At 41.2% G+C, this 104981-nt stretch overlaps 5 protein-coding genes, 1 long non-coding RNA gene and 3 other non-coding genes across 12 annotated transcripts; 8 read left to right on the plus strand and 1 right to left on the minus strand.

The window, feature by feature from the left end:
- Positions 1-1451: 1451 nt before the first annotated feature.
- LOC6493266 (semaphorin-5A) lies at positions 1452-43529 on the minus strand. 2 transcript variants are annotated; one of them, XM_014908809.3, is made up of 12 exons: positions 43307-43529; positions 24742-24840; positions 13566-13741; positions 12741-12840; positions 5539-5746; positions 5272-5445; positions 4809-4940; positions 4544-4743; positions 3667-4479; positions 2526-3598; positions 2264-2466; positions 1452-2204 (listed from the first exon to the last, which is right to left on the minus strand). In XM_014908809.3, exons 2-12 carry the CDS (start codon positions 24765-24767, stop codon positions 1992-1994), a joined length of 3318 nt encoding a protein of 1105 aa, XP_014764295.1. In that variant the 5' UTR covers positions 24768-24840; positions 43307-43529; the 3' UTR covers positions 1452-1991. The 2 variants fall into 2 exon arrangements, with proteins under 2 accessions (XP_014764295.1, XP_001957400.2); XM_001957364.4 differs by lacking the exons at positions 24742-24840; positions 43307-43529 and adding an exon at positions 14212-14763.
- Positions 21010-21549, plus strand: LOC6506696. The gene has a single exon (XM_001957363.4). It carries the CDS (start codon positions 21127-21129, stop codon positions 21490-21492), a length of 366 nt encoding a protein of 121 aa, XP_001957399.1. The 5' UTR covers positions 21010-21126; the 3' UTR covers positions 21493-21549.
- Positions 35400-36845, plus strand: LOC123257036. Its single transcript, XR_006506955.1, has 3 exons — positions 35400-35522; positions 35637-35674; positions 35962-36845. It is a non-coding gene; the product is annotated as an uncharacterized LOC123257036 (long non-coding RNA).
- Positions 43530-47681: 4152 nt separating the features above from the next.
- Positions 47682-51871, plus strand: LOC6506697 (serine/arginine repetitive matrix protein 1). Its single transcript, XM_001957362.3, has 4 exons — positions 47682-48095; positions 48240-49522; positions 49583-50205; positions 50266-51871. The coding sequence occupies exons 1-4, from the start codon at positions 48084-48086 to the stop codon at positions 51282-51284; spliced, it is 2937 nt and encodes a 978-aa protein (XP_001957398.1). The 5' UTR covers positions 47682-48083; the 3' UTR covers positions 51285-51871.
- A 1348-nt stretch (positions 51872-53219) lies between these two features.
- On the plus strand, positions 53220-59697 carry LOC6506698 (splicing factor 3B subunit 3). Of its 3 annotated transcripts, XM_001957361.4 has the most exons (11): positions 53221-53374; positions 53648-53913; positions 54184-54549; positions 54789-55263; positions 55322-55656; positions 56211-56518; positions 56706-58683; positions 58871-58925; positions 59180-59226; positions 59419-59475; positions 59537-59697. In XM_001957361.4, exons 2-7 carry the CDS (start codon positions 53688-53690, stop codon positions 58680-58682), a joined length of 3687 nt encoding a protein of 1228 aa, XP_001957397.1. In that variant the 5' UTR covers positions 53221-53374; positions 53648-53687; the 3' UTR covers position 58683; positions 58871-58925; positions 59180-59226; positions 59419-59475; positions 59537-59697. The 3 variants fall into 3 exon arrangements, with proteins under 3 accessions (XP_014764872.1, XP_001957397.1, XP_014764873.1); XM_014909386.3 differs by lacking the exons at positions 56706-58683; positions 58871-58925; positions 59180-59226; positions 59419-59475; positions 59537-59697 and adding an exon at positions 55836-55926 and having other exon boundaries at positions 53220-53374; positions 56211-56351; XM_014909387.3 differs by lacking the exons at positions 53221-53374; positions 53648-53913; positions 54184-54549; positions 54789-55263; positions 55322-55656 and adding an exon at positions 55834-55926.
- Positions 58716-58799, plus strand: LOC6508100. The gene has a single exon (XR_046018.2). It is a non-coding gene; the product is annotated as a small nucleolar RNA Me28S-Gm3113 (small nucleolar RNA).
- On the plus strand, positions 58996-59080 carry LOC6508099. Its single transcript, XR_046017.2, has one exon. It is a non-coding gene; the product is annotated as a small nucleolar RNA Me28S-Gm3113 (small nucleolar RNA).
- LOC6508098 lies at positions 59275-59346 on the plus strand. Its single transcript, XR_046016.2, has one exon. It is a non-coding gene; the product is annotated as a small nucleolar RNA Me28S-Cm788 (small nucleolar RNA).
- A 27253-nt stretch (positions 59698-86950) lies between the features above and the next one.
- On the plus strand, positions 86951-88241 carry LOC123257070 (DNA ligase 1-like). The gene is made up of 2 exons (XM_044714509.1): positions 86951-87523; positions 87603-88241. Exons 1-2 carry the CDS (start codon positions 86951-86953, stop codon positions 88239-88241), a joined length of 1212 nt encoding a protein of 403 aa, XP_044570444.1.
- Positions 88242-104981: the final 16740 nt, after the last annotated feature.

Raw genomic sequence — 104981 nt, forward strand, 5'->3', positions numbered from 1 at the left:
AGTCTTCAGAATAATATGTATACGACCTCCCGCTTACGCAATGCGTAGAGCGAGGGGTAAGACCAACACTCTTATTGTCTTACTTATCGCTGTTGACTTACTCGCTGTCGAAGTAGCCACTGCCCTGCAGCGACCAAAAGTAGCCACTGCCCTGCAGCGACCAAAAGTAGACTTCGTGCGCAAGGTGTACACACGAGCGGTAATAAGGCCTCAGCAGGATTACTTGAGATAATTGTTCGAAATAACAATAATATAAAATTTTTCTTCCACAAGAAAAATTTGCACAATTATTAGGTTAGTGTGACCAGGACCCAAGCGCTGTCACAACTGTTTAGAGCTATCGAGTTGAAACTTTGCACACATCCTTCTTTCCTTTGCAGGTAGTATATAAGTCGGAACGGCCGGGATCGGTCGACTATATCCTATAGCTGCCATAGAACTGATTGATCGGAAATGCCATAACTTTGGTGTTTTTTAAGTTAGAGGGTTGGGACTTTCCACACATGTTATGTTTGACCAAAATATCGTATGTACAAAATTTCATAAGGATCGGCCGACTATATCCTATAGCTGTCATAGAACGATCGAAATTGGCATAACTTTGGTGTTTTTTATGTTAGAAAGATGGTATTTGGTACAGATTCTATTTTGGGAAAAACAATCTGATCTGCCAAATTTCATAAGGATCGGCCGACTATATACGATCCACTATATATCTAATAATATAAGATGCGTGGCGCCACCTAGCGGACAGCGACTGAACTGCAAGGGTATATCAACTTCGGCTCCGCCCGAAGTTAGCTTTCATTTCTTGTTTTTCTTTTTTTAATCTACAAAAAATATTTTCACTCTCATTATCCGAATCCACGGATAAAAAATATCCATTTCATGAACCATTTAGTCAGAAATTTGGCAAGGTTGCTGACTCCTTCACAAACGGCAAAGATAATAATTTATTTTATTGTTTATTACTGAACGTTATTACTGAAATAACATTATATTAAGCTAGATTAATATTTAGATAACAAGATTAATATTTAACCTTTTAAACTTTCTGTTAAATTGCAAAGTTGGAATACCTTTCTAAAGGCATACAGATTTTTATGTCGAAACGATGCAATTCGTTTATACTTAAATGATCCCTAACTAGTTTAATTTTCCACAATTTTTCTTTTATGTATTGCTAAATTATTAAATGAGTGTCAAGTTTGTAACAATCTAACTGTTCTCATTACATGTGCCCATTTAAACAAATATCGCATGCGAGTTTGAATTTTCAGCATGCTGTCATCGCAAAAGTATGCTATACTTTTTAGATCCGATAAAAATTCATCATACGCCCCGACTTCCGCCAAGCCATATAATATGATGTAACAGACTTGAAATAAATTCAAAACTCTAGAAACTGAAAAAATAAAATCAGGAAATTTTGGAAAAAAATACAATATTCATTTTTGATTTTTTGGTTAGTGAAACATTCTTTATTTTCTCGATGTGGATGTCTTAGTGGCTAGAATTTACAGAATTACACGACTACGTCAGTTCGGACTCTGTACAATACATAAAATAATGAATTAAATGATAATTAAATATTGAAAACTTTGCTGCATGGCATACAATTTGGATGATTTAGCAATTTTCTAATTTAGCAAATATTAACGGTCAGTCTCGAATGAAAAATGTACACAACAATTATGCAACGAAAAGTGAAAACAATATGTGAAAATTTTGAAACGTTCGATAGAAATTCGAACTAAAATACTCTTTTTAGCTTAAATAACCTCTTAGTCTACTGTGGATTACTTGCTAGGGCTACTTAGGTCGAAAACTACCTCAACTTAACTAAAACGACTCAATGTGAGTCAAGAGAAGGAACATTTTGCAGCTGCATAATATTTTAAAATAAACTTCATTATCGTTGTAGCATTTCCATGGTCCATGGACCAGGTCCTGGCAAAAGATGGCACTAGGAGCTTCGGAAAGATGACGCTCTAGAACTTTTCGTCGTCGATGTTGCTCCGGCAATTGTTTAGGGCAGACTGTCGTTTCAGGGTTCCCGTTTCGCAGTCGTTGTAGGTCTTGGCCAGCACCTTGGGTGTGTTGTTGTGGTGCATGGTGTTCCTGTTGAGGGTACCATTGCCCACATTGCTGTTCTTGGCCGGCATCCGGAAGCTGGACTGTCGCTTGGGTCTCTGATCGTAATACTGTAAGGAAATCATTGTTTTAGTGACTTGTCTGGCTTTGATTGTTGGTTTTCACTTACATCCTTGGTTGGCAGACTGGAGTACTGATTGGGATAGGTATCGAAGCTAGCCGTCGTTGTTGTGGTTTTGTTTAAAGCCTCCTCGGCACTGATCAGGAATCGTTGTTTCGTGAACCGATAGGTGGCCAGGCAGCAGGCCACGGTCACCAGTATACAGACGCCAATCACAATGGGCAGGGTGGCTGTTGAGGCCGTCTGGGTTTCTGTAAGATTATAGTATTCGTTAATAAAATGTTAAACCTTGTCTCTAATTAAAACTTACCTTCACACTCATTCGGGACGCAGGCAGTCTTCTCGAATTCCGCTCCACGGCACTCCAGGGCAGCTGGTTGTTCCACCAAACAACGTCGATGCCTTAGACGGATACCATCGCTGGAGCAACGAGACCACTCGCTCCAAGCACTCCAGCCAAGGAAGTCTTCGCAGGGCACCATTTCGCACTTTTGCTCCTCCAGAGCCCGACCCTGGCAGAGCCGCTCATGACCTCCCAGACAGCGGCGCGTCCTCCTCCGCAGACCCAGGCCACAGGTCACCGAGCAGGCTGACCATTCCGACCAACAGCTCCACTCTCCGTGGTCCACCTCGTTGTCTATGGTATTTGATGACTGCTGTTCATCGGTGGGGCAGGCCTGTAGGTTGCAGGCTCGGCTCTGAGTGCCACGCCCTCGCTGCCTCTGCTGAGTTCCGCCACCACAACTGACGCTACACGGAGACCAATCAGCTGAATCGGAATTGTCCTCGTGATCACCGTGCCGCTGGCAACTGCCATCAGCCTGGCAGCTGCGCGACTCCTCCTTGGCGAGGGCTACTCGCACAGAGCTGGGATCGGGACTGGTAGCGCGGCAGACATATCGGAAGCGTCGCTCCAACTGCGGTTCCGTGGAGTTGCGATTGCCTCCCACGTTGGTCGTCGTCAGCCAGGGAGTCCAGCCGCTGAGCTTGCGCACTTCCTGGCAGCTCTGCATGTTGCATTCCTCGTAGTCCAGCCGACAGCCAGGGCACTCAAGGCCGCCGTTAAGCGGAGCCGGATCATTGCACTCCCGCCTTCGCATCCGGAAGCCACCACCGCACTGGGCACTGCACTCGCTCCACTCGCCCCACGGTCCCCAGCCGCCGTTCACGGATTGCGGTTCTGCCACCGGACATGGTGGCAAGTGGCGGCAGTACATCTCCGACTGCTCGGATCCAACGCAGGTACGACCGCCAAAGGCCGGTCGAGGATTGCCGCAGGTGCGTCGTCGGATTTTCACGGCAACCCCACAAGTCTGGGAGCATGGCGACCAGGCTGACCACTCCGTCCAGCCCCCATGTTGGGTGCAGTTCGTCACCTGGGTGCTGCAATACGCAAATGGTAGAGTATTATTTCACAAATTATTTAAACCTTAAAGTAAGCTATAACCCACCTTATTCCCTCGCAGGTGGCACCTCCGTGCTGAGGCTGCGGGTTGTTGCAACTTCTCTGCCGGCACTGGCAGTTGCTGTCTGGCTGATCGTGCTGCTGGCATACCGCCCAGGAGGACCACGCCGTCCAGCCACCGTCTATGGGGGCGTTGAGCACCGGACACGTTAGCTGAGGGGCCTGATGCCAATGCTGCCACACGGAGGAGTCCTGGGGTTGGGGCATACATCGCTCCACCAGCTCGTTCCAGCCACAATAGGGATCCATGGCGTTGAGACAACTCGATTGGGAGACGTGGCGACTGCAGCGCTGGGCGGGGATGCGGGTGAGGGCCAGATCCGTTCCCAAGTAGAGCGACTCACTGACCTTAACGTAGGCCATATTAAGCAAAGCACTGCTTCCCGTGTCGTCTGCTTGCCAGAGTTCCACCAAACAGGTCTGGACTCCGTCTGCGCCGTATTTTACGGATAGTTTCTTGATATGATTCCCAGAGCTGGCGACGAAGAGTACATGGACCTGCTCCGACTTAGTGGTAACTATGTCCAGAGCCACGCGTCCAAACTGTTCCAACTTGGAGTGATACAAGGGCTGACCGCCAATGGGCTGAACCGCCTGATCCACCAACTGATACTTGGAGCTGTCCAGCCACTGGCCGTAGCTGGGGGAACTGCTGGTGCATTGGAATTGGTTGCGTTGTTTGGTGTTCACGGTCTGCCAGGCGGCGTCAGCGTGCTCCTGGTGCTTGAAGGCCCCATCGAAAGCCTCGTTTATAGAGCTCAGGTTGAAAGCACACACAGCCGATCCAAAAATACTCGATCTATAAAAGAAGAAAATTATTATTTACATATATTTATATTTTTTTTTTAAATTTAACAACTTACCCGGATGTTCTGAACGTAGCATACAACACAGACTCGGATTCGGCGTAGGTCATGCCCTGAACTTCGTCAAAATAGTAGGGATACTCTCCAGGCAAGGAGCAGTGCAGACGAGCCTTCAAAAACGACATCCAGTTCTCCTTGGCCCATCGACCACCCCCGGCATCGTTTTTACAAACTCTAGCAATTCTCGAATAGATTACCTAAGGGTAACAATTGATTTTAGATTCTAATAATGGACATAATTTCCCGTAATGTTAACACCCACCTTGCCACAGCTCAGGTGTTCCACGGCCGATTCGCGCAAAAGAAAATAAACAAAGTTTCCGGCTTCGAAACTTCCCACAAACTGGGCTCCATTCAGCCAGTTATTGTTGTATTGCTTGGTGCGGAGAAAACGCTAAAAAAAAGGTAATCAAAAATATATTAGACTAGGTTTTTACAAATAATTGCAGATTAAACTATAAAGAGAAGGTTAAACATAATTTAAGCTTGATATGAAATGAGTTCTTTGTTTAAGAAGCAATTAAAAAGTATTTAGTTATATATATTACTCATACGCAGTGTGGTACTACCAAATAAACTCCCAAATAATGGCCATTGGCCACCATATTTATTAAATTACTAATACGCAGCGTGGGCCGAAACCGAAAAAAACATGTGTTTTCCAATTAACAAAAAACAAAACGATAAACTATTAAGTTTACAACAAAATATAATGAAATGCTCACCTCATTGGACTGCACACCCGTCCGCAGAATGGCCACATCGCTGCCAGAGAAATCCGTGGCTGTGCCGACAAACAGCTGGCCGTTGGGCAGCAGGAGGCTGGTGCTGTTGGCCTGGGGATGGAAGGGGCACTTGACCACGCCGCTGTCCACGCTGGTGACGTTGAGGTTCTCCATCTGCAAGAGTTTAGTGGCCAGAGTTTAGAGCTTGCTGGGGACTGTCGCGTCACATTGGCGACTATGGCGTCGTCGTCTTGGACGACCACTCACCTGGCGCCACGAACAGCTCGGCTGGAAGGCGTTCGTCCCACACGCGTACAGTTGGTTCTCACCATAGCTGTGGAGCACGCGTACATAGTTGCGACACAGTCGCTCCGACTGGCCTTTTGCCTGGCACATGGCAATCTCTGACGGAGTGGCTCCCCAGCTGGCACGCTGCAGCGGCTCCAGATCAAGAGACATACGGAACAGGGTGTCCCTAAAAGAGATAAAATATAGAGAGTTAATAATAGTACTTAATATAAATAATGTTCAAAATAATAATAATAACCCTTGCTTGGAATAAAGAATGTATTTTTTATTGCCCACTTTAAAGGGCAACCTACGAGTACCGGGTATTGAGATAAAAATTCCTTTTACTGTTATAAAGACAGCCCACAAAAAAGGCAAGCTCCGGCTCCAGCTTCATTTAAAGCCCCTCCGCACCGCCCCTCACCCATGAAGCTGTCATAATTTTGAACTGGTTGGCCGCCGGAGCATTGAACTGCAAGGCAAACTGGTAAGAAAACTTGGTCCAGGCACCGTGGTTGCCAATTGCCAAAGAAGTTAGAAAAGTATTTATTTGATTTGCAAGTGGGCGCCTTTGAAGGCTGATTTTTAAGCCAAGAAACCCCATAGTCAGACTCTAAAGCTGATTGAAATAAGTAGTTAATTTAGTGGATATTTTCTTATTAAAGCCTGAACCACTGTGCTACGCTTATTTGGCGAAACGAACACGAAGATCAATAGATCAAGTGCATTCGAATGCGCGCGAGAAGCAATCGCTAAATGGTTACATCTCAGCCTGGACAGCGGCATTTTTCCAGTGGTTTGAATTGGATTGGTAAGAGTGGTTGAAATGGCCAACAGTTGGATGTGGAGTTGGGGGATTGGAATGGAGAACGCCGCCGTGCTTGGGCTTGAGAAGGAATGCCGCCGACCAGACGACGCCAAGCTCAAAAGAGACCACTGCCCACAGTCCGGCAATCTAATGGTCAGTTGCCCGAGGATATATGTAAAGACTTCTACAAAGTCAGATTTAGTCTGATATATTTCTCTTAGTGTATAGTGATACTGGATAGTCAGCCTGATCGCCCAATATCAATCAGTCTGATTGCAGCTGGCACAAGGCGCGTGGCACTTCGGCCTCCGTCCAGTCGTGTTGCAGGTAAAAATACATACAAAAAAACACACATGTATATGGTTCAGGTGGTAACTCGAGATCCACGCGCTGCGTGTGCGTCTTAAGCGGTACGTGATGAGGTAATAAACACGCCAACATTTTGCGATTATGCGTATCAAACAACATCATCGCCCTTCCCATATGTATTTCATTGAAAAAATAGCAGCTGTCCAGCAAGCGTGAAAAGGTGTTTCCCCAACGCATTGACAGATGCAAATATTTATAGGGTTCGATATTAATTTAATGACTACATTTTAATGTAGTTTATTGAATTTTATGTCCTAGTACACTATATCAACTTCAAAGACTTTGCCCACTCAGACCTCGTTCTGGAAATTATCAGCTTATTGAGGTTTCTAGCCACTTTTGACCAACAACGTGCCATTTATTGACTTTGTTAAAGCCACTTGGGTAAGGTCGTGTCAATAAAATAACTAATGCCAATAAATCTATAGGAGATTGTAACTGCAAACGCCATATCTAAACGCCAGGAGATTACAATTGTGAAGTGGGGCGTCACCGGAAATCGAAAACCTCCCTTTTCTTTCCCATTCAGGCAACACCTCTCGACACTAATTCATTTTAAATATCCATGTGAAAATGACGTGACAAAAGCCCCGTAGTCTGACAACTGCAAAAATGCAATGTGCAAAAAAATAAAAAAAAAGAAGGTATAGGCACTGAAAGAAACTGAAAATAACAACTGCTGTAAATCTCACCTAGACTTAACGGCTGCGAAAATTAATTATTGCTGATTGTGTTAGTTCCACTGTAACCTGAGTACGTTGACAAGTGGGGCCTCAACGGTGTGATTACATTCGCAATGCCCACTTTGAGGCCCTACCCCAAAAGTAAGCGGTTCCCACTCATTTTGTTCATAGGGTATTGGGTTGTAAAAATAATCTATACGTTATTGGAGGTAAAATAAAAAAAAATATGGATCTCGGTTTCTAGGAAGTTTGTTAATAAAAAATTAAAATGTTAAAAAAAAAAGAGTTAAGAAAAGAGGTTTGGATCTTTAAGAGTTTAAGATACTTTGAGGAATCTGTTTATAGAACAAAGTTTTTAAGAAGTTCTATAAATAAAAAAACTACATTCCACTGAAAAACTTTCTCCTTAAAAATCTCTCTAATTGTTACACTAAATTTCTAAAATTCCTGGGTAATCCAAGCTTCGATTCAGCTTTACTTATTTAAAATTATGTTAAATAAAAAAAAGAAACAAAAAACAGTGAAATGAGAATTGCAAATAGGCATACCAAATTCCAAAAGTTTCTGTTAATTTCAGCACGAATCCGTCGATTCTGGCTGACAAGTTCAATGTGCTCTTTTATTTTTGTTTTTTGTTGCAAGCTCTCTAGCATGGCCACAACGAGCAGCTCCACCACCCAGTGCGATAAGCAACGGCCTTGCCAATTAGCATTGGCTTTCAAAAGCCTCCCCTCTAGCCCCTTTTGCCCCTCATATCATTACCGCTTCACCTGATTTTATCTTTCGTCTCACCTGACGACGGCAGCGAATATTCTCTTCTGCTGAGGTGTGAAAAAAAGGCCGATACACATGTTTCGCTTATATATATAGTATTTTTTGTAACCTATTCAACTTGGTATCTAGTGTTTGTTTTGTTCTGTTAGCTTTTTAATTTGTATTTGTCAGTACTCTTTGAAATTCGCAATCTGGACAGGGGCGCGTGCGTGCAAATATGCCCGGTAATGTACATGATCGGATGTTTGCCCGAAACTACCCATGACTGTATCTATTCTAGGCTTTGCGAGGTATCTTAGAAATTATCGCAAAAATTGTATATCTGACACGTTGTTATTAGTTAAAGGTAATCAATAATATTAGACAAGATTATAAAAATATCTATTGAAAATTAGCAAAAGAAAAACTTGAAAAAATATATTTTAAAGCTTGTATTTTATTCCAATTATGGCCTTAATGATTAAGGTTTAATCTTAATGAAAGTTTTTTTCTAAAATTTTATTGGTTTTAGGTCCAAAATGGAATAAACATAGAAACCTTACAGCCTACTAAAAACAAACGCAACATGCTTTGTATTAATTTTACTAAATAATGAAGATATAAAAATAAGAAAATCTATAAAATCAAGTAGACAATAAATCCCCAAAATTGGAATAAAAACAAAACTATAAAATCAAGTAAACTGTAACGCCAAAAAATTCGCCATGACCCATTTGCATAACCGACAATTCCGTAAACCGCCATAATGGTCTGCTCTACATAAGAGTATATCAGAGATCAGAGTAGTATGAGTATAAGCACCCCTGAGCATTCGCATTTCGCATATTTTTTCGCACACCTTGCACCACCACCGCCACCGCCAATTTTTATTTGAACGACAACCGCGACAAGATAACAAAAAGAGCTCTTTGTAAGCGCACTGGAGGCAAGTGTGGAGCAAGTGGAGCAAGTGAAGCAAGTGGAGCCGGACAGGCTGTTAGTCTGAGATGCAGATACAGACAGGGGCTATTAAAAATGCGGTGTCGCCGCCTGTCGCCCAAGAGTTGCTCAAGTGGCCGCCGCCGTCGCTGTCGCCGCTGCTCAGGTGGTGCGTGGGCGTTATGTCTGCCGCTCCGGTGGCACCGGTGGCTTTGGTGGCTTCGGGTCTGGCTCTGGCTTTGGTTGCTCGCATTGAAATGGGTTACTTGTAATTAAAATCGCCGCTGCACTGCCCGCCACTGCTAATCTCTACTAATACCCAGTTACAGTTGCTCCTGGCCAAGCGGAACATTTTATTGCTATGATATATTGAAGCATATTAAGCTCAAATATTGAGTTGCTGAGGTATCACTGTACGTCTATATTCTATAGCTTTTCCCAACTGCCTACGCTGCCGCATTCCTGGCTCTCAAACGCAAACTCAAGCCGAGTTCGAATTTCTGTCTGTCTGTCAGTCTGGAGCCGTTCAAGAGCTTTTTAATAGAAATATGCAAAATGTTTGCCAACAGCTCACAAAACGCCCCTCCTCGGCCCACCTCCCCACGGAGGTTGGTGCAACATGGTTTGATTAATTTTGATTTCAATTTCGGTATCCGTGTGCTCCAGTAGCCGGCGAGCTGACGTTAACTGTCACAGGTGCATTTTTGTATCTTGTACTTTTAAGATTGAGTTACATGAAATTTTGGGCGTTCAAAAATTAAATATGATTTATTAACAGAACTGCGAGTTACGTAGGAGATCAAAACTTCAAAATATAAACTATAGCTATAAAAATATACCTCTGCTTCAAAACCACTACCTGTGGAGATCCCTATCTGCGAGTGACCACCCCATGTGATATTCGAGTTGAAAAACAATATCATGGTTAATGCACAGCACACGAAAATAATTTCCTTGTTTATATAACATTTTGTTTGGGCATAAACATTTGAAATGCTTCCCAGCAGGTCATTTGCATGCTCCATTTGCGACAGGCCACAACACATACTACTATGTACGGCAGCGTTTAAGCCGACCCCTACGAAAAATAATATTATATATGGATATATGCTCGTAAATGTGTCCGCGTGCACTGGATAATGTTTAAAGAAACTCACAAAAAGGTTGCAGCACGAACGAAAGCGAAAACAAAACGGAATATTATTTTAATGCAGTCTATATCAAATTTCGTCCAGTTGCATGAGGCCCCCAACTTTGGATGCACCAAGAGAAATTATTGTGGCTTTTGGTGGTGTATTAGCATCTCAACAAACTTCACCATAAATATGCTTTTGAGCCTAAGAAAAAATCTCATAGGCTTGTATGGAAAGTTTAAAAACATTTGGGTGCATTTGGTAGGCATCTTAGGCTCGAGGTCGATCCCACTTCGTTCAAGAGATAATTTTTATTTATTAACAACTAAGTTAGAATATCAATTCTTCTTTCTTTAGGTTACATAACTATTTAGTGGCTAAAAAATACATTAAATACCACATATTTTCTACCAGTGCACTCTTCACTCGATTTGCTCTGTTCATGACAGAAAATTACGTTATGGTTACCAACTTGCCTCGTCACTCGTCATGGGACATGGGTAGACGACCCAAGGAGTCCCAGGTCCCAGTCCCAATTCCATTCCCATTCCCGATTCCCGGTCCCGTTCTCATTCCCCTCTTATTGAATCCGATTCAATTCCCATTTCCAGAGTTCGTCAACAGGCGGCTGCCTGTAATCGGAGACTGCAGTCGTGTCAAGTGTGCTGCAGTCCAGAGACAAGGAGCATGCACCACCACTCCACCGAGACATCCGCCAATACAAAGACTTAGGTCCGCATACAACCTCCGAGCAATGCCACAACCACAGAAATCATAAAACAATTGTACAACTAGTTTAGATATGTCAGTATATTCGAGCGGATTGCCACAATTAAAATGCGGTCTGCGATTAGAGATGGTTTACGTTTGTGGCTTTGGTGGTTTATTTGAACCACTGCGAGGGTCATTCGGTGGATTACTACTTGCGGGTCTTCAAAGTGGTTTCTGTTTTTTCGAGAAGCCTTAAAGAAACCGCTCTAATAAGGATGATTGTTAACCTTGGGTGGCTTACAAGAAATTAAAATTGAAAAAGGAAGTTGTAATTATTTTTTGTTGGAAAGGATACTGAAGGGTCTCTGTTTAAAATCTATCCCAAATCATCTTATTACACATTAACCCACGCAAACTTTCTATAGCTGGGAACTAATTCTCAATAGTGAGTCTAAAAAGAGAAACACAACGGCTGCTGCAATCGAAAAACCCGTCTGGGCCCTTTGATTAGTTGGCTTTATCTACTAAGCCTACATGGATAAAAATAAATTACATTTTATGTGCCTTATAAAGCCCACTAGTCTATCTGCCCACCTACTTGCAAGACAAACATACTATTTAATATGGAGCAACTGGCCTTCGTTGGCAAGGGACTTTAATATCGGGACGGTCTTATCATTATCTTGGCCAGCACAAGCATATAGAGGAGACCATAATTCAGAGGTTCATAAATGCGAGTGTGAAAAATAGTAGGGCGGAGAAAAGTCGTCGACGAAGAACCGAAAGAAACTTAAAAACTCTGACAAATGATTGACGACAACGCCATGATAAACGACTTCCCCTGGGCAGCAATGGGTTAAGGCCCATTTGCACGTATTGGTGGGTTTATCAATATGACGACACGACAGACATCTGCGTTCAAATACGTTCGTATACATATATCTTATCGGTTATGTGGTTTGTTTTTTTTTTTTTATAGAGGAGAGGTGTCACATCTATGCGAAGCAGAAACAAATAAACTTCAAGTCCCAAGTCCCGGGTTCTCAGCCCGTAAATGAAAAGCAAACTACAAGAACAGAGTGCTGAGCTACAGATACAGATACGGATACGCGTACGCTCGTATATTAAATTGCTCAACAAATAAGCAAAGTACTTTACCCCAACTGGCAATCTTTTGCTCTCTCAGAGCCCTGCAATATTATTTGGTTACCTTTTTCTCTGGGTTTTCCCCATTCTACTCTTTTTCCTTAATTTTTTATATTTTTATTTTTACACTCAATTATCTTTATTTATTCCCTTGCCCACAGCAGGTACTCCAGTTAAAGTTATGGGTTTGAGGTGTTTTTTGTTTCGAGCTTGCTGATATGCTCAAGATTTCGGTAAGGCGATGCGTGCACTTTCGTTTTTATATATTTTTTTTTAACTTGCGTCACAAGCCAAAAAAAAACTAAATACGGAAAAAGAACAGTAGGAGCTCCCCGTTTTTCATACGCAATGCATATGTTTATTATCTGGGGATCGTTGTGTTTTACGTAATGCAGTTACTGATAACCCAAAACCAACAAACGCTCAAGGAAGATTTATTTTCGGGGGTGTTTTCCCTTCCATATCGCTATCAGCCACAGAACAAAAAATACGATGACCCACTTATCGGTACTGCTAATTAAAAAGTGACTCCTACACAGTAAACGTTGGGACTTTGACGCAAAAGTACGACTCACTGACTTCGTGACTCAAGAGAGCCGGAAGCAAAAACTATAATAACATAAGACTCCTGGCTCTTACCTGGCGCCGACTATGACTTGACTCCTGGAAACGTCGAACAGCATTTCCGAATACCAGGTCGTTTCGGGATCGTAAAATCGTTTAGCACTCGACATTAAATCTGAAAGAGAAATATCAAAATTAGTAAAATTACATAATAAAAGAAAGACTATCAAAAACTCATTAAAAACTAATTAATTGACCCCATTCCTGTGATGGGTAATTCATGGTTTTTGATTCATTCGGACAACATTTCGCAATATTTAACTTGACTCGAAGGGCTCTCAATTTTCACGGGTAAACAAAAAGTTTCCATTGAATTTTAATACTTTAGTTGGGGGGGGTAAAAACCCTATACAAAAATTAAAATCATTGTCAACAAAACTTTTGAGCTGAGTACGCGTTTCGAGTCTGTCTTGAAGATGAATTCCATTGCAAAACGAGGAAAAGAGCAAATATTTATACAAAATGCAAAGCACAGAGCTGTTTCTGATTAAAAGACACAGATACTCAGTTACTCAGATACTCGGATATAAAAAGGTGTCATAAATGCGACTGACTGAGGAATTCCTTAAAAATCAAGATCATTGTTGACAAGCCGGACAAACAAATACAGTCGGATTGGCGGAACAGGTGGGTGGGTGGATTCGGAATGCCACCTGTTGACTCCCCATTGCGCAACCGTTTGCAGACTCTCATGCCCAGAACCACTTAGAACTCTGACAGACATCAACCCAATTTACAATTAAGCACTTTACGATTTCCTTCAAGTGGCCCGTCTTGATTGATTGCCTTGCAATTGACACAGTTTTCGTTTAGTTTTTGATAATCCCCACCTCCACATACCTTGATATGAGATGTATCGCGAATCGTTTTCCAGCAACTCCCCATTCGATTGGGTCTTGTAACCCATATTGGCCAATAGAGCCTGAGAGGGCCGGGGGCCTTCTAGGATTAGGAGTGACAGCAGAAGTAGCATCCATAGGGAGCGGAACATTTTAGAACATTTTAATATTAACATGCTGAAATGGAAGAAAATAATATTTGTATTAATTACTACCAGTTACCATCATTTTAAATACAATATTACTTTGAAAGTAAAATATTAAAGAAAAAACTTGTTGATTTCAAGTTCCCGCCACTTTGATGATTTATTCTTTACTGAAACAACAATTTCTGGTCTTTAGAAACTAAATATTACAAAAACCTCATTTAAGAGGTAGTTAAATATATATCTGAAGATGTTTTACACAAAAATAAACACAAGTCACGTAACTTTGCACATTTTCCTCAAGAAATTGAAATGACTCTTTAGCACGTTTAACAAAACCAAAAAAAGTTATGTATACAAAATCATGAATTTTTCTTATCACAATCATGTAACTATCAGATTCAATGCTTTACATTTCCTTTTAAAAAATATTTCTATATAAATGTAAACAATAAAGAATTCCGAGTTCAGATCAGATGCAGATCAGGCGAAGAAACTCACTTTATTTAGTGTCACGTAGCATGCGAAAAGTAGATTAAAATTTATTCCATTCAGCTTTTGCGAAGAGAGCAGCAGATTGTTTAAGAGTTGGAAGTTGGGAATTGTATAATTTATAAGCGTATGCCTTGATAAGCAAACGAATCGATTTAAGCGCGTGTTTTTTCCTATTTTAGATGATCAATTCAGATCAACGATTATCACTTTCAACATAAATAAAAACACCCACACTAGTTTAGCACAATTTATGTGTGTTTCGATTCTTGGTTATATTTCTTGTATTTTTGTTTTGTACAATTCTTAAGGAAACTTTTCAGATGAAAAACAATGTTTTCTGGCCCGGGTTGGGCTCAAAACATTGACAAAAGACACTGAGATAGACACAGGCCAGGCACACAAAACGTCGACGATTTTAGCGAGACGGGTTTTTACTTCTGGCTTAATTTCCTCCACTACCACGCGTTCGAAGCCAGTCGCGCATGCCCGCGATGTCGAAGTTAACCGCACAGAGAGTCTCAGGGAAGTGAGCTGCCGAGTATTGCTGTAGTGCCAGTGAACCGATATTGCCCAGATAGAGATACTCTCGTACACTCACAGATACTCACACACACACATATAGCATACAGCGAATGGAAATGAAAACAAAAACGTAAAAACGAGGCACTCCACACACAAACAACAAATGGCCGAGCAAAGCGGAGAGGCAAACAGGCCGAAACGCCGACGCGCAGCACTCTCTGCCGCCGACAAACATAACCGGCTTCGGCAACGGCCTCGACTTCGGCTAAGACTCGGCTTGAGTTCGAGTGTGCACTGAGATAAATATTTTTCTTATATTTTTTATTTCAAATATAAAATAAATGCTCAATTTATCTAGATATTAGAATTTAGAATCAAGATACTATAAAAAATATGATTGTGCTTGGCATACAGGTCGTATGAGTAATTTTTAGATTAGCTTTATATTAAGCTTTTCCGGGTTAGCTGAATTTTAGGTTTCTGACTCAGGAAAAATCTAAATGACTGGATTAAAACTCATATAATAAGATTCTAATTAAACTATATATATATTTATATAATTCTAAAAAAAAGAATGGAAACAGAACTATAATTTCTCCAAGTGCTCGCTGTGGGCCTGGAACCTAATGGGCGCGGTTAAAGCAGCAACAGCAGAAGCAGCAACCAGCGTCTGTGGCACAACCAAAAGGGGCAGGGCGCTCATATATCATGCGACAACGACAACGACTCTTCAGAATCTCCGGGATCTTCAGAACCCGGCAGAGGCAGCATGACCGGGAGTGTGGGGCGGGACCTACTTGCTGTGTGCCTTGATTTGGTAGCCTGACAAATTGACATTAGTATTGCCGACGTTGTGGTTTGGTTTGAGAACAGGACACGTGATATTCCATCGGGTCAGTGACTGGACCATCTATAGAGGATTTCAGATCTTGTGCAGAAATTAAAAAGAAATCTGCAGGCGGGCGTCTGAGTAAATGAGCTAAACAGGACTAAAGATAATTAAATCATAATAGACCATGATACCACAGGGTCTTACTTTACTGATGCTCCACAAAACTCCTTGCTCCTTTATGAGGAGGTCCTACTATCTTCTCTTTTGAAAAAGATAACAAGAAACATAAAATGGTTTGCTTATTGTTTGACACGAGATTGTTTTTTATTACAACTCGGTCGTTCTTGGCCAAGGTTTCGCTTTTATTTAAAAAAGTTTTAACTACCTTCGGGATTGTTTAATGCCCTCGGCAGCATCCCTGGCTGGGTTATTGTCAACCTTGACTTCGAGAGTAAGTGTGAAAACACAGCTGGTACCGTACCGAGAACAAACAGAACCATCAAATGGACCGTCAATGCAACAGCGACTGCATCTGCAACTGCAACACGATCTGAGAGGAGTGCATTCAGAGACGATGTTGTTGTTTATGCCACAGCACGAAAAACCGAGGGATATACAAACACGGTAGACCGATTCGATCCGGGAGTTAAGAGTGGGCAGACAACGATCGACATTAGCATAGGCCCAAAACACAGCCAGCCCATGACGATTTACGGCTACCTACATGGGCCATTGTCGGGATTCAGTTTCTTAGCCCGAACCCAAAGGTGTACAGTGGCCAAATATGCTAATTTTGTTGGTATCACAGTCAGACAGTTTTTCCTGAGACCCCCGATAATTTACGGCTTAACTTTCCGTCCGACAATTGTGATGTTAATGTGTCTTCGGCTGGTAATCAGGTAGGTCTATGGGTACTACGTGTACTTCCTTTTCTTCTCAGGTAACAACTAACCGCTACCGTGAGTCAGTTGCCAAAATTTATAAAGGCAAGTATCCTTATCGTGGAAAAATCCTCAACTTCCTTTTCCGGGGCAGTTTATGGTTTTCACCTGTTAACATTGTCAACAGCCCACAAAGGGTTCCATTTAACATCGTTCGGGGCACAATGATAGCAAAGGTTCTTGGGTAGGGTGGATTGACAGTCAGTTGGTTCAGTTGTGTCGTTTGTCAATATTTGCATTTGTTATTTGGGCTCGAACCAAATATAAATTATTAGCCTTTGACAGGCGATAACGAAAGCGAAAGGGACCCAAATTTTGGGGTTATTTTCAGGTGCCCATTAACCCTTTCCGATATTTAAATGAATTGCTCAATTGTTATAGACACTTAGAATCAGAGAAGAAATGGCTTCATTGTATCATATTTATTTTATTGTCTGTGTAATCTAATATGAGCTAAAAGAAAATCGTTGTTTTCAGATTAGAAAGCAAAAATAAATAAACTTTTACAACATAAAATGCTCCACAGGAAGCCCCGACTTTCCAGCACTAAAAATTTAACGCTCGGCCAATAAATTAATAAAAATTAAATATCAAAGTGCAGAAATATAGTTCAGACCGACGCGCGTGGCTGTCCGTCTGGATGGATGGATGTCTGGACCAATCAAGCTCACTGATGATCATCGATTGATGATGCAAATTGAAAAGACCTTAAAATAAAATTGATGCCAATGAAGGGAAGGGAATCGAATCAAAGTGCGAGATGCAAACCGTTCCTGAGTGCATTTCGATTTCGATTTGGCCTCCGATTGGGGGCACAAGGCGAGCCATAAATTGCTGCCTCGTTGGCGAACAATTAAAATGCGTTGGTGTTGCATAGTTAATTTTGTGGTGATTAAAAAGTGGCACGGGGCGAGGCAAGAGGCAGCTGACAGGGTGGTGGGATGGAAAACCAAATTCCAGTATGCTAAACAACTTTCCACGACCGATAGCCATAAAATCAAGTAGAAATCTGTTTATTGGCCTTCAATAAAATGCCATAAAATATTACTGAACAAAACATAAATTCTGACACACTGAAAAGAATTCAATTGCACACTAGCCTCATGAATTTAAATTCAAACACGAATCCATAGACGAAAACTAATCAAAATATGAGCTGTGACCCCAAAATCAGGTTCAAGCTCAAGCCACGCAACATTTCCAAAAATTTATGACAACGCACGAGGCGATAAGAAACGGTCTCGAAACTGCTGCGGCAGCTTTGAAAAACGATTGGATTTAAATTCGAATTAGATTTTTCATTTGGAAATTGTGTAAATATTTCAAATCGTTACAAATAATGTGTCGAAAATAAATAAATAAAGCCAATATGGTAATGCCCAATGGCCAGGTGATCGAATTAACCATCTTAAAAGCTCAGCCATTAATTTGTGATTTTTTGTGTCGTTTAACTTGGAAATTAGGCGAATAAATAACAAATAATTTATGAAAATGGGGGTATTCGGATGGACTTTGTTGAAAAAATAGACCATATTAGTCTAGAGTCTAGACTCTAGAGAGATATATTTAGAGAACATTTTCAATAATTAAATAGGTGTATGGTATACCCTTGAATACTGTTAATAGTCGGAGATTTCCATTTGTAACCTTTTAAACCCATTTACCATTTAAATCTCCATTTATTGCAATAAAACAAATTTATTATAATCTGGTGTTTGTAACGCTTTTGTTTAACTCCGCGTCTGTCCAAGAAAATTAATATGTTTTAACACAATTCCTACTGGACTGGTAGTCGGGGGTCTTGGGGAAGCTATGCAAATGTTTCGCTTTAGCATTTGTTATTTATGAAAACATTCAATTCGACGAATTCCACCTGCTGTGGCTCCTAATGATCTCAGTTAGGAAATTAAATATTCCGATCATGCTGCGAGCCAAAAAGAAAAACATTTCGGACACTTTGGAGCTCGTAACTCCCCCCGAAATGGAAATATTTCGCCTAGATTTATTACCCAAATGATCCATGAATGATTTTTATGAGCATGTGTATGAGTGTTTGTTTTGTGTTACTTTGGCGAATTTATAAATAACATGAAATTTAGAGCGAGCTGTCCGCCATATTTGGCTTCAAATCAATTTACAACTTTTGCTCCGACTTTTGCACACAAAAGTGAACAAAAATGCTTTTGATTACGCTCGGAACGTTCTTTATTTAGACAGATTAATGAGTGGCCTGGTCGAGCTGTCTGGTGTCATTTCATGCCTCTCAGTTGTCAAATTAAGGCCTATGTGCAATATGTGTTTATTATACTTATGTTTATCTCTATAAAACTGCAAATGTCGCGTCATCTTAATGGTCTCACTTCCCCCTACTTCTCAGCCTGTCAGAGTTACAATGGAAATTAGCTTTGGTGTCTTTGGTTCTTTAAGTGCGAATCGTTTCTAAACGATCTCAAGTGCTGAATGAGGCAATCGTCTATGAAACAGCGCAGAACATCCAAGACATTTGTCTCTGATTCTGAAGTGATGCTCCATATAGAGTAAGACACTTTATATCAATTATATTCTTCCATTCTTGGCTTGTAGGTGTTTGAGCAAACTTGAACCGGACTTTGATTTAAATAAAATATTATAACTAGCTTTATTTTAAAACTTAAGCCTTCTAACAACAAATGAATTGCTCCTAACAATCTAATTGAATAATAGCTGCATTTATACTACGATTTCCGCTAATAGTTTTAAGTAAATTAGCCATTTCCTCCGGGTAACCAGTGACAGCTCTGACACTGCAACCAAATTTGTCAAGTTCATTAATTAAATAGACTCTTTAGACCCCAGTTTTTAGGTTCAAAGGAAAGTAAGTTTTATCCAGTTTATGCATTTTCTACGGAGAGCTGCTTATTTTATGGGACTAGCCCAACAGCTCCCACTTGCTGGGGACATTTCGTTCGGTTTCTGGTTAATAGATTTGTGCCAGTTTTTGGCATTTGCCAGACCAACCGGTTGAACAGTAGCTCGACTTTTACATGGGTCTCTTACATTTCTTCTTTATGGCTTGTTGTAAACCCCCAAGGAAATGAACAACAACTTTTACACAAAAAAAAAAAACAAGAGAAAGAGAAGGTAAGTTCTGTAACATTGTACAGTCTTTGCCCTTTTTTTTATAGAAAAAAGAAGAAAAGGCCACACGCGTTGAAGTTTTGGGGTCTTGGTTTTTCCACTTACAAGTTAACAATGAAATTAGAGAAATTTTTCTCAAGTGCCATACAAATGTGTTAAGGTAAATAGAAAACTTTCAAAAAGTAAAAGTTTAGATATTTTAAAATTTTTACTAATTTCTGCTTGCTCGAATTAGAATCATGTAGTACCCTATACAGTGCCTCATATAGTATCTTACCAGAAGCCAGCAAAGTTTATAAAAGGCCAAAAAAATTTACATAATTTTGTGTTCGTCCAATCCATTTGGCACACCCTACGAATCCGTTTGAATGTCTTCATTTCGGTATAATTTTCACTGCTCTTTTCTGGTGGCCTGCTGTGGGTGTCACACTCCAAAAAAAAATACAAGTATTTATGAGGGACAGTGAAAGCCATAGAAATATAAATCGCTGTGAGATCATATAAATCAACCTGAATGTCCCATACACACCCTTTTTCGTTGTTGTTTCCGCTTGATGTAGTTGTTTTTCATTTTTTGGTGGTGGTGTGGCTATTGTTGGGCTGCCCAAAAGGATTAAATGCTCATAAATGGTACCCAATACGCGTGTGGTCTCGGTCATATGAAATCGGAGAGCAGGAGAACTTGTTTCAAAAAGCAAGTTCAAACCCCACATACATAATTCCATTGAAACTGGGAGAGTTCAAGGAACACATGAGGTCTGCCTGACTTTTAACTTGAGGGTTTCCTCAAAGGTATATAGAATTTCAAATACTTGATATTAGCAAACATTTTAAATTTTAATAAATTGTTCAAGACTTCTCCCCTCTGATCTCAACCAATTCCAACTAACTCACAATACCGATAGAAAACCAGCACAAATTCGAAATAAACTCGAGGAATTTGTATTACCATTTAGCACAGCGACAGAGTCAACAACAAAAGGCCATTAAATATAATTTGAATAAATCAAAGGGGGTGCGAGAAAAAAATTAATGTTTAGCCACTGCAAATGCCCAGTCGTGAATAAGGCAAAAACAATTCAGCTAATAGAATATTTTATTTGCACGAACACACGATCGGAATCCAATAGATGCGACTATGGACTGTGGTGGTGTCTCCACCCGGAGATGTGGATAACTTATTGATGTGATTAGCATTGGCATTGTGAGCCGGACAGAGGGATCTCGTCTGTGGTCTTTGTCTTGGCCGGATGAAATCATAATAGTGTCTTCGGTCAATATCAGAGGTGTGAAGAGACGCATTACAAATGAGGGAGGGGTTCTAGCAAATTATGGATCGCATTTATGGATTTTCAAGATACCTTGCCCATAAAATATTATGATTTTTTTTATTATCATTTCAATGATATTCTGTACTATAGCTTGACACTTTGTGTCACATATAGTTTCAAAATAAATATAAAAACCTATCCCGGCATAAACCAAATTTGTTCAGATACTGCAAAAATAATGGCCCTGGAAGATGCTTTTCCCAACATACCCGAGGAGGTGATGGACTACTTGCTGGAACAGAAGGTGCGCGAGCGCGAACTATCATTGGAGAAGGAGCTTCTTAAGGAGCGCCTGTGCAAGATGGAGGAGCAACTAAAGCTTCTGGAGGGCCGTGACGATAATCTAACGTGCACGATAGCCACCGGGAATGTCTATCAGTTGACCACCGTGCGACAGGTGCGGGATGCACTCTCCGCCAATGTCTCGCTCACCATGGAAGTGTTCCTGAAGGCTCACCGCAAACTGTTGCGGTTGCAGCGTCAAATGCAGCAAGATCACGAGGTGGTGTGCGACAACCTCAACAGGATCGATGGGTCCAACTGAAATCTTCCTTCCATTCGTTTGGGTTTAATAAAATTGAGTACGTGATAAGGTTTTAAACTCTTTAGTGTATTTCAGCCTTATTTTTTATCTTCTAATTGAATACATAACTTTTTCGTGTAAATATGTATAATGCATGCAACTGAATCACGTAACTTTTCCCATGGGGGCCCGACAGTTTAGCCAGTCACTGATCGAGTTGATAGCGCTGACGACAGTAACCCGAGACAATGGGGAGTCAAATGGCAGTCCTCAACTTGAGCGACAACATGGATCATTAAAGGCATTAGTGTCAGGCAGAAGTCACCGGAGCCGGAGCCGCAGCCGAAGCCGAAGCCAAGCAACCGAATAAAATTTCAAATGAATTTCCCTACTAGTCGAATTTCCCATTTGGATGGAGTGGGGATGGAGAGGATGAGGTATCAGTGGGACGAGAGGGGCCACAAGGTGAAGCAGAGGCGTAGCCGAGTCACCTTGCCATAATTAAATGTGTAATATTTGTCTACGCTTTCGACACTTTCCTCTTCCACGAACTCTTCTGAGCCCTCTTTTCTTCTTCTTGGTTCTCCGCCTCCTTGGCCGCCTCCTCACAAGCTCGCGTGGTTGTTGTTGTCGCTTTTTATGTTTAACAAGCCGTTTATTTTAAGGTGGACCAGTTTACAATAAAATATATATTCTTGAAAAGTACATCATTTGAAAAGTATGGAAATATTACAAATTATTTTTCAGATTTACTTTAAAATTCTAAATTTTAAAATATATAAACATGTAGCAACCAATCTTGATAAATTTTCATTGAAACATTCTATCAATAACAATTCGCCAATGGAAACAAAAATGGCGTGATTTGTCAACATTGCGTATAAGTGATAAGTAATCTGAAATATACATACGCATTAAATGGCAAGCTTCGGCAACACTGCGTATAAGTAATGCAACATATTTAATATCTTGTAAAAAATGGAAAAACAGTTTAATTTTAGTGTTAAAAACTATCTTCCACTTCTACTATTTTATTTCCATAATTCTTAAAAATGTTTTGAAAAATTGCGAATAATTTTTTGCGAAACTCCCAACATGTCGTATGAGTAATGAGTAGAAATTGCAAACATAATCAATAGCTTGGTCTACCTTAATTATTTGCACATAAAAAAAATGGATAAGGTTGTCCCTTGAATTTTGGGGCGATACACACACACACATGAAAAAAAGGCGTAAATTGGAAAAATCATGGGCATTTCATCAGTTTTAAAAACTCTATTTCTTTTCTTGGGGCAGCTTTATATAGCCGTAAGCTGGAACTGGATCCGCTTGAGTCGTCTCAAAAGCGAAAAGTGCGTCGGCTTTGATTTGGCTCCATCGCACCTCTCCCCACCCACCTTGTATGCCCCCTATGCCACAAAACATCATAAAACCGTTGTTGGAGCCATTGTTGTTTGTGTTTTGTTCGACTTTCTTTTGTGTTTGTGTTGTTATTTCTTGTTCATTGTTTGGCTGTATGGTTGCATTTGGCTTTGCACCACGCTTCGTTGATGTAGTTGCTGGTGTTGTTGTTGCCACAGCTTATTGTCGCTGTGTTGGCACGTGCGTCGTCAGAGTGCCCATGTGGAAATTTACTAAGCTTCCAGGTTGTGTTGTTACCAAAGTGTTAAAAGGGCTATTAAATCTTAAAGGGAACTTAGAGTTAACTTATGGCGTTTTTGGAAGTAAGAAATTAATCAGGGGATATTTTTAATACTATTTCTAAAAACGTCACTTAAATAACTATATTTATAGCTTATTAACAATATAATTATTAAAATAATTCCCATAATAGTTTCTCCCCCAATCTATCATCTCATATTCACCATTGGGCATGGATCGGCTCAGAAACCCCAGCTCAGATTGTTTTGTTGGGGAGGCTTTTTAATCTTTTGAACATATTTCACTCTCTTATTTAATAATCCATCAATTTGAGTTACGAAAAATGAAGTAATTTCGGTGGGACTGTTGATTTGTTTGGCATTTACGGCTGCGAGGCGAGGCGACCCCTTCCTAGTTCCGAGACTCGTGCTCAATGTTGTTAACAAGTCTGATTAATGTCCCCGATTAGCATAAGTAAACATTAAGCAAATTATGTATGGAGTACGGTTTCGGCAGCCCGATTTCGTGATTCAATATTAGATCTCTTGATTTTCTATCAATTATTTTACTAGTGTTTTTTCTTGATTTTTTTTTTTTTGGTCTAATCAGTAAACAGCCCAGGAACCGTAAAAACCAGCCTCAAAGTCAAATTAGTGCTGGAAAAACTCCACCAACAACAAATGGCTGCAAACAACCTTTAACGTTAATTAAAAGTGTACACAAAATTTGCATTCACGACGAAATTGTTTATAGAAAAACATATGTGTATGGGGTACAGTAACGATTAAATCAATTGGGCTTAAAAATAGTTTTGAGAAATGAGGCTTAGAAAAGAGTGTTTTCTAAGAGTATACGTTTAAAGCTTTTCACAGAGAAATAGATTAACTTTTTAATGGTTTAAAGTCTCATTTTGTATCATAACCAAGTTCTACTGTACAGTCGAAATAAAAAATGAGCTAGGCTGGCCACAAGCTCGCCTTTTTGATTGAGTTTGTCGGCGAATTTATGCGCTGACCACTGCTGGCGGCGTTTTGGCGTGTTGAGGCTGTGGCTGAAAACGCCGTCCCGACTGTCAGCCATGATAAATGCCGCTGAAAATCGGAATTCTGTTTTGGCCGCATAAATAATTCGGATGTAATTGGAAAAAGCCGGTGTAATTATTTTGACATTCGTGGTAGCTTGCAGGTGAATATTTCGCAGCTCAAGTCCAGAACAGAAAACCAAAGATTTTTTTTCAATTAACATTTTTTCGCATTTCCCATGATGACTTTAACCTTTCAGCTTTTAATTGCCATGGCAATTATTGAAAAGCTTTTAAGCGTGCTGATAAGATGTAATTAATTCAGTAATTTTCATTCTAATTTGCATTCCTAGATGGATATAGTGTCGTAAACTGACATTGAAGTGCTTCAATTCATTATTGAATAAATTAATTCAGAAAATATCATATTATGAGTCTGTGATGATAAGTTTTTTGGTAATCTTCATGCTCTACACCTCGAATTATAAAGTGTTAATATTTCATATGAGATTTCACTTATAAGGAAGTTGAATTCCCACTCGCAGATCTCACAAGTCAAGTTCAATGGCAACTGGTAGTTCATAGACATTAGTTATGCTGTCACTCACCTTTCTCTACCGATCCATTCATTCATTAGTAAAATTTAAATTGCTCTGAAGTTTCGGTTTGTTGGTAACGTGGAATTCCCCTGCAAAAATTTTTGGTGGCTGTAACGAAATGGAACCAAAATAAAATGTAAAAACGTTTTGATTAATGGCATTTACCAACTGGTGAGCAACATTTACGATAATGATTGTTCGACCGATTGCGGCCCGAGAATATCTAAATAGGTGGACTGCTTTATTGGCTCTGGCATTAATCAAGTCTATTACGAAATCCAAAAACAAAAAGAAAAGGCCTTATATGCTGGAAATTTGGACGTTCCCTGAGCCATCCCTCAAAAAACAGCAGTAAACCACGATCGAAAGCCAAGGCGGCACGTTCTGTTCGTGCGACACTTGCCGAGCGCCCCCATATATTCGATGGAGCTTATATTTATGCCCATTATATTATAGGCACGATCCCACTCACATTATAATGTGATTGCCATGATACCGCAGAGGTGGCATTTTGATATGCGATGTGCTGCCAACGCCAAAGACGCCCCCATCTTCGGCCTGGCCTAATCTTTTTTGGCTTTTTGGCCAGCCTTTGTCTTAACTCTTAAAATCCACAAGCTTTCGTACTGCTCTCCGGTGGCGTTTTTCGTGCTAAGCGTGCGTCTTAGCTCATTAATAAAAGTACTGCGATGCTATCCTATCCCCACTGATATATATTTATATCCATGCACCGAGACACTCACATACAAGCTATATAGTTTATTATCGATTTGGCAACCGCTGCCGCACCGTGGGGCCAATGAACTGGAAAAGCTCTAGGAATTGTTTGCAGTTCGTAATCTGATCGCAAATGCCTAAACAAATTCCTTCAATGAAAACGAAAGTGAGTAAGCGGGCTAGGTTGGCTGATCAGGTTACAGAATATAAGTAATTACAACCAGACAATGACTTTTGAATTATTCCACAAAAATCCCACGCCCTACTCCTCAGTTTCTTATTCGGATTTTAGCCAAACATTTAAAACAAATTATAAATCATGGGCTCACATATGGTTAACCTTAATTTATAGTGCTGAAATATGACACCCATAAATCATAACCTTTCATTATTAATTATTCGTTGTTTCTTGGAGCTCGGAAAAGTACAAGTCAACAGCTCTATTGACTCTCAAATTTCTCCCCATTTCCATTAGCCATGGATCCCACTGTGCCGCCCGCACAACTCCGTCAAAAAAAAAAAAAAATCTCCAGCCTCTGGCTGCTGCGTTGGTGTTGCAGTTGCAGTTTCGATTCGGGCTCAGAGTTAGAGATGGAGCCAAAAGTTGGAGGTGCAGTTGCAGTTTCGGTGTTGGCCAGGTTGGCCATTTTAAACGGATTTATGCGGCGAGCGCCGCCGGTTTTCAGTTTTTGGTTTTCGTGGCTTTTTGCCGCCGTACAAATTTCCTAAAGGGTTTCGTTTTTGTTTCTGGTTGCACTTCAGCGTTGCGTGGGCCAGGCCATTGAGCCTCCTTTTTTTCCGATTTCGATGTGAGCCCGCTGCCGCTGTTGTGGCCATAAATTTGTTGTTTTGAGGTTTTTTTCCCGTTGCTGTGGCTGAGGCTTTGGCTTTGGCTGCTTGGTGGCTGCTGTGAAAGTTGCGTAAATCAGCGTGAAGTAGAAGAAAAGTTCAATAGTATCGAAAATAATTGTAGAAAGTTTTTATTTTTTATCTCCGCAACACCCCCGCTCTCCCACCCAGCCAAGCCGATGTTTATGCAACCAACATATACAAAGATACGCTCGGAGGCGTGTTCGAATCTCAGCGCTTGAACCTTAATTGACTTTCGTTTGTCTTGCCATATTTTCTTAGGGTCCACATCGCACCATGGGGGCTTAAACCTTTTGTTCTTCTAATAAATATATTTTGCAACAGAACTCTTAGCCTTATTTTGTTTTACTTCCACTGATATGCTAATAACTAAATTCTTTTCGAAAGCAATTAGTTTTGATGCATATCGGATCAAGAGTTTTTACATAGAACTAGTCTGGGTCTGAGGCCAGATCAGGAATCTAGACCTAGGCGCCATGTCAACCGGGAATCGTTTAACATGCATATATGGTTATGTAATTAGCATCAGGTTTATATATTCTAAAGTCGGTTCGAGTTAATGGCGCGCAGACAGATATGATAATTTTCGTTGTTGTCTCAATCAACTTTTCTAACCTTTGACAAGGTTCAACCGAATTGAAATGAATCTCAAATATCCAACATTAGATATCTGAAAAACTGTAATTTGATACCCTCAAGGAAACCTTAATTAATTTATAAATATTTCAATAAATACCTTTTCTTCACCCATGTTTACTTTTTTATTTTTCTTAGCCATAATTGCATTATTTAAGCAAAATTCCATTGGGATTTCTCCAATTTTTTTGGCACACCAGAATACTTGATTACGGGTTTTGGCAAGATAAACTCATTTATAAAACCCGACTCTGATTCGACCACATTAAGCTGTCCATTAGCGTAATACATCAGCCGTCATCAGACTGTAATTTCGATCAGAAATTAATGTAGGACAGAAAGTCCCACAGCAGTTGAGTTATTTTTTATATACATACTCGTACATATAGTCCCCTGAGATAGCCGACACCTTTTATCGGAGTTTCAGGAACTGAAAGCTGCCAGCCACCATCGGGCATACGTGTAAGATGTCCAGGTATTAAGCGTGTAAGCTTCAGTTACCGATCCAGTCCCCACATATCCCAGATCCCAGGCCCAATTCCGACCACATCCGTGGCCAGCCAAGTGTCGCAGTTGACCCACATTCCAGAGGAAAAACGAGCCAGCCACCAAAAACTACTACTACTACTACTGCCCAAATGAAATGTTAATAAAATGAAATCAAAATAAATTACACAAAAAATGGCAAAAAGAAAATCTCAGCCGCAGCCGCAGCCTCACCTCAGCTGACTGACTGACAGATACGATGCCAAAAAAAGGAAACCAGTCGACAACTTTATGATGGGAACCGACCAGGCCAAAACCAACCCAAGGCAAAAATCGTCAGCTAACCAACAACAACATGAGCAGCAGCAACAAAAACAAAGACAATTTTGAAAATCGAAAACTGCGTTGACGTCCGGTACAGGAGCAATTAGGCGGCAGTCTTATCACATCATTCAGTTTCGAAAATAAATCTCAGCTCCCAACTACCGTAAGTAAATTTCCAACCAAATTTTAACGCAATTACGAAGACGTGATGCTCTGCTTAGTGACTTATTGTTAATTATTGTTATAATATTTTTTAGCTCCTTAAAATCCTTCCATCCACCCTGACACATGTCCGCCCTCGGAAAGTATTCCTCCTGTTTAATCTTTACTCACAAAACATCTTAGGAATGGCATAACAATTAATACGAAAAAAGTTTAAAAAAAATGTATCTGAGAACGATAAAAGTAACGTAAAATAAAATGGCTTTAACCGAAATGGCACAGAAAAACAAAAGAAAACAAAGGCTTTGCAGTGCCTTTGAACGACCTTCGCCATAATTTTGTTTTCTGTTCGGTTACCTTTAAAAGTATTTCACTGTTTTTGCTGTTTATTTTTTTTTCCTTAACACACAAGTTGCTTATGTACATGCATATGTATATAATACTATATGGATATATAAATTTGTTGCGGATGCATAAAACATGTTACCGATCGCTGTGGAGTTGCCTTTGCCTCCAGGTAACCTTAACCCTATATGAAACTTATTGGAAGAAATGTATAAATTTGGCAGGAATTATTTTAAGCTTGATGTTCTTTTTACAAAGTAAATCTAATACTTAAAAAATGAATGTGCATAGTACATAAGTACTATGATTCAATACCATACCAACTAGTAGATATTTAGGATTATAATTAAGTTCAAAGAAATATGTATATCGCTTATAAAACACATAACTTTTCACACAAAACTTTCTAATGTCTATTTTTATAAAATATATATTAATCTACTATATAGAAATCATTGGAAATCAATGGGTTAAACCAACTCAAGTCCCATAAACTCAGTTTCTTCTCCGGTGCGTGTTCATCCGCTCGGCCAAGTTTTCATCGTACCGGCCAAGTTGGCAACATGTAGCCAAGAAGCTTGGCAACAACGCTTTGAATGTTGCCAACTCTATACGGTGGCGTGATCTCCCTCAACCCCCAAATATTTACCTGCTTGTATGTGTTTGTGAAGCATTTGAAGGTCGAACAATGTTTGCCAACAACACAGAAAAAAAATTTAGCCTCTGCAAAATTTATAAATATTTTTCTAAACTTTTTTTAATCAGTTTATTAAGACTTGCTTTCATCCATTATGTTATATACTATATTAAAACAATATATCTTGAGAAGTTAAACTATTTTCTCTGTGTAAAATCTGTGGGGAGTGGGGGTGCTTTGGGCCTTCACCAGAAAGCCCGCCAAAAAAATAGAGAGAACCTGAGAAACGTAGCTTTCAGTTCGATTTTCAGTTGCACCTAATGAATCTTGAGATTTATGGCTTTATGGTGAGATATATATATTTTCCGTTTTGGTGTTTGGTTGTTTTTATATCTAATCCAAGTTTGGGATCTTTCAATCTGATGATTTATGCTGGTGGAAGCGCTGCGAGCATATTGGAAATTGCTTTGATTGATGTTGCCAACATTTTGCGGCACAACCTCTCCAGGAGAAAAGCGTTTCGCGAAGAAATTGCCTGATTTCGGCAATTATCTTGATGGAAAAAGTGTGAAATTTCGTGCTTAAGGACAATTTGAATAAATGGATTTCAACAAATTTTATGCATAGATTTTAAAATAGATTTTCGATTAAGGATTCCGCTTAAGAATCGGATGGTTGTCTATAATTATTCGCTGCTCAACATTGCAGCTCCAAGAATTTTTTTAATAAATACAACAATCGACAAATATTCAAACGAAATTTTAGCAGCACATTGAATTAGGGAAGCTAGGTGCGCTGATAACAGAATGGTAATTTATATTCAGATCCGATATGATTTGCCTGAGATATGCACCACAGAAGGAGCAAAAGTGGAAAAATTGCGATTATCCCCAATTTCATAGGGGTACCCCTTGGAAAAATTGAAAAAATTTTAAAATGATATTTAAGCTATACCTTGAATGAGAAAAGCTGCTTCTAGGTTTTTAGATTACAGAATGGTACTATATTTTCTGATCGGATACAAATTGCCTGAGATATGCACCTCCGAAGAAGCAAAAGTGGAAAAATAGCGATTATCCCCAAATTCATAGGGGTACCCCTTGGAAAAATTGAAAAAATTTTAAAATGATATTTAAGCTATATATTGAATGAGGAAAGCTGCTTCTATGTATTCAGGTTACAGAATGGTAATTTATATTCAGATCCGATATGATTTGCCTGAGATATGCACCTCAGAAGGAGCAAAAGTGGAAAAATAGCGATTATCCCCAATTTCATAGGGGTACCCCTTGGAAAAATTGAAAAAAATTTTAAAATGACATTTAAGCTATACTTTGAATGAGGAAAGCTGCTTCTATGTATTCAGGTTACAGAATGGTAATTTATATTCAGATCCGATATGATTTGCCTGAGATATGCACCTCAGAAGGAGCAAAAGTGGAAAAATTGCGATTATCCCCAATTTCATAGGGGTACCCCTTGGAAAAATTGAAAAAATTTTAAAATGATATTTAAGCTATACTTTGAATGAGGAAAGCTGCTTCTAGGTTTTCAGATTACAAAATGGTACTTTATTTTCTGATCGGATACAATTTGCCTGAGATATGCACCTCAGAAGGAGCAAAAGTGGAAAAATTGCGATTATCCCCAATTTCATAGGGGTACCCCTTGGAAAAATTGAAAAAATTTTAAAATGATATTTAAGCTATACTTTGAATGAGGAAAGCTGCTTCTAGGTTTTCAGATTACAAAATGGTACTTTATTTTCTGATCGGATACAATTTGCCTGAGATATGCACCTCAGAAGGAGCAAAAGTGGAAAAATTGCGATTATCCCCAATTTCATAGGGGTACCCCTTGGAAAAATTGAAAAAATTTTAAAATGATATTTAAGCTATACTTTGAATGAGGAAAGCTGCTTCTAGGTTTTCAGATTTCAAAATGGTACTTTATTTTCTGATCGGATACAATTTGCCTGAGATATGCACCTCAGAAGGAGCAAAAGTGGAAAAATAGCGATTATCCCCAAATTCATAGGGGTACCCCTTGGAAAAATTGAAATAATTTTAAAATGATATTTAAGCTATACTTTGAATGAGGAAAGCTGCTTCTAGGTTTTCAGATTACAAAATGGTACTTTATTTTCTGATCGGATACAATTTGCCTGAGATATGCACCTCAGAAGGAGCAAAAGTGGAAAAATTGCGATTATCCCCAATTTCATAGGGGTACCCCTTGGAAAAATTGAAAAAATTTTAAAATGATATTTAAGCTATACTTTGAATGAGGAAATCTGCTACTAAGTTCTGAGAGTACAGAATGGTACTTTATTTTTAGATCCGATACGATTTGCCTGAGATATGCACCTTAGAAGGAGCATAAATGGGTAAATAGCTAAATCCCCCATTATCAGGAGGATAGATATAACCTTTGGGTGTCAAATGCTCTTTTCCATGAAAAAATTTTAAAGGGATTTATTCTGAAAATTGTTTTTATGATCTGTAGAACCAGTAATTTATTTTTTGAATTTTAAGAATCTTTAATTAAATTAATTATATTTTTCTCGAGTAATCATATGCCGAACCAGAATATTTCTGCAATAACTTGTTTGTGTCGAGTGGCAAGTGATATGCGTGTGATTGGAATCCGTCGAAATGCGAGCTGACACCGCCTTTGCACTTGGCTGCCACAAAAAGTTTCTCGAGTGCCTGGTCCCTCTCGCCGCTCTATCAATTGCCCCCCTCCGATCCACAATTGAGATAGCCGCTGCAACTCAGCTTGGAAGGCGTATCGGGTTTCCACTTCGCCTTCGCTTTCAGCTGCAATCATTTTCAGCTCAAATCCAGTGTATCTCGAGCTTGTCAAATTGTATCTCAACTCGGCCGGCTGATAAAACGTTAAACCAAGTGACAACCGCTGGCCAGAAAAAGATGAGAGGCAACGGCGCCCCAGGGTCGTTCACTTGTCTAGCGCTTTTTTTGGTAATCCAAAATAAGTTTCAAAATCCGGGCGGTTAGCCCTTCATTTGCCATTTAAGGTAAATGGTTCCCCCGCCTCAATTTTTTTTTAGTTTTTTGGCTGCTTGAGGGTCAGAGCTGCCGCTTCCCATGTAAATTATGTCAATTACTTGGCTTGGTGAGTCTTTTAGCTTTTGCATTACTTCAGTTAAGATGACCTTAGTTATCACCTCAACACGCTCGAAAAAGTGTTGAAGCTAAGTATTGCCTTGTGTTTTAAGTTTAGTTTTTTTTTTCGACCTCTTAAGTCTTTGGGTGCTCAGTTTGTAAATTCTAAAAAACCGACACAAAAAGTTACAAAAGACCAATTTTGCTGAGATTGTCATTTAGTCGGAAGAGGGTCACCAGAAAAACTTACGAAAGTATCTAAAATAAGAACTTTTCCTGTATTCTTGCCTGAGATTAAAATCAAATAATCATATATTATCCCACAGGAAACATAATATCCATTCTTTGGATTAATAGAGACTTCAAAACGGATGCTGGTTCTGGTGGCCAACATATGCGATGGATTTTGTGTCGAGACGTAGTGTCTCCGGTTAAAAAAAACTCTTTTGTGGTGTGAAAACAAAGCTGATGCATTCATTAAATAGCAAAAGTTGCACATAGATACGAAAAATACAAGATGATGTGTATTATTGGAGCAGGAAGTGCCTGCAGCATGTATGGAAACATTTTAGTTCATCTACTCAGTGGCCGAGTTCTTTTATTTTTGTTGCAGCAAATGTGAGGCATGCTGCCAGATGATTTAGTAGGCGTTGCAAACATACGCCATATGCGTACAGCATGCGGCAAGCAGCAGCCACTTAAACTTCTCTCATGCCACACAAAAAATACAAAAACAGAAATCAACAGCAGAAGAACAGTGCGATTTTCCTCACTTCCCTCTGAAAATAAAAAAACTTTTAGCATCTGCACACGAAAAAATAATAATAACCAGATCTGCAAACAAACACAAACTAAAATTTAAAGGCCTAGAAGGGATAACATATTTTTGTATTTGTATTAAATAGTTAACTTTAATTTAAAAATAGTAAAACCTTTTTTTGAGTGCACTTCCTTGGCAAATAAAATCCCTTGCCCACCGTTAAGGCTCATTGGAGGCAACGCATGCGCAAATTGCTCGCCGACCGCTCTGGCAATAAATTCATAAAAATCATTAAGCAGAATTTAAGCATACACAAGATGCAAACTCCTTCACACATATAAACGGGGATTGGGGATTGGGATTGAAATCGGCATCGGCATCGGCATTGGATTCGGAGCTGGGATGGGCCCAGAAGAACTTTCTGTAATATTAACGCCGCAGCATCCGAGATGTCGCATTAATTTCAAGCTTAAGCAATGCACTGGGGAGACATCTCCTATACCCTCGTATAAATGGTATCTTAAGCACTTGGCAAGCTCGTAAATTTTGATTCAAACCCAGTAAAGTGATCAACTGACCAGAAAAAACAAGCTGACTCAGTATAAAGATATTAGATTAACACGTAAAGTATTCTAGAGTAGGGATCTTCATTATCAACCGAGTTAATATTTCAATGAGATATCAGTATCAAGTCATGGAGGTTATTGGGATTAGTTGTGGGATTTTGGACGTAAATCCCCAAGTATTTCCAAAGGAACTGTATAAAAAATTGGCATTCTACTCATGAGTAGAATTGGAAGAGGAACCAGAGCTCCAGAAGACTCAAGGAAAGACAACAAATGGCACCACAAAACAGAAATGAAATGAAAACAAAAATTATTTTAATTTTATGCTACGTTTCTGTGCTTTTTTTAAATGTTTTATTTTTTGGCGTGTTGATAAATTTTTTTTTAAGCCCAGCTTGGCAAGGCGTCAAGCGAATTGTTTGTTTATTCGAGTTGACAGACCAAACAAACCGAGGAAAAAATTTGAGATGAGCTCCAAAGGGAGTGGCAAATACCCTGAACCCGATGCAGAAAGAGATACCGACGTCGCGTCTGGGCCTTCGCGAGATATAAGTTATAGAGATAAAAAATGTGCATATGAGATATTTATTCGCGTTTCGCATTGTGAATTAACATTCAGACATCTTCAAATTAATGTTGACACTTGTCTCCACCCCAAAAACCACTCTTCTTCCACTAAACCAAATGAGAAAAAATCGAAAACAAAATTGAAGGCAACATCAAGGTTAAGTTCTGTGTCCTTCCCAACGCTCTGCAAAATTTATTTATTTTTTTAATTTTTGCTCCTATCTTTTTCAATGATCTTTTTTTTATTTTACCCCTTTTTTTCTGACCCCTTTGTATACATACAGAAGCTTCAGAAGCTTCTCTGTCGAACAAAAAACAAAAGAATCGACATTCGACAACATTGAGTTTTGATAAATCTTTCCAGCTGCAACTCCATTCAAAATTATTTATGTAGACTTGTCGGCGATTCAATTTGTATTTTGTTTGTAAAAAATGTTATTTTAAGTACTTCTTTGAATGGGAAACAAACAAATAATATGATATATGTAATTAAAGAGAATATTTGAAGACTTACTAATCATTCAAATGTGTTATGTGTTCTAATGGCAATGAAATAAAACAGCTCTTAGAATATAACACATTTTAATTTATATTTAATGGAAAATTACCGATTTAAGACATAAATTTTATTAAAGTATTTTATATGACTTTAAAGATACATTTTCGATATCGATCTGCCACTTGAACAGCCTTACAACTGTTTTCCTCTTGAACTCCGTCGTCGCCGCATGTTCAAAGTCTAATGTAAATCCTCTCAAGTCAAGTACCTCCAACTCCCAGGCACCCCACCCACCCCATACACCTCCCTGGGTATAGCCTTCTTGCTATTGGATTGTTTATGTTAAACCATTTAGGTTGAACCGGGCTTTGCCAGGCAGATCTTGTAGCTGCTGCACTCTCTCTGGCCTAAGTGGCCGACGTCATCGCCCCACTCTGATCCACTCCCATCTGCCCCAAGTCCCTCTATTTCTCCAGCCCCCCCATCCTCCTATCTCCATATCATCTTATCCATTTCGATCCGTTCGAATCCGCAACCATGACGACCACATGTGGAGTTTGTTGTGCACACACACACACCATTTCCAACTCTGATCTCCGTGATCATGACCATCGTATCGTGGATTTTGTTGCTCTCACTTTGGCCATGTTCTCGCAAATGTTTGCCATATTAAAACAGCAGCATTACACAGAGAAAAAATACTTTTTTTAATTAAAATTTAATGTTAGATACTATTGAAGGTAGACTCTAGACCCATGTTTATAACTTCTTACCACTAACAATCCTGTGACAGAAAACCTGAATCTTTCAGGATATGTTCTACAACCTTAAATTATTTCTCCAAGTGCCCATTTCTCTCCTTCTCGCTCCCTGAGTTAAGTCGCGGCTGCCGATCTTCAGGCTCCGACTGGGACTAAGACAACATTTCTATTATTTATACCCGTTCGCTGGCCTCACAGATCTCTTCCAGTTTTCACACTTTCCTCAGGATCAGCGGACGTCGCTGCTTGTAGCAATTAAAAATAATTTGTTTGGCTTGTTTTATGTCAAAAATCATGAAAATACATCATAATATAAGTAATGCTGTTATCAAAAGGTGCGGCATTAACACTGATAGATGAGATATCTGCGTATCTATCCATGCTTGTTGGATTTAACATTTATTCGATTTCATTTTTCTTTTGCATGTTCGGCGAATGGCAATCATTAGTTTGAATAAATTTAAAAAGAGAAATTATTGAAAAATTGGTAAGATTCGCAGAATTTATTATTCGAAAGGGGGTGGAACTAAAACAATTTTTTAAAATGTTAAACTAGAAAATGTGTTAGATGATAAGACGTTAGTCAAATAAGGAAGGAAAATTTGATTGTTTTTAAGTAATTTAGAACTTTGTTTACTCAAAGCTATGTAATATATTTTTGAAATTTATGTATCATAAAAGCACTGCATTTATTTTATTTATGTTTCTAGAGTCTAGAAATACCCATCATGTCATTTGTACAACTCTAACGTTATGCATTGTATAATCTTCCAGACGCCAACCCAGACCTTCAATAAAAAGTCCGGAACTGGTTTATTGACTGCCAAGACAGATTGGAGTGACTCTTGAAACTAAAAAGCAAAAATCGAAAAATATATCAGCAAATTCAGCCAAATGTAAACTTATTTCCCTCGCCCGAGTGGCTTTGATTGAAAGGCAAATAAGCTGCCGGATTCAATGAAAACAGAGACTACTCACAATCCACGGAGGGGATTGAAGATATAGACGGTTATACGTATACGTATATGATGGAAATCCATTTGACGACGGGCGCTGACAGCGGCAAAAACAACAAGCAATACAACATTGGCGGGGAGCATAAATCATTTGCACAGACAGAAATGCAAATCTTTGCAGATTAAAACAAAAACAAGGCGGCTGTATAAATAAACATCGTGCGAGTCAGACACAAAAACCTAAACCTGTCAAATCTGCGATATCGTGGAGATAAACTCCCCAGCCGGACGGGCGATGGACTGGTCAGTAGAAGCCCCTGGAACCCACGGCCACCCCCTTCTATGTGAATATTTGTTTTAATTAAATGCCAATCGCCGTTCGTAATTGCGGCACATTAGGCCCACAAAAAAGCCATGAAAAACTCTCAACAAATCACATAAAATATTTTTAAAAATATCTCCAACATTTTATCTTTTCAAGTTGAAATCGAAGCGGACATTAATTGACCGGCAGAGATTAGCCAGGCTGATATTCGAGAGGGACAGATACCATCGGCCATATAGAGATCGTGGGGAGAATGGCCAATCGCCAAAACTGACAAGTCTTAGAAGGTCAAAAAGATTGTACAAGAGCTCTGTGTTTGCTGAAGATGAAATTGAGAAGAAAGCTACAATCAAATAATACAAATATAAATACAAATATCTTGTTTTTTATTGAACTCCCTGCAAAAATGACTAAGAAACCAGTAATAACACTAGCCATAAAAATCCAATTAAACACAAATTCCGGGAAAATATCATAAAAATCAAATAAAAGCCAATAATTTGCATTAATATGCAGCAAAGAAAAAAACTCCAATAGATATTGGATAATAAAATTCTAGCAATAATTACTTAAGAAAACATTTATAACCTGACAATGTATTTTTGCTTTGTTATTAAATTCAATAATTATAATAATTATTGTGAATGCTAAAGTGGCGCACAAGAAACAAAACCTTGACTTTTGCACAGTTTGGCTTAAGGAGCTTCTAGCCAAGGCTTGATCCGAAACGATCGTATTAAAATTGGCAATTGAAGGTCGACTAAAGCTTCCCCCAAGCTACGTTATTTTTTTTGCCCTGGTATACGGCAACTCCCTCTGAAAAGCGCCATTGTGCCGACTTTTGTTTCGAGGCAATTAGGCGAGAATATTTTTATTTGTTATGGTAATTACATTTGCCGGATTTTATGCGCCTGCTATTAAAATAACAGTCAAAGCCATATTTTTGTTGATTTGAGCTTGAAAACCTAAACACTAACCACACGGTGTTGAAAAGGTCAATGATGGCGTGTTTTCTTAGATAAGTGGAGTCTAATAATCACTTTTAAACATATTTCAAATAAGCACATATGTACTTTGGTCAATACTATATTCTATTTAATTATTTAAAAATAAGAGAAATATAGAAGTCCCATTAATCTTTATATGGAAATTAAATAACTCTCCCAGTCTCCCAGTCACATTCCACAGCCAATCCAAAGTACTTCGAAGTCCGGAGGCCCACACACAATATTTCATTATAACTAATGAACGTTTCGCGGCACATTGACAATTAATCAAAATTTAATTAAATAGACAAAATGCCGCATTAAAGTATGCACTTTACTTTGTTGCATTGCCATGGCGAACAATTTATTGTGCTTGCATATTCAGATGCAAATCTGTCGCCAACGTGCAAAATGTTAAATTGTTTTTCTTTCAAGCCACCGGGCAGGTAAGTACGAGTATATACTCGCACTCAAACTGGCACTCGAACCCAACGCGTTCGGGTACTCAAACAGGCACTCATTCGTGTGGTTTTGGGCCAGGTTTGGAGGGTGTGTGGGCCGCAATTAGTGGGGAAGGTTGCATGTGTGCGGGCTACGGCCACTTCATATGACGGCGGCACTGACCAGAGTCGTTTCTAAGCTCTCAAGTTTACTTATCTTGTGGTCTACTAATATTATATTGTAACATTGCCAGTTTAGGAGTTATGAAGGTGTAAGAATAATTTTTAAAAGCCATTCTACATATAATTAAATAATGAGTCAAGGACGAGGCGGGAGAATGGGGCAAGAACCGGGTATCATTCTTGATCTTATTTCAAATATAAAAATCTTAGAGATCTTAGAGATGTAGAGCAAAATGTTTACAAACTATATGAGATTAGTAACTTCCCCTTTTTATTATCCAAGTTTAAAAAACATTTACCAAACATTCTGAGATACCTACTTGAGTCAGCACAATAGCAAGCAAGATTAGAAAAAAGTAAGCATAATAAAAGTACCCCCCAGTACAAAAACACTCATCCATGGCCACTGACTAAGACCCCAAGTTAGAAGAGCATTTGGAACAACGATCGTTATCAGCGACATGCGATCGGAGCGTGCAATTTGAGAGTTTATCGATTTCCAATAGTCGAATACGATCTGCATATGAGGCTGGACAGCTTAGGGGGGCAAGCCAGTGGGGGGAGGTCGGTGCATGCAACGTTTCATGCAAGAATTCTCAAACATGATTTCGTGCTCTCGGCCAGATGCATTCATTAATGCATAATTATAGACAATTAACGGCGGCGGCCGAGACGGCCAAGAAGATGAGAAGATCGGTGCTGGCTAATGGTGACGCTGGAAATTGTCGATCAGAGAGAAAATTGCAACAATTGTATCGGCGATGCAGCCGAAAATGTGTCTCAGACCAGGCCATGAACCAGATGGGCTGCAATCGATATCTGCAAATGTGTACAATGTATCTGTATGTGCTGTATCTGGGGTATCTTTTGTGGTTTTCCTTTAACATTTCATGCAACGCGTGAGCGATTTGCCCATTGCAACGTAACGATCACTAGCTTGTTGTTTGTTTAAGCTTTTAACGCTTTTCAGCTTGACTTGGTTTCGGGGCGATGTCGAACTCGTTTTCCCACGTTGGAAATTCTTCGATTTGCGTGCAATCGCAATCTCAACTGACACCTTTTTTAGCTTCCCCTGGCCGCTTGCTCGCCTTTCCACTTGAGATAAATACCTTGCCATATAGCATGAGATACTCTGTATCCATACATGAGCACGATAGAAATTCTTGGCCAATTGCCAGTAGATTAAAGTAAAGAATGCCACAAGAATGTGCAATATGAGGGATAGGATAGACCTGCTTTTTTTCAAGTCCTATACTTTTATTATACAACTCTCTAATTTCTTCCCACACTCTTACCCAGTCTTTTTTTTAGAAATCCACAATACCGAAACCAATCCCACGTTCCCAAATACAAATCCCAGAAAATAACCAAAAAGACAAAGTCGCTATGATTGAACAATGAGAATTCAATAAAATTTTTACAAAATCATTAAGAAAACAAACGAGCTGATCTTTCGCACATAAAACAAGCTTAAGACTGGCCAAAAAAATAACAACAGAAGGAAAGCAAATAACAATTGCGAAAAGTAAGTGTGTCACTAATGTGACAAAGTTTCACAGTGAAACCCGAAAAAGAAGGCAAAAAAATTGGCATACATTTTAAAGCCAAACATCCTATTGGCGATTAGATATGCGAAGATAAAAGATGCGATGGATAGTGGTAGAATAAATCAGTGCCACCGAAGCTAATCAATTTTCGAGGGCTTTCTAAAATGCAAATTAATTCTGGGCTACCTTTAAATAACTTCCTTCTGAGGGTTATCTAAATGCGATCAAATATTTTAACGCTAATCTATTATAATCCACCAGGTTGAACTTCAAACATGTGAATGTGAATTTATTTGAAACCGAAACTTCGGTCGATGACAACTGGTTCCTACAGAAGACCAACATCGCGTGCTGCTCTTTCCGGCTAATTTCCTAAGCTAACCGCGAAATCCGTGTTAAAAACAAACACCACTGACTCACTGCCACATTCATGAATATTAAATTAATATTTATACAAATTTTTGGGCACATTCAAGCGGGCTCCTTAATTACAGCCCGAGTGAGTTTGCCTAGGCCTAGGTATTCGAAATCACCGGCTCGGTCCGGGTTCACTCAACTCCGAGCAAACAAATTCATAATTTTGTGATGAATGTCTCGCAACTCATTAAATCAGCCAGCATACATACAAATATATTTGCCAGCATATTATTTTTTACTACTACGTGTATTATTTATTTTCAAAGTGAGAGTGACCGTGAATATTTCTATGCTTTTCGAACTTTTGGGTATATGTTTTTGATTAATGTTAATTAGTTGCCACGGGAAACTATGCAAATTAAACCAAAACAACAAAAAAAGGTAATAATTAAGACGTATGTTTGGTCTTTGCAGAAAAATTATGATTTCATTTGAAGATAATCCCATTTGTTGTAAGCTCTTTGCGGTCTGAGGTCAGCTGGGGGTATATTCATTTACATAGATACATTTGTATCTCGAATGGGTCTCGCAGAAAGACAAAAGATACGAAAGCTGATGATTGATAATGGCATGCGAATTCGCTGGGTTTCTGACACAGATTGGATTGGGAAATAGGTTATGGTATTAATCAATGCTTAAATATGGGTTATGTTATGGAAGTTCATGTCTTTATTTATTTTTTAATATTGCCATGATATTACACATTTAAGATTCGCATTGTCTGCTCTGTAATGCAGCCCTATAATTTACAGTGTAAAAATGATTGTCGAAGCGTACCTCGCTTTAATTAGCATAATTAAGCCTTTAGTAAAGTGAACTGGACAGTTTATGAAGAAAGACAGGAATGCAGTAAGAGAAAGAAAGAAAGGCGGGCCAAGTTACCGATGTTGATTTATCACATTTCCGAACAGTAAGTACCATTTAAATAAAATCTGGAGGAAAGAGTACTACTAAATCATATAGAACATATAGTTTTTATTTTTTACAAATATATTTCTTTGAGCTATAAGCTATAAGTATCTTATAAAAATAATGTAAAATTTGGGATTATTTATTAGTCTATTATATAATTTTATACATGAGATGCATGATATGATTCTGATATGTTTTTCAGTTTCAAATAATTGAAAAATACTCAAAACCCCCTATTATTATGTCCCCAATTGTACTGACTTAGGAGGAGGATATCAGAGGGCATTGCCATCCTATATATGGCATTGCATAACCTACAACAATGTGCACCGTTACCCGCCTCGCTAATGAGCAGTTAGCTGCGAGTGAAAGAGGTAGAAAGAGAGTTGAGATCGTAAGTAAGCAACGCACGTAGCAGAAGAAGAAAAAAAGATACAAAGTACGACTGGCTGGACCAACTGCAGAGATCCACAAGAACCAGAAGCACGAAGAAGAAATGTGCATATTAAGATAAGAATGCAGCGGTCAGTGTGGCAATCAATGAGCGATTGCACGAAAGGGGAGAGCACTGTACAGTGTCTACCAAAAGTTAAGGAATGCACTGAAAGAATGTGCCACTCAAAGAAAGTACGTAGCTCAATCAGTTCTATTGAGGTAAATAGTTGTAAAAGAAAGAGAATAACTATTTTTGGAATACAATTTCAAACATGTACCTTGACTAAAATTCTTTGTGGAAGACATGCTTTCATGTGGCAGACATATCTCTGTACCTACATGCACAAGTCAGTTCAACTGGTTGCCTCCCCCAACCCATCCCATTACAAGATTCTAGGCTCGTCAGTCTGGTTTTCTTCTCCCATTTTGCTCGTCTTTTGTGGCATCGCCTTAAGTTCGGAAATGGGTCAATTTAGTGACAAGCGATTCGTAGCTCCAAGATGCAATGCCGTTCCACAAGTCTCAGGGGCAGTGACAAGTCTCCGTCTTCGTAGTCCGGACGATTGAACTGCACCACAGAAGACACATGACATGAATCGGGCAAGATCTCGGGAATTGGTAGCACTTCCACCAGAGGCATGTGGCATGAGCTTTCTCTTATCCCGCAGCAAATAGCAACTGCCACATTACAGATACGTCAGTTGGAAAAGTTTAAAGGTGGATGGATTTAATATGTTTCTACAATCTATATTTTTTTTTATATAAATATGCATTCTCTTTTTTGAAAATAACAATAATACAATTTATTTTGCTTGATTATAGCTTGATGTCATACTTTTTAAAATATATTTTCTTTATTCGCCAAAACGATAATATTTGTTTACAGGAAATACAAATTTTATATACTATAACTTCCGTTAAAAAATTCTTAAAGTTCAAGTTCGCTTTTACATGAAACAAAGAGAAAAAATTCCCGATTCTACAAAGAAAGCGCGATAAATTTAAATTCGAGACTGACATGGGGCTTAGGAAGCTTAAGATACGAGCCATTATCACTTGGCCGATAGTGTGGGCCTTAAAAAGCAAAGCCAACCCAAAATATTTTACATAGTTTCGATCAACATAAATTATGCCTACATTTCCACCCACCGTACTGGACCTGAGGTAATCAATTAAGCGCCAGAATTATGGGGTCAAGACAAGTCCAACTACTGGCGGACGTGGGTGCCACATTGTTATACAGCTTACTTGTTTGACTTTATTAGTTTTTGCTGACCAAAACAAAAAAAAGAATAAACAACAATAATACAAAATCGAACGATAATAGAGGGGCGGAAACTTCAAGGCGCAAATAAATTAGAGCAACATGGCAGGGTCTCGGGTCGCTGCCAGTTTTATCAATCGAACAATTATATCTTGTGCGGCAAAGGTTTCGGAACCCCTTCTCTCTTAGCCCACTGATCGGAACGTTGCACGCAAAATGAGTCACGAACTGAGCCAGGAAAAAGGAGCTGTTGAACCATTCGGGGATTGGTTTTTGGGTACAATAAGCCAAATACAATAAGCCCCTTTAACTTATTAATTTAACCCACTTTTCCAATCCAATTGGAGTCTAATAAAGCAGCCAGAAGAGGAGATTGCCTAAGTAGATCGTAAAGGTTTGGTAACCGCCGAACTTGTAGTTGCAGTTTACTTTTTTGTTGCCTACTTTACGGGGCATATTGCATAGAGGCTATATGCAATAAGAAACTCGGGTTTTATTTGATTTTTGGTTGATGATGTGATGTGAGAATACGATAATATTTATTTATTCATATGTTTTTGTTAACTTGTTAACCTAGGTCAGGTTTGTAGTGAAAATTGTCTTAAAAAACTCTCCCCAAAATGGTTAAAAAATATTAAATATTTTCCATCTTACTTTTTACTTTTCAGATTAATAAATCTCAATTAAACAGTTTGATTTGATTTTTATTTACAAAAACAAATCCATTACACAGATACAAATGTATATATAACAATATCTTATGTTTTGCAAGCCAAACAAATTGTTTATGTTTTTTTCGCGTACAACTTAAACATTAAGAAACGGAGGGCAATGAGAGAATCCGCAACGAACGCGTCGAAAACGAACGAGTCTAAAACGGAGACTGAGCCAGGGATTGGGGCTTGGATGGGGAGCAAATGAGGGAGCCAGAGAGCTTTATTGCACTCGGATCGGATCGGCCGGGTGTGTGTGTGTTTGTGTGTGTGAGTGGGAGTGCAAAACCAGTTTGTTTGACCGTGCTCCATCTCTTTCGCTCTTTGTATGTTTTATGCTGCGCGAGCAACTTTTTAAATTAAAAGCCGTTGTCGCATTTTCCATCGTTTCCTTTCTTCTACTTTATTTTCTTCGTACACAGTATTTTTGTTTTTTTTTTCTTTGGCATTGCACATTGGGCGGGATTTTCCAATTTATAAAATTATTTTAAAAAATATTTAATTATTATTTTCTTAAAAACTTTGTCTATTCTAGTTATATTTTATTTTAATCCTATCTAAAATTTAAACAATTTAAAGTTTTAAAAGGCTTTTAACATTTTTCATTGAAGAAATATTACTCATACGTAATTACTCATACGCCGTGTTGGCTGCTCAAAATTAGTTCTTCTAATTTCGGGACAACTCTAATTCTGCATAGATATTTACAAAACTAACGGTTTTAAACACAAATGTGTATGTATATCCGACCCAGTGTACGTTGTCGCACAATCAAAACAAATGCTCTTTTCGATCGTTTTCTGTTTTTGTTTTGACTGTTCTTCCTCGTCGAGCTTGGTCTTCCTCTTCCACATCCATGGAGCTCATTAAACTTTTTACTGCTACTGTTCCCCTGCAGTCCAGAGCCCCCACCCCACTCCTACACGCACACAGACACACATATACAGGAACACATGCGTAATTAATTTCAATGACCCCGAACTGTTTGGGGCACACACAATTTTTCAGATAAGCCGAGTCGGATCGAGATTCGTGTTCTAAGCGAACTCTATGCTTAATTGACTTTTCTCAAATCAAATTAGCTTCTTCACCTGGTACCCACTGGAGAAGACAGGCCGAGTGGTTCTATTCGAGATATAGAAATCGAGAGGAGAGACTCCATCTCATCTTAATGTTGTTCACAGTTAGATGCCTGTTATCGATAAGCTGAGGAAATGATTTTTTATTGGTTTCTTTCCAAGAAACTTTTGTTGTAAGCCAAGATGTACGAGTAAATTAGGTTAAGCCCAGCCTATGGAGTCAAAGAACTTCCCCAACCAATTAATACATTCAAAAACAACTTAATTTCAGAAGAGTTGGGTTTTTTAAAAAGCTATTTTGATGCTTTCTTAGATTGTACTAAAAAATAAGTAATCCCCCGTCAGACTATTATGATATAAACTGTATTTGCATTTCCACAAAAGAAAATCCATCTTCTGTTTTGAAAACTCGTCTTGTTTGCCGAAGTAAGTACACCCAAGACTAGCGACTTCTTGAGACTTAAAAATAACACTTTGCCCTGGTTGGGAACGCTTCAGCTGTGGCACATTTATGCAGATTTTGTTCGGTTTAGGTAGACATATCTTATCTTACTGCACCACCCACACACTTCACTCGGGCCGCATAAGTTTTGTTAGTTTATGACGATGCTTATGTCAATAGAGTTATGAAGTGCTGCACATAAAAAAGTCATGTGAATGGTTTGAAAAAATAATACTATCAGACATGGTGCATAATACGTTTGTTTTAAGACAAAAAATACAGTCCATTTATATAAGAAATAAATGAAATATTTAAAAGACCATTCTAATAGTTTAATTTTCTTCTGTGCACAGATACCACTCTGTCGTAAGCTCAACCCGATTTTAGAGATGGGAAAATGCAATAATATAGTCCTGTAAGTTGTGACTCGCCGGCTGGGGCTCCTCAAGAAGAAAAACAAGAAAACCAGTTGGGGAACTCACATAAGAACCGACCGACAGCGACCCACGTCAAGCAAAGGGACATGACCAACATAAATGCAATTGGAGAGACACGTCGTCGTTTGGGTATCCTATAGGATATGTGCCGTCTGTCAGTCCTGACAGAATGGATGCGCGTCGAGTGCGCCATGCCCATGACAACCTGCAATCAAGCGCCATCAGGCACAGCCAACGGTTCAGGATTGGGATCGTACCATGGCATCAGCACCATCATCGGCAGCATCATCAGCATCAGTATATCCAAGAAATCGCGTAGGCCAACTGGCGGAGAGCAACATGCAGCAGGAATCAGACAACGAACAACTGCGACATTTGCACGGACTTTAACTTAAATTATGCGCCAAACAAATAAGGTCTCGCCCAGAATCCACTTTTTTTCAGCCAGCCCCATAATGATGCCATGAGGCCATCGACAAGATGGTACTATATCTCCACTCGAAGATATTGAAATCCGAGTTTTTTAATTGAAAACATACATTTTCCAATAAGTTCAGGTTCTTATTTATTAGATACAATGTATTATATATTTTGTTACTTACTTTATTTAGTTTAAAATAAAGTTTTTATCGATTTTTTAGCGTGTATTTGTTGGTTCCCCTCAGACAGTGGCTCAGATGTCTGCAGTTGCACAAAGTCATGGTCGCCACAGTTGTTTCTTTTTTTTTTAGCTGCAGTGGGACCCCAATTGTTGGAAAAAAAGAAAACAATGCCAGAAACCACAAGAAACAATTAAGTTGGCTTTACACAATGAGGAGAACATCGAAGATCAGGCCAGTTGCATGAAAGCTGGGATTAAGGAGGAGCCTCGCCATTATAATTGCAGACTCTAAGTGGAACAAGTTTTAATTCCAGAAATAATTATATTCCAAGCGAAAATATATTTATTAACTAAAACAATGTTGTTCATCAAGAAATAAACTAATAAAGTAAAGGGGTTCAGTTTTTGGGTCATCTAACAGAGGGGATAGCCAATTGGACCTCTGGCTGCAGACATCTGCCTCAGCACGAGCCAAGAAGCATCATTAACGATATTCTCTGGATGGCGGAGGGCAACTTTTTTTCGATTAAGTGACAGGTTAAATGCTAAACCATAAGTTTTGGCCACAAGCAGCTGGCAATCACCGAGCACGAGCCACAAACTTTGCAGCCGGCCAAGAGGAACAGGAGCCGGTAGTCAAGGCATCAGGAGTCAGTAGACTGGAGAGTCTGGAAGGAGTCAGAAGACAGTCAGACCCGCAAAGTTGGGGAGCCTCTCAAACCGGTTGCAAAGCTCCCACAGGCACCTTCTGTTTTGTGTCAGTTGCTGACGACGTGCGTTGGGCAACCATTAGTCGCAATCTTTGGCCAATTGTCGCTGATTGTCGTCGTCCGTTCAGACTGCCTTCGGCTCGTTCCCATATGCAAAAACACGGACGCACTGCAACAGTTGCTGGCATTTTCAGATGCCGACCGACTTCGCTTGATTAGCTAAAAGTGCGTGCGAAATCCACAAAGGGAAACTTCTGGGGCAATTGGGTACCCCATCAAGTCATTATAATCAGCTCTAGTCCTAGTATCTCGAAGATCTAGACAGAGAATTGTGGATAGAACACCCAGAATTGTGCTCAATTGCTTCTATCCCTGTAAATAAGAAACAATGATAGTCAAACTTAGAAAAATATACCATAATCTACTACTTTTTGTCAATAACTATACATTAAAACAGGAAATCAACTTTAAAGTCTTCTAATATTTTAAATTTATGTTTTTAGTGTATCAGTTTTAAAATCGTATTTAACAAAAAGCACTCATTGGCGCCAACTTAAAAAAAAAAGTGTTGTAAATCACCAAAAACTATTAGGGGTGACAAATTTAAACAAAAAATATACATTTCGATAAAACGTAATCGGATCTAACAGAAATCTATCGACTTTCCATAACATATTGGCAACTCTACAAAAATAATCGTAACTATTTTTGAATATTGTAAATTATCGATTTTATACCATTTTTGTAAAAAATAAAATAAAATATTCCATATATTACTTAAAATATATTAGAAAATTTTATCAGTATTGTGTACATTTAAAATCTTGAGAGTCGGCAAAAAAGAAATGGTATAAAATGTCGCCACTGAGTAAATTTTACTTAGTCGTTTTTTATGTATGCTGAATAGTTACGGATTAAGTTTAGTTTTACTTAATTTGAGCTCTGAAAAAAAAAGTAAAGCTATAATTTAGTGCCGATTAATCTATTTTCTTAAAATATAGAATAAAAAAAAGCCGAACATCGAATGCATTCACGATATATATCATTTGTAACCAAAGAATATCGATATATTGATATTTTGATAAATTATCAACAACCCTATTTATTTTGCGAAGAAAAACTGCAGCGAGAAAACTTGTGAAAAGGGTTTTTTTTCGCGGCAGGTGTAATCTAATAGAAGCTCGTGACGAGTGCTTTTCGTTCGCAGTTTATAGTTTTTAGCGCAATCTTTGAAGCTAGCGCAGCGCATTCCGGTCCCCACACATATTCGGCGAAAAGACGCTGCGTCTGTGTGTGTGCGTGTAGACAATTGACTTGCGTGGTGCCGGGTTACATATTTTTATTGAATTTTTCGGAAAACGGCCCAAACAAATGCGCTTGGACTAGCTCGGGCACGAATCGGAGGCATAGCACTCGAATCTCGGAGAGAACCAACGAAAAGAAGCCAAAATGATGTTCACGGTAAGTTGAGTCGCGGGGGTGGCCCCCACAGCAATCGATAAACGTTCTCCTCATTTCCACTTTTTTTTCTCTTCTCGCCCGTCCGCTCACCTACATATTTTCAATTCTGAAATTCCGATTCGATCTCCGTTGAATTTTTCACAGGGGACTAACCAGCAGCAGGACACCAGGTTCAGCGACAAGGAGAAGAAGCTGATGAAGCAGATGAAGTTCGGTGACTGCCTGAACAAGCGGGTGGACATGTCCAAAGTTAAGCTGGACGTGCTGCGGCCGTGGATCAGCAAGAAGATCACCGACATCCTGCACATCGAGGACGATGTGGTGGTGGAGTTCGTCTACAACCAGCTAGAGGAGGAGAAGTATCCCTGCCCCAAGAAGATGCAGATCAATATGACCGGCTTCCTCAACGGCCGCAATGCCCGCCAATTTATGGGTGAGCTCTGGGCTCTGCTGCTCTCCGCCCAAGAGAGCGAATCCGGCATACCGGCGGAGTTCATACAACAAAAAAAGGATGAGATTCTGAAGCGCGAGGAGGACCAGCGCCAGCGAGACAGATCGCGATCCAGGTCGCGTTCCCGTTCCCAACGCGACAGTTCCCGGCGCGATCGCAAGCGTGACCGCTCTCAGGGTAGCGGCAAGTCAAAGTCACGCTCACGTTCCCGCTCCCAGAAGCCAGCCAACAACGGGGCGGTGCCCAGTGCTGCCCGCGAGGCAGCTGCCAATGCGGCAGCCCGGATCCGAAAGCGCGGCTCCTCCACAGGCCGCCCTCCATCCAGAGAAAGACGTCCCAGCCGCGGCCGTCCTCACTCGCGATCTCCTATCCGCTCCCGCCAGAAGTCGCGCTCCCCATCCAAGGGGTCGCCCAAAAAGTCTGGCTCCGCGGATGCCGCCAACACCAAGACTGTCAACGGCCGGCACTCAACGGACAAGTCGCCACCGGCCAAAGGGAAGTCGGCCTCTCGCTCTCGCTCCCGCTCACGATCCCGGTCCAGGTCTCGATCTCGTTCTCCGCGCAGCCGTTCCCGCTCTGGATCCCGGGCTAGTAATAAGCGATCACGCTCTCGCAGCTCCTCGCCGCGCAGTCGCCGCCGAGCCCGCTCCAGCAGCATCTCGCTGTCCCCGGAGCGCCAGCAGGATCAGTTCGAGCACCGACGCAACAAGAACAGCGTGCAGAACAAGCGCCAGTACCGCAACAATCGCGGCGACTCAGTCAGCTCCATGGAGCGCGGCAACGATCGAGGCAGGCAGTTTGGCGGCGGCGGAGGTGGCGGACGCCGGGGTGGCAGACGATTCTCACCGCGCGGCCGCAGTCCCATGCGCCAGGACAATGGTGGAGGCAATCGATTCCAACGCTCTAACTCACGGCGCCGCTCCCGGTCACGTCGCCTTTCCCGTTCGCCCATGCGCTATTCCCGATCACCTAGGCGGTGAGTTTTATTTCAGAGTTGTCACTTGTCTCGAAACTAATCCGGTGTTTCCTTCAACAGCTTCAACAATCGCCGACGCTCACCCATGATGAACTTTAGAGGCGGAGGACGCGGTGGAGGCCGTGGCATGGGCGGTCATCGCCAGATGTGGCAGCACCGTGGCGGCTCCCCGAACTTCCGCGGAGGCGGCCGCATTCACTGGCAGGCTAGACACAGTCCCGGCGGTGGTGGCCGCGGAGGCGGTGGAATGGGACGCTTCGATCGTCGCCAGTCGCCCCAACAGAACCGCTACCACAGGCAGTCCCCTATGCAGCACCAGCCGTTCCGTAAGCAATTCTCGCCGCCGTCGGGCCCCGGACGTCGCTTCTCGTCCCCGCAACAGCGCCGAGGATCCCGCGACCGTCGACCCAACTCCAGAGAAAGACGCAGCTCTCCGGGAGGCGGCGGTGGGCATGTGAATCGGTGGGATAACCCGCCACCGGCTAGACACCGACGCTCCACGTCGGAGAGCTCCGGCGAGGGAGGAGGCAGACGCCCACAGCAACTGCACCGGCAGCGCAGTTCCAGCCCACAGGAGAGACGTGGACGGAGTCGCAGTCGCAGCCACAGCCGGCAGAGAAGTAATGAGAGGAGCCGTAGTCGTTCTAGCCCGCGTCGCAGTCGCAAGCGGGATAGTCCAATTGGTGAGTTAAAAGAGTAACTTATTCTTATACCTGGCCTCGAATCATATTTTCTGTTTCTAGAACGATCCTCGGTGGAGTTCACCGGCCCGGCAGTCAACACCATCGATCTGTGCCGGGAGGAACAACGCAAAGCCAAGCCAGTAGAAACAGTCATTGTGTCGGACCAGGACGAGGCCAAGCAGAGCGCCTTCGCCAGCCTGTCACGAACTCCTTCTCCGTTCCTTAAGCCCCACGAGCGCCTTGCGGCCAAAGCGGCACCAAAGAAATCACGCGACCAGAGCCAGAGCAGTAGCTCGGACAGCAGCGCGGATAGCGACGACAGCGATGACCAGCCGCGTCGAAAGAAGCCCGCCGATGCTGCCAAGGGAAAGGCAAAGAGCAAGGCGCGGCGCAGCTCCGAAAGCTCCAGCAGCAGCGACCAGAGCGACGACGAGGACAACTCCAGTGCAGACGATCGCTTGAAGAAAAAGAAACAACAGCTGCAAAAGGAAAAGGAGAAGGAAGCTGCCGCCCTTAAGGAGAAGGAACGTGAGAAGGAAAAGGAAAAGGAGAAAGACAAGCGACGTTCGGACAAGAAGGGCAAACGTGTCACTACATCCAGCGGGGACGAGGAGTCCATGGGCGGGCGCAGCAGCAGCCGCAAGCGCAGCCATAAGAAATCTCGGCGGGAGGATGACGACGAAGGTGGCATTGTGGCAGAAGACAACAGCGATTCCGAGGACGAGCCCGTCTCCAAGAAGAAGCGCAAGAAGACAAGGAAGGCGCCCGACTCCAGCGACAGTGACTCCGATGCCTCATCCAAGCGCAAGAAGCATAAGAAGCACAAGAAACACAGCAAGAGGAGCAAGAAGCACAAGAAACACAAGCGGAAGAGCAGCGCCGGCAAGTCGCGAGCGGACAGCAGCTCCGGGGGCAGCAGCGACGAGGATGATCAGCAGCTAGGATCGGCAACCAAACGAAACGGGAACGGCAAACTGCCGCTCATCCTGCCTGGCGGTACGGGGCCGGGAGTCATTAACGAAGACCTGGAGAAGCAGCTGCGGGAGCGAGCCCTCAAATCCATGAAGAAGCTGGACTGAACGACCGACTAGACTATGTGCGATTGATGATTGATTGCCCAGACACACACACTAAACACACTGACACACACACACACATACTAGACCATCATACATCAAGCATCAACCATCAAGACTCCAACCACTCGCCTCCACAGACAGACGTACGTAGCCATTAAAATATTATACATTAAAACCAAGTAAACATTCATTAACTGCATACATTGTATTTCTTAAATGTATTTCACCTACCGTTTAAGTTCTTTTGCCTAAAAAACAAACCACAGTAGCGACTAAATTAGCGAGCCAACATTAAGCGAAGGATACAGATTGCATTATGTACAAAAAGAATGGAAAGAATACCCCCAGATATACCCCCAGACTATTTAGCCCTCCCCCAGTGGTTTTAAATACATTAATTAATTCCCAAAAACCGACGAATCGAAATTCAATACACTTCAAATCGTACATCCGTTTGGCAAAATGTATTGTTGCCGCAGTTTAATTTATAAGTAGGTTTTACAGAATGTAATTAACGATGCCCGGAACGCATTTTGTGTGTTTTGAGGAGCATTAACTAAATGAGAAAATAAACAATTGTAAAATTATCTAAACTGTAGTCTAATTTTAGTTCCTGCACTTGTAAGGATGCCTAAGATGGTTTCATTTTATTATTTTTTTTCAGATTGCAAACGATTGATTCGCAGAATTTACCCAGCCAGTTTCTTGGAAAATATTAACTCCTAAAAACCAATCTCCAAAACCAATCGTAAAATAACGTTTATTTTCATGGTAAATTTTTTAAAATTAAGTTTGGAGCGGGAACTAGTTCGATAACAGGCGGGCCTCGTTTTCGATAACTCGTCTTCGATAACTGGTTCCAGGCCCAGTTCTTTAACGACACAGTAGTTATTTTTCTGGTTTAAAAACCTATATTATTTCTTAAAAAATAAAATTTAAATTGAATAATTTGTTCATTCTCGTTTCCCATCATTTCTATCGAGTCCCCTTTTTTCTTATTTATTTCAATTAGTTTTTTGGCGGATGATCCTTCGAACATCAACATTTCATCCCAGAGAGATCAACTCTTAAATATTGCCAACTGGAATCATTTCCGATGGACCTTTATGGTGTCCTCAGTTCTGTTTCCTGTTTCTCACCCTTAACACAACAGAGCCTAGTACTCAATTGGCGCGTTCAAAGCTCCTGTAGGAAGAGAGTTTGCAGTAGTACCTATGTTTTTATCCTCGTCATTGTCTGCCATTTGAGACGGCTGGCCGGCCAGGTACTGAGAGTGAGCCTGGAGCTCCCCACACCGAAAGTCGTTACCCCTATAGGGATTCATCCTTATATGAAACAAAATCGTCCAATGATTGAAAAAATATTTTAAAATATAAATATTAAGTTCATTAGAAGGTTACTTTACCACGAGTTTAGTCATTAGATAGTTAAGTAAGCATACCCCAAAAGACCTTAAACTTCATTACACTTCTTTTCTTTTTCACAATTTATTCCACGACTTACTTTTTATAAAATATAACTTGAATCCTATTACCTCGAGAGGTAATCGTCGAATGAACGACTGGAGTTTTGGCCATCCTTTTAAATGCTTTACCTCGAAAAAATAAAAAATAGGCTACTTTGTTTTAAAATATAAACGCCAAATGATAATATTCTTTCGGGTTCTAATCTGTGTGCCCAATTAACATATCCCATTTGGCCCATTTTCAGCAATCCAAGCAATTCAGCAATTGTAAAGCCCAGAACGAAAAATAAAAATATTCTTGTTCGATTTTCCTGAATCGATATCTAGTTTTTAATTACTTTTTAAAACTAAATTTGAAAATCTAGCCACTTTTACAAGGCGGTTCGACAATTTTTCGTACAGAAGGCTGCCACTCTTTTGCTTTTTAACGATCTGGCAGCGCTGTTCAGGATGTGGCAACTCTGTTCGAGTCGACGTGAATGGCCAAACGAGGTTCTTGGGTCTTTTTCATTATTTTCCGGACCGAAGCAGATGTGAAAAATGGAGCCGGCTCTGTAATCAGTGAAAATTAATCCAAGTGCATCGCTGGTGAAATGTGCTAGATCACCCATCTAACTAGCCAAAGGTAAACAAAATAAAGCGATGCTTCCTATATTTGGGATTATTGAGGCGGTTTGCACGAAGTATCTCCAGAAATCAGAAATGTCTGTGCTTTGGTCGCATTTGAAGCGTGCTAAATTAGAACATAATGCTACTTACTAGCATCGTTAGGCGACACGACTACCCATACTGTGGCCATGGTTTTCAAAGTAGTACAAATTCATTAAATATCTAGTAATATTTATAAGAATTTTTTTGTGCGAGACTGTACCTAACCTCAACTGTACTTTTCTTGCAGTTTTTGGAACAACGTGACGCAGGTATAGAGAAGCAGCGCCATGTATCTGTACAACTTGACGCTGCAGAAGGGCACCGGTGTGACCCACGCGGTCCACGGCAACTTTTCCGGCGGCAAGCAGCAGGAGGTGCTCCTGTCACGTGGCAAGTCGCTGGAGCTCCTCCGTCCCGACTCCAACACGGGCAAAGTGCACACGCTCATGTCTACGGAGATATTTGGATGCATCAGGGCCCTGATGGCCTTCCGGTTGACGGGAGGAACTAAAGGTGAGGAACTAAATAAGAATTAAATTTTGTTCTTAGGAGAGCCGCACAAATCCCTATTGAGGCAACTATTCTGTAGTTGACCCCAGTAAGACCTCAACAACGTGTCTAAGTGCGAGATTAACCCAAAGACTTGGCGTCGCATTTGCCATAAACCATAATACCCGGAATGGCGAATTGAAACTTCGAGTTACAAGATTTAAAATAATAAAATTATAGTTTTTTTTAAGAGGATTTAGAAAGTAACTAACGAGATGACCTCTTCCATTTCAGATTACATTGTGGTGGGTTCTGACTCAGGACGCATTGTGATCCTTGAGTACATTCCCTCCAAGAATGCCCTGGAGAAAGTGCACCAAGAGACGTTCGGCAAGTCGGGATGCCGACGCATTGTTCCCGGCCAGTACTTCGCCATCGATCCCAAAGGCAGGGCCGTGATGATTGGCGCCGTGGAGAAGCAGAAGCTGGCGTACATCATGAACCGAGATACCCAGGCCCGCCTCACGATCTCATCGCCGTTGGAGGCCCACAAGTCGAACACCCTGACCTACCACATGGTGGGCGTGGATGTGGGATTCGATAATCCCATGTTCGCTTGCCTGGAGATTGACTACGAGGAGGCCGACTTGGATCCATCGGGTAGGGATTGGTTTCAAAATACTAGACAGTAGTGGCGCTATAGACACAGGTTCGGTGGATCTTCCCACCCCGAACACTGTTTATAAATGGCGCCAGAAGAATGTCGATCACTGAACCATTGGTGTTGCTGTAAACTACTGGCCACACTTCACTGATTTGTGACCCACACTTGTTTCCATCTCTAAATAGTTATTTAACTAAAAGGCACTCTAACTAATATTACTTTTATTTTATTCCAGGTGACGCCGCCCAGCGCACTCAGCAGACTCTGACCTTCTACGAACTGGACTTGGGTCTGAACCACGTCGTCCGCAAGTACTCAGAGCCCCTGGAAGAGCATGCCAACTTTTTGGTATCTGTTCCCGGTGGCAATGACGGTCCCTCGGGCGTGCTCATTTGCTCGGAGAACTATCTGACATACAAGAATCTCGGTGACCAGCACGATATCCGTTGTCCCATACCGCGTAGGAGGAACGATCTCGACGACCCGGAGCGGGGCATGATCTTCATTTGCTCGGCCACCCATCGCACCAAAAGCATGTACTTCTTCCTGCTCCAGACCGAGCAGGGGGACATCTTCAAGATCACCCTGGAAACGGACGACGATGTGGTGTCGGAGATCAAGTTGAAGTACTTCGACACAGTGCCTCCGGCCACTGCCATGTGTGTGCTCAAGACAGGCTTCTTGTTTGTGGCCAGCGAGTTCGGCAACCAGTAAGCTATAGACTTAATCCACTCCCAGATCCCTTGCTAACTGCATTTTATTCATTAGCTACCTTTACCAAATCGCTCACCTGGGCGACGATGACGATGAGCCGGAGTTCAGCTCCGCCATGCCGCTGGAGGAGGGCGAAACCTTCTTCTTTGCGCCGCGGGCTCTCAAGAACCTGGTTTTGGTGGACGAGCTCCCATCGTTCGCTCCGATCATCACCAGTCAGGTGGCCGATCTGGCCAACGAAGATACTCCCCAGTTGTACGTCCTGTGCGGAAGGGGGCCTCGTTCCACGCTGAGAGTCCTTCGCCATGGCCTGGAGGTGTCTGAGATGGCTGTGTCCGAGCTGCCCGGCAACCCCAACGCGGTGTGGACCGTCAAGAAACGAGCTGATGGTGAGGAAGAATTAATATTTCAACCTTCGATAGACTAAGCATAGGCTAAGATTGAGAAATGGCTAATAACTCAACTGGTGCATTGATACAGATCGAGATATATAGTATAGACCTAGCTTGTACGCACGATTCCCAACAAGTCCCACAAGATATCAACCACCAGTTCTCTCTTGTTTCAGGCGCTTAAACACAGACGTCAAGTGTGACTATCGAAAGAGTCCGAAAAGTGTCTCGTTTGTGTAATTAAGATTGTCTTTTGAGAAGCGATAGGTAAGGCAACACTTCAAGCAGCTCATAAGCCAACAGATACTACCACTCCTACTACTACTGCCTACTACCAATGATCGAAAAAAGAACATATTTTTAAGCTAAGGCGGACATTGAACATGATGCGATAATTATCAACCGTGTTTCAGCTGAATATCCATTGATTTCAACTTGATAAACTGATTTTTCAATGTCTGCCTCGATAGGCAACTGTTTCGATGCAATTATCCTTCTCGTACTACTCCCTACTAATGGCCAAAATATTGTGTTTTGAACGCTATTTTTAGACGAGTTCGATGCCTACATCATCGTGTCCTTCGTGAACGCCACTCTAGTGCTGAGCATCGGCGAGACCGTTGAGGAAGTCACGGACAGCGGCTTCCTCGGCACCACGCCCACGCTATGTTGTGCTGCTCTGGGCGATGATGCCCTGGTGCAGGTCTATCCCGACGGCATCCGGCACATTCGCTCCGACAAGCGAGTCAACGAGTGGAAGGCGCCCGGCAAGAAGTCTATCACCAAGTGCGCCGTCAACCAGCGCCAGGTGGTGATCACGCTGTCGGGAAGGGAGTTGGTCTACTTTGAAATGGATCCGGTAAGATAATTGTTTATAATTTGTATTTAAATTTAAAAATAAATGACTTGCGAGGATGACAGAAACACGAAAAAGAACAATCATGTTGAGACACTATGTGTCCTGCAGTGCTGAGCTTTTGAATCAGAACCATACGATTCATTGGACTTTGGAACTTAAACTAATCAGATTATATCTTCTCTTGCAGACTGGAGAGCTCAATGAGTACACGGAGCGCTCTGAGATGCCTGCCGAGATCATGTGCATGGCCCTGGGAACAGTTCCGGAGGGAGAACAGCGCTCATGGTTCTTGGCCGTGGGTCTGGCGGATAACACAGTTCGAATCCTGTCCCTGGATCCGAACAACTGCCTGACTCCCTGCTCCATGCAGGCGTTACCCTCGCCGGCAGAGTCCCTCTGCTTGGTGGAAATGGGTCACACGGAGAGCACCACCAGTGCCGGGGGTGTGAATGAAGATGCGCCAGCTCAGCGTAGTGGCAGCAACAAGGGAACCATTTATCTGAACATTGGCCTGAGCAATGGAGTGCTGCTGAGAACCGTGCTGGATCCAGTGTCTGGCGACTTGGCCGACACCAGAACTCGCTACTTGGGATCCCGTCCGGTGAAGCTCTTCCGGATCAAGATGCAGGGCTCCGAGGCTGTGCTGGCCATGTCCAGCCGGACCTGGCTGTCGTACTACCATCAGAACCGTTTCCACTTGACGCCCCTTTCGTATGAGACTCTGGAGTACGCCTCCGGCTTCTCCAGCGAGCAGTGCAGCGAAGGTATTGTGGCCATCTCCACGAACACCCTGAGGATTCTGGCCTTGGAGAAACTGGGAGCCGTTTTCAATCAAGTCGCCTTCCCGCTACAGTACACACCACGCACCTTTGTCATCCATCCGGATACAGGTCGCATGCTGATCGCGGAAACGGATCACAATGCCTATACGGAGGACACCAAGAATGCTCGCAAGGAACAGATGGCCGAGGAGATGCGCAGCGCTGCCGGAGACGAAGAGCGGGAGCTGGCCAGGGAAATGGCCAATGCCTTCATCAACGAGGTGCTTCCCGAAGACGTCTTCTCCGCTCCCAAAGCCGGTCTCGGCCTGTGGGCGTCCCAGATCCGCTGCCTGGACGCCATGCACGGCCAAACGATGTTCAACGTTCCACTGACCCAGAACGAGGCCATCATGTCAATGGCCATGCTCAAGTTCTCCATAGCAGCCGATGGGCGTTACTACTTGGCTGTGGGAATAGCCAAGGACCTGCAGCTGAACCCGAGGATATCGCAGGGCGGCTGCATCGACATTTACAAAATAGACCCCACCTGCTCCAGCCTGGAGTTTATGCATCGCACGGAAATCGACGAGATCCCGGGGGCCTTGTGCGGTTTCCAGGGCAGGTTGCTCGCAGGCTGCGGGAGGATGCTGCGGATCTATGATCTCGGCAAGAAGAAAATGCTGCGCAAGTGCGAGAACAAACACATTCCCTACCAGATAGTCAACATCCAGGCCATGGGCCATCGTGTCTATGTCTCGGATGTCCAGGAATCTGTTTTCTTCATTCGCTATCGCCGGGCAGAGAACCAGTTGATCATCTTCGCTGATGATACGCATCCGCGCTGGGTAACCGCCACTACCCTGCTGGACTACGACACGATTGCCATTGCCGATAAGTTTGGAAACTTGAGCATCCAGCGCCTGCCCCATTCCGTCACAGATGACGTTGATGAGGACCCCACGGGCACCAAGTCTCTCTGGGATCGTGGCTTGCTATCGGGAGCTTCCCAAAAGTCTGAAAACATTTGCTCCTTCCACGTGGGCGAGATCATCATGTCGCTGCAGAAGGCAACCCTCATACCGGGAGGATCCGAGGCTCTAATCTACGCCACTCTCAGCGGCACTGTGGGCGCTTTTGTTCCGTTCACGAGTCGTGAGGACTACGACTTTTTCCAGCACCTGGAGATGCACATGCGCAACGAGAATCCTCCACTGTGCGGCCGCGATCATCTCAGCTACCGGAGCTCGTACTATCCTGTCAAGAATGTCCTGGACGGAGACCTCTGCGAGCAGTATCTGTCCATAGATGCGTCCAAGCAGAAGAGTATTGCCGGAGATATGTTCCGCACTCCGAATCAGATCTGCAAGAAACTGGAGGACATACGCACGAGATATGCCTTCTAAGGTGAGTTGGTAGTGGGTTTATTCTTAGATAGATATAGTTTTGTGATGATATAGCTATTTTACCTTGGGACACCTATGAAATGCCTTGATTTGTGTAAATTTGTTTAACTGATTAGATCTTTAAATATATTTTATTTTAATGTTTTAAATAATAATAATAATAATAATTTATTTATTTTCTTTTTTAGGTTCTTCCAGACAGGACTACAAAAGCTCTATCGGAACTATACTTTATTGCATTATGTAAGTTGGGGAAATAAATATTTTTAATTTATTTATATATTTTATTTCATATAATATTTATTTAATTATTATTTTTAAAATGATGATTTACGATTTTACCTTGGGACACCTATGAAAGATCTTGATTAGTGTAAAGTTATGTTTTTCTGATAAAACCAAATAAAATGTTAAAATTTAATCTATCGTAACTAGGAAAAATATAACAATAATTTAAACTATTTTTTTAATTTTATTATTCATTATTTTTCTTGCAGTTCTGATTGAAAAAACTACCATCCGCAGCCCTTTTCAACGTTTTAAGGTAATTATTTTTATTTCCATACAATATTTTGCTCTAATTTTATTTTCTAAATTGCAATGATGTGTTTACATATGTTAGACTAATGAAATGATTTGATTGTAAATTAGTAACTGAGCTTCTGTTGAAAAAATTAAATGCTTTTTAAGATTCTACAAACTTAAAACTAATTTAGAATACTCTTCTCACTTGCAGATTCCACTTAAACTGGGGTATGTTGCGTTTTATTTTACATAAAAAAATATACATTAGGTAAGTTGTACGAAAAATTATATTTTTTAAAAGTAAAACTAATTGAAATCTTCAATTTCAGCTTGTAAAAATCCATTATGATTTCATCGAACAACCACTAATCGACTGCCGCCTATTTATATTAGTCTAAGCCACTGCGAATGCCACAATTTGCAAAAACCTAAATATTCATCCTAGCATTTTAAGCAATTTTAAATAAAGTAACCAACATAAGGAATGGAATGCGATGTGATTTGTTGTTGTCTGGTTGGTGGAGACGCTACTTTGCATAATTCCAGTTGATGCCTGCTTGCCTTGTTGCGGCGGCCTCATTATGGCCATTACCATGTGCCGGGCATTATCTGCCGGCCTTGTTTGCACTGCACTGCTCCCTATGTTGCAGCAGCAGCACTGGGTCCCGTTAAGCACCGGGCTAAGAGAAGATATTTGCTAAACGTCTCGTTTTCTTCCGCCCCGGTATGTACGCAGAATCGTTGTAATTTGTTATGTTTGCAGCATAAGCGCAGTAGTTATGCAAATTGTCGCTCGGCCCGGTGGTCGATCACTTGCCAAACGGGCCAAGTGTGCCAGTGCTGATGGCTTGGCTGTCTTTTCAGCGGAAAGTGGTTTTTAGCTGTTTTTTGTAGGTACTAGATATGTTTTCTTATAAACTCTATGTATTTAGTTCTGACTAAAGACTCCAGAGACTAAAAGTATGAGTATCGGGTATCATTTAGTTGAGAAAATCAATAAGAGATTCTTTGATTTTATTTCATTAAAATACTATTAATTCTAAAAGTATTTGTATCGTAAAAATCCTATGACAATAAATAAATCTAAAAAAAATATCTTATAACTAAAATCTTGTTGGAAAACCATCTCTGATGGAGTAGAAAAACAAACCACCAGGAGCCACATCCACATCCTCGTTCTTGGCCAAGATTGTGCCATCTGGTTAAACGATTTATTAACTTCATTTCTAGATCATTAGATCGCATAACACGGACATTCATCACTTGGCACTGGTTCTTCGCTTTCTGCCATTTTTTTGTTCATTTTCTCCTCGACGCTGTTTTTGCGAGACTGGCACGCAAGTGGTATCTGGAATCTGTCGATGCATCTACGCATGCAATTCGCGCCGCATGTTGCACCGACCAGCGATCTGTGCCGGGCGATAAGGACAATCAACGCTTGGCGCAAACACTTGGCACCCAGACCAAAAAAAAAACAGCTAAAGAGTAACATCAGCCTTAGCCCTGCCACAGCCCGACCACGCCCCTTGCTGTGGTGTGGCAAGGCGCCTTGGAGCAGCGCCATGGAATGGGGCAAGATGCCCAGATTCCAAGATGTAGATAAGACAAAGGCGCTTATGTCTCAGATTTTTTGTTGGAAGTGTTGTCCTGCTTGGCTAGTTTATTATTCAAATATTTAAGAGAAGTTTCTATCTTAATCTATCTAAATCGAAGTTTCAATTTTAAAAGCTGATTTTGAAAAACATTTTCTGAAAAATAATAGAATAAAGATTGAATCTTTTAATGAAGCATTCGTAGACACTTTCTTATAAAAAATAAAAAATATATATTATTTACTTAAAAAGGGTAAAGGATTGTATTTTTAAAGATTTTATTTATCCTGCCCTGATCCTTTGTTGTGGGGCGTGAATTTTGGCTCGATATCGAAGCTGAGCGATTGCAATCTTCTGGCTGAGATCGCGGAATCAAAGCCCCAGTGCCAATACAAAGCTGGGCCTGGTCCTGGCCTGGTCCTTGCTCCACAGATGCTTATCAGATGGCGTCGCTCAAATGCCTTGCGTGATAAAATTTCGCATGAATTTCGCCTGCCCCACCACCGGGCTAGTTGGTGGAACTCAAAAGCATGGGTGTTAACGTTGCAACTTTTCAGCTGTCCGCCAGGCCGATGGTTGCGTGTAAAAATTTTCTGCGAATTTTAGCCGGACACGCCGAGATTTTAATCAGATGTCTGGATCGGGGTCTGGAAGCTGCCGCTGATCTGGGAAGAGAGGACAGTGAATGGTGGTTAGTGGATAGGGGATAGAACCCCTTTCCAGCTAGACCGACACTTTCGCTGTGCGATGTACGAATTAAATGCTCATTTTCGCTCAGCGGCCAAGTCACGTCTTTTCACAGTTAGCAACTTTATTAAAACTAACGGGCATGGCAAATAATTAAAACGCAGCGGAAAAAATAACGAACGAGGAATTGCAAATTGCTTGCCATGTAATAAATAGAATCATCAGGGGCTGTCCCGTGATCCGACGGGGGGAGTTCCTCAAGTCGGCCTCGTCTCAGCATCATCAGCAAAAAACATCATCATCGCCATCGTCTGCGGCAGCATTATTTTAATTCACTTAGCATCGCTGACGTTGGTTTTGGCCATGTCTTCTTCTTTTTCTCCTTCTACTGGCCGGCTCTTTTTCTTGGCCATAACCCACAGATGTGCACTGAGTCGGGTTTTTGAAGACTTGGTCGGTTGGATGGCCAACTGGCTGGATGGTTGGATGGCTGGCTGGCTGGCAGCTCGACAAACCAATTATAAAGCGTAGAGTTTGATGTGCACGTGTTGGGAGAGATTGGGAGAGGCACTGATCGCGATCTATAACCCCCAGCGGGTATATCCAATTCGACAAGCGGCCAATTAAAGCCCCGATAAGAACTAAGCCATCGTATTAACTTAAATCTTGACTCTGTCAAGGGAAAAAGTAGGTGAACGATGGTCAGTGGCCAGAAGAAGGTAATCTTATCATAAATGTGTTCTATATCAATCGAAATACAATTTAGTTTCTTGTTTAAATATTCGCAATACTAAATATTAAATTTAGTGAAATATTATACTTATTATATGTGGTTTCTATAAGACTATGGTTTCAATATCATAAATATAGCCAAGTCTCTCAATTTAAATCTCTCTCTCTTTAAGAATATTACTGTTTTTAAACCAAAAACCTATTTTAAAAAATTTGTGAAAAATAATCCATATAAGTATAATGATTACTAATAGTGCCATTAGCTAGTCGGATATGAGTACCTGATTATTTCCCGCAAATAAACTGCTGACTGCCAAAAGGGGGCTAACCAAGGGGTTTTGGGCAGAGTGACACTCACATGCGGCAGAAGAGCCAAGTCCACAAACTGTTGATTGCTGTCAGCAATCTTTTCTTCGATTCGTACTCATTCTTTTTTAGCCTCTGGTGTTGTTGTTGTTCGGTGTTGTTGGCTGTTTTGTTGTTGGTGTAGTCATTGCCGGGGCCTGACCCCATTCAATGTCATTAACTCGGTCCAAGGTCTGTTTGTTTTGGCTGGCCTGGGTCGGCAATTTTCGCATAATTGGCTCAAAATTATGAAATGTGCTACAAGGGCCCCCAATCCGATTCTTTTCTTTTCCTCGTGAAATAGCATCTTTTTTTTTTTCGATGGTTTCTAAACTAAATTGAACTCTCTTCTTGGAGTCTGCACTTTAAAAACTTTTACTTTATATTCTTATAAAGATATATAAACCATGTTTTTGGTTGAAGATTGTTAGAAAAAGAATTACCTTTGCCTTCTCTTTATAAGTTATTTCTTCTAAAATATATTATTTATGTATAATTATACCATAATTTTTTCAAAGTGCACCCTGGTTGTCAGCAGTTCATCGTTATGTTGGGTCCAACTGATCGCCCCCGGGCTAAAAAGACGTCTTCATGGATTCTTCGTGGAACGACTGCTCGACTTCCTTTCACCAAAATCAACTGTAAACGTTTCAGTCACTTAGTCAACAATCTGTTGCATCTAATTGTCTTTGCAACAAATTACTCAATTCAGTCCAGTTTGAGACTCAGACTGGGACCCAGACTTCTCAGTCTCAGATTCAGATATAGGTACAGCTACAGATACAGATAAAGATGCTGATGTGGCTGTTGATGGGAAGACTGAGAACGATGTTGGCCGGCTGGTCAACAGGTTTGACATAATTTTCGCTTTAGTTTGTTTTTAAAAGCACAAATTTGCACGCATCTGAAGGATGCGGACAGGCCGGGCCAAAACAAAAAGATCGCCACGATAATGACGATGACGATGACGAGGACGATAATGATAATGATGATTGCGCTGCGTTGAGTAACTCAATCGTAATCCCATATGGACAATCTCGGCCTCCGACTCCGACTCCATGGCACTCCCCATCAAGCCCCCACCACTCCCTCCACCTCCAATGAGTCAAACATGCACTTTAGTGGGCGTGGCACACTTCCGCAAGTAATTTGCTGCGGTTCTCGAGTGGTTGGGGGAATAGTGGGGCGAGCGGTAGCGGTGGTCTTATAATGGAACATTTTAATGCTGAAACCGATGCTTAAAATCAAAGTCATAAAAAAAAGCTAAAAAAAAAAGGGGACAGTGGAGTAAAAATATTTAAAATTTGCATCCAAAAAGCGGGTAGTTTAAGGAGAATTTATTCATAAATTTATTTTTTGAATAAGAAGGGGTTTAGTAATACTGTTTAATAGATTAAATTTAAGAGATAAAGTTTTCCCTTAACTATTCTATTTATGCTAATAATACTCTCAAGGTTTAGAAAAACATTTTTAAATTTCGTGACAGAACTCTTTCTTCCACAGTACCTAAAAAGATGATGGAAGCAATGATGTGGCTGTTGAGAGAGCAGTTGCTGCAGTTGCAAGATAAATACGCAACTTGATCAGTGGCACTCGGAGATCGTCAACACAGAACAACACGAAACATGGCCCAGATGGATCGGATGCGGGGAGAAAAAATGCAAACCGGAGACACGTCAACAATGAGGCATAAAAACGGGAGCAGCCGCATGCAACATAATTGAAAGCAATTTGTGGTCCTGAATCTGGTTTCAGTCCCCCAGACCCCATTTCTCACATCTCCGATCTTTTTTTTTTTTCGCCCCAGCGTCAGTATAAACATAACATTGATTGCCACTGGCCCCGTCACCCGCTCTCAGTGGCCCATCCACCCATCATCCATCCATCTCTCCAGCTATCTATCCATCCGTACACCCATCCAAGCAGCCACCCGTACATTCATTCATTCATTCATTCACTTGCCGAGCCAGTCACTCACTCAATCGCTCACTCCATCAGTCACACGTGTTGTTTGTCAATATGGAGCAAGAGGATCGCACACTTTTGCACTGAAAATTATATTTTTTTGTGGTGTCTGGCTCGATTAGGTACTATTATTATTTAGTTAAACCAAAATATATACAACTATAATGACTAAAACTCAAAAATAAATATAATATAAGCTTATCTCTTAAGATCTTTAAACCCACCATAAAATACTTCTCAGTGCACAGCTACCAAATCGAGGCAAAAGGTGAACCGGGGTTCGTGTTTGCACGTCTGCTTTTCGAGTGGACCGGAAGTCACTCAGTTCCGGCAAATGGCAGCCTCATTCGTAGTCCATCACCTGAAGTATATGGCTCGATTCCAGAACTGTAAGATCTCACATCTCATATAGGGTTGTGTGTCTGTTGTTACGCAATTGTGGCAATGTCTTTGATTTGTATCTTCGGCGTTGTGGATGCTGCTACTCTGAAAAAGTAATTGCAAACAGCTGAGGACCATGTGAGGGGGATTCAGTTTACAATTTTGGAATTACGTTATCCAAAAAGTTTTGAAATTGTGCACGAAATTTTGATTAGACCACATCTTCTCTGTGCTTCTGTTGGCAATTAATTAGATCAAAGTGATTTAAGTGTAGATACGAGTTTTGTAATCTAAAAGATTTTATTGGAAGTTATAATTGTACTAGGAACTATTGTATTTAATTTAATTTGCTTTCCAGTCTAATTCGAATACATGTTTCTATGGGAATCTGTGAACCATCAAATTCAGGGTTACGTCCGTGACGAATTCGCCTTCTAGTGTAAAATTTTGCCATCGCATTTTTGGGGTCATTTCGCTCGAGATAAGCTCCACTGGGCACCGTCAGAGCTGTGGTGGGCACTCAGGGGGCTATGATATATATCCCAACCACATATGTGAGTTTGTACATTGTACACTCATTTAGTCACTTCCTACAGATGTCGAGTTTTATCATAGGGGCTTTTGTTTTTTCATATTTTTATGCCACACAATGAATGAGATAACCCGCACAGTTGCTTGATCGCTGCCACCTGAATATTACTTTTGTTTTTAAATAATATATTGTTTTTTTTACTTCTAGATACTTCATATATTTATAATCTCCGTAATTTTTCACAATTTATTATAAAAAATCATAAAAATATTAGCCAATAAAGGAAAGAATGGTTAGAAGATTGTTTTTGATTTCATTGAAGATTCTGATCATGGGGTTTCTTTGGGTTTATTAAATAGCTCTTTATATATTATTTTCTTAGTTTTAAGATTAAAGAAAATATGTGTAACCCTCATTCAGGAATGTTATTTGCCATAAACATCAACAATGATTTATTTCATATTTTATAACTTCTTTAAATGACAGAAACGCTTAGTTTATTCTTGACAGGAACTTGATAGCTGTAATTTTTGAGTAAAAATATAGAGTGATTGAAAGATTTAGTTATTTTTGAATAATCTGCAATCTTTATCCCTCATTTATAAACTTGCAACCGTTGCAATCGTTCGTCGGTTTGCCTCAGTGCCATATTATGAATGTCATCTCCAACGCATTTTTGCCCACTTAGCATTTAAATGTGCATTTGAACGCACAAGGCAAACCGGCAGACTGGCGAACTGGCAAATCGGAGTGGGGCTGGGGATCCAGGTGGCTCCATTACCTCCAATAGTGCGCTTGGTCCAAACAGCTGTTGTTGCCCATTTTAATGGCAAATCGCGCATACGCCTCGTTGTGCGGCCAAGCGTTGCAAATCGTTTGTGTTTGTTTAGGTGGTCATGCCACTGTGTGAGTGTGTGTGTCTGAGTGCTGTTTGCAGTGATCACATCATCACCCCCTTTGTGATCCATTTCCCCGTCCCCACCCCCACACAGACCGGACCACCGGACAATTCAAGTGCAGTGCTCATCAATAAAATGAAATTTGTTGGATGGATTTGGGGCGTACAGCTTTTGCTGCTGCAGCATAGGGCTTCCAATATGCCACATGCTTATATTTATTCATAAATATGTGTGCCTCTGTGTACACTCGGTGGCAAGAGCAGCGGCAGCAGCAGCAGTAGCAGCAGCAGCTGAGCCGCAGCAACCGGACGCACGTGTTCATTTTCATTTGGCGCAGAGAACCCAACAACGATAAACAGCCGCAGCTATGCACTGGGGGAAAAATTGGGCATACATGGGTTGAGTATAGTGAGGGTGTCTAGTTTTTATTTAAATCTGAAAATTTGTTCTAGTCATATTCACATTTTAAGGTACTAATCATTGTAAAGAAGTTATATATTTTATGTTAAATATTCCGCACCAATGTCTCATTAATCTCTGTCTTGAAATTAGGTAGAATTTGTTTTGAATTATGAAGATCTTAATAACAACGAATTCTAAATAGAATTTTAAGGATCTTCTATTAAAGATAGTGAAAATATATAGAAGTTTGTCTGCGTTCCAAAAATAATAACATATAACATGACCATACTTTCGCTATTATGTGCCTTTAAAATTTTGAAGAATTCTTCTCCCAGTGTGTGACAGAATCTTTGTAGACGGGGCAGAGCGGAAGACGAGCAACTACTGCGGAAATTATTCATTCAAACTGCTTGACTGCGTCTGCTGTTGATGTTGCTGCCGTTTCACCGAGGTTGGCTTTAGTTTCTGTTGCTTTTTTTTCGTTCATCATATTCAATGTTGAAGAAATTTGAAATTCATACAAATTGCAAGCCGCACCAACAATGGCTTTGGATTGGGAGCCACCCATGCAGCTCCACCATGTCCGGCAGTGGCAGCAATAACAATAACAATAACAGCCACAGCCACAGCAACAGCAACAAAAAACGACGGCAATGTCCGTCAAAAAGTCAGCGAAGCGCAAAAGAGCAAAAACGCTACGCTTTTGTTTAGCTTGGCCCCTAATAATTATTTTTCTCTCTCTCTTTTTTTTTTTAGCCAAGTTAACAATTGCATAACACAAAGGCCGAGATGAAAGCTTCGTGCTTGTAGTCCAGATCCAGCCCCCAACCTCCAAGCTTTCTCCACCAATCCAATCCATCAAGATCGCTTTTTGGATCGGCTTTTGGGGGGACAAAACCCAAAAAAAGTATAATACCAAAAACCCCAAATCGAGAAACAAAAAACCGAACGAATTCAGCTCGTCAGGCAGTTCGTCTTTCACACAGGTGTGCGCAATCAATCAACATGAGATCACATTAAACCTGGGGGCAACAATGGTCACGATAATCACTTTCCGTTGGGCTCCCCTTCGACCAAAATTACCCAAATACAGTCAAACTTCTATAGATTTTATATTTTCTCTGTTGTAAATGTTTCTTTCATTTTCACTCATAGTTTAAAGCTTATACTCTAAATATATCCAGAACTTTTACTTTAAGCTTAAACTCAATGATCAAAATATTCATTTTAACAACATATATTACATGTGGTAATATTCATTCAATAATATGCAAAATTTTCCATTTCATTTCGAATAAAAAATAGTTTGAGAATTAGATCAGAATAATCAGTTCTGTTCTGTAACAGAGACACTATGTCTTGGTGATCTGTTACTACAATATAATTTTATATTTCTATCACATACCTGTTTATTTAAACACATTTTCCAAAGGTTTCTTCTATAGGAGCTCCACTGTATTTATAATCAGTTTTTTTGGAGCTACGCACCCGCAACTTTGGTCCAGGGTCTACGCACATGAGCGTTGATAGCCCCAGCAGTTTTTGCTTTATTTTAGGCTGGGGCCTCATTAAGACCCCTCGCATTCAATGACCATTTGTGAGCTGAGCCGACCGAGCTGACTGCTGGAGGTCGGGGTATGGGGTCTTAACCCTGCCGGCTGAATAGACCAGGCTGATTGCTGTAACATTCCACACTTAATTAGTGGGCCACGCTTGTATAGACATTTTCAACGTCGTTTTCTTCATTGTTAAAAAATTTACAAATAACAAAGAAATTGGGGGAAAAAAACCAATGGCAAACGGAGATTGTTTTAGCTGTGAATCATTAACGTTATGAGAATTACCTGAGGTGGATGGAGAAATTGATATATTTTGGGGAGGAATTAAAAAAAAATTAAAAATATGTTTTTGATAAAATATTTCTTATTGTCTTTAAGGTGTCTTTAAGGTGTAAGGCTAAAGGTGTCTAGTTTTCGCAATCAAGTTTAAGATTTATGATTCAAAAATCTTCTATCTCTGATCTTTCCAAAGAAACTCTATTCATATTGACAAAAACCTAGGGGTAGACACCACATATCTCCCATCATAGGTGGGCGTAACCAATTGGCAGACTGTCAGCAGATTTCCATATGAAAGCAATCAACTTGCCCCCTTTCGGCTCCCAGACCCCATCCAATTTTCCAGATACTCCTATCCCTACTGTCCCCCTTCGGTTTCTGGAAAGGGAGTGCCATCACCAAAAGAGCCGAAAAAGCCAAGCCGCAGTCAATATTTGTCGCAGCGTTGAACAATTTTAATTGGATATTTGTCGTACCCCCGCCCGTGGTAAAAGCCACAAGTCAACAGGCGACAAGTGCGGCCGACTGTCCATATTTCTGTCTTAACGCTAAGCGAAATTAGCATATGAATAAACTTTTGGGCGTGAGTGTGGCGGTGTGCGTGTGGTTATACTTGGATCCGATCGGTTTTTTGCTTTTTTTTTTCTCTCAATTTTTTTCGTATTTGGTCTTGGCTTTTCTTGGCTTGGCTCGGGTGTCTCAATGTGGAAGGCGGCACTCATCAAAGGCGGACCACACCGAATCGCGAGGGGAGCGGCCATTGGGCGGGGAGGAGCGACAAGTTGGGGGCAGCGGCAAAGGCAACATGTGCACTTTAACGCACATGAAACTGATCCCGAATTGGAGGTCACGTAGTCGTCCAAAGAATTGAGCAGTGCAGACACTTGCAAAAATCTTTTAAAATTATTGAAAATTTTAAATAAGAAATGAGGAATTATTGGGATATTTTTAAAGTAATTTTTAAACATTTAAAATCTGTAGTTAATTGATGTTGAACAAGGTTTTCGAAATATATTTCATTACAATTCTGGAATGTTTTAAAGAAGTGTTTTTATTGAAATTTAATAAATCCTAAGGAGTATGAGGTTTAAAGCTTTTCAAGGCTTACATTTTGAAAAACAAGATATACTTTTGGAAACTTAAAATTGTGTTCTATTGTATTGTTAATATAAAATCTGTTTTATAAGTCTTGAGTAGAATTTAAAATATTAAATTTCTCACCATATAGTTTCGAAGTGCATGTGCAACGCCATCGTTTTGGCCAGGCTCATATAAATTACACAATGCAGCCGCTGGTGTCGCTGAAACTCAAAGCAGCAACAACAAATGCAACAGCAACATCAGCAGCAACAACAACGATTGAGGCGGCAACAACAAATCGAATGGCAGCGAACCGCAACCGCCGATGGAGGCAAGTGAAACCCTGTAAATGCAATGAAATGGTTTTTAACTTGTGCAATTTTTCAAAAACAAAACCGAAACCCAGACGTCGCCGACGAAGACGGCGAAAATTAAAGATCGCCAAACAGGAGAGGGCAATCGGCCAAAAACAACGTCGTCGGCATGCCAATAATATGGTTTTGATGTTTCAACAAGGTCAGCGAAACTGACCCCATCTCCACCGCTTTTAACCTTATGAACCCCTTTCCCCCCTTAATTCTGACCAAACAAAAGCCATAAAAATAATCCGAGACTTCAGTCAATTTTCGAGCCATTGGACATGGGTTATGATATATGGGTTAAATTAAATATTTTATATTGTTACATTTTATAAAATCTTTGGTTTTTGAGGCAATTAAATTATTGTTTAAATATAAAATATAAAAAAATGTTTTATTTGATAAAATATATAATAAAAACCACCTCAGCAAAGAGTGATATTGCCATATTACAGTTTGAGAGCCACCTTCAGATTCTGGTTAGAATTTTACATGTTACATGTGTAAGTAAAATGTAAAGTATTTATTTCTATGAAATTCAATTTCTATTTCTTAAGATTCATAAGTTGATTTAAACATATTAATCAATGAATAATTAAAAATAAATTAATTCAAAATTAGTATATATATTTTTGATTAATTCTATGCAATCATCAATCGTATAATCTCCCGCCCCACTTAATCAATGAAATTGAAGAGAAACCTCCTTCTGCCACAGGAAAAATTGATCAAAGGCCCGTGGTCGCGTGTTTGTATACGAATAAGTATCAAAATGTATATGTTTTATTGACTGCGGATGCAGTTCATAAACAATGGCAGTCGGTAGGCAGCAGGCACAAGGCAGTCCGTAGCCTGTTATCCGGAGTCCGTTGTCCAGAGTCCGTATTCCATATTCCATATAGTACGTGATCTGTTCATTTTTCCCGTAGCCACAATATGGCGCGCATCTGTTACATGTTACCATATATATTTTCCTTCTGGCCGCCGATTTGAAAAGAATATCGTGTATTTATGAAATCAAACATAAGGTACGCCAGTCGATCTATAATACATTTGGAAAAAAATCTTAAAACATTTGCCGTCAAGTTTATTAATAAAAATCTATCATATTTTGTTTTCTAATTTGAATCTTTCTGGATGTGCTGATGCTATAGAAATATTTGAATCGATCTATAAATATTATTTCCAGTGCACCGCCCCCTTTTGAGCCCCCGCATTTGCAGCTGCACATTTGGCACACATGACAGAGGCATGCCCCAAGTCAAAAGCGGAAATTTTCCGAAAAGGGGGGAAGCCACACACATGCCCTGGAAATGAACGGGCACCGAAAAAAAGGGAAGATTTTTATGCATTTCCAGTTAAATCGGAAGTGGAAATCAAGATCCAACGATGTCGAGATGAGCGTGCCGCGATTAACACGCTATTTCTGGTGATCGGGGGTCGGTCCGCCTGGTTCCCACATGTCACTGTTCTTTTTCATTGAATGAGGGGGTGGTGCCGAAGGTGGGGGTTGAGTGGGGCAGGAGGAGAGGATCGGGCCGGGAGCAGGGGCATCTCCGACGAGCTGCTAATGATGCCAACGGGTTAAAATGTGTGTTGTGATCTATTTCCAGACAGGCGTTCATTCTGTTGTTATACTCTTACCTGAGCCAGGAATGCCTAAATTTAAAGGTATTTGAAACATAATACATTAATTTTTATTAAAATTTTTATATTTTGTCTTAAAGAAACTTCAAAATTTCTCTAGTCTTTCATGGCTTAAGGTAGACTTAAGGGGTATAAGATCTGCCTATATAATCTGCTTCTGTTAGCCACTCCTGAAATGGCTTTAACATTATAATATTCTAAAAGATGAACTTAAAACCTTTATTTTAAAGTTTAAAATAAAATAAAGAAATTTAAAAAGTGATTCCCTCTTAATAATGACATAAAATCTTTAGCAAGAAAGAGTACTAAAGAGCCTCGTATATCCAAAAATACCCTAAACTTTTCTTTATTTACTCTCGCATTTTTTGTCAAATTTTCCCCAAGTATTGCCCAATATTTTAGCTTTGTTTATGGCTTCTTGATATAACCCACGTGTCATATTATATTTTACGATGTTCAATGAGCTCTTGGGGACACTTTCCGCAGAGCTGGGAGCTTTAAATTTTAACTGGCAGCGAAAACCATTTAAATGGCACTAAACTCAGTGATTTCCAAACTGCGTGTCAAATGAATTTTCGGCTTTTATTTTTATAGTTTTTTTTGGTTTTTGGCCAGGCTAGCCAATTTTCGGGGCAGTCAAAATGCGTATCGACACAAAACTGACATTTAACAAACTCGTTGGCCATGTTGAGGCAACTGTTAGTGCAACAATAACAACGGCAACGAGCTGCGACAAGTGCATAAAACACGCCCAAACGGCGACAAGTGCGTTTGTGGATGCCACATGGATATGGTCAACACTTGGGGCGAACAGTTGGCCACAATGCGAGCCAATACGATCCGTTCCGATCCGATCCGACCCCGCGCGACCATATAAAGCCGACAACGGCGGCGCTGTCTCGGACTCTATATGGCCATTCGACCGATATTTCAAATATATATATTTGCTTTTTGTTTCTGTTGCTCACTGTTGGCGTATTTGGCGAATTATTTCAGCCAGCTGCCGAGATGCGAGTCCATATAATTCCTGCAGCTGGTGTTGGAGGCCTTACACCTTTCACAAAGCTGACATAACCTTTCAGGCGATTGTGTCTTGCCCATTCATGGGAGAAACATAAACTTTCTGATTTTGAAAGACAAAAGGTACTGGGTTGAAGGCCGGCATTCACTTGATTCCTAGAAATCATACAAATTAATTAGACGGCAGTGTCCTCGTTGATTAATCAAGCAACTGCAGACAGCTTGCATCCTGCAATCTCGGTCCTAAACATTTGCAGCGCATTAAGCTGATTAATTGAAGTCATCATGGACTGTGGCAGGCAGTGAGCAAAAAATTGGAGGCTCGAGACGCCACCAGATTGCCACATAAATTCACTTAAGATCGCAACAAGCTGCGCCACAGGCAATTTGTAGTTAGTCCCATCCACAGTGCCTCTGCGGCTTGGTGACTTTGAGTTTAACTTTGCATTTAGTTGTAAGTTAGTTTTACACTTAAATAGTTAAAGTTACTAAATAATAATTTAAGGAAATATTTAAGCGATATTACATATTTCTTTCCTATAACTTTTAGTTCAAGAAAAAGTGTTTGCAACATTGCAACATTAGAGGACTATCTTGAATTAGTATTTCTTAAACATTCTTTTTAGGATAGACTTTTCTCCCTGTGTAGTTCTGTACCCGGAAAGCAACTCTATAGTGGCCAGGGGGTGATTAAGTGAACATTTAGTGGCTGCTAATGAATGTGGTGCAGCAACAGCAACATCGGAGGCAGTGTTGCTGTTGCAGGGGCAGCCAAATGTCACACGCGATGCTCGGGGTCGCGACTTTTGTTGCAACTAACAGAGGCGTCTCTGCAGCCAATCAAGAACTCTCGGGAATCCATGTAGAGATGCCTCATACTTGCCCAGCAGATCATCAGCAGCATCCGCTTCAGCTGCAATTCCCGCAGACAAACTGCAATTGACGGAGAGCTGTGGCTGGCAGTGGCAGTGGCATGGCAACTCGCGTTCATCGCCCCTCCTTAAGTGCCGGCGCGTCATAATCCCACATGGTCTGGGTCTGGGTCTGGCTTTGGACGCAACTAGCTGACTATATCTCTTTTGATTCGGGGCTGAGTCGGAATCGGAGTCTGCAGCGGTGTCTGCTGCGGCAGTTGCCGTTGTTGTTGCCGTTGACTCGTCTGGAATGCAGATGTGTGCAGTTGCAGTTGGACAAACGACCAATCATGTGGCCTACACTGAAAGAATTATTGAACTCTCAAGAAGAAGAATGTATTCTTGACTTAATTGTGGATGGAGAATTTTGTTTCAGTGTTCAACCCACTTGCTGCCATTCAGTTTTATATCAACAACGCTGGGCATTCACTCAAGGAGTCGTCATATGAGCAGTCATATGAGCGTCCCCATTCCCATTCCCCATCCCAATCCCAATCCGAATCCCATTTCCATTCCCATTCCATAGCCATTCCAGAATTTCACTTCCCACTTCCTCGCATGCAGATGATGCAGCTGCGAAATTTACCAGATTGTACAAATATTACTTCTTCACTTCAAGACTAATTAAATTTGAATTTTTGTATTAAACGAGCTGGGGATGTGTGGGATGAGTGGGTTGCATTGGGAGGTGGCTGATGGGAGGCACGGAGGCTGGCCTGAGAGGACCACTCGAGGCGACTCCAACGCAGCTGCAGATGTTATGCGAGATCCCCAAACAAGACACTTGCAGAGGCGTTTTACTTGCAGACAACTTGGACTTGACTCCCTGCATTGCCGTTGCTATTGCCTGCTGTTGCATGCCACATTTCCCCCATGCCCGGGCCTGACTTTGCCACTTGGCTGGTGGTCCAAGGCGTCTAAATTTATGGCTTAATTTGGCGCTCTTAATGCGTGTGTGTGTGCCTGATTGCGGGGGGGCAGCTGTGTAGGTGGGCGTTTCTGTCAAAAATTTTGACATTTTAAGTGTGTTGTTCTTGTGACTAAGCAAATATTTCAACAGACAAAGTGCAACAAATGCTTAATTGTAAAAAGGGCTGGCTATGGGGAGGATTGGTAATTAGCAAAGGGGTTAAGAAGTAGTGGAGTAGTGTCTTGATGGAAATTGGGCTTCGGATTAGGTCTTCTTTTTCTCATTTTTTTAAACCATATGTTTTTAGATAAAACTATGTATCTCTCTCCTTTCAAAATATTTACAATTCCCAAAAAAGGAGCCGGAGAAATCTAAGCAAGTTGTAACAGAAACAGAAACACATGTGGCAAGTACACCCAACTGCAGATATATACCATAATCCGCTTGTCAGTTGGCCGTGGCTATAACATTTTCGCATATCGATCGATTTGCATAGACTTTTAGAGCCAAAGGTAGAGTTCATTCGCCGATGTCTGTCCGGTTGTCCGCTTGTCCATCTGTCCGCTTGTCCGCCAGTGTGACTGTCTGGAAACCGATTGGGGAAGGATTGTCTGATACGTCGGTGAATGTCTTAACTGGTCCCAAAGCGAATTGCGGGGGCGTTTGGGCTTTGTGTCTAAGTCTGGGGCCGAACCTTTTCTAATTGTCATGCGCCAGGGCAGCTCGCCTCCGGATGTCAACGATGTTGAATGTTGTTGTCGATGTTACGTTCGGACTGTTGTGCGTGCCTTGTTGCCGATCGTTGCCGGCCTGGTCGGTCTTCTAGTGTTTTCAGTGTCGAGCTGATTTGAATGCCAGTTTGGTCCGGCTTTGGCCGTTTTGGTGGCTGCTGGCCCATAAACAAATCGGGCTGCAATTAAGCCAAAAACAACGACGACACGACAACAACTTGATGTCTGGGCTTTAAAAATAGCCACACCTTGTGTTTCGTTGATTTGTTTCAAATTTTTATTTTTATTTTTACATAATTATAATTAGCAGCAGCAGGAAATCGGTCAGACAATAAGATTGCCATTTATGGCACTGTCGCATAATTGAAATTTAATTTGGGTTAACTGGAAAAGGAGTTTGTGTTTTTCAGAGGGGTTTTCCTTAAGAATTATACTCTTAACCTTCAAACGGTTGATATATATATTAAAAACCGCTTTGATTTGATTTGTTATTTAACTTATTTCCGCTTTAAAGCTGAAATTTTATGGGGGTGTGTCCGCAACTAGTTTGTCGTGCCAGAAGGTGCAAAAGTTATGATTTATTCGATACTTAAATAGAGATAACACTCGACCGGGGTGCCCAGGGGGCAACATCGTGCCGACGCCAGCAGCGCCAAGTCTGCCTGCCACAATGGAGGTGACAAATCTTGGCCAGCCGTTCGGATTAGACACCTGCAGATTGCAACATCAGCCGCAGAAGCTGAAGCAGAAGCAGCAGCTCCAAATGCGGAAACAAGGATTGGCCAAGTGGCCGTGGAATCAGATGCATCTTGAATTTTGTATGCAAGTGTGAACCTGGTATTCTGCATTCCAATTACAACACCTCCAACCCGATGATGACATTAGGGAGAGTAGTCTCCCGGTTCTATATACTTTTATTCTTTCTGTTTTGAATATTTAATGAAACTGGTCGATTAATCGTTAGCCAAAGTACCCAATGAGTTAATCTAGCAATAAGCACTTATGTAAACCACTTTGATAATATTAATTAATATGCAATATATAATATTCGAATGCAAATTTAATAAATATGATTAATTACGGATACGGCTGTCGAGGTGATATTAACTATACCTTAATAAGTGTGTAATAAAATATAAAAAAAAGAATGTTAATCCTCAGATTATAAGGTTTACAAAACATGATTGAAGTCTTAAATCCATTTGTCTGTAAATTCAATTTCTTTCAGAATTAGGAGAAAGATTGAAGAATTTCCATCATCATTATTTTCCCGCTGATTGCTACGTGACCTTATCCCAAAAGGCCGTGCCAATTGAGACTCAGAAGCCTTCCACAAAATTATAGATGCTCCTCAGTCCGACTTCGAATCGACTTCTTGGCCTTTGTTCTCCTGGCTTCCCGGCTTTCTAGACTCCAGCTCCATTCCCTTCACTTTGTTTGGCAATTTGCGCAGAATTTCCAAGGGAGCTAACCCAATCAGGCAAATTGATTGCGCCGCTCTTTTCTAGGACATTGTGAAACGGAAAACCAGGAGGAGGCCGACTCTCCCATGACCATTCGAATCAAACAAATGCGGCAATTAAATTTGTATAAGCGAGTTGAGGCGACACACGACCTGGACGTGCGTCAATTAGAGGACAGCCTGTAGCGGTGGCCATAACGATGTCGAATGGTGGTTGATCGGAACCGGGCACACGCCCCCTTTCAAGGGAGGCGGCCACGTGGCAGGGGCATTATGCACTGAGTCAACAAGGACTCTGCGATTGCTGCTCATTAGTTAATGCACTAAAAAAAAATATAGTTAATTAGTAATTTATTGGTATTTATGGTAATTAATTGTGAATTTTAAGAGTAACCTATTTAGTAAGTAAGACCTCTTATTTAACAAATACTACATCTTTTCTAGTTAAAATTGCAGTGACAAATTTATGATTAATGTTCTTGAAAACTTGGGATAAAAGTGTGGCTTAAACATCATGTTTTCTAGTTTCCCAAGACCTATTATATACACATAATTTTTAGAGTGTCACCTGAATACAGGTAAAAGTAGAAAGGAACGTAAAGGGAAACAGGCTTGCAGCTGCCTCGAATTCCAGCGGCCACGTGTCAAAAATGCACAATCCCCCAAATGCCACCCCGTGGACACCACCCCTGGAAAAGTAGGTGCCCCCCACTCCCACTCCCACCGCCAGACCCACTCCCCGTGCTCGTGTTGTGTCAGCGAACAAATGTCGCCAAGCACTGCTTGACCCAATTGCCATGCCGGGGTCATGATAATTTCAGGAGCTTTGGCTTTTGTGTATTTCGTGATCGTGAGTCGAGTTCAGTTGGGTTTTTTATGTTTTGGTTTTTTCCCCAACATTTTAGCCAAATGGAAGGCGCTCCTTTTGACGGGTGCACGTGGTCTGTGAACCTCAGCCAACTGCAATTGGAAGACAATTTCTGTCTCGTTTCGGTTTTTTCCCATTTTCGTGGATATTTGCATAAAAATCAAAGTATAGAAATGCAATGACTTTGGCAACGATTTATGGCCAGGGAAAGAAACAAGGCAACGCCGCCGCGGTGGGCGCCACTTGAGGGAAAAATCAATAGGAAAATGTCTACACACTGTTTTCCTTTCCGTGGGGAGACCCCCAAATCGAATGCCATCTCTTTCGCCCCCTTTCTTTCTCTTTCCCTCTTTATATTTTATGCAAATTAATTCAAAATGGCTGCCCTCATGCGCCGTGAGAGCAGCAGGAAAATGCATTGCCAGAGTGAGAGCAGCTCATAGAGAGAGTGCGGAGAGAGTCTCCACAAAAGTTTTGTCACCCGGACAGCGTTTAACGGTATTTCGCAGGGGTGGCTGGGCTCCAAGTCCAAAAATCCGGGGTTGTTCCTGGGAAAGCTAAGAAATCGATTTCTGTGGACACCAGATGCAAGGAATTTCGTTGGCCCAACTATATATGGCTTGGGTGTGATTGGGTTTTATATCCGGAATGAGGATTTGGTCTGTAACCACCTTTGGGGAATTGGTGGGAATCCAGAATACCAGGCACCAGATGCAACGATTTCCGTTGGTTCGATGGGAACACTCCACTTCGAATAGGTATTTCCAAAGTAACCCTAGTATTTCATTGGATCTTAAGCCATATAGTTAGTTCTACTGGAGTTCTTTGGCAGATTCAGAGATTGTAGAAAAATATTCATTTATTAGTTTTTCCAGTTAAAATATTTATTTTTAACACAATAGTCTTTCAAGTATTCTCTGTCAGGATTAGCTTTCACGAATAAAAATATGGTAGACAGTAAAGGAAAGTTCCCAGAGTTTACCTCAAACAGATTGCAGCTGTTCAGGTTGATATAGAGTCGTCTCCCACTAGATTACCCACTTGACAAAAATATATAAGAATAGAAAAGGGGTGGGGTCGAGGGAGGGCGAAAGCATGCCACACGTGACCTTTACAAAAGCGACACGAGGCCGCGTTTTGCTCATTAAGAGAGTCTGACAAGCGTTACTCGTGTTCCGATATGATCTTTGCAACATCCCAAAAATCCCTCTGAGATGAGATCTACTAAGCCATCAACATGGCACAGTGGGTACAATGCGTTAATCTGTAGTATTCCCTCTCAGCCCTTAAATGTTGCCCCTGGTTTCCGGTTGAATGCTTTTGTTTCCGGACTGTGTGTTTTTTATTATCAGAATTGTGTAAAAACCGTTTCTGATTTCATTAAGATTGCAGAATGTATGAATGATTGATGCCCTTGGGAATGATTTTTTTAGGAGTTTATTTTAAATGAGAAATAAGTCCTTAGGGTTTCCATAACTGAGTATTATTGGTTCAGGATTTCTAACTATTAAGAAAAAGGTGAAAATATCTCTTAATTTTCTAACACTTTGCCCATGATTATTTCCACTTTCTTTGTTGCATTTCTCTTGGACTGAAAGTGCAACATCTGTTTGTGGCACATCGCATATCCTCCGGAGTAGCAACCACGTAATCATGTTACGACACAAAACTGACATGACATTTTCAGCAAAAGCGATTAATATCGCACACGATTCGGACCTGGACTTTGCAAGTTGCACGTTAAAAGTTGCAACTTACCCGATGCGGATTGCAAGTTGTAAGTTGCAAGTAGGGAGTAGGGAGTCACAAGTCCAGACATGACTTGGATTTCGTATTGTTTTGCAAACTAGCAACTGCTGCTGTTGCTGCCGCTGGGGGCCAAGCTGAAAAAGAGTCTTTTAAAATGACTTAATGGGGCACAGCTCATAAATTCACGAATTTGCATAAACCGAGTGGCTGGGAGTTTTTTTTTGGCAACATTTGAAAGATAGAGGGAAGCGCCTTCAGGGCGAAGTGAGTCAGCAAAGCGGAATTGAAACCCAAAACTCCATAACTCCTTAACTCCCGACTCTCTGTGTGACTGGCAGCCTAATAAACACAATTAACTTCATCATTTTGAACTCAAATTATTTCATTTCAATGCGATAAAATCGCAAATCACGAAGCGAAAGCTGAGCAGACAATAGAGCTCCATTCGGAGGACCACGACCACGACCAAGACGACGACGACATCGGCCAGGACGGTGAAAATTAAGTCAAACTAAGGCAGCAAAACGTTTACCAATCGGAGCGATCGGGACATGGTATAGAACACTTGGAGAAAATATAGGAAAAGTGCTTTAATTGCTTGATTAGGATTATTTAGAATATTTTTAAGCCCATAAGGTATAAGGTATTTCAACAGAAAGTGCTAAGTAAACATTTCCTTAAAGAGTATTGCCAAAAAAGGATAGTCCAGTACCACCTCGTAACTCTTCGTAAATGTATCTGAAAACATGAAAAATAACAAATAATATTTTGGAATTTTATTTAAAGTGTAGAACCCAACTGAATTGTCTGTCCAGAGTTCGGAGCAGCCGCCCGCGCCACTTTCAATTGAAGCTGGGATACTGCTGCAGCTGCAAACTTCGGGAATGGAGTCCGGAGAATGGGGATTTGGGGTCGGAAAACGGGGAAATCGGAGAATTGGGGAGAGGGGAAACTGGGATCTGGGATTTGGGATCGACGGCCTCGGTCAGGTCCCGGGAGAAGGAGCTGTAGCAGAAGGAGAATAATGTTGCATGTCGCGCCAATTGTGTACACGATTTGACTTGGCAGCCTGACAGTGCCTGCTGCCCACTCTTTTGGCTTGTTGTTGTTGGCACTGTGAGAAAAAATTATATTATTGAAAACTATAATTGCTTTTTTATTGGATACTCCCTTTCAGGCCCGAGAGATTCACGCTTGGTCTACAAAACCTCAGAGCAGATATGTGGCTCCTACATTTTATAAAATATAAATATTTTTTTTCAGTGCAGTGTTGCTGCCACAGTTGCTGGCGGAGTTGCTGTTGCGGCTGTGTCAGCTAATCAGACGGCAAGTATCTCATCTTCGAGGACTACTAGCAACTGCCAAAACAACAGCAACATGGCCAACAGCAACATGCACACGAAACAAAACTACCAAGTCATGTTGGCTGCCTGCAAATAAATCTTTTGGCTGCTGGTCGGTTCAATTGGACTCCCAAAACTACATACAACACAAACAAACAAACTGAAATGTAAAAGCCAAAAAAAAGGTGGACACAACACAATCAGAGCCAAAAAGCCAGCCCAGCTTTTGTTGTTGCTCTCGGGGCTTCCTGGAAAGAGTTTCCTGCATTGGTAATATCTATGTTGCCAGTTGCCAGTTGCAGTTGCACTAAGCTTTTCTGTTTCTTGTATTTTTTTAGCCGCTTTCAACTGATTTAGATCGCTAAATGTTGGCAGTTGACTTTATGGGGGTCAATCAGGCTAAGCGCATTGGAATCCGAACCAAAAGGAATGCCCATATCTTCATCCAACTGGAGCAGCCATAAAGTCCAAGGAATCCTGTGTAGAGGAGATTGGTGGGAAAATCATTCGATTTCTAGTTAAAGATGTTCTTCTGTATATATTTTCATTTTTTTTTAGGTATTGAGATAGACGATTTTTGAGATACTTGACCTGCCAGTGAAGATTTCTATTTGCGATAGCTTTGAGAGGAAAATTCAATTCAAATATAAAGATACTGTTTATGGTAAGAGTTGGGATTGAAGTATCTAAGTAATTTCTTTAACTTCTATAACCTCGAATATTTACAAATTAATAAATCTGTTTAACATATTTTAACATTTTCATACAATTGTTTGGTAGTCTAACATATTATTTATTGACTTTTAATTTACCAAAAAAATACACAAAACAACTTCCCCCAACTTGCATGTGAGTTCAAGCTCAGTTCATTCATCGAATTGATCTCGAGTGTTGACTTGGATTCATATTCATAGATTCATCTATTCCGCATAGTAACCCCCCTTGGCTCTAACCCCTTCGTGGCCCCTTAAACCGACTGCCCATGTCCTCCTGTGCCAGCCACTGATTACACTAAACGACTGCCGAGATAGCCGCCTGGCTCTTTGGCATTCCAGCACTCCAGCCGCTTTCAAATGGCCATAAAACTAGGAGGCAGTGTGTCTGGGGGGAGCTGGGGGAAAGGTGGAGCGGAGGTGCAACTGCTGCGCAGGCGCGCGTGTTTGGAAAGAGTTCAAGTCGCAGCTGGAGACTGCACTGCTTTTGGCGCATAACTGGACAAGAGTTGCAGTTGGAGTCGAAGTCTCCTAAAGCCTGAGATTTGGTCAAAGATGCACAGAGAGAAAAATATAGATTAAATAATTTAAAATTGTAAAATATTTAGAAAAACGTAAAAGACTTTGTACCATAGTTAAGAGAACTAATTACCTTAAATATAAATGTTAATCTTATATCCTTGTGAATAGTTTTAAAATATTTCCCTCCAGTATTCTTGCAATGAAGTGGGAAAAGCGGAAAAGGAGCCCAGAGCCAAGGTAGCAAGGCGGGAGAGGCGGGAGCCATGTGGCATGAGGACTCCAAGCTGAGGTTGCTGCTGTCGCCGCCGTGTTGAATAACAGGCAGCTGAGCTCTGTCGGACAAGGCGGGAGTTGGCCTGGCCATAAAAAATTGGAAAATGTTGCGTTAATGCGACGTTTGTTCGAACACAATTTTCAAACAGATCGACACCGGCAATTGTTTGGACAGCCTGTGTCCCAGGTTGGGCTTGGAACGGATTGGCTCAGATATATTGTACATAGTGTGTCTGTGAGGTTGGACAGACAGGGATACTTTTTGGACACTCGGCTAGACCTTTTGGCTGGCATTTTTCCCGTTTGTAGAAATAATTTGGGGAATGGATTCCGACTAGGCACTTACAGGACTAATCTAGTCCCGTATTTCTTTCGTATTGGACCTAAGGAATAAGGCTTGTGACTTATAGATTAAATTTTTTGCATGTATTTAAAGCTGAAAGAAACTTAAATACATTAAAGACCCTTTTAAACTATATTTTAGAGTAGTATAGCTTTAGACAAACCCCATATTTAAAGAGAAAGAAAGCTGTTTTGCATTTTTTACGTGTTCTAGAAAAGAGGGGAAAATGTCACCAAAAGGTCCCACATCATTGGGGAAAGGTAAGGACTGCCTCGGAATTTCTCCAAAATCGTTTTCTCTCTCCCGTTTTCCTGGCGCTTCTCTGTGCGTTTCTCCACTGCGCAGCAATGGCGGCCACTGCTCCACCGGGCGCCACCCACTGGCGCAGAAAAGGGGAGCACAGTTTGGATGGGATGAGGTCACCTGGCAACAGGATGCGTCTGGCATCGATTTTCCCAATGATATAGGGTTTCACGTTCACACACTGCGGCCGAAAAGGCTTCCGGTGCTGCATCGTGAGTGGAATCCTTTTCGCGATAATTCGAAATCCTTACACGTGCAGCACATAACGGCGGATTCCAGGGGTAGGAATAGTCGTAGTCGCCGACGGAACACGTGTCTTCCTCCAAATCGAGATACGAAACATCCAGCCGAGCACGTCATCGGAAGTCGGAAGTGCAGCCACGGGGGTGGCGATTCCAGTACCGTTTCCCAGCCCCAGCCCCTCCCTCTTTTGTGATGATGTCAGCAAATGCGGGCACAAAAAGGACAATCGATTGTTGTGACACTGCATTGTCCTGCGTGCACTCCCATTCGCATTCACAAGTCTTTTATTACACAGACACAAGTGAGAAGTACTTGTTTGTCTTTCAAGGGTGATGAGCTAATAGCTTATTCTGAAAATTACCTCTCTTATTAGCTTCTAAAATCTACTCAGTTTCTTCAAATGTTTTAAAAATTATTTCAATATTTTGTGTTAGGCACTTTCGAGTTCGAAAACTATTTTTCTTAGTGCAGAAATTTATCCAATTTCATGCCAAACTCCGCTGAGCGTTCAATTAACGCTGCCCAGTCGCAGAACCATCCCATTCCTTTCCCATCCACAACATATTTTTTTTTTGGATTGCTTCGATCCCACGGCGACGGCGTCTGGCGGCGTGCACGTGCAGGGCAGGACATTTATTGGATTCTTGGCGTGCTTTTATTTGTTTCTATATTTGCTCAAGATTCCAATTAAACGCCAGAGCCCTTTGGTCTCCGTCTCTAGAGTCGAGACTGTAGACTATGCGATCCCATGGCGGGAGTATTATTTCAAGAAACTATCCAGGAGACAGGGTGTTCTTAAGACTTTCGAAAATCATCCTAAAAAAGAAAACTTTGTAGGATTTTGGGTAAAAAGCTTTAAATAGTAAGCAGGAATTTTGGGGTAAATGATACAAAGACTACTTGTTTAACTAATCGTACATTTTATATACATTTTCCAAACTTTAAATAATAAAACATATAGTTTGTTCAAGGTTTCATGAGGAGAGAGACAGGCCCTGTCACTTAGAAGACTTAGAAGATATCCTTGCCCAGACTTTGGTAACTAAGGGACTTCTCTAATTTTTTTATTTGGCAACAAAGCCCATACCCTGTATCCAATTTAGGTTCTACTTGAACGTCAACATTAAATGCCAATGGCGCAAACAACAATTGAATGAGGCTGACTTGGCCGTGTCTTCGTCTACCCCCTTTTTAAGGATTCCCCCCACTCCTAGCAGACGGCCTCCTGCCATGCCATTAACCCAATAGGACGACGGCACACGCTGAGGATTAGACGTGTAATCAGCATAAAATGTAGCCAAAAGCCGCGCCCGGCTCAGTGCGTTGTGGCAAAAAAAAAAAAGTGGCAAACATGAAATCCAATATTGCGATACTGAGCGCTGAGCAACCACATGAAATTGTAATAGCAACTGCAGTGTGAGCAATTGTACAGTAAAAACTGGCTTTACAATATTTTATTGATATTTATACTTGGTAAAAATTAGTAAACATTATTAAAAAGTTATAAGTTTGGTATGGTAATTATGAGGAAAAACCAATGAGGTCTGAACTACTTTTCAGATACATTTTATAATATATTTCATACCAATTTCTCTTTCCAAAAGGGATTCAAAAGGGATATATCTATTCCCAACAAAGATACTAATTGTTCAGCCTTTATTTTGGAGTAACCACTGTACACTTGGACGCTGGGGGCGAAGCTGACGCCGCTCCGCATGTCGATGGAAACGCCGACGCCGTTCGTACGCATGTCCTTATACAAATACGAATATGGGAGGGCGCCCGTAAGATCCGTGATCCGGAGAAAGAGGCCGGGGGATGAGGGGAAGCTGGGTAAGGCGGAGAGAACACGTGCAAAGCCGCGGGGGATTGCACGACTTTGTCCGAAATGGCGTTCAAATTGGGACTGAAACTGGAGTCGGAGTTGGGTTATAGCTTCGGGTTTGGGTTTGTGTTTGGGAATGGGTATGGGAATGGATATGGTATGGGACGGGGATTTGGATGTGGACGTCGATGTGGGTACGCACCAAAAATCTCCAAGCGCGTTGCCTGTCGCATTTAATAACTGTTTTTAATAAGTGTCCCTCGGGGTCCGCTCTGCTTGGACCTCTCTTTTTTACTTTTCCCTCCCCCGGACTTTTTTTTAAGTGCGTTATTTGCATGAAGCTTATGCACTGAGAGAAAATATATGTTTAGGATATAGGATTTTAGGATAAAAGGCCAAAAAAGAGTATTTATTAAAGTAAAATTTTTATTCAAATTATAGTAAGTATATTTCATTTATTTTTCATGTTACTCGAACAATATCCACATTAAGTTTATGAAGAAAATATTATAAAATTCGAGCTAAGAATTTTATTTTTCTAAAAAGAAAATCTTTGAAATTCTGTCTGAAAATCCAAATGATTCTCCAGTGTAGCCCAAGTCCCCCCAATTGAATGGCAAAAGTTTTACTCTAATTGTACGCCCCGCCGCTGTTACTGTTGTTGTTGCTGGGGCACAGAGTTTGAGTCACGCGGCTTCAGGTGCAGCGAAAAGTGGTGGAGCTGCAGGGGAGCCTTGCAACGCAGCGCAGCACAGCGCTGCCTGGACTCGTGCAGCATGCAACATGTTGGCCGCAATTTATTAGTGCTGCCATTATCGTTTTTCTTCAGATTTACCTCCAAGTGCCTGGCTGCGTGTCGTCCAGTGTTCGAAGGCCCCTCTTGGCTGCACTGCGTCCCTCGATCCCGCCCAGAAAGTATTTATTACTATAATTTTCCATATGTTTTCCTTGTGCGTTCTGCTCGTTGCACTTTTTTTTCGTCGCTTTTTGGGCAAATTGCGTCTGGAAATTGCGGTAATAATTTGCAGCTTACTAAATATGAAGATCAGCTTTTGGAGCACGATCTGTGTTGCATACCACCGCACTGCCCCGCACGGCACCGCACCACATACCACCCTCCCTCAACCGGGAAAAGGAGAAACAAATTTATTAACTTGTGCAAAATTAGTCGCTTACAGTCGTTTAGACATTGCAATTTGATTTTTATGGCCGTTTGCTCTGGCCTGGCTGTCCGATGTTCGCTGTTCGCTGTTCACTGCTTGTACCAGCCGTGTATCTATGAGATACATCCGAGTGTTAACTCACGGATCCTTTGCCAGCTGCAACAGTCTTTATGGGTTTTTATTAAGTTTTATGACCCTGAAATTGTTGCACTAATCAGCCGACAATTTATGTTGCATTTGTCTGTGTTGGCCAAACGAAACGAACTGAAACGAACTCAGATTTGTGGCCAAGTTCATAAAAATCAGAGACACAAAGACACGGAAAGCCATTTGGCTAATGAAAATTAGTTGAAATATGCAAAGTATGCGACTCGGCTGCCTCGACTGCCTCTGATTAGTGGAAATCATAAAAAGAACTTCAGTCTAGAGTTCGTTTTAATGTTATTTCCCCACTTGGGGACTTGGGTGGCCCAAAGATGCAGCGAACCAGAGATCCAGAGAAGAACATTGAAACTATCTATAAATTTCTGTGGATGTCGCCTCAAATCGTTATTGGTATTTATAGGATAGGAAAGGTTAAATTGGATAAAATTGTGGTATCCGTGCCGCGAAGTAGATGTTCTCCAGCGATCTTTGACAGTTTTATTTCAAGTGCGTGCTCCAGTTGATATACGGATCATCAAATGGGGCATGGCTCCATTTATTTTAGAATCCCTGAGATCTAGTTCGTTTTTTTTATAAGAAGGGGAAACGGTCTCTTTATTTATAATTTTCTTGCAAAACTTAGTAGCCTTGCCTTTTCAATCATCACAATCAACGAGGAGTCGAGGTCCATACCGGTTTTCATTCATTCCTAAATTTTCTCTAAGACCGAACGGTTCTACATTTTATTGTTAAAAAAAATGAATCCGTGTTCTACATCGCCGCAGTCACCTACAAGTAATTCCAGTGCAGCCGAAGAGTATCCCCAGCCCGCCCAGGAGCAAAGAATGGAGTCCAAGCCCAAGCAGAACTATGACGAGTTGCGCAACCTCCTCCAGTCCTGGGATCTTCTGGAAATGCTTCCCTACTTGCAGGAACAGCAGATGAATATGAGCGAGCTGATGATAATACGGCGCCACCACCTCGCGGATTTCTTGCAGAATTTTAGCATTGGAATTCGCATTCGTTTCGAGCACCGCCTGAAGGAGTGGCACAACTGGCTACAAAGTCAGCAAGTCGAGGGACAGCAAGAGACAAAGCGTCACTTGAAGGTCACAAGTCCAGCCCCCAAGAAACCAAGGATCGACGAAAGCAGCGACTACCAGACCAACCATCAGTACCAACCGCAGTCCCAGGAGTACCAACAGCCATCCAAGGTGGATAATGAGGGACAGAGAGAGGAGGATCAACAGCAGGACGAGAATGAGGAGGACGAGAATGAGGAGGACGATGATGAGGAGGAGTGTGAGGAGGAGTGTGAGGAGGAGGAGGAAGTAGAGGGCGTCGAGGAAGAAGACTGCGACGAGGAGGAAGAAGACAGCGAGGAGGCTCCAAAGGAACGATATGCTGAAGAAGGACGATACGCTGAAGAAGGACGATACGCTGAAGAAGGGCGATACGCCGAAGAAGGACGATACGCTGAAGAAGGGCGATGCGCTGAAAAAGACCCATATGCTGAAAAAGGACGATATGCTGAAGAAGGAAGATACTCTGAAGAAGGACGATGCGCTGAAGATGGACGATACGCTAAAGAAGACCGATACGCTGAAGAAGGCCGATACGCTGAAAAAGGACGATTCGCTGAAGAAGACCGATACGCTGAAAAAGGACGAAGCGCTGAAGATGGACGATGCGCTGAAGAAGGACGATACGCTAAAAAAGACCGATACGCTAAAGAAGAACCTTACGCTAAAAAAGGACGATACCCTGAAGAAGACCGATACGCTGAAAAAGGACGATACGCTGAAAAAGGACGATACGCTGAAGAAGGACGATGCGCTGAAGGACGATACGCTGAAGAAGACCGATACGCTAAAGGTGGTCGATACGCTAAAGAAGACCGATATGCTGAAAAAGGACGATACGCTGAAGCCGGACGTTACGCTGAAGGGGGACGATATGTTGAGGAGGAGGAGGATGAGTAGACCCCAAACGATGACGAACCTGCCCAATATTGTTGATACGATTTCTGTTGATTACGATAAAAAATAAACTAAAGCCATATCCTGGCTTTATAGCAGCAGCATTGATTTGTATAGATTCTCGACTCTAGTCTCTGGATATTTTCCCCAAATATAACTCCAAGTACTGCCTACAAAGCCTGCCCCTGGAGCTGCCCTCAGTTCTGCTCCAAGTGCTGCACTAAACTAAAACCAAGACCACAATAAGTTACACATAAACCATTCGAATGTCTGCCATAAATCTGTCCGTCTAGGCAGTGCCAGCCTTTTAACCCCCTTCTGCCCTGGCTTAACCCACCGGCTGCTAGACATTTGATCAGTTGCCAGTCAGGCATTGGCCGTCTTCCATCTTGCTGACAAATAATTTACCATAAAATCAACGACAACTGCCAATTTTTCAGTAATTAGCCCCGGTAGTGCCCCCTTTCCGTCACAATTTTCCACCGACCTCCCCCGTTTTGGAAGCACTTGAGCGTAATTAATAAAATATATAAGCCCGGGGAAGACATCGCGAGGCGCATTGTGGGGTGCCGGAGGGAAATGCTGCCGCTGCGGCATTTGCAGAAAATTAATTGTGCTCCACGCAGATTAACACATGCGTAGCACGGTGGCAAGCATGAGAGGGGCAGTGATGGAATGAGACAAACGCATACTCCAGCGTTTTTGGGAATTTTCAGCGTTTTACAAATTTGAAAATTTCTTGCCGCATTTTTATGACTTGCCCCGTGGCCGACGTCTCCTTCGACGTCTGCATTTTTATGTCGATCGTGTTGTCACTGAAGTTCTTCCCCCTCGCACATCCTACGATGTTGCATGTGGCACGCGCGTCGCATAATTAATTAAAAACGCATTTAAACGAAGCTTCACGACAGTCAATCGTTCGTGCACATTTGGCCACAGTCTACGTAGCATGTGTCTTGCCACAAGTTTTATGCATTTTCTAAGAAGCCTTTCGTCGCCGTGGCAAGCCAACCGCCATAAATATAAATAAAGAGAATGGGGAACTATATATTCTATTATGTTCGACGAAAATATATACATATTCTCGTTAGAAGAATCTCTTTGTCTTTTGGGGTCTTTTGACGAAATGCTGACAAGCCCCGAAGGCTGTTCTACAGATGTTCGGCGGAGACACCGTCGTTGACCTCTTTTGTGGATTCGATCCGTTCACTTGGAGATTTGCATTCAGAGACAGGCAATCTTTTGACCCCCAAGCCTCCAAGTTGCCGTTTTCGAGGTTTGAGGCCACTTTCGAAAGGTTGAAAGTTGGCTAAGATAAAAAAAAAAAAACATAAACGAGGAAAAGAACATCACATCCCACTTCGAAAAGTAAGAAGCCAAAGGTTGTGGGAGAAAAATTCTAGAATAATGACAGGAAATGCTTTAGCACTAAGGTTGTATTTTATTTGTGTAATTTATGTTACCCCACACCGGATATATTAGTTCTCACAACCCTATTTCAACTCAATCAAAAATTTAATGTACTTCCCCCAACAGATGCCAGAATTTTGTAGAATTTTTATGATTTCTCAACTCGTTCTGCCAAAACAATTATAATTACTCTATGGGAAAACATCCTCCATGATATTTACTTGCCCCTAAAAAGCGCAGATCCCTTGAATGATCCCATGAAATTTTCTACCGAATCAAGTTCAAATCGCCGACGAATATTTATTTATGAAATTCCGTATTTATTTTGCCTTGCTCTTTTTGGGTGTTCGGGAATTAAATAGCTCACTGAAAGCCACTTAACAGTTGATTTCATCTGAATTTAATGCAACATTAGCGCTTCTTTATGCCACTGCCACCACTGCGGGAATATCCGGATCTTCGAGGTGATAGAATTCGGCAGATACTATGTGTGTTGGACCACCGACCGTCCGTCCATGTGGCAAGCGCCGGTGATGGGAAACAGCTGACCAGCGAGCAACGAAAATATTTTATTTATGTGCCACGTAAATAAATCGAAAATACCACGAAACAAATGCGGAGCTAAAAAAATATATAATGCTTTGAGGCATCCCTGATTGGCAGGCCCCGTGGATGTGATATGGTAGAAAGTCGGAGCTGTCTGGCGATAGAATGCAGATACATCTGTGAGGTTTACCAGGTGGAGCACCAAAATCTTTTCTTTATAAGGTTAATACCAGGTAACTCATAACAGGCACATTAAAATTATTAAAGCTTTACTAATTGCTTGCTTTTAAATATCAGCAAGATATCAAGAGTAAGGGCTTGTAAAAGCTCTCATGGCTGCTCTCATTTAGAATTGTGGATAATTTTTCTTCAATATAGGCCATAACGTCATTTGCAGAGGATTTTATAATTTTGAAGGGGACCCCTCGGAAAATAGCGAAAAAATCTAAAAAAAAATTTGTTCCCAGATTTTGATGCAGTTTTATGGAGAATCTTTCTACAAATCGTTCAAGGTATTCCGTTTAAGAATCTGATGATTATTGGCGAAGATATGGTCTTCGTGGTAGGCCATAATTTCACTTGCAGAGGTTTTCATAATTTTGAAGGGGATCCCCAGAAAAATATAAAAAAAATCTACAAAAAAATGTGTTCCCAGATTTTGATGCAGTTTTATGGAGAATCGTTCTACAAATCGTTTAAGGTATTCCGTTTTAGAATCTGATAATTATTGGCTAAGATATGGTCTTCTTGGTAGGCCATAATTTCATTTGCAGCGGTTTTCATAATTTTGAAGGGGACCCCCAGAAAAATATTAAAAAATCTAAAAAAAAATTTGTTCCCAGATTTTGATGCAGTTTTATGGAGAATCTTTCTACAAATCGTTTAAGGTATTCCGTTTAGGAATCTGATAATTATTGGCGAAGATATGGTCTTCGTGGTAGGACATCATTTCATTTGCAGCGGTTTTCCAGATTTTGATGCAGATTTGTTAAGAATCGATCTACAAATCGTTAAAGGCATTTCTTTCTAAAATTATTTTACACCTAATTTCTGTAGAAAACTTATAATACATGGTATGTTATATTTTTTCATTAAAGAATCAACCGAACGCAAACAATATCTTAATGGTTTAATGCAATCCTTAAGCAACATGAAACTCATTTTAGCCCGCGATCAATTTATAACAGATCGTTTGGCTTACCAAGAAATCGCTTCATTTAAGCCCACTTAGAGTTGGCCAGGCGGCCACATTGGCCACACTCTCGCGATCCAGACACCCTGAAAAGATCAGGAGAGATCGGAGGGGCCATAACGATCATTGTCACGGATGGCCAGCACAGCGGGGTGGCCATAGCCGTTAACTACTGTACTGAATGGGCGCATTTACACAATTTGCACTCACTTTTTAGGCCGTAATAAATTCGCATAAATTTCTGGCGAAGCAGATGGGGGGTGCAAAGGGGCTGGCGTGCCAATAAGCGAGCGATTTGTGAGCCTAATGAAGGCGATTTGTTGCGGCACCAACTGCCACTAAATTAGACATGAGAATTGATGGGCCTAGACCCTGAGGTGCTATCAATACCAACTAGATCGACTCTTAAAGGGGAAATTTAACGAGCCGCCAGCGATATTCTCCGTACGCTTCATCTGAGAAATCTATGTGGAAATATTTTATTTTATATAGTTCGATCAACTGGTCTGCGGAGCATCTGATCGCCTTTTTAGTGGCCCACTTCTGGACAGCATCAGGCCCAGACTGGCCGTCAGAATGTTTCTTATCACCCCATTTAAGTTGAAATGTTTGTTTCTTTTTGGCTTTTCGTTTCGGCTTACGCACTTTTCACATAAACATATTTTTCAGGAGATTATGTTCTTGAAATTGTTTTTTTAGATTAAAAACTCTAGAAAGATATTTTTTAAACCTACATTTTTCATTATTAAAATTAAACTCCTTACTAGAAAAAAATCCAAAAAAACTCAAAAGTCATAAAAAAAAGCATCCCAGATTTTGAAACCAATTCAATCAGTGACTCTAATGTGAAGGCCATACGCTTAATGAAGGATACTTGCTTGGCTGTATTTTGGGAAATGTCTACAGCTGGTCGAAATGGTAAAATGAAACACCTGCAAATTGCAAAACATTCAGCCAGGATTCGTCAGGGTGCTGGGGGGAGGAAGGGAGAGCGGTGGGCGGTGGGTGAGAACACATCCTCCCACATAACCGCGAGGCAATAAGTCAGACCGGGACTCGACGGCAACCCTCGCAGCTGACAGGAAGCCAACCCCGGAGTGGATGGGGACAGAGTAAGCAGTCCCCCTGCAACACCTCCCACACAACCAACACACTCACAGCCTGGCCAGCTGCTGGTAGAACTGGCTCATGAATACATTTGAACTCGTTAACTGCGAGACACACCCCAACATTTGCTTTGGGGGTTGTTCCTGGGCTTTTCCTCGAGCCCACTCATCCATGCCGCCGTTCCCTCTTCTTTCCTAGTCGTGGCTTCCATGTCCTGGCTTCAGGGTCTTGGCTTTGCACGTGCACAATTTCGAGTTCATCAAAAGGAATTTGCTTTTGGGGAGCGCCCTCGTCCGACATTTATTAGAATTCTTTGCTTTCAGTCGTCGCTTTTTTTTGGGGCAGGAGGGTGAAAAATTCAGCGTCAGAAGCTTTTAGCCAGGAATAAAGTTTTGGCCAAATCACTGAGAAAAAAGTATTATATTTAGCTAATAAAATAAAATGATATTTAAAGAAATAGGACATCTTAAGCCTGAAATCACAAATGCAACTTTGACGAGCCATTCAAAAATGTTTTCAAAACAAAAACTAAACTAGTTTTAAAACTTCAATCTAATAATTCCGTTAATATAATATTTGAGAAATTGTTCCTATGAATATTTCTTTAAAATCAACCTTTTTTATCTCTGCAGGTGTTCGTTTCGTTTCGGTTTGTTGATCTCAATGTTGGTTTACTGCCATTAAAGTTTGGTTTGTTCTCGCTCCGGGGATGTACGAGTATGTATCCATGTCGGATTTTGGATGCCTTAAAGCTATTTGCAGGGCATTGAAATCGGAGCTGGAACATGCCACGCATTTTGACTTTTTCAGCTGTCAAACGGGGAATGAGTTGCAACGAATCCTCATGTCCTGTCGTACGTCTCTTGTCAAGGAATTTAATGTTTCAAATTGTTTGATGTTGTCCTCGGGGAAATCAAAAGAAATGATTCGAAGAACACCAAATTGTTAAAGGCTTATGTTCTGAAAGATTTCTTAAATATATCACAGGACAAAGGGTGCATAATCAAACAGTGACATTAGTATCATAGTCTAAATTTCAATTGTTAAAAGATTTTAAATTCAGTATCGTAATTTTTATGGCTTTTTAAAGGAAGGCTTTGGTTTATTAGTCTAATTTTTGTCTTTGATTTTAAGGAATAACTTTTTCTCCCATTTGAGTTGGATTTTTGTAATATTTCTATCACAAAACTAATACCACAAATGAAACACTCTATCCCCTTATGGTTTTCTACTAATTGCATGTACTATTTTCTTTTAACTCCCCTAACTAATTTTGATTCCCAAATCAAATCAACTAATGTAAACAATACTTGAGCATATTTGTCAGACAATTTCGTTTTAGTAGGACAAATTAAAATTACTTATTAACATAACCAACTGGAGCAAACAAACTTGGACAAACAATCGCTCCACTTGTTCCCTCGTCAAAAAATTCGGACATTTGTTCGAGCGCAAGGATAAACAAACCGAATGAGAGGATTAGGACCACCGGTTGCGATTGCCGAGCACTTGTTATTCCATTTTAATTAAGTTAATTGCTTAGATTCCGTGTCATTGGGCGATGAGCCGAATAGAGGCATTCGAGGGTTGATCTGATCCAAAATCGAAATCGATGGCACCTCCTCAATAGCCACCCCCAGAACAATGGCTTCAATGGGAAAAGTTTTTAAAAATGTGCACAGACTTGCGTGCAAATTATTGGCAAATGTTCCGAAAAAATAAAACGGAAAACAACAAAACCTAAATAACCGAAATCAGCTCGCATGAGAAATACTTTTTCGCACATTTGTTTTGTAATTTCCGCATTTTCTGATTTGCCAGGCATTTGTCTTAGCAAATATTTGCCATTTGAATGGCAAATCTGTGCGGATTGCCTCCGATGAGTCCCAAAAGTGTGTGGTGCTGGTGGTGGTGCTTCCTCCTCCCTTCGAAGTGGGCGCGACATTTGGTCGATGGGCAGTGGCAGCTGCATCCGAGTGGATCCACTAATTGCACTCTCCGACTGCGAATTCGAATGCAAATCACAGCATTCTTCACTCTTTTTACCCCGAAGTGCCTTCCCAGCAGATGGCTCTATTAACCCAAGAAACATTATCGGTATTAACAGTTCATTATGTCTAGACAACCCCTAAGCTGTCCCATAAATAGAGATTAACAAAAATTTAAGATACATTCGAATTTACTTTCATGAAAATAATTATTTTTCTAAACGAAATTTTTCAAAAAATATAGATTTACTGGCAATAATTTAAATAAAAATATTTTTTTTTCTTTACTGGAATTTCTTGGCTTTGTAATATTTTTTATACTGAACAGAACCATTTTGACAATGATAGTAATGATTCTAATAAATATATAAGAAGAACTTAATCTAGTTATTTTATATAGATATGTATTACACAATACGTATGTGTGTGCCATTAATATTTCTTATATTTCATGACTCAATAATGAAGAAAAACTCCCCGGCAGTGACCACTCGTCCCGGCTGAGTGCAAAATGAGATCCTGGCCCTGGGAAATCAGATTTTATAACTTAATCAACGCACCCGTCGCTAATGGCACATGTGGGGATTGTGTTGGCTGGGTTTCGTACGGTTTTCGAGTGTCATCAGACCGCCCCTTGTGGCTGCAACTTGCGGCACAAACACTTTGCCAACAAAAAGCGCAAATGTTGCATTTGTTTGGTTTTTGGGGGTGGCTTTTGGCTTCTCGTGTTTTTTTTTGTCTTTGTTTTTGGGGGGTTTCGAGGGTTAGTCTGCGTCGAAAGTCGGACGTAAATGCGTTACGGACTATCAATCTTGATTAGACGTGATTTCTGCTGTTTGAGCACAAAAGCACAAGACATTAAAATTAACAGCCTTTGGAAGGGCATCGAATGAATTGGAGGACAACAAAAGACGGCCACGTGTCTAAAATATACCCATAGATATCTCTGAAGATGGAGAATATTCCGGCCGTCTGTCTGGCTTTTATGAAAATTAGTTCAACACAGATTTAATGACGTCTTCGGTTACATGACTCAAATGGCCGGGCGGAAAAGCCAAACAACTTTTGAAAATGAAAACATAAAAATGTCCGGCTGCAGCGATTTTCTCATTATTTTGCACCGTTTTGTGGCAATTTCAATAAACAATAAATCCCTACCGTACGGCGGCCCCCAAAATGCACAAAACATTGTTTAAATATATATTTCATCCGCCACACAAAAGCCGAGCTCACAGCCCCCGATCTGGCCACAATTTATAGCAATTTTCACATGAATTGAATCCAAAACGTAAGGCCGATACGAAGCCACAAGCGCCTGCCAACAAGCCAGCTGGTTTTGGGAATAGAGCGGCTCTGGATCTAATCCGGGGTTGGGTCTGCACTGGGAGAATATTTAAGGCAAGTTCTTATATCCTTTTAGAACTTAATAGCTTAGCCTGTGTCTTATTTAAAGCAAAATTTCAAAGGAGACCTCAAATATTTTCAATTTACTAAAAAAATTCCACTCACATTGATAAAATATTTTAGATTGAACCACTTAACTATGAAATTTTGCTTAACTATGTTTTAAATATTACATAAAACAAGAAAAAGTAATTTTCTGTGCAATGCCAGGCGAGAGAAGGGGCCACAAAGTCTGTTAGAGCTGCTGTCATCGGGGCGTATGAGTGACGCGACTCCGGCAATGAATGGAGTTGGCCTGGTTGGCTGCGGCTGACCATTGGCCGGCTGACTGGCCATTGCCTGTTGGCCAGCGAACATAATCGTAAACAAATAAAATTATTGCTGCCGATCATGCACACAAATTTATGCCCACCACCACCACCACCAGCCCCCACCCATCGGCAGCACCTCCTCCAAGTACTCCTTTTTAAACAGAGCCTATGTGAGCCATCGGAGACGTCGCTTACTTTGCACTAATTTTCCAGCCGAGCCAAGGAAAAAATCTTGCATAGTGAGGCCCCGATGGTGGCACGAGGTGTTGCCGCAAGCTGTGTGTGTGAAATATGCAACAACAGCGTGAAAATACATGAAGGCAGCGGCACACAGCGGGAAATGCATTTTCGCGTGCGGCGCTTAGCCATGGCTGTGGCACATCTGGCTGAAAAAAAATGGAAAACTAAAAACTGCAAACTGGCGGCCAAATGCTGCGAAACCACCTAATACAGGTAGTCAGTCAGTCAGCACCGGGCAGTGATGAGGTGTTTCTTAGTGCACCGTGGTCTTGGGTTCTAAAATAAAATATTATATTAAGTTTTAATAAAAAATAAATATAATATATTTAAACACTTTTATATATTACTTACGGGGTGATACAAAATGAGTACTTATGTCTCTTTTATTTGTTAAAAAACAATATAGCATTAAGCCTATTTATTCTAAAATTATCTAATAACTATCTAAACTTTGTATATGACTTACAGTTCTTGGCCAAGGTATTAGTCACATGTTTTGGGTGTTTCTCAAGACAGCTGATTTAAGACATCTCCGTGGCTAATGAACACTTGGCCAAGATAAAGATCACACATGAGGCCAGTCAGTTAAAGACTCTTTTTCAGGGGCTTCATAATGGTTATTTACTTGACTTGTTTGTCTGGAAAAGACTCGAGTGGGCGGGTTTTAAAGCCCTTCCAATTATTAGGAAATGTTGTTGGTCTTCCTGTAATATTATAGGACATTGTATTTACAGTGGAGCTTGGTTTGAAGTAAAAGGTAGAGAATAGATATGACTTGTTGTATTGAACTTGTTTTATAACTTGTTGTCAATGTATCTGCTTGAAACATGAAGCCTTTCAAATATCGTATTTAGAATTTTAAGGTCCTTTAAATAACTGGATATGTGGAATTTATACTGTATCCTCCAACTGTTTAAAACTGGAATGAATAAGAACACGAGACCAGCCGCCGGGACTCTACTTCGTGTTCTACTTCTATGCTCAAGGGTGGGCAATTGCACCCTCTTCAGGTTCATTGATATCTCCGTATCCGCGTATACGTATCTGCGTATCAATGGCCAGGCGGACAACGACATTTGTTTGTCTTGTTTGTCCTGTGTCTGTTTTGTTGCTAGCTTTTAGCATAATTAAACGACACATGCCACAAAATGCACTTCTATGGCATTCATACGACGCGTCGTTTCAACAGCGTCATCATCATTCGACACGGCATCCATATGTTCTATTAGAGGAAAGTAAAGCGAAGTAACCCTCCCCAAGCCCAATACCCTCTGACCGTGTCACTCCACAAATTACTCCGTATGGCTGGAAATTTGTACCGAACATAAGGTTTCATTTCGGATCCCACATATTAATGCGGGCCTCTTCGTTTTAATTAAATGCAAATGAGTCCAGCTGATGGATTAGTTTTCTCCACTTTCCTCTAGGATCTTCACACACACACACCTCCTCCCATTGATGATTGATTGAAATAGGAATTCAAATTAAAAATGTAACTATATAGTTACAGAGTATGTTGCAGGTGCAGAGTAGATTTTTATTTGATTAGCCCGTAATTGATGATGGCATGGCATGAATAAAATTAAATCGAATAGTATTTGAATAGAGCCAAACACCTGACACAGGCATCTAGATAGAGCAGACTCGGCTTGTTGAATTGAAAGATTAATGGGCCCGACCCCGGCCATATTACTGCAATTGTAGATGTGCTGGCCAAAAGCCAAAATATAATTTCAGTTCGCGGCTATAGCTGGTGTTAATTATTATATGAAGAGTGCCAGTTAATTTATTTAAAAACCTATAGATGCTGGCTAGACATCAAGTCATGTGTGGTCCTTTGGCATTTCGCAGACATTTTCGTACAAAATTTCACACATAATTATGAAAACATGCGTGTAAAAATTTGTGAGCCGCCTTACCACCTCAACGGGATGGAAATATTAAAAAAATTTACGCAATTATTCGGTCATAGTCATAAAAATGCAAATTGAAGACGATGGTACTCGCCGAAAAAAAAATTAAAAGAAAATTGGACCCACGGGGCCTGGGGGCTGGGTGGAGCGGAAGAAATGAAGAAAAACAATTAAAATATTTGCAAGGCGTGTTACAACGCTGTTGGTTTTTAATGATGTTTTATTGTCTGTTTCGACGGCCAGACGAACGCCTCGAACGAGATGATGACGATGACGATTTTTTCAACTAAATAATTGAATGCAGCTGGTTGGCGGTTGTCGCATTAAATTTAGGTGTCTTGTCGCCTGGCGTCTGCATCGGATCGCATCGGATCGGATCGCAATTGGAGGCTGAGGCTCTGAGACTCTGCGACTCTGTGAGACATTGAGGCTGAGCCAACGACCGCGACAAGTGACGGAGTGCTCCACTGCAGCCAGCAGACTGTCGAATAAACCGACTAACCGACGCACTCGCAAAACCGTCAGACTAACTGACTGACTGCCAGTCTCAGTCTGTCTGAGAAGCCCAGTCGGGACGATAATAAATGAAGCGATTGCAAGTGTAACAGAACAATGACAGCAACAATTGCGGTGTTTGGCATTTGCCAACAGCACCAACAACAGCAACATCAGCGGCAGCAACTGCATCACCAGCAAGCGCCAGACAAAGGTCTATTAATAATCAGTTTTTGGTTCAATCTAGGTACAGTGGTTAAATATTTATGAAAACGAGACTAGGTATTTCACATTACTTAAAAATCAAATTAAATCTCTACATAAAAGTTTTGTGACTTATATATTATCTTAAAATAAATCACACCCTTTGATTGGCCGATATGGTAGTATAACAATCGGCCAATGTCGGATCCTACATAGGGACGATGTTAACATCCGATGCTCTCTCAATCATGGGCTGACCATATATTCGATGTTTTTAAATTGGCTGCCAGTCTTGGCCCATTGATGTGCTCAGCCTAATTTATTGTATGGACAAGAAGAAGTACAAATTCATGTTCAAAGTACAAATTATTAATTGAAATGTCAAATTTATGAGGATACCGTCAACATTTGAACCACTGTGACCTGCTGCCACCGGCAGACAACAGAGTCGATGACGACAAAGGCAACGACAACGACAACAGCAACAGCAACAGCAACAACTGGCAACTAACGATCGACAACTGCAGCATCGAGTCTCCTCCAACTTTGGCTCCAAGATGGAGCAGAGAAGGGGAAAAATTCGGAGGCAGACAGGCCGGCAAATGCGTCGCGTTGGCTTTTCCAAAAATAAAAGCCAAACTAATGAGCCGGCAACATGCAATGCGGCAGCAGCAGCAGCAACAACAACTGTTGCAACGCACGTGCAGCAAATAGCAGAAATGAAATCAAGAAAAAACAAAAATTTAAAAACAAATAATTGATGGCCGGTTGCAATTGTGGCTTTTCTTGCTGCTGATTGACAGCAAATGGCGACAAAAATCAGCATCTGATTGACAACTCAATTGTGTGTGCGTACGCTGGGGCTTGTGCCGAAAATGTAACTTAATTGATTTTTCCAAACAATTTCCCGATTTCCCGACTCCTTGTGCCGATGATTTATGGCCACAAATGCTGCGCGGAAAACTTTCAAGTCCAAAATAGATATACATGCATCTTCAACTTAATTTTCTATTGGTCTGCCACTCGTGGCTCGAGGCTTAAAAACTCACATTTGTCATCGTCTATATAAATATACAAATATATACATATATCCATAGATCGATCGGATCGCATCGGATCGGAAAAGTGCAGCACTCGCAGGCGCGTGTCTATTTTGACTGTCTAAATTGTTTTGCGGCTGTTCCCGTTGACATTTTATTATGTTTGACTTTCTGTCTCCGACCATTTGCCAGCTCTACGAATAAAAATCGGGGGATCGTGTCTTTATTTTAATGTGTTCATAAGGATTTTGATTTTAAACTTGTGTCTTAAATGGCTGACAAATAGGTGACCCTCAGATGGCTTAGGAATCATAGAAGGAATTTTAATGGGATAGAAATTTTTAGAAAATTTTAATTTTTAAATAAAGTTAATGAATGTCAAGATGGAATTAAAAAGTAAATTACTTCATACATTCTAGGGAGTTCATTTTTAATCTTATCTGACAACGTGTTTGTTAGGAGACTACAATTTACTTTAATTATCATTATGTTCCTGAGCTCCATCGACTATGTTTACACAATTCTTACTGTTTGACTTTCCAGGTGAAGTCAGACAATGTAATACAGTTTCTGGCCCACGAGACAATGGCTCTAAAAACAACGTTAAAATGGCCAAGAAACAGCTCCAACATCTTGCCAATAAATAAGAATTATTTCTGACAAAACACTCCCGGCTAACAAGGTCCGAGAAAACATCTTTACCCTCATAATGTTGCAAGTTGCAGGCTGCAAGACTTTCCCAATCGAAGGCAAGTCTTTTCGCCACTAAATGAAATATAAGTGCATTGGCAAACAATAATACATAGTAACCGGCGGCAGCAGCAACAACAATCGGTTTGCATACACCTGCAAAAAAAGTTGCCGACATTTTCACCCGACATTGGTGCCCGCCCCCCCTGAGAAAAGCCCCTTTAGCAAATGCCCCTTACTGTGGCGTTTTGCTAAGCTGAACTCGGATCGGAGCAGGTGTTGCCTCCACTTGCCGACTGGCTGGCTGCATAATGAATTCATGCACCTCCCACCCAGCCCCCCGGGATCTTGGATGGCGGTACATTATGCACCCCACATGCATAAAAGTTTCATTCATCTAGTCCGGACTACGGAGGTACTCGGCTCCCATCTTTATAATCCACAGAAAAACAAGGGGGTCAGAAAAACTTTGGTTTTGGTTGAGTTACTTGATAAAGAAAGTTACAAGAAATGTATCTTATAGTATCTTAGATACATGTATTCATAAAGGAACTCTATAAGCGTCGGGCATGAATATCATTTTCATGATTTACCATTTCTTACAAGTTTCTCCCGGTGTTCCACTAGCTCCTTCTCAATTCGCATTGGCATATTCAATCAGCGCCTGGGCAACATCTAAACAGGTGCAATTCTCTTCGGAGCGTTTTCTAATTATTTTTAGTCGGGGGCTTTTATGCCTTTTCACCGGCACTACGGTGAGCCATTTGCCATTCGTTGGCTACCTCCGTTGGCTCATAAATTTCATTACGTTTTTATTGCACAATTTTGCATGTTGTTTATAAACAAATGCATTCATTGCATTTGCCGCTAATGTGATTGAGCGGGTCCAGAAATGGGAGACCATAGGCAGAGGCGTTTGGTAGTAGAGTAGGATGGGGCAGAGGGGGTTAGGTTGCAACAACAATGGCCAGGCAAACAAATGAAATTAGCAGCAAATGCCATAAAATTCGCCATAGTGCACCTGCAATGCATCAAAATGCAATAATAGTTATAACAACAAACTTATATCTGTCAGAGTGGGCGCATAAAATTATTTTCCAGTTAAAAACTAATTAAATTAATTGGGCGCCACTTGGCGATAAAAATAAGGTTTAAATATTACTAATAAAAATATAATTTGTTATACTTTTAAGCTTTTAAAACTCAATATAATGGACTACCCGCATTCTTTCTTCTTTAAAGATTATTCTAAAGTTCTTATATTTTATATTTCCTGAATCTCTTGATAAATAAATGGATAGACTTTCCTTTTTCCTTTACTTTTCCGACTTACCATGTTTTAATCTTGCCACAGTCGCCCCAATTTCCGGGGCACCACCGACAAGGAGAGCAAACATTTTGCCACTTTAGCGTTCGTATTAGGCGACAACATTAATTAACTTGCAATTTAGCATAAATACATCATCGCTCAATGTGTTGGCGCAGCGAGGCGAGTGGCAAGTGGTAGTGGCTACTAGCAAGATGCAAGTTGCAGGTTGCAGGTTGCCGGTTGTCTATTGCATGCTTGCATTTCACCTGGAAAACTCGTATGAAAAGTGCTCCAGTTTAACTTGGTGCACGTTTTCGACAGCACGTACCCCCTCCCCCTCCGACAAGAGGGTGGGGGGGCTGCAAGGTGGCAAGGGGCAGCTGGCCTGCAGCAGGCCTTGTATGTCTATGTTGCGGCCACCTGTTGCACTCGCCGAGTTGCAGTTAGTCAGCCGCTGGGAAATACCAGTTGGCCGACTTCGTTGACTTCGTTTGGCCCGGCTTGGATCTCTCAAAAGTCTCCCTCCTTGCTGCTAACTCCCCCTCTCCTCTCTGGGACTACGACGAAGTACATACGATGGGGCACGATGGGGTACAAGGTGTTGCACAGACGCCGTGGGCCGCTGTTGAGAGTCTGTTACAGTTACGGAGTACAGATGGACACAGATGTTGCACATGGAAAAAATAGTTCGAGGGGTATTGGTTATATATTTTTGGAATGTGTGGGTATATTTTTATGTACCATATCTACTATAGCCCTTTTATTTTTTATTTAAAAACCTTATTTATAATATATATATTATATTTAAGCTGTCTCAAGACCCTCAAAATTTAGTTTATTTTACTTTAAAATATAAGCATCTTGTTGTCTACTTCATAGAATGTAAGTTTAGTAATTAGTTTAGTGTATTTGTAGAAATTAAATATTACTAGAATTTTCAAAAGAAATCAGTCATGATCTGAGTGCCTCAAAAAGTATCTAAAGTTATTAACATTCTTTCAGTAAAATCCCAGTTACCCCTAAACTTTTTTCTCCCTGTAAGCCGGCGTTGATGAAGTCTGGATGCCAATGCAGATGCCGTGCCTGCATGCAGATTGGCTTCGATAAGGTGCAACTAACTCCTGCCCCAATAGCCCCTCCTGCAACTCCAATCCCCCCTCTGTTCTATAACCTCCATCTAATGGCCTTTCTTTTTGACGTTGCTGTCTAATTGCGGGGCGTTGTTTCTCCTCCTGAGCTCCTCTCAGCGCTTTTGTTTTTGTTTGCATTTTGCGGGGCTCTGTGGTTTTGTTTTGGGCAATTTGTCTAAATGACACTAACTAATTGCCAGACTAACGCCCCATAAATGGGTGAGAGCACTCGACCGTCATCAGCCAAGAGTTAAAGACAATGGCCGCCACAACTGACTTTCACCGGAACGGCGTCGAGAGTCCGAGGTTTTGGGTCTGGGTCTGGGTCAGTCGGCGGAGGTTCCTACTCTGGCATGACGAATGGATGGAATCCAATCGTGCGTGGCATGCGGGGGCGTGGGGAAAGCCTCTGCCATACCTTCAGGCCAAAACTTTAAATTTAAATAGACATTCATGTGAATATTGTTTTCATTTTCCTCCGGCTTGTTTATTGTTTTTGGCTTCGCTTATGTTTGCCATAAATTATCGCACGGAATATTTGTGCACACATTGTTATATTTTATAATAAAGCCTTTTACTTTGTTCTCGCCTCGAATAATGTGCTTGGAAATTCTTGCGGCCTTTTTCTGAATTTCGCTTCTGGGTTTCTTCTTTTTTTTTCGATGGCCGTGCAGCTGCTGTCGATGTTTCTTTCAATGAAATGCCCGGCGGCAGCATTGCAAGAGAGCTTCGGCATCACCGACGCTGCCCCAGTCGCTTATCTAAAAACTTTAAGTGTCAATTGTTGTGACAAGTCAGAAAAAGCGTGAAAATCTTGCAAATGAATGCGGACAAACGGCCCAAACGGCCCAAACGGTCTAAACGGCCCGAGCGGACGGACGAGGGCCACAGGTGCGTATGAGTAACATTGAGAAGGCGGCCAAGACGACAAAAAAAAAGAAGAAAACTAGTTGAGCGGGCCAAGTGGCATCCACAGTTGTCAGTGGTTAACTGGAAACTTGCTGAGAGTCAGGGCAGATGCAAAAAATATATCACACTTTGGCATTTGGAAATATTAAACAGTATTAACTGTATTAAATCGAGTGTCTAAAATTAATAGTATATCTATTGCAATGACTAAAGATTTGGATGATTTTTAAAGGCTTAGAAGGTTAGAAATTCCTTCAAAATGTAGAGGGTTTATAGAAGAATCTTAATCGTTTGTAAAATATTTATACATTTTTAATTGAAGAACAAACTCAAACAAGACCTGCCAAAAACTATTATTAAAATATGTGCTATGTTTTTGACAAAGTAAACTCTTGATATATATATTTTGAAAAATCATAAGTTATAAAGCCATAAGTATTTAGTTTTAAAGACTTTCTACAGCTGAAGTATTTCAAAATAAAAAACTTGTCCATTTTCCACTCTGGTTGACTTTCTTTCAGCGTATTTTTATGGGCTGTGATTGCCTCATTTAGGCTGAGTCCACTGTGACACGACTGGGAGTGCTCGCCATAAATCTGCCGGCCATTTAGTGTCCATCATTTCGTCCGGTTAGTCATCGGTGTGGAAGTGGCAGCGGCTGTCGCTGTGGAGGTGAAGGCGACAGTGGCAGTGGATGTGGCAGTGGCTGTACATGTGGATGTGGATGTGTGGCAGGCAAATGAATTGCCGCCGGCCATTTTGAGCAGCAGCATTTGCTTGCTGTAAATTTGTCAACTTTCGGATCGGTTCGCTTCGGTTTCAGATCACTTTAGTTGGGATTGTATCTTACGGATCGAGGTGCGCACCTGCACCTGCTGTGCTCATTTCACGAAGCTGCCGCTGCCGGTGGGGCGGTACTGGG

This window comes from Drosophila ananassae, chromosome 2R (assembly GCF_017639315.1).
Source record: "Drosophila ananassae strain 14024-0371.13 chromosome 2R, ASM1763931v2, whole genome shotgun sequence".
Lineage (NCBI taxonomy): Eukaryota > Metazoa > Arthropoda > Insecta > Diptera > Drosophilidae > Drosophila > Drosophila ananassae.

Bases quoted from the DNA above. Each gene is read 5' to 3' on its own strand.
- LOC123257070 (XM_044714509.1), top strand. From the start codon at position 86,951: ATGAATCCGTGTTCTACATCGCCGCAGTCACCTACAAGTAATTCCAGT. The intron at 87,524-87,602 runs GTAGAGGGCGTC...GATATGCTGAAG, and splicing joins AGTGTGAGGAGGAGGAGGAA to AAGGACGATACGCTGAAGAA.
- LOC6506698 (XM_001957361.4), top strand. From the start codon at position 53,688: ATGTATCTGTACAACTTGACGCTGCAGAAGGGCACCGGTGTGACCCAC. The intron at 53,914-54,183 runs GTGAGGAACTAA...CTTCCATTTCAG, and splicing joins GTTGACGGGAGGAACTAAAG to ATTACATTGTGGTGGGTTCT. The intron at 54,550-54,788 runs GTAGGGATTGGT...ATTTTATTCCAG, and splicing joins GGCCGACTTGGATCCATCGG to GTGACGCCGCCCAGCGCACT.
- LOC6506696 (XM_001957363.4), top strand. From the start codon at position 21,127: ATGGCCCTGGAAGATGCTTTTCCCAACATACCCGAGGAGGTGATGGAC.
- LOC6506697 (XM_001957362.3), top strand. The intron at 49,523-49,582 runs GTGAGTTTTATT...TTCCTTCAACAG, and splicing joins TATTCCCGATCACCTAGGCG to CTTCAACAATCGCCGACGCT. The intron at 50,206-50,265 runs GTGAGTTAAAAG...TTCTGTTTCTAG, and splicing joins CAAGCGGGATAGTCCAATTG to AACGATCCTCGGTGGAGTTC.
- LOC6493266 (XM_014908809.3), bottom strand. From the start codon at position 24,767: ATGAATGAATGGATCGGTAGAGAAAG. The intron at 4,941-5,271 runs GTGAGCATTTCA...CCTTTTTTTTAG, and splicing joins CGGGTGTGCAGTCCAATGAG to CGTTTTCTCCGCACCAAGCA. The intron at 3,599-3,666 runs GTGGGTTATAGC...TGCGTATTGCAG, and splicing joins GCCACCTGCGAGGGAATAAG to CACCCAGGTGACGAACTGCA.